This window comes from Vitis riparia, chromosome 17 (genome assembly GCF_004353265.1).
Source record: "Vitis riparia cultivar Riparia Gloire de Montpellier isolate 1030 chromosome 17, EGFV_Vit.rip_1.0, whole genome shotgun sequence".
NCBI classification, from domain to species: domain Eukaryota; kingdom Viridiplantae; phylum Streptophyta; class Magnoliopsida; order Vitales; family Vitaceae; genus Vitis; species Vitis riparia.
Window position 1 is genome coordinate 20,367,162 of NC_048447.1, and position 110,628 is coordinate 20,477,789.

General features: G+C 32.7%; 9 protein-coding genes and 2 long non-coding RNA genes across 13 annotated transcripts; 6 read left to right on the top strand and 5 right to left on the bottom strand.

Annotated features, from left to right (window-relative positions):
* The first annotated feature begins 2,757 nt into the window (after positions 1 to 2,757).
* On the top strand, positions 2,758 to 3,555 carry LOC117903966. Its single transcript, XR_004649550.1, has 2 exons — positions 2,758 to 2,888; positions 3,225 to 3,555. It is a non-coding gene; the product is annotated as an uncharacterized LOC117903966 (long non-coding RNA).
* A 13,545-nt stretch (positions 3,556 to 17,100) lies between these two features.
* On the bottom strand, positions 17,101 to 23,834 carry LOC117903962 (probable serine/threonine-protein kinase At1g54610). The gene is made up of 7 exons (XM_034816484.1): positions 23,239 to 23,834; positions 22,829 to 23,134; positions 21,052 to 21,369; positions 20,259 to 20,486; positions 18,937 to 19,037; positions 18,723 to 18,846; positions 17,101 to 17,847 (listed from the first exon to the last, which is right to left on the bottom strand). Exons 1-7 carry the CDS (start codon positions 23,563 to 23,565, stop codon positions 17,488 to 17,490), a joined length of 1,764 nt encoding a protein of 587 aa, XP_034672375.1. The 5' UTR covers positions 23,566 to 23,834; the 3' UTR covers positions 17,101 to 17,487.
* A 7,207-nt stretch (positions 23,835 to 31,041) lies between these two features.
* On the top strand, positions 31,042 to 31,793 carry LOC117904879. Its single transcript, XR_004649630.1, has 2 exons — positions 31,042 to 31,319; positions 31,527 to 31,793. It is a non-coding gene; the product is annotated as an uncharacterized LOC117904879 (long non-coding RNA).
* A 966-nt stretch (positions 31,794 to 32,759) lies between these two features.
* On the bottom strand, positions 32,760 to 36,388 carry LOC117904878 (ubiquitin-conjugating enzyme E2 27). The gene is made up of 5 exons (XM_034817685.1): positions 36,037 to 36,388; positions 35,460 to 35,508; positions 33,611 to 33,770; positions 33,305 to 33,388; positions 32,760 to 33,186 (listed from the first exon to the last, which is right to left on the bottom strand). Exons 1-5 carry the CDS (start codon positions 36,341 to 36,343, stop codon positions 33,079 to 33,081), a joined length of 708 nt encoding a protein of 235 aa, XP_034673576.1. The 5' UTR covers positions 36,344 to 36,388; the 3' UTR covers positions 32,760 to 33,078.
* A 14,006-nt stretch (positions 36,389 to 50,394) lies between these two features.
* On the top strand, positions 50,395 to 58,748 carry LOC117904363. 2 transcript variants are annotated; one of them, XM_034816940.1, is made up of 6 exons: positions 50,395 to 50,764; positions 51,786 to 53,535; positions 53,639 to 53,890; positions 56,742 to 56,822; positions 57,395 to 58,024; positions 58,535 to 58,748. In XM_034816940.1, exons 2-6 carry the CDS (start codon positions 52,258 to 52,260, stop codon positions 58,589 to 58,591), a joined length of 2,298 nt encoding a protein of 765 aa, XP_034672831.1. In that variant the 5' UTR covers positions 50,395 to 50,764; positions 51,786 to 52,257; the 3' UTR covers positions 58,592 to 58,748. The 2 variants fall into 2 exon arrangements, with proteins under 2 accessions (XP_034672831.1, XP_034672832.1); XM_034816941.1 differs by lacking the exon at positions 50,395 to 50,764 and adding an exon at positions 50,793 to 51,541.
* Positions 58,749 to 62,710: 3,962 nt separating this feature from the next.
* LOC117904220 (CASP-like protein 1F1) lies at positions 62,711 to 63,600 on the top strand. The gene is made up of 3 exons (XM_034816727.1): positions 62,711 to 63,036; positions 63,135 to 63,258; positions 63,373 to 63,600. Exons 1-3 carry the CDS (start codon positions 62,837 to 62,839, stop codon positions 63,598 to 63,600), a joined length of 552 nt encoding a protein of 183 aa, XP_034672618.1. The 5' UTR covers positions 62,711 to 62,836.
* Positions 63,601 to 66,690: 3,090 nt separating this feature from the next.
* LOC117905247 (vacuolar protein 8) lies at positions 66,691 to 68,783 on the bottom strand. The gene has a single exon (XM_034818204.1). The coding sequence runs from the start codon at positions 68,615 to 68,617 to the stop codon at positions 66,977 to 66,979; it is 1,641 nt and encodes a 546-aa protein (XP_034674095.1). The 5' UTR covers positions 68,618 to 68,783; the 3' UTR covers positions 66,691 to 66,976.
* An 8,718-nt stretch (positions 68,784 to 77,501) lies between these two features.
* Positions 77,502 to 85,960, top strand: LOC117904858 (dehydrogenase/reductase SDR family member FEY-like). Its single transcript, XM_034817648.1, has 8 exons — positions 77,502 to 77,785; positions 78,066 to 78,186; positions 78,690 to 78,807; positions 78,943 to 79,079; positions 80,612 to 80,713; positions 83,809 to 83,901; positions 84,420 to 84,492; positions 85,320 to 85,960. The coding sequence occupies exons 1-8, from the start codon at positions 77,580 to 77,582 to the stop codon at positions 85,583 to 85,585; spliced, it is 1,116 nt and encodes a 371-aa protein (XP_034673539.1). The 5' UTR covers positions 77,502 to 77,579; the 3' UTR covers positions 85,586 to 85,960.
* A 1,405-nt stretch (positions 85,961 to 87,365) lies between these two features.
* LOC117904916 (long chain base biosynthesis protein 2a) lies at positions 87,366 to 92,851 on the top strand. Its single transcript, XM_034817738.1, has 12 exons — positions 87,366 to 87,598; positions 87,714 to 87,779; positions 88,239 to 88,327; positions 88,523 to 88,668; positions 88,756 to 88,880; positions 88,993 to 89,086; positions 89,187 to 89,350; positions 89,770 to 89,931; positions 91,008 to 91,134; positions 91,243 to 91,409; positions 91,578 to 91,685; positions 92,393 to 92,851. The coding sequence occupies exons 1-12, from the start codon at positions 87,473 to 87,475 to the stop codon at positions 92,486 to 92,488; spliced, it is 1,470 nt and encodes a 489-aa protein (XP_034673629.1). The 5' UTR covers positions 87,366 to 87,472; the 3' UTR covers positions 92,489 to 92,851.
* A 1,972-nt stretch (positions 92,852 to 94,823) lies between these two features.
* LOC117903952 (ankyrin repeat and SAM domain-containing protein 6-like) lies at positions 94,824 to 97,439 on the bottom strand. Of its 2 annotated transcripts, XM_034816464.1 has the most exons (3): positions 96,222 to 97,439; positions 95,527 to 95,660; positions 94,824 to 95,200 (listed from the first exon to the last, which is right to left on the bottom strand). In XM_034816464.1, exon 1 carries the CDS (start codon positions 97,239 to 97,241, stop codon positions 96,297 to 96,299), a length of 945 nt encoding a protein of 314 aa, XP_034672355.1. In that variant the 5' UTR covers positions 97,242 to 97,439; the 3' UTR covers positions 94,824 to 95,200; positions 95,527 to 95,660; positions 96,222 to 96,296. The 2 variants fall into 2 exon arrangements, with proteins under 2 accessions (XP_034672355.1, XP_034672356.1); XM_034816465.1 differs by lacking the exons at positions 94,824 to 95,200; positions 95,527 to 95,660 and adding an exon at positions 95,839 to 95,964.
* A 3,470-nt stretch (positions 97,440 to 100,909) lies between these two features.
* On the bottom strand, positions 100,910 to 108,707 carry LOC117905064 (sialyltransferase-like protein 2). Its single transcript, XM_034817943.1, has 13 exons — positions 108,476 to 108,707; positions 107,135 to 107,363; positions 106,966 to 107,039; positions 105,564 to 105,653; positions 105,217 to 105,294; positions 104,841 to 104,941; positions 104,012 to 104,204; positions 103,826 to 103,916; positions 103,652 to 103,716; positions 102,925 to 103,079; positions 102,745 to 102,826; positions 102,305 to 102,414; positions 100,910 to 101,512 (listed from the first exon to the last, which is right to left on the bottom strand). Exons 2-13 carry the CDS (start codon positions 107,220 to 107,222, stop codon positions 101,320 to 101,322), a joined length of 1,320 nt encoding a protein of 439 aa, XP_034673834.1. The 5' UTR covers positions 107,223 to 107,363; positions 108,476 to 108,707; the 3' UTR covers positions 100,910 to 101,319.
* Between the last annotated feature and the right edge of the window lie 1,921 nt (positions 108,708 to 110,628).

A 110,628-nucleotide genomic window follows, 5' to 3' on the forward strand; every position in this document is an offset into this window, starting at 1 on the left:
CATATAAATAAATTAAATTAAATTACAAAAAAAAAACTAAAATACAAATAATGTGACCAAATATTAGGAATATATATATACCCCTAATTGGTGACACATTTTTTTTATAGGTATCCAAAAAATATCATTCGGTATTGTAATCAAACCCTTAGTTAGTAATTAATAATAGGGAGAATTACCCAAAAGGGTGGGTTGGGCAGAACAATTACTAGAAAGTGTGGTATCTTTTAATAATTCTTGGGGAGGACTTTAATAGGCTTAATATACCAAAACTGTCCTTTAACTAAAACTTTTAAAATTCAAAGCATTTAAAGTACTTTACTTGATTTGTCAATACATTTATGGTACATGGGTCCCACATTTATTGTAATTATTGATATTTAAATTTTAAATCGAAATTTTGGGTTTAACCCTTATAATTATATATAATTTGTTATTTAAATTTACTATTTAAAACAAAAATACTTTTAAAAAATATTTTCAAAATATCATTTATTGTTTTTTTTACCTTTTTTATTTTTATTCTAATTTTTAATTTTATGAAGAAAAAAATAATTTTAAATATATAAATATTTAAAACAAAAAATGATGATTTTTTTTCATATATAAATATATATTATAATTTTAAATTGATAAATTTTGTTTTTGTATTAAATTTAAGGAAGATAAAATGTTTAATTTTTTATTCAAATTCTCTTAAAAGAATAAGAAAATGATAGAGAATGTTTAATCATTTTTTTATTTTTATAATAAAATAATTTTAAAAAATTTATATGATTTTTTTTTCCTCTGCATAGTGTTTTTTTTATTTTTTATTTTCATATAATTTTTTTTTCTCAATGCATCGAGTGGATGATGTTAATATATTTGATTTATTGAATATTAATAAGGTATAAAAGATGATCCTCAATATTATTACTTTTATTATAAAATACAGATACAACAAAAATATGTTATAATTACAATATAAATACACTTACATTACAATACATTACAATAAAACATAATTAAGAAATTTATGAAATTTTTTATAAAAAATTGTAATTTTGTATGATTATACCATATTTCACAACATACCTATATCATAAATAATTTCTGAAATCAAATGAAATACTAATTTGAATTCACGTAGTTTATATATATATATATATATATATATATATATATATATATATATATACAAAAATTATTAAATAATTTCAAAACACTAAATAAATGTTATTAATATATTAATACGATGTGTTAATACCAATAGGGTATGAATAAACATTTTTAGAATTATTACTTTTGTAATGAAATATAGGTATGACATAAATGCATTATACTTACAATATAAATACACTATCATTACAATATATTACAACATAATTTAATTTATTTTTATTTAATTTTTTCACGTTCTATATTACTCAATGAATAATTGTGAGTTATTCCATTTAATAGGTGTGTGTTAGTCAATTGAATATTTATATATTATTCAATTGATGAGTGCTCGTAAAAAATAATTATTCATTATATTATGATAACAAAGTTTTTAATTGTATATTTTATATATAAAACGATATAATAACTTTTGGATATGGTTTTTATTTATGAGATATTAAAAAAAAAAATTTACAAGGTTCTTTAAAAAATCTCAATTTTTTTGAAAAAAAAAATAGCAAATTTTTAAACAGTCAATTGTTCAAAAGTGACAACAATTTTTTCAAGTTGAGAAATGTACCGTTGATTGCCTATTAACCTATACTTATCATCATGTATAGGTCCCACATCATTTATCAACCTGTACTTATCATTATGTATGGATCCCACATCATTGACAATCTCAATTTATTTATAAATAATATAGAAAACATATTCAATGGTAAAATTGTCCTCTAAAAGAATGAGTCTTCTTAGTCATTATTTTTTCCAGCCCACCCTTTTGAGTAATTCTCCTTTAATAATATTTGAAAGATAACTTTGATTAAACCAAACAAAATATAATGCCTCAAATAAAGTTACTAATTACATCATAAAACTAAAAGTTACTTATTAATTAATTATTTAAAAAAATATTATTAAAATAAAATAACATATTTATGTCAAGAAGTTTTTTAAAAAATAGACATCAATTTTTAAATAACAAAATTTAAACGTACCAAAAGAAAGAATGTTGAAATACATATATATTTGTTAAAAACAAAAAAACAAAAAAACAAAACCAAGAAAGTAACAAAATGGGTATCATTTTTTTTTCAAAATTATTCTATTTTTTTAAATAGGTTTCTTAGCCATATATTTTGTATTTATTTCCTTTGCTTAACACATCCCTTAACCAAACATACCTATGGTTGTTGAAAATCTGGACAACTTTGATGCTCCTTTCATTTTCATCAAAAGCAAAATGTCAAACAAAGAAATCACGAGAATTGGAAATCTCACTGTGACTGACGTTGGTTTCATTTTCATCATAAACAAAGCCATATGTCGTTGAAAAGTCTGAACTCTAGGTTTGTGGACTCTACTTGCTGCTGAAAAATCAATACAGAAAAACAATTGGAATTTGAATTCCCAACTTAACTAGGAAAAGGAAAGAGCAGGGAAGTTGGAAGGAAAATTGTGGGCTCTACTTGCTGCTGAAAAATCAATACAGAAAAGTAATTGGAATTTGAATTCCCAACTTAACTAGGTAAAGGAAAGATCAGGGAAGTTGGAAGGAAAATGGGAAAGAAAAATCATTGTTGGAAACGCAAAGAAACATGAAAATCAGTTGTCTATAAATACAACATCACAGCTGCGTTTCTCTTAATCCTCGTTAGGAAACATGGCGTTTCAAGTGAAGGGCTACTTTCTTCGCCTTCTTGCAATTTCCACCATAATTCTCCTGTGGAGTGGGCTTATAACAGGTGAGATTTATGGAAAATTTTGTTTTTTGTTTTTCAAAACAAAATATGATAGTAATTTCTTTACAAAATATTAGAGGTTTATATAGAAAATGTAATGATTTCTTAAAAACTAATTAAAAAATTGAGATATTAAAAAAAAAAAATTATCACCTCAACTTCTCAAAATTTTAAAAGTTATTTTTAAGAATATAAAAAAAAAATCAAACCTTAATTTAATGATTTAAGATTTTCTTTTTTCTTTTTTCTTTTTTTTCATCTCTTCTGCTACTTTATGCATTATTTTATGTATGATATGCTACTTAATGCATTATTTTATATATGGTCCTTTTCTTTTAGGTAGGGAAGGAGGACAAGTATGGGAATTGGTTACTGTGCAGCGGCTGCGGAGGGTTGTTCCGCATCCACCACCACCACCTCCAGAAGCGCCATTTGGACGGTCCCCGGCGCCTTGACGAGCATCCCCACCTGATGTCTCCAGATGAGTGAAATAGTAACAACAAGCTTTTATATTTGGAAATCTATATTTTGATTTGTATCCTCATATACTAAGCACATCTTAAGACATGTTTGAAACCTTAAATAAGAGGTAAGAATGAAAATTTCAATCATTATTTCCTTTGGATTACTAGTACCAATCAAAATCCATTATTACAAAGACTTTATTTCCTCTCCTTGATATTATAGTTGACCTCATTTTCATTCATATTCTTATGTGTATTCTTGTGTACCAATTACCTAATCGAACCCATGACAATTGTCAAACTAAGTTCTGATACCACGTTGAATTACCAATTTTCTTAAAAGTTTAAGTTTATAAAATTTAAACTCAATATGCATATCATATTCGTTTACGATTTTCATCTTCAATTAGGCCTTAAATTAATCCATATTGTACTCTTACAAGGTTATAAGATCGATGAGACATTAATTAGCCTTATATAATCACTCATTCATATTTTTATAAGATTAATGTAATTAATTAGCCTTATATGATACTCCTCTATATTTTATATGTCAAAGTTTTTGAAATAAATATAAGACAAAGTTATTTAAATTTGAAAATAATTATAAAAAAAAAAAAAAAACCCTGAAGATAGTATCATTTCAATACACTCCCAATTTTCTATTTTCAAAATAAGAAAATAGGAATAATTTTATATAAAATACAAGAATTTTAAAAGGCTTGTGTTAAAAAAGTAATGATTTAAAAAACTATTCAAAAAATTGAAATATAAAAAAAAATATTAACTCAAATTTTAAAGTGATTTTTCAAAGATATATTTTACTTTTATATAAAAATTTCTTATTTTAACAAAAGAAAGTGTATTGAAACAAGTATTTACAAGGGAGAATTACCCAAAAAGGTAGATTAGAAAAAATAATGACTATGAAGACTCACTCTTTTAGAGGACAATTTTACCATTGAATATGTTTTCTATATTATTTATAAATCAATTGAGATTGTCAATGATGTGGGCTCATACATGATGATAAGTACAGGTTGATAAATGATGTGGGGTTCATACATAATGATAAATACAAGTTGATAGGCAATCAACGGTACATTTTTCAATTTGAAAAAATTGTTGTCACTTTTGAACAATTAACTGTTTAAAAATTTGCTCTTTTTAAATAAAAAAAAAATTGAGATTTTTTAAAAAACCTTGTAAAAAAAATAATTTTTAATATCTCATAAATAAAAACCATATCCTAAAGTTATTATATCGTTTTATATATAAAACATACAATTAAAAACTTTATTATCATAATATAATAAATAATTATTTTTTACAAGCACATATCAATTGAATAATATATAAATATTCAATTGACTAACACACGCCTATTAAATGGAATAACTCACAATTATTCGTTAGGTAATATAGCATGTGAAAAAAATTAAATAAAAATAAATTAAATTATGTTGTAATATATTGTAATGATAGTATATTTATATTGTAAGTATAATGCATTTATGTCGTACCTATATTTCATTATAAAATTAATAATTCTAAAAATATTTATTCATACCCTATTGGTATTATTGGTATTAACACATCGTATTAATATATTAACAACATTTATTTAGTATTTTTAAATTATTTAATAATTTTTGTATATATATATATATATATATATATATAAACTACGTGAATTCAAATTAGTATTTCATTTGATTTCATAAATTATTTATGATATAGGTATGTTGTGAAATATGGTATGATCATACAAAATTACCATTTTTATAAAAAAAAAAATCATAAATTTCTTAATTAGGTTTTATTGTAATGCATTGTAATGTAAGTGTATTTATATTGTAATTATAACATATTTTTGTTGTGCCTGCATTTTATAATAAAAGTAATAATATTGAGGATCACCTTTTATATCTTATTAATATTCAACATATCAAATATATTAACATCATCCACTCGATGCATTGAGAAAAAAAACTTATATGAAAATTAAGAAAAAAAAAACACTATGCAAAGGAAAAAAAATCATATAAATTTTTTTAAATTGTTTTATTATAAAAATAAAAAATGATTAAACATTCTCTATCATTTTCTTATTATTTTTAAAGAATTTGAATGAAAAATTAAACATTTTATCTTCCTTAAATTTAATACAAAAACATAATTTATCATTTTAAAATTATAATATATATATATATATATATATATATATATATATATATATATATGAAAAAATCATCATTTTTATTATAAAACTTATTTTTTCTTCATAAAATTAAAAATTAGAATAAAAATAAAGAAGGTAAAAAAAACAATAAATGATATTTTGAAAATATTTTTTAAAAGTATTTTTGTTTTAAATAGTAAATTTAAATAACAAATTATATATAATTGTAAGGGTTAAACCCAAAATTTTGATTTAAAATTTAAATATCAATAATTACAATAAATGTGGGACTCATGTTCCATAAATGTATTGACAAATCAAGTGAAGTGCTTTAAATGCTTTGAATTTTAAAAGTTTTAGTTAAAGGGCAGTTTTGGTATATTAAGCCTATTAAAGTCCTCCCCAAAAATTATTAAAAGATATCACCCTTTCTAGTAATTGTTTTACCCAGCCCACCCTTTTGGGTAATTCTCCCTATTTACAATTTTATTTATTTTTATAATTAATTAATTCTTGATGAGATGATGGAATATACTAAATATTTTCTTCAATAGTTAAATAGTTTATCGGCCTATGGTGTGTCAAATGAGTTTCTAATACTGAAATAAATTATCAATTGGTTTATATATTTATGTTGATAGGTAATGGATCAATTATATGCATAATAAAAGAGCTAATTTGAGCTGAAACCCAAATATAAATTTAAATAAATACTTATTATAGTTATTTCACTTATTACATACATGAAGGATGAATTTTGATACATATTACCCAATGGCAACTCAGAGGTGACAGTGAAAGCACTGTAAGGTGAGGTGGTGGCGGTGGCCATGCTCGGTAATGGGCTTGGAAGAAGCTCAGGGCCATGAAACTGATGAATGTCCATCAAGGCGAAGAGCCTGGCGGCACACTTGGCGGCGGCGGTGGGGGCTAGGCGGTTTTTGCGCAACTACCATTTTCGACAATTCTCCTGCCTTGTCTATAGCAAAATATAATAATGAAAATTTTAAATACAAAACATAATCAGTTTCGTAAAAAAGTAAAAATAAAATTAAAAATTAAAAATTAAAAAGGCTGCAAATATGCCATTAGAACTTGAAAGAAAGGGAGGTTACTCGTAGGGCAGCTTGGGTGTTATGCCTTTATTGACAGCGCTTCTCAAGTGATAGAGTTTTGAGTAAAAATGATTTCTTTAAAACAAATATTTCACGTAGTAATTTAAATCTCGTAATAATTTTTAAACTAATCCATTTTATTTATGTGAGTATCCACGTTATAAAACATACTTACTAGTTATGGTTATAAATTTAAATTAATCATAATTTTAGGTTTAAATTTAAAGTTATGGTAATCAATTACAATTTTTTATTTAAAAAACTTTCAAAACAAATCTACCATGTGAATGTCCAAGTGGCTGCAATGCATTAGGTTGAGAATAATTTTGGTAGGAAGTTTAGTTTGTGGATTTTCTTTTTTTCAAATACATTCTTTTTGCTCAAAACTTAAACTACTAGTTGTTTGAAAAACAAAATTTTAATTTACAAAAAAAAATGTAATATAGAAAATAAAAAAGTAAACTTTAATGCTATGTTTGGTTCTCGAAAAATATGAGAAAAATGCAAAAAAAAAAAAAAAAAGTAAAATGGAAATGTGAATGAAAATAAAAAATAAATTTAAAATCAATAAATTATTTTATATGCTACTCCAAACTCATTTCACTAATTTTTTTTTCTTCAATATAAAGATTAAATTATTTAAAAATATATAAATTTATAACTAATTTTAATTATATTTTTATTTTCTTTTGTATTTTTAATGTTGAAACCAAACAAGAAAATAATTTTTCTTAATATTTTTTTTTCCTTAATGCTTTTCGGAACCAAACATAACATAAAAGAAGCTTTATTAAGAGATCGATTATCCAAAATTTACTTCAAATAATTTTCCGAATATTAAAAAATAACTTCTAAATATTATTAAACGCATAAGTTTTGTTAAAAATCACATCAAACTTCCTCAAAATTATTCTCAGATCAACTCTTGTATGACATTAATTTGAGAGGATAAAGAGAGGCTTCCAACTCCCACAGATGGGATATACAAATCTACAAAGAATAAACAACATTTTGCAATCTCTATCCTTATAATTCTAACAAAATAAACCAAACATAACATTAAATCTTACCTGTTATGCTCATACTCCATAGGAAAACCAGGGTTGTGAGAAAACCCAGAATCAGGTATCTCTTCAGCACTTCAACCCTCATGTTGCCTTACAAGCAAGAGCAGTGTAGCTATTAATTCAGTCTATATATATATATATATGCAGTGCTCACTATTTTATTAATTATTTTCACTCATTTTCTTTTCCTTTTCCTTTTCCATTTTAATTACCAGGTCAAGACTCCTCCAGTTGTGGGATTTGTCATTAAAAAAAAACAATTCCTACATGTTTTGGTGTTGAATTTTGGCACAAAAATATGATGATATTGTTAGATTAATTTTTGTAATTAATCTATAATTTGGGCCACAGATGTAAATAATTAAAATGTGTGTGCTATCATTTAATTAAGCCTAAATATAGTGATCTAATTAATAATTGATTAATTGGCTTAAGGGTATAATTGTCATAAAATTATTGTGTAGATACCATTAGATAATTATTATTTCTATGAGGGGCAGAAATATAATTGTGATAAAATTAAAAATAGGGTTATGGTCCCCATTCTACCACTACGCATTTCAATTTCCGAAAATCCTCTCAGAGAGAAATTGACACAGAATCTAGTGGCCAGAATTGGAAGACCATCTCAAGGGTTTTCTTCCTATAAGGTTTCTCCTTCAATGGATTCAGGTATGTTTCCGCTATTATTTTTCTACTCATTTTTAATCAGGAGATTCCAGTATATATGAAATTAGGGTATTCATCTTGATTGAGTTATAACAAGAAATATTCCAGTATATATGAAATTAGGGTATTTACCTTGATTGAGTTATAACAAGAAATACTTCAGTATATATGAAATTAGGGTATTCACCTTGGTTGGATATTTAACAGATATATGATCCCATGACCCAAAGATTCCCTTTTTCTTTTTTAATAAATATTCGATGACATTTGTAGCTATCTTCTCCTTCCATTGTAGCATAAAATATTTGGTCTTCACATTGAAAAAAAATTGTGAAGGTGGGGTGTCCTTTTCTTTTACCCTTCCCTTCCGCTAGAAAAAAATATTTAATTATTCATGTCAACTTATAAAAGACTTTGAATCTAAAATACGTTCAAATTATTTTGAATTTGATGTGCGTTCATTGACTTTCAATGCTTTAAAACATGTTCATAATCAACTAGTAGACGTATATGAATTAGGATAGAAGTAAACGAGTCTATTATGTGCAAGAAATATCCATATGTATAAAAAAAGTTGTAACTTTTTATTGATAAAAACATGTAAAAAAAAATGTGTTGAAAATTGATAACAATCAATATTTAAATAGGTCAGTTATCTTGTTTAGAACTATATTCAATTAGGTCTCAATATCAATATCTTAATGTCCACAATGTTATCGTATTTGTAAATTAATTACTTCTTCAAAAACTATAAAGTACAAAATTGATAGCGATCAAATTTTTAATTTGGATCATTCAAAGTATATAACAAAATTTAAATCATTAAATAAAAATATAAATATATAGGATCATGGTACAAACAAATTTAATTTAATTTAAAAAAAAAAAAAGAAGATAAGATTTAGATACAAAATAATAGGACCAAATATAAGGAATAAAACAACGAGATCATTATATCACCCTTAATTTGTGTTAAGTTTTTATTAGGTATCGAGAAAATATCATTTTGATTATACTACCACGCAAAATGTAATATGTACCTCAAATAAAGTTACTAATTATATCATAAAATGAAAGGTTACTTATTAATTAATTATAGAAAAAATATTACTATAATAAACTAAAATATTAATGTCAAGAACTTTTTTCATACAAATATAATTTAAACAATATCAAATACACAAAAAAAAAAAAAAGGAAAATCAAGAAGGTAACAAGATGGATATTAGCACTTAAAACATACTAAAACTAGAGTATGCTCAAGAGTTTAATAATTGTTGTATATACTTTGAATTAATACTAGATAACATCTATAAAACCAAGAACAAAAGCTTGTAAACCAGATAATATAACAGAGGAGAAAAAGGCATAGAAAATTTCCATGACCAGCAAATAAAGAGCTACTATTTTTAAGCAAATCCACATTACACCCAAAAGTTAATTAACTAAAATTATGTCAAATTTGAACAAATGTAAATGATAAAATCTAACCAAATAAAGGCTTAGATATTGATTCAATACATTAATTTTTTCCTTCCTCTTGGTAGTTACATTTTCCGATTTTCGTATGTTTTTTTAAATGATATTTGATTTCAAGTTCCACCATCACTTTATAGAGTTGCATGAAACTCAACAAAAGTAGGAAAACTATAGAAAAAATTGAGGAGGAAACATGACAAAGATGTGTTACAAATAGAAGTGTAAATAAGGTCGATTCAATCAATTTTTGGATAAAAATAAACCGAATCGATATAATAAATTTTATATGTAATAAAAACCAAATCAATCATATTTGAAGTGAAGAATCGAACCAAACCACATTTTTTGAAACCTGTTTAATTTGGTTTTCATAGATTAGTTTTGACACAACTTAATGGTTTTTGTCTCCAACCTAGTTATAAATTTTTATTTTTTAAGTCAAAAGTTCATTAATTTGAGTTTATATTAGGTCCTACGTCTAATTTATTTTTAAAATTAATTAAAATCAATTTAGATTTGATGTTAAAAATATATTAAATATATTTAAAATTAATTTGACCATAATATAAAAATAATGAATTACTTTAATAAAATCTAATATAAAAATGTTATCAAATAGCAAACAATTATATATATATATATGTTTTAGAATATCAATTTGTTTCAATTTTTATTGGTTATGAGACAAAAAAACGAAAGTCCAACCAATATGATATGTATTGTTTGATTTAGATGGGTTTGTCCATTTTTTCAATTTTACTTACATCACTAGCTACAAATATCAAAATTAGTTGGTATTGATATAATGACTTTTGTCATATTGATTATTGATGTGCCATAAGATCATATCCAAAAGTATTTAAAATGGGAAATTTGAGATAAATACATTTAATTGTAGAAACATAAGAGGACGGGAGAGATTTTAACATAGAATTATTTTTTAAAAAAAAATAAATAAATAAGGGAAATCTACAATGGGAATCCCCCTTTTAGATACCATAATAAGTACAATAACCCTTGAAAATAATTATAATTCTGAAAAATATTTATTCTCCTTTCTAAATTAAGTTGAAAATTACGATATGATATGATATGATATTATTGGTGGGTGTCTTACTTTTTATAAATTTTTACAACAAAAATATAAACATAAGTGAAATCATCAAAAGAAATACAAAGAATTTACAGAATATGAATAATTAAAGAGATTTACAAAATCAATAATTCCATAATGGAAATTATCCATATTAATAATATTTTATTACCTTAATTTTAAAAAATGGTATTTATGTCCCTCTTATTTGTATGTATAAAATTTTTAGAAGTGTAAATACAACTCAATATTCCCACTGACAAATTATCGAACTCTTCACATAATATTGGGAATAACACTTGCAATAACATGGAAACGCAGGAATGTGCATCAAGGATTCGACCCTGATGGCGCTGCTGGAGGTGGTGGCGGTGGACGTGGAATGGCCATTGGAGGCGGTTGTACTGGTGGAGGTGGTGGTGGGTTTCCAATAGAAATATGCTCCACCGTTGCCCATCTCAATACTTGTCCTCCTCCTCTACCTAAGGAAAAATATACCAATAACACTTCTAAAAACAATAACAATTAAAAAAAAAAGGTGCCAATGCAACCAGCAATAGATATAAGTTTTAACAAGTGAATCTTACCTGCCGCAAGGGTGCTCCATGTGAGAATTAGGATAGTAATTATGAGAGAACAAAGAATAAGGCATCTCTTCATGTTGCCTCCGGATGAAGGGATAATGCAGGTATGGTATTGTATTTATACACAACCATGTTTGTTTGTTTCTTTGCAGTTCCCACTGATCATCTTTCTTGTCATAATTTTCAAAGTCAGGATGGAAATTTTTTTATATCATAGTCGCATTTGGTAGGTAAAGACTGGTCTCTAGCTAGACTTTTACATTTTGATTGGAATAGGAGATTGGACCGTCGATCTTCTCTTTTAAAAGGAAGTTCAAAGAAACAACATTTGGAAATTAATATTTCTCTTTGTTGACCTCTTCTTGTATGAAGCTTGAGACAGACAAATAAGACTAGGTTATATATCTTTAACTTTATTTTGTATGCATATGATTTTGAGGGTATGGTTAATCTCCTTTTTCTCCTTCAATTAGATGGTTTGTTGGCTGAGTTTACCTCTAGAGATTTTCATGCATATTTAAATTACCCTCTAAGAAAATATAAGCCCCATTTGAACTTCGGCTTGGCTTCTATGTCTGTCTTGCCAATTTTATTTAAAACAAATTATAATTTAAATACAACTTAATGTGAAAAGGGTAAAAATGTTTTACATAAAAATATCTCATATGTAATGAATTTTTTATTGGATTGTGAAGTTTGAATAAGTTTTGTTGTGTTTTGCTCGGGATATTAGGGTCGAGCTCTCCACTGAGTTCATGAGGAATCATGTGATGAATGACGAGTTTGTTTATATTTTATATTTAACTCTTTTATGTTTTAGAGGTTTTTTTTTTTTAAGTTTACTCAATTTATTAATTTTATGATTTGGTTCCATTAATCATGTCATTTTCCTTGTATTAAAATCATCCATTTCTAAATTTATATTGAAATCATAATTTTAAAATATACTTTCAAACAAATTTAAAATAAAAAAATAAAAGATGAAGCAGAAGAGAGAGAATAATCCAATTTTGAATAAATATTTCAATAAATCCCAAATACATATTTTTATTGCTACAAGGGTCATTTTGAACCCAAACCAAGTAAACTACATCCAAAATTTTAAAAAATAAATCAGTGTTTTTTGTTGAATTTATCAAAATTGACTATGTTTTCAAAACAATTATCAAATTAATTTGTTTCCAAAAGAGAGAGCCTTAAATGGAGGACACTTTGCTTTGGTTGTGAAGAATATAAATGAAGTGATACCATATTTGAAAATAATTTTTTTCTATGAAAATAAATTCATATTATGTGAAAATATATTTTCCAAGATGTAAATATAACAATACAATTGGAAAATGTAGTTTTTAATTTACAATAAAATTGGATTTTTCTTTATATGTTCAAATTTATAGTAAGCAACCCTTTTAAATTTCAAAGCCATGATGAGGCCATTAACAATGGTAATATTTCATATTCTAATAATTAAAAATAAAATATACTTAACTGTCTTAATGTTATCATAAAGATCCTCGATTAATAATCATATTTTAAATTTCTAATAAAAGGCATGTGCTTTTTTCAAAGCAAAGCAAGGTGGTGCTACCAACCATCTCTTATTCTTTATAAATATAACTTAAAACAATATTCTTTAATTGGAAATTTTATGAGAAAATGCAAGAGAAAAAAAAAATAGAAAAAAATAAAAGTAAAGAAAAAGTGAAGGAAAATAAAAATAGATTCAAAGTCAATAAATTATTTTTATATATTTTTTTAAACTCGTTTTACTTATTTTCTTCAATTATATAAAGATTAAATGATTTTAAAATGCATAAATTTTTAACTAATTTTAATTATATTTTATTTTCTTTAATATTTTTCATAATGAAATCAAACAAAAAAAAAATCATTTTTCTTAAAAAAAAATTTCTTTTATTAGTACTTTTCAATAACCAAACATAGCCTAAGAAATTAATATAATTTGTCATTTAATTCTTTTTAATATACTTTTTAATTAAAAATATATTTTAAAAATATAAATATTAAAAAAATTATGGCTCAACTTTCAAAAACTCGAACTTCTAAAAAATTATGATTTATTCAATACAAAATAAAAATATGGAATATAAATATGCCTTTATTATAAAGATAATGATATACTCAAAACTTATGGCCCTTATTTCCCTCCTTGCATTCCAATCGATTGATATGCAAGTGAAGTGAAAAGGGCCTAACACAAAATCTTCATGGGAGGTTTAATTACATCCCAAAGAAATACCTATCACCCAAATCAAACAAAAACCCAATCCAGATTCAAACCCAAAACCCTATGTTGCATGAAAAGATCTACCAGACCGCTGTGTCGAGTCTAACCAGGTTTCAAGTAAGAATTCCCTACATTGAAAAACTCCACAAAAATTTCTTTAAAGGTGTTGCAGTTGGTAACTTGGCGTTGGGTCTGAGCAGAAGAGTAGTGGGATGCGGTTTCAAGACAATACTAGTAGTACTGCAAACTGCACTCACCCATCTTCTCCATGAAACTGCACTAGGGTTTCTTAATGAAATACTGAAGAAAGTTCAAAATGGTTGAGGGTTGCAGGAAACCTTGACAGAGAATTAAATGGGCTTTCTCTCTCTCTCTCTCTCTCTCTCTCTCTCGTTTTTATTAACAACAGGTAGGTGGTGTGTGGTAGGTGCAGCTATTGCAGTCCTCGGCCCCTCCCCCTCTCTCCATCAACTCCTTCAAAAGAGAGATCACTTTCTACTCTTTTTGGGGTGTTTTTTGATTTTCAGTGATTAAAAAGGAATCTGGGGGATGAAGGCTGCAGCGGATAAAACGGGCTATTTTCTTGCAAAACCCTTACCTTTCAATCCAATCTGGGAAAGGACTTAGTCAGCCATGGACCTCCGGATAATAAAAGCTATTCAAAGGAGTGGATAAACCACTCTGCTGTGACTGTGAGGCTGTTAATTATAGTATTGTTGTAAAACATTATATATATCATTATTGTATTTTTCAAACTTTTTTTATTTAAAACATTTAAATAAACATAAATATTTACCTCTACACTTATTTTTATAATAATAAATATAAAAATAATATGAATTAAAATTATAAAATGATAAAATATATAACTTTTGTATGAAAATATCTATTATTATTTTATATATCTTCAGTACGTTATACTTAATAAAATTAAAAATATTAATACATTTATATTTATTCATATTATTATTTTTTGACAATATCAAATATAAAAAATAAAAATATTATTAAAATTTTTAATTATTTATTTCTTATAATTATTAATTTTATCTAATATATAAATTATATGTGCTATTTGGTGTTTACATTCTGAAGTAGGGAGAAAGAAGCCATAAAAAGAAAAACAATTTCTACATGTTTCGGTGTTGAATTTTGGCCCAAAAAAAATAAAAAATAAAATCGAGATATATGATCCCGTGACTCATGTCACCAGGTCTCTTTGGGATTTTTTTTATTTTTATTTTTTTGTTAATAAACATTTGTGGTTGTGTTGTGCTCTCATCGGTTCATTGACTACCAGGTTTTTGTAACGTAAAAGATTTGGTCTTCACTTTGAAAAAATGTGTAGGTGGGTTTTTCTTTTTCTCAAATGAAGATTATAGAACATGGAGAATGTCATTTTCTTTTATCCTTTCTTTCTGCTGGAAGAAACTATTTAATTATTCACATTGTTCTGCTTTGTAGACTTGTTTATGCATGGATTGCTATTACAAAATACTCTGCAAGCAAAATTCGCTTTCATTGTTTTGAATTTGATGAATATGTAAATGTTGTCGGGTTTGTTCGTATTGACTTTCAATGCTTTGAAACATATTCATAACTAGTGAATTCTAAGTCATGCAACCCTCACCGTATAGGAAATTTCTTGCCCCATTTAATTTTTATTCAATTTTGTTTTAATTTTTTGCTTTTAAAATTTAAATTTTATTAAAAAATACGATTTATAAATATAAAAAATATTATAAATGTTTATAATTTATTTTTATGAAAAATAATATTTTATTTATATAAAAAAGTTTTGAAAAAATAATTTAAATAATTTTTTATTTAAAATTATATATAATCGGGTAGGATGAAACAAGATCAAGCAAATCATACCCGAACCCATCTCAAATCTTATTCGGATAATTAAAAACTTTTCAAGCTCGTTCCAAACTTGTTTATCTTTATCCTAAAATCTTCTTATTAAATGTTACACATAACATGATATTTCATATAAGTTGTACTTTCAAACTTTTTGCTTATATATTATCATTTTTGAGTCTATTAATGTTTATCCAATATTTCTTTGACCCACCTAGACATTGTGAGTTTTAAGTTTTAACTCAATTAGCCTTTATAGTATTAAAACACGTCTATAAAAATGCAATTTGACCCTCATAAATTTCAAAAACTCGCGTCTTCAAAAATTCAAAGTCATATGAATGTTACCATCATGGCCTATGAGATTAAAAGTCAGTCAAACAATCAATGTGGGATTTGTTGGTCCAGTCCAAGTTTGAATTCGGGTCTCCTAGATCGTTATGAATTTTGAAACCCATGAACAGAGTAGCCATGACATTACGGTATATGGTGGAAAATGCACCTACCAACTTCACACATCGATGACTAATGATACGAATCCTTTGGCCCTTCACTCCATTGTTTGGTATTGATGAACAGACTAATACAATTAAATAGTGTGTTATACTAAGATAACACTGGCTGTAATTGCTATTACCATCGTTAATATTAAGTTCTGATACATATGAAATGTGTGGAATGCTTATCAATCAAGGCCCCGGGCCTGGTCGCGCTCGTGGAGGTGGCGGCGGTGGCAGCGGATCTCGGCTTTGAACCCTCTGCACGGTCCTCAATCCGGGCACTTGTCCCCCTTCCCTAGCTGTTCAACATATGGAAGAAGCATACAAGAAAATAAATATGTTTGAAACCCAAAAAGTTGATAGAAAATAAAAGTTGTGCATGAAAAATTTCAAGGAAAGAAAATTAAATTTATAACAGATATATTTTCCCAAACTTTCCCATGTTAAAAGAAAAAAAAAATTGAAAGAAGAAAACCTTTTCATGATTTCAAGAAACGTCAAAAAATCATTTTTCAAGGATTAAACTAGTGTAAAGGATCAAGATGAAAAATGAGGAGGGTGTTCCATACCTGTGACAGCCATGACAAATGAAAGAACTAGAATGGTGAGAAGTAAGCGAAGAACAAGGAATATTCTCTTCTCTCCAAACATCATGTCTCTTTAGATGGAAGATAAATGCAGGTGAACCATATTCCTATTTATAAGCAACCACAACCACAATTGTCTGTCTGTTTGTTTCTTGGCATTTTCAGATTCTTTTCCTTTACCAAGACAAATTGGATAATTAATTGTCATTTAAAAATCCAACTACTACACGATTAGATATTGACTTTAGGCACGTAATATAATATTCTCCCTGGAAAACTACCTGAGAAGTGGTAAATTGACTTCATCAAAGCCAGGGACATCACAATCAATGATTCAGTCATGAAGTGTTTTCTATAAATGATATGTTGAAAAACACATTTTTCTATAAGCTTAATAAATCATAGTCCAACACTCCCTTTCCGTGGAGCCTCATACCCATCATGGAAGATACAGATATTTGATTAACTAGGGCTAACTTTGATATGGACAACTGATTTTTCTAAAAGCTTTAAGAGAAAGGGAAGTGAAAGACGACAGTAAAGCTAGAGCTTCATTCCAAAAACTGTACAACAGAAGTGGGGGAATCCATTTTGGTTGTTTGGAATAAGACACCCACTTACTTATGATGAGATACAATAAATGGGAACTATGGGGAAGAAAAATGCATATTTGAGAACTGACGGCTAGGGCATCTAATCCGACAAAAAGGGGAAGAAGGAATGCGAAACTATGCTAAACTCTGAAGAGTTTTTACTTTACTTTTTGGCTGCCAAAAACTTCTGAAACTGATTCTTTGCCCTTTGAGCTTGGATGCATTGATGGAGCTGTTGAGGATGTCTTGAGTATTCGGAGGAACCTACGAGATGGAGCTGTTTGGGGCTCTGCTCTGCTGCTTTTTCTCTTTGAAGGGCCTCCTGCAGTCCCAGTATGTCGAACAGATGTCGAGTGCTTTAGATTGAAAAATGATGAGCTAAATGAAGTATCAGTTGCACCAAATGATACAGGTCCATTGCGTGATGTGTGAGGGAATCCAACTGCTCCATCCTGATGGGGAGGCGGGAATTTCTCGCTCTTGCTCTCGGAATTTGCTGGATTCATCACTCTCCACTTCTGGAAAATTTGGTATACAGAAAAGCAGTTAAGTATTAGAATTAACTTTGATGTACCAAAGAGAGAATTGGAGTACAACTAGATACAACAAAAATTAGCATAGGCTAACTCAAGCACAGATTAATCTAAATGACATCCAAATTTTGCAGTATACAGGGAAGGTGGACCCAGCCAGTCGATAGGTCTAATGACCAACCTAAGAGATAATCTCGGGTTAAAGCTAGTTTGACCAAATGATAGCAACCATCTGATGACTGACAGCAGCATTCCTCGACTTTTTCTTTGTTGGGGTTGGAGAGGGAACTATAGCAAATGAATAGTGGCAGTGTTTACAAAGACCAAAAAATGGAATTATGCAAATAAAATAGAGTTTGTGCTGACCTGTAATACCAGGGCTTAACTTCACTAAACACACCCACATCACAGGCCATGACAAGAGTGGATGTAAATGTGGGAATCCTTGTAGAATGCTCTCCTATTTTGCTTCATATATTTGCTATTTTGACTCTTTTTTTTTTCTAACAAAATAAGGATAAAAGAGAGAAATTTTTTTTAACCAAGGATAGATTAATTTTTTACTTCTAATTGATTTTTTCCCTTTATTATGCCATACTCAAGTACCATTCAAGCTTATTTTTTAATCGACTTGCCATATCCTAAAATTTGAGAAGTGAAGAATCATACAACTAGACACACCCACCCCAACCAAAGACACTTCCTGGGCTGCAGCCACTTAATGGCATAGCACAACCACTAGGCCAAAGTAAAAAGACTAAAGCACAACCTAACAAAGTCTCAAAGATGGGGATCAGGAGGTGAAGTCTTAATGCATTTAGTGCAAAAAAATAAAAAACAGGAAGGTCGGCAAGACATACATCCAAGTTTGCTTGGAGCTCTGCATTGGCTTCCGGAGCTGGAACTGCCCGTCCACCCCGATCACGAGCTCTGACTCTTCTGTTACCATCAACAACATTGGCTTTCCCGTTCACCCCTCTTTGCCTATAGAGAAAAATCAATAGTAACAGTCAGTATTTAGGAAATACAATTCCAGATAATGGCAAAAAATGAAGAAAAGAAACAGAAACCAACCTTCTTGCTTCATCTCTTAATTTTATTACATCAATTTCTTTGGTGGGAGGACACTTTGGCAAACTTGACGGCTCACAAGCATATGGTTCAGTAGTAAAGAACTGTAAGCAGAGACAAGGTACCAAGTAAACAATAAAGTCAGAGCAGTTCTACACAGTTTCAAATGTATATATTGAGCCAATTTCTAAAGATCTAAAGCAGATTTGACCAGCAGCAATTAGCTTCTAAAACAATAAATACAGTAATGAATAAATATAACATAATTTCTTGGGATCCACAACAAACTATTACCAGAAACTGCCTTCTTGAAGAACAAAAACATATTACAATAAAAAAAGGACATCAATCTTGGAATCATGTATTGCAACAGTTTTTTTATCATTCTTTCAAGATCCACAATCCAATGATCATAATCTTGATTACTGATGCAACAGTGAACCATTTGCTGCCGGATTCATGGATGATAGTTTAATCATGCAAGTGTTGGCAAGGATTAGGAGTGTAGATCCAAGATAAAAGAAATCCCTACAGAGACTACAGAGAATAGAGTAACTCAACATTAAGCTTCTAACTCAATTTCCTTGTACATAAAAAGATGGTTAAAGCCATTTATTGGTAAAAAGTCAAGCATTATAACATTTAGCTCATTCTCAAATGTCTAGATATAGAAAAAGGGACTGCAATTAATCCACAAATGAATACAGCAAAGGCAATAGAAATCTTGCTTTCATGTACTGAGTAGACAATGCATTTTCAGCTACTATTATGCTAACAGAGGACCTCTAAAAGAATAATAAGAGGCAAAGTTAATAACATTCAAATGTCAAAACCAAAAGCCACTGTAGGAGGATGATTCTACAATCATAAATCTTATAATTCTATTTTTTTTAAAAACATAAAACCAAAAATAGAAACATATCATATGGTTTAGACTCCAAAATTGCAAATGTAAACACTAACCTTTTACTAGTTAAAAACCACAAGATAAAAAAAAAAGCATCACGCTCATAAGCTGAAACTGCAACACAATATCTAACTACTGATAGAATCATGGTTGCATGGTTTCGACTCCAAATCTATCTTACCTTCCATTGCAATCACAACAACAACTCTTATCTTACTATGCATTGCAATCACAACAATTACCTTCATTAGTCAAGAACCAACACGGTATTCATAAATTGAAACTGCCACAGATTGTCAAACCAATGATAGCTAACCAGATTGCATGCTTGGACATGGAACATTAAGGATACAAATTATCTTGCAAATGTAATTACTTTCCAAAGAAGTAAACATTGCAATCAGTAGAGATTACTCACTTCACTATTTAAAGCAGAAGTGGCAGTGCCTCGTTCATCAGGATCAATTGAAAGAAGAGCTTCAATCAAAGGAAGCGAAGAACACGGGAAATCCTTGAATGCTTCTGCTACACAGCGTTTGTACGGCTGTTGCGGCTTAAAGATTGTTGCATGTGGCAGTTTGGATTTCTTCCAATATTCTTCAGATGGGGAGCCACATAACTTGAATATCTTATGCACTTGTTCAACCTAAGAAGGAAAATAATCCAATAAAAAAAATGAAATTAGGATTCACAGCTACAACATCTACAAGGATCACCAAGCAGATAAAAATACAGAGTGATTTTTGAGTATCCTCCATTAAATAATGGCCCTGACAATTCTGTATCTTAAAAAAAATAAGCTAGGCCACTCAGTTGTAGAAGTGCAGCTCTGTGTCCTCCATTTAACAGTGATGGGTATATTTGGCAGTACATGCAAATTAAAGTGACATGTTTAAGCATAATCTGTTCTCCAATGTAACCTAAATCTGTTCCCCAATGAAACCTAAATAGCCCAATGGAGGTGCATGTGAATCTAAATTCCTAACCGTTTGATTTTTTGCAACAAGCAGGATAATGGATGGACAGAATCTTCAAAGCCCAGGTTGATGAGGACGTGACCAATGGATAGAAACCAACGACCTAAATTATTGTTGCATAAAAACCCTGTCACTACTAAAAAATTATTTAAAAACAATGATTGATTTGAGAATAGATTGTTAGAATTGGTTATTTAAGGATTTTCCAACTAAAAAGGATGGCAAATAGATCACCTCTGTTCGTCCAGGCATTATTGGCTTCCCACCAAGTAACTCCGCCAAAATGCAGCCAGCACTCCAAAGGTCAACACCAACACCATAATAAGTGGCCCCAAGAAGTAGTTCTGGGGGTCGGTACCAAAGAGTGACAACTCTACTAGTCATGGGCTGCCTGCGGTCAGGATCAAAAAAAGTAGCCAGTCCAAAATCAGCTATTTTTAGAATTCCTTCATTGTTGATTAACAGATTGGAACCCTTGATATCTCGATGCAGAACACCTTGGTTGTGACAATGCTCAAGCCCAGAGAGTAATTGCTTCATAAAGCATTTGACCTGCGAAAGGGAAGACATTGAGAATGGGCAGCTAACCATAAAAGGAATACCTAAAAAGGAGATTAATTTACTTTACATGTAAGGGCAATTTTAGACCCATCTCAACAAAGACAAACGCATCAAAGGTTTGTAAAGAGAAATTATCAGCCTATATCCATGGTTTCAAGTAAAGTGCCTCTCTTAAAATGACCTTCTAAATGTTCAAAAGTTATCCTAAATCATATCTTTCATAACTGGTAGATAGTTGCAACAACTGCTTGCTCGCCCATATACGTCAAAGGTGAGAAGCTGTTAATCAGCATCCACAAGCACGAGAGTTACTAATATAAGCAAAGGTAGGTCTCTAGTTCAGCAATTAACTCAATCCTTTTTTATGAGAAGACATAATTTTTCTAAGAAAACTAGGATTAAGTAGTAACAGCCAATATTGTGGAAAGAATGTTGCAGCTGTATGCTTGTATGTCGCAAAGTGCTTTTTAATCACATCACTAACAGAACCTCTCAACAGAAACATCTTCCTTCTCTATCAAGTAAGTAGCTGTGTTCTCTTTTTCTCCAACAACACATTATTCACCTTTGCTAAAAGCACAGAACATATATATATATATATATATATATGTATGTCTAGTATGTATATATGATGACATAATTGGCCCAATAATAATAAAGAAATGCGAACAAAAAAAAAAAGAGCTTTGACACTTTTCCCAAAATTTAAAAATCATTGATGAGTCTGATTAGAATTATTTAGAGCTAATTACTAAGAAATACGTGAGTTATGAGCAGATAGGCGTATGCAAGAGCAGCCACTGGAAATCAAGGCATAATAATGCTTTAAAGGAGTGGAAGCATTTGACTGAAAAAGCCAGGCTTTTCAGACTACTCTTTATCAATAAAGCTTTAGACAAATTCATACACACTTGGATCAAAAAAGAACCTTATCCCAACTATTCCAGGAATCATTATAGTTTTTCGGTGACCAATTACACCGTTCTAAATGGACTGAAGTGAACAGCTCCCTATGGCTATCTACATTTTTGGGAGTCATGTGAAATAAGAAGTTCCATTGAATCAACATGCCGAAAACAATAGAACTTTTAACATCATGGTAAAAGATCCACAAATTATGAACACAGAAGCAGAAAATCAGACACCTGAAAACTCTACTAATGGGACCCAATACCAAGAAAGCTCAAGCCAAAACATCAAAAATTACAAGAACAAAAACTAAAAGACAAACTCGACCTTAAAAGCTCAAAACTCTGTTCACGGAAATGGCAAAAAAAATGCATAAAACAACCAACAGCGGATAACAAACTTTAAAAGGAAAACACCTAAATCCAAATAAATTGCTCAAATTCACCCAATAGTTCGCAACATCTTCACTTGGAAAATATAGTTAAGACAAAATTCACGTGAAGATCGGGTTAAAATATGGGTTGGCGGATTCGAGAAGGACCTGTGGCTCAGTGAATTTGCGGCCTTGGCTGGTGGAGAGATAGGAGCCATGGCCAACGAGGCCTGCGAGATCGTGCTCCATGTACTCAAAAACCAAGTAGAGGCTACAAGACATTCTTGATGTAACCAAACCTTCAAGCTTAATCACATTGGGATGATTGAGTTTTCGAAGAACAAGAATCTCTCTTCCCATGAATTTCACGCTCTCTGGCCCCAAATTATCAAACCTAACCTTTTTCAAAGCTACTATCTTTCCTGTAATTAGATCCCTTGCTTTATAAACATTGCTGTACGTTCCTTGGCCGATCTAAACAAAGATTAATCAAACAAAAAATCTATGAATCAGATGCTAAACATCAGTGATTAGTACTAATTAACATCTTTTAGCTAGGGTTTGCGAATCATTACTACCTTATCGAGCTTCTCGAAGGAGTTGGCGCAGCGAGGAGTCCAATCCTGGATTGCGTCACCAAGGGCGTCCAACAACCACGACGGCCACCCTCGTTGGCTCCTCAAGTACGGCTCCGGACGCGGTCGCCGCCGCTCCGTCGCCGGGGAATCTCCGGCACGTGTAACCTTCTCCCTCTCCACCCCCCTTGCGACCTCCATTCCCTCCTTCCTACCCTTAACAACATTCTTAAGAGCGTTTGACAGCTCCTCCAGCTCCCGCTGCCTGTCCGACTCCCCGGCCGCGCTCGGGTCATCTCTGGAAGCTCTCTTGCTCTGAACGCAACCCATTCCTCAGTCCCAAACTCTCCCCCCTCTATGCCTCCGCGGCATCGACGCCAACAAACCAGAGTCAAATCGCCGGAACACCACTCACCTCACCTTCCACTAAATTCTCATACTCAGAGATTGCAGCCACGGGAATAGTCGGAGCACGGAGAGCTCCGGCAACAGACGGAGGTTCACCGGTGACGTAAATGGGCCCGAAAAGAGCGGGTTTATAAGCGGAAGAAGAGGGGCAGTTAGGTCTTTTCGAAGAGAAAGGCGAGCTTCGTTTCTCTGCGTGGATTGAGGAGTAAGGCCACTTAGTCTCACTTCAATGCCACTGCTTCCACGCAATCAGCCTTCATTTTCTGAGGTAATTACCGAACTACCACGGACCTTGGAATTTTTGACTTGTCGGGTTCATTAAAGTCAAAGCGAAAAAATAACCTTTTTCATAACAAAATCTTCTGGCCATCTAATCTTACTTTTTCATCTTTATCTATATGGAAGGAAATCCAACTACAATAAATATTATATTTATATTTTATTTTTTTATTTTTTAAAAAGTATTTATATAAGATCAACAGCTTTTTATTGGTATAATCTTTATAATTATAAAAAAAATAGTTTTTAAAATTAATTCTTAATTAACTATCAATTATTTTAGAAAAAAAATCTCACTAAAAGCTTAAATAGAAAACAGTTTTATCCAATTTAATTTTATTCTCAAAACATTATTTTCAATAAAAAAAATTTTGTTAAACACTTCCAAACATACTTATAAGTATAAACTTGTTTCAAATCATAAAATCATTTTCAAGAACATTAAAATAAATGTCTATACTAGTTTTTTTTTTAAAAAAAAAAAAAAGACGAGAAAGTGAGAGAGATACCAACTTATGTCAAAAGAAAGAAAAAAAAAACATAACATAATAAAAAAAATTATAAAAAATATTTATTTTCTCTATTAAGGTTATTTTTTTGTTGTCAAAAAATACTAAAAAAATGATTTTTTTTATATTTTATTATATTATAAAAAAATAAATCAATCAATCAAATATAATCAAAATTAGCTAAAAAATAATTATACAATTTCAAATTATTTAATCTTTATATCATTTATTAAAATTAGTAAAGGAATTTAAATTAAAAAAAAAATATTAACTTGAAATCTATTTTTTATTTTTATTGACTTTCTCTCTCTATTTTATTTCCCTTACATTTTCTCTTAAATTTTCGGACAATCAAAAATTAAAAAAAAAAAAAAACAGTTAATTCTTCAAATAAAACTTATATTTATAATAAGAAAACAAATTAAAATCTGATTATTTTGTATTTAAGTCTTGTTTCTTTACATAGGATTTCATTTTTTTAATAATTATTATTTTATAATACAAATTTACTCATATTTTATATATGCGAATCCCATATATTTATATATCATTCAATACAAATTTCGTCATTATTATACGTTGAGTACGGCATTTCCCTAATAGTGGCAGTCAACAGATGAGGGGACAAGCAGGTTCAATTAGGAAATCAGAATTCTTATTATTATTTATTTGGGCCAAAAATTCAGGTCAAGAAACCTACAAAAAGACATTAAAAATTCCTCAAAAATGTAGTTTTCTGGGGTATTGCAAGCAGCCTTGGAGACTTATTCCAAGGTGGATTGCTACCCAGGTGTTTGGCAGCCTAGAAAATTAAGTTTCAAAATAGGCATGGAATTGAAAGTCTCTCCTTAATCCTTTTGACTTATGCTCTGGATGGCTTTGAATTGAAACCCAAATTTTGAATTTTCTAATTTTCAAACCCCCAGGGCAATTTGGGAATATTTTTAGGAATTATTTTATTTTAAGTTTGAAAGTTATTTTCAAAAGGAATAGAATGTACTTTTTATAAATTAAAATACAATTTCTAAGAGAAGTAATATTTCTTGATTTTTATGTTATATATTTTTTAATCAAATGAAAGTTTTTATGGAATTTGGAAAAATAAAATAAAAATAAAAATAAAAAAGTTAAGACTTTTTGGTAGTGAATAAACCCTAGAAAGACTTGCAGCAGAAGCAAGAGGACAACTTCGTTGAGAAGGTGAAATCAATGGCAGAATTATAGTAGTGTAGAAAGGAATTGAAGCCCATTCTACCCACCATGACCAAACCTATTTAATTCTCACCCTCTTCCATTATTGAGTCACATATTCAATCTTTAAATTATGAACACCAACTCCATTTTGTACCCTATATTTTTCTTTAGGGAATGCTAAGGTATCAACATGATATTTACTAAATTTTTAATATCGCTTGAAGATGCAAAAAAAAAAAATTTTACTTCTCCTACTAAAAATAAGAATTTTTCTTCATATTACAATTTATCATAAATTTCAAACTATTATTTGACACAATGATTTTTTATTTTTTGTAGGTTTTTTCTTTATTATAATTATTTTAAGTTTAGTTTTTTCTCGAATATGTTTTATTTCTTCCTATTTCAGTTGACAAGTTAAGTGGTTTTGTTTGCCAGAAAGAGAGATTTTTAAGTACTCGATATGAAGATTATCTGATTTTATACTCCTCCATCGATCTTAATTTATTTTATGTACTCAAATTATAATTATTAAATAAAAATATAAAAAATACAACTTAGATAAAGAAATTATTAGTTATGATCAATAAGCAGTTTTTTAATAATATTGAAAATTATTTTTCAATTCTACATGATGATCTCTTCTCTTTTCTTGGCTTCATGATTGATATTACTTTAAAAATCGTACTTTTTTGCCTACAAAATAAAGAAGTTCGAGAAAAAGTTACAAAAACTTCTAAATTTGAAAATTGTCCACTTTATATTTTTTATCATTTTTTACTTTATTTTGCTTTCTCATAAAAAGTAACTTTTAGGAGTAAATTAGAAGGAGCAAAGTCAAATGCATGGGGTCAACATGGAAGAGCTGATTGGTAACTTTATAGGAGTGGAGCTTTCTATTGTTGCACCATAGGGAATAATAATTCTAAAGGAAGACCCCCAAGGTGTAAACCCCCCCACCTAGTCAAATGAATTACCAAGTCAAGTTTGATATTCCATTTTCAAACAAATTTTCGTTTTCATGATCATTAAGGCATTTAAAATAAGATATTTTTCAACACAAAAATTATAGATCTATCCTTCTAGAAATTAATTTAGGAAGTGGGTCTTTGGGCATGCTTTGTGACAATAAATTAGAGGAATTTTCATTGAATGTGTTTGTAATTTGACTCACATAAAAATTAAAACTTAAAGCAAGTAGTTAAGATGCTTTCAAGGAATAATGAGAGACATAACAATTTTGATAGTTAGATGGGTGTCAAAGTAGTGACATATTTATATTTTAATGCCAAGAGATGGATTAATTAAAGTTACATTCATCATCACATCTTTTAAGTCCCAAAAACCATCATTAAAATAATGGTGTAAACCCTTTTAATAGTGGCCTCTAATAAGTGATTCCAAGACTCAACTTCAATATTTAAGTAAAGGTAAACTAGTGGAGAGATAGATTCAATTTTGTTTTTTTTACTGTTAAATATTCATACCTAAAATTAAAAAATAGAAATATTAACGGACCAAATGTAAAATCAATGATAATTAAATGTATTTATACAAAACTTCAAAAGAATTGACTGAAATTAACTTTTAATTATTATAGGATACAAGAAAAACTCATATCACATCAATACATATATATATATATATATATATATATATATATATATATATATATATATATATATATATATAGGATTTGAATTTAATATGTATATCATGTTTCTTAAAACCCCGATCCTTCACACGCGGCGTCCCATATTCGCACAATCGCACATGAAGAGATATATAGAATTTAGATTCATATTCAACAAATAAATAGGAAAAATGCAAATTTTCCTGTCAAACCAAGCTTTGAGGTCTCGAGTTCTCCTCTCCTATCTGCAATTTGCATTTCCCTTGTATGCATATCATACTCTTTAATATAGCATATGCAACTCTTTTATGATGAATGGTGTGAGAATTTCATTGATTACAATCAATGATAAAAAAAGTTAGGAAGTATACCAAACGGAGAAGATACGAAAACAAAAAATAATTTATATTCAAAGCTTAGACTATTTTAATGTGATTTTGGAGTAAACAATGTTGTGAGTTTTAAGATTTGATATAATTGCCCAACTATATATGATGGATTCTAGATACATGCCATTAGACTAATCTATTGGCATTATAATAATACCATTTATTGATATGAATTGTTATTATATGATAGTATCTATGTCAAGTTATCAAAATAATAATAAAAGGGGTTTAAAGTCTAAAGCTCCCAAATGAGTTTGTTGTACTGTTAATAGTTTAAGTATTGATAAATCATTGTTGTCATTATTATACAAAGAGATTGTTGGTGAAAGTAGACTTTAAGATGTAAGATAAATCATTGTTCATACTTGTCTCTTCTTTTTTTCTTTTTTTTTTGAATAAAAGTATACTTATTATACATTGATTATGTTAAATAAGTAGTCCCATGAGAATTATTTTTTTTATTAGAAATAGTATGACATAAGAGTAGAGAGAAATTATTAAAAGGAAAATAAGATTATGTTTGATTAAAATAAGGGTATGGTACATCTTATATATTGCTTGGGGGGTATTTTCTCAATATTTATATGTATATTAAAGTTGTGAAAATCAATATATTCATCGTAAATAATATTTATGCGGCAGTAGAAGATGGCATTGAAATATTTTTAATTAAAAATGGCATTGAAATAATTTTAATTAAAAATGTATTTTTTTAGGATTGTGTAGATCGGTGTATTAAGGCTATGAAGACTCAGATTCATAATAAATATTATTTATATGAATAATTATAGATGGTATTAGAGTCTATTCTTAATTAAAAATAAATATTTTATAATAGATAATAATTTTATTGTTCGAATTTTAAAAATGTTACAAGATTAAAAGAATAAAATAATCGATAAATTTATAAATCTAACATTTCATATATTTCAACCATTGATCCATTTTTGACCAAAAAAAATATTTTCATCATTTCTTATACAATTAACGTGTTTTTTTAAAAACTTTCATGAAAATAATTTAAACGTTAGAAAATATTTATATTAAAAAGGGTTATTTTTATATCAAAAATCGATTATTATTCAAATATGGAAAAGGTTGTTTTTATAAATTTGTGATTATTTTTTTTATTTTAATAAAATATTTGTGTATATATATATATAAATTGAATATTTTAAAAATATTATAATTACTCTTATTTTTTAAATATAATTTTCAATCAAAAAATAAAAATAGAAATTGGAATGTGGGTTTAGATTTTTGAGATGGGGGAGAGAAGATGAAAGTCAAACTCCAAGGACTACAAATGGGTATGTTTGAATTGATGAGTCTGGAACCCCATCAACATGTATTAATTGCCCATTACTCAATGCTCTGACCATCTCTTCTTCACTAAATGCTTGTCTCTTTCCCGCTGGAAAATTGCTAGCCAGACACATCTTTCATGGATTGAGAAACTCACAACCCTCCATTACTCCTCATCGAACCTTGCCATTTGTCCTTTCTTTCATTTTTTCAACCCTCTTTTTTGCCTTTTTCTTTTCATCAAATGATTATTTGCTTAAAGTGATCATTTATGTGAGCTTAAAATTTTCGATCAATTCATATCAAAAATGTATTTAAGGGTGATTCTGAATTTTTTTTAATATTTTTAATATTTAAAATTTTTTATTTTTTAAATATTACAAATATTTTTAAAAATTATTATCAAATATATTTTTAATTTAACAAATATAATAAAATACTCATAAAATTTCAATGATTTTAGGGTCATTATTTTCCTTATATTACTAATTAATAGAAAATAGAACAATTGTTGGTTGGTGAAGAGGTTATGGATTGGGCTTATTAACAAATCAAATACATTTTTTTAATAAAACCATGTAAAAGTCTTCATATTGGGATGTCCAATATTTGACTTATCGTACCAAAAAAATAATATTGAATGAAATTCTTTCACGTGTTTAGAAAATAATCAACCATCTTATTAGACCATGTCAATAAAATACAATAAATAAATAAATAAATAAATAAATAAACAAATTGATGAAGAAAAAGTAAAAGAGTGGACAGATTGAAGTTGTTTTCAGCATGATGACAGTCTTCTTTTGTCAATGTTAGCTAGAGACTTACGTTCATCAATTCTTACATGTAGAAAGGTCGAAAGTTGAAAAGGAAAAAAATATATATATTTGTAGGTTAGGGGGGTCTCATTCTCATAGACTGTCTATGGAATACCAAACAGCCCGCCTATCATATTCACCAGCACGCAATTTGATTACTTGGTCGACTGGTTAATTATCATATCTGTCACAAGATTTGGTCATATGTATGTCAAAGAATCTACCAAAAAATATATATATACTTATTTTCAGCAAGGATTAGGTTACGTTTGGTTCTGGGAAGTACAAAGAAAAAAAAATAAAAAAAAATAATTTTCTCGTAATTGCCTTATAAAATATTTCAAAAAAAATTAAATATAATTAAAATTGGTTAAAAATTTATATCTTTTAAAATTATTTAATATTTATATTAATGAGTTAAAAAAAATAAAATGAGTTTGAAGTAGTAAATAAAAATAATTTATCATCTTTAATTCTATTTTTTATTTTCTTTAAATTCTTTTATTATTTTATTTTTTCACTTTATTTTCTTTTCTTTGTATTTTTCCTCAAATTTTATGAGAATCAAACATAACATTAGGGAGTTTGGTATTTTGAAAAATTGCATCACTCTGTTAAATCTTACATCGTCAAGAAGAAGATTTTGGTGAAATTTTACATTATTAAAAAGAAGGTTGCGGAGCTTGACTGGATCCATTTTACAAAAGGTAAAAGCCCGTTATTAAGTTCAATAAGAATTTTCTATATTTATTTGGTTAATTTTGTTTAAAATCTTTATTATTTAAAAATAATTAATATAAATTTTTTTAAAAATATTATTATTATTTATAATATTCTTTCTTTTATCTTATCATATGATATATCCAATCAAATCTAACTTAAATGGGTAATTTTTAGGTTTTATGAAAACTATATTTTATGCACATTCTCGTAATAATAAGTAATCCAAATGTAATGATTTCCTACTCCCACCTGTCAAATGCATATGCCATGTTTGGCACCTCAATGAAGTTATTTTGGGGGATTTTTTCCAAAGGGATAAATGCCACCAATGAAATTATTTTGTGAGATTCTTCCAATGAAGAATGAGAGCACGATGGTTCACACAATTCTTTGGATCCTACACTAGGGTGGGAACAGTACACGCACCAGTTGCTGTCAAAGATGACCCAAAAGAAGCACAACAAGCCAAACACTCCCCAACTCATGAAAGAGACGTCTCAACTCCTCCCACTTTCGGTGGATAGGCCTCCACTACTTTCGTAGCCTTCTCATAACCTCAACCTTTCTTCTAAATTCTCACCCACTACTTTCAAGCCATTCATTCATTCATTCCTCTTCTTCTTTTTCTTCTTCATCTTCATCTCAAGTGAAAATGGGGAACTGCTGCTCAGACTCAGAAGACAGCTCTTCAATGCTTTTGGGGCTGGTGCTGGCTTTGGTTTTGGCCATGTTGTTGATGATGCTCTGTCAACCCTATCCCAGAAGGAAGGTCGTTGTTTGTCACTGCCATTGATTTTTCTTTAGAAAAGACTTCTCAAGTTTAATGGTATGTACCATCTACTACCAGTGTATGATGCATATGTATATATTGGCTTGAATATGAAAATTTAGTTAATTTTGGGATGGTAGGAGTCGTCTTCAGTAGAAGAAGAATAAGAAATGAGGAGTCAGTATTAGATGGGTTGTATGTGGCTGAAGGCAAGGCACCAATCATTGTGATAATAAAGATGGATTTTTGTGTTCAAATTTGTAGGTGAAAAAATAGCAACTGAAGGTCAAAAACATGGGCACAGATTTGGGATTTTTGCGACCGCTGCACCCATACTCAAGAATATTCCTAACTTGAGGGCTCAATGAATGGAGGGGCAGTGTCACAAGTTTTTTTTTTTTTTTTTTTGGAACGATGCCATAACTCATAAGGGTGTATTTGGTGAATGGCAATAAATTTGTTGCATCAAGTTTGGCCACAGAGCTCTTAACACCTCTTGTCAGATCAAATCATACCTTTTATTGCATTCAACATCATAACCATTCCCAAGCCTATTTCCAAAAACCATGTTTCAGGCAAGTCAGCACTGCTGCACCCCCAACAATTCCATTTAGATTAAGAGCTCCAATTGCAGTCCACAAATAAAGAATTAATGTTGCTACTTTGGCAATTAATTGGTAAGCTAAACATTCAATTAATGATATTTGGAACATTCAAGCCACTTTTTCACCAGCAGGCCAATTTCATCAATTCAGTACAATTTCAATTGAGCAACTCCAAGCTCTTATACTAAAATGGAAGCTTGGCTAGGAGCACAACACTGAAAAATGTTTCACCAGAAAACACGACTGTTTCAAAGTCTTTTTAAATTCCTCAAGTAATGGCCATGCCTTAATCACATTGAGTCTATGTTAAGCAGCAAGTTCATGAGATCTCATGGGAATTAATGAAATATATCCCCAAGAGAAATGAAATTACCAAAGATATTGTCCATCTACAGCCAAATCCAATGTCACCCACAAGAGGAACCAGTTCTCTTACAAGAATTCACTTTACAATGACATTGCTTACACTTGACTGGAATAACTGCGATATCCTTCATGGGTCCAGGGCAAAGATCAAAAGAGTTGAAGGGTTGCAGAATCATTCCGGGTCCTGTCAGTGCCAATACAAAGTTTGTAGTGAGAAGAGCTCAGAATCATCTGTGGGTCTTGTCAATGCCAATACAAAATTTACAATGAACGAATGCTTCTACTAAAGCTCAACCTCACTCACCGCCCACAACCTAGAGAATGGCCCCAAATCCACCCAACCCAACCCCAGATCATTCCAAGGAGAGAATGGGGAACCCAGCATCAACAAATACAAGCAAGATCATTTCATCCAGCAGGCCATTTTGCATTTCCTTTCCTAAACAGAACCTTCCGAATTTTCCCCAACCCTATCTTTGTAGTTTCTACCTTATTATGAAAACCAGTAGCTGAGGTGAAAAGAAAGATACTGGATATGTGAGTTGAAAATTTTCAACTTCCCATTCACAATTAGTTCCACTAGCTCTATTTTCATAGCAGAAGTTGGTAGTCAATCAGGTTACAGTGACATGGATGCAGTAAAATCAGATGATAATTTAGCTATGCCCACAAGGGGTGAGTAGGTAACATCTGCAAGGGGAAAAAACAACTAAACAGAAGGTTTTAATGGATAATAACAGATAAATAAAGCTTATATTATAAACCGTTTGTATCCTTCTGTAATTTTTAACCGCTCATGGTGGCACATAAGCTTTGAGTGAGACAATAGCATAGGTGCTGATGCCCTAGCCACAGCAGAGCTTTTCAAGAGCCAAGTTTTCATCACCACCAAAAGCTGCCAGGGTACTCCTTACTGAAGCTTCAGGGAAGCCCATCTCCACAAGTTTTTGTACCTGTACAAATCCAACAGTAGCTTAATGAACATTTACTTTTCAAAAAATTACAATAGTGAAGAGAGGTCATGAATGTTTATACCATATTCAGTAATTTTTTAAGCCAAGATGATAATACCTTTTCCTCAAGTCCACGAGAAGATGCAAAATTTTCTGTCCAATATCGAGCTGTGCCAACATAGGTCTGATAGTCTTTAAGATACTGCAACATCCACATACAGAAACTAATTTAGCACGATAGCAAAAGAAATATATAAACAAAATAAATAAGCAGCAGTATTGAGGAAAGATTGGAAGCGAACTACAAAGTCTGCTAGTCTCTAAGATAATGGAATGACCATAGACAGCTGCTAATTTAGTTAACAAGAAAATAAGACTAAAATAAATAAGGAGATAATGTAGGAAGACTAGAAGCAAACTAGACCTGTTGAGCCACCACAGCGTCTTGAGGATCATCAGGTTGAGGGGCAGAGAGCAAGGCTTGTACAGAAAGGAGTGCTGTCTTCAGAGTAAGTGCAGGGCTCCACTGGTCCTTCAGAATGTCCAGGCAAATTGCTCCACTTTGACTGCTGATATTAGGGTGCCTTGAATATGTGATGCACATGCAAAAAGGATTCTTATGTTACTCGTCTCAAAGATGAACTGACCAATTATTTGTCGTTATGCTTTATCATGCACGAAGGAATGAAAAATTTGCAAGCAAAATAAATCACCTTTAAAAGCCTCAAGACAGCAGACCAAATCCAAAACTATTATTCCTAAACAGCCATATGAAGTCCATTTAAAAACCACATAATTTAAGCATCAAACTTAGTTAATCCACAATCTTCATCCATCTAGTTTTCGCGACTGAGAATATATATGTACATAAAAAAATATACGCTGAAAGAAACAGTCAACATAGAATGTCCAGCTGTAACATTCATCAATATACCAATATTAAACCATAAATAACTATTCATCCATGTAGCTGTGTACCAAAAGAGCCAAATTTGTCATGCAATGCAACTATTGTGAAAGAGTTGAAATCCTCCTACATACAAAAGATGCCTCTCAGGTGCAGAACAAGTGTAAAAAAATGAAACAAATTACAAAACTGTGCAGACAAAAATATTTGAAAAATGATTAGATTGAAAAAAACCCAAAAAGAATCAATTTCAAGAAGGCAGCAGCAAATGAGGGTGGAATGGGTTCCTTTTAAAACTTTTTTCCTTTAATGATTTGAAGCTTATCACTTGACTGCCCAGCTAATCCAGTAGACTAGAACTGTTCCATTTGCTATATTAAAAAACACATAAATATGGTGTGATACAACACATATAGCATAATATGGCATAGCAAATCAATCATGCAATGCTAACCAGTTTGGCAATTGCTTGTTTAGCTAGAAATTCTAGTATCAATTGTATACAACAACATGATTGTGTAGTTTTCCATTTTTCAAAAATTTTGAATTCTCACAATCTATTTAGGATTCTTATGCTTTCTATTGAATAAGTTTCTGGCGAAAACCAAATTTTATTGGGAACTACTAACACCAAACTGAAACCAGAACTGAGACCAATGCCCAATACATATATGATAGACAAGACCAATGCCCAAGATTTAGAACCATTCCATGCACAAAATCACATAATTCCTAGTTCCTAGAGTGATCCAGAGAAACAAGAGCTTCAAAAGTCAAAAGCAACAGCTGTGCTAGAACCATGTGAAGGCACATAAAGAAACACCCAAGCAGTAACAATAAACCAAATGTGTACCACATTAGAAACTATAGACACTCCTCCCAACAAACCACTTGGGGAGAAGAGGCTCTGAGATTCTAAATTTTTATGAAATATTATTACTTCTTTCTCCAGAATATAATCCACCAAAATTTAACGGTTCCACTAAAGTAAATGACACATCTTGATCTCTCTTAACCATTGATGTTGCAATGGGATCCATGCTAAATGAAAGTGTAAAAGCTGTTTTCAATTTTATTGTGCCTTACAAAAAAAAGTACACATATGGCATAACCAGTGGTCGAAAGTTGTCATTCCAAATTTCCAATTAGCTTCTTCCACCATGCTCAAATCCCAGTCATCATGTGAAGATGCACATATGTAAACAATGAAGCTCACATGGATATCAAACATTTGAATTTCTCCTATAGCTCATATGGATAATGAAAAGGTCCGATGTAATTGAAACAAATATGCCCCATCTGTAATCAATTAGAAAAGGATAACACATAGGCCAAAAAGAATATAGCATACATAATTTCTCCTTACCAAACTTTCGTGGCAAATTGCATTCTTGGAGGCTCAAAAGGGTACCCATCTGCAAAAACAAATCCAGTATTAACAATGTCAAAGAATATGAATGTTTCCTTCTCTTGAAACCCAAATAAGCAGCAAAGAACTCATAAATAACCATTAACTAGTTAAAATAAAAAATTCTTTGAATTTTGGTGTAATATAAAGCATTCGATCAATTTAATCAAACAATTCGTTGGCATTCAGAAGTCAGAACCCAAAGCCTCCTTTTAATTGCTGAGAAAACCCAAACAATTCTCGTCTCTAAAAACTGAAACCTTTCCTAAACCAAGCCAAACAAGGGAACTCTACATTTCTCTTCCTTTTCCTACTTTTTTCACGGCAACCAAACAAAGCCTAAAGCTACATTTCCAATCAAAAACCCCAATCAATTCACACCCACCTCAAAAAACCATAAAGCCCGCGTTCCGAATCCCCAATTTCAACAAACAAACGAAACCCCAATCACAATACACTGCTAAAAGCAGAGTCCTCAGCACAAGAATTCAAAGAAATAAATAAATCAACGGCAGCAACAATAATCATTATATACCAGGCAAAACGATGTCGATTTGGAAGATGCCCCCTTCGTAGGGCGTGCCCACGGGCCCAGGAATAGTTCCGATCAAATGCGTGAGGCTGTCGCCTTTAGGCTTCACGTTAATGCCGGAAACGTCCATGTTCTTGTTGCATTCCTGAAGCTCCTTCTGCACTCTGCCCAAGTCCACCATCGTCAACCCCCAAAAAACCCTAATTTTCCGCTTGTTCAATCCGTTCCACACCAGAATCTCTGAATTTCGTGCTTTCACTTTGCCTCTCTTTCTTTTCCACTGACAGAGAATTTTCAGTGTGAATATCATAGAATATAAAAGCTAGTGGGCATAAAAGGTGATAGGGGAGCATCTGGGTGGGGTGGATGTTGGTCCACGGTGGTTTCGTACACCATCTATTTTCTAAGCATTGGACCGCTAGAGACGTTTGGTAATTGGCTTGATGAGGAACACCTGATTCCGGTAAGGAATTAGCTTGATGGGCAATATCATTTTAGCTAGATTTGGTTTTAAAAGTTTTAAATTTAAATGAAAGAAAGCATAGAAGAAAAATCTTTAAATTCAAAATGTTAATTGTGAAATCCAAAAAAGATTTAAAAAGAAAAAAAAAAAAACTAGAGTTTCTTATTATGGATGCTTCTAAAAAAATAGTTTAAATAGATATAATAAAAAGAAATAAATACTAATTTACCTTTGCTCCAAACAAAAAAAAAAAATCTAATATAATAACTAAATAAATAGAGAAATAATAACTAAATAAATAAGTAACCCTAACATTCCCCATAAACTCACAATGCAGTTGCAAGAAGCATTGACAGTTTGCCAACCAAATATCGAAAATGAGGAAACGAGTGTGACTTGGTAAACAAATCCATAATTTGTGGGGAAGAAAGAATAAAAGGCAAAGTGAGAGTATCATGTTAAAGGCGATGCAAATAACACTCTTCGTATCACAATACATTGGAGTGGGACAAGAAAGATAAACACTCATATCAACAAGTAACTAACGTAACCAAACTATCTCATTGGTGGTAGACATCATGGCATGATACTCAGCTTTTGTGGAAGATCAAGAAACAATAGTTCATTTCTTGCTCTTCAAAAAAAATAAGAGAATCTCCAAAAAATATGTACAAAATCTAGTTGTAAACTTGTAATCAATCACTGACCCAATCAGCATTGGAATAGGTATGCAACTCTAAAGAGGAAGTTGATGGAAATAAAATACTCTGAAATATAGAACCTTAAAGATACTAGAAAATACGAAAAACAATAACCCAATTAACTATAGTAGGACAAGCGACAAACTAACTATGTGAACAATATAAGCAATGTCTAGACGTATAATAGTGGATGTTGGTCCACGGTGGTTTCGTACACCATCTATTTTCTAAGCATTGGACCGCTAGAGACGTTTGGTAATTGGCTTGATGAGGAACACCTGATTCCGGTAAGGAATTAGCTTGATGGGCAATATCATTTTAGCTAGATTTGGTTTTAAAAGTTTTAAATTTAAATGAAAGAAAGCATAGAAGAAAAATCTTTAAATTCAAAATGTTAATTGTGAAATCCAAAAAAGATTTAAAAAGAAAAAAAAAACTAGAGTTTCTTATTATGGATGCTTCTAAAAAAATAGTTTAAATAGATATAATAAAAAGAAATAAATACTAATTTACCTTTGCTCCAAACAAAAAAAAAAAAAAAATCTAATATAATAACTAAATAAATAGAGAAATAATAACTAAATAAATAAATAACTCTAACATTCCCCATAAACTCACAATGCAGTTGCAAGAAGCATTGACAGTTTGCCAACCAAATATCGAAAATGAGGAAACGAGTGTGACTTGGTAAACAAATCCACAATTTGTGGGGAAGAAAGAATAAAAGGCAAAGTGAGAGTATCATGTTAAAGGCGATGCAAATAACACTCTTCGTATCACAATACATTGGAGTGGGACAAGAAAGATAAACACTCATATCAACAAGTAACTAACGTAACCAAACTATCTCATTGGTGGTAGACATCATGGCATGATACTCAGCTTTTGTGGAAGATCAAGAAACAATAGTTCATTTCTTGCTCTTCAAAAAAATAAGAGAATCTCCAAAAAATATGTACAAAATCTAGTTGTAAACTTGTAATCAATCACTGACCCCATCAGCATTGGAATAGGTATGCAACTCTAAAGAGGAAGTTGATGGAAATAAAATACTCTGAAATATAGAACCTTAAAGATACTAGAAAATACGAAAAACAATAACCCAATTAACTATAGTAGGACAAGCGACAAACTAACTATGTGAACAATATAAGCAATGTCTAGACGTATAATGGTGGATGTTGGTCCACGGTGGTTTCGTACACCATCTATTTTCTAAGCATTGGACCGCTAGAGACGTTTGGTAATTGGCTTGATGAGGAACACCTGATTCCGGTAAGGAATTAGCTTGATGGGCAATATCATTTTAGCTAGATTTGGTTTTAAAAGTTTTAAATTTAAATGAAAGAAAGCATAGAAGAAAAATCTTTAAATTCAAAATGTTAATTGTGAAATCCAAAAAAGATTTAAAAAGAAAAAAAAAAACTAGAGTTTCTTATTATGGATGCTTCTAAAAAAATAGTTTAAATAGATATAATAAAAAGAAATAAATACTAATTTACCTTTGCTCCAAAAAAAAAAAAAAAAAAATCTAATATAATAACTAAATAAATAGAGAAATAATAACTAAATAAATAAATAACTCTAACATTCCCCATAAACTCACAATGCAGTTGCAAGAAGCATTGACAGTTTGCCAACCAAATATCGAAAATGAGGAAACGAGTGTGACTTGGTAAACAAATCCACAATTTGTGGGGAAGAAAGAATAAAAGGCAAAGTGAGAGTATCATGTTAAAGGCGATGCAAATAACACTCTTCGTATCACAATACATTGGAGTGGGACAAGAAAGATAAACACTCATATCAACAAGTAACTAACGTAACCAAACTATCTCATTGGTGGTAGACATCATGGCATGATACTCAGCTTTTGTGGAAGATCAAGAAACAATAGTTCATTTCTTGCTCTTCAAAAAAATAAGAGAATCTCCAAAAAATATGTACAAAATCTAGTTGTAAACTTGTAATCAATCACTGACCCAATCAACATTGGAATAGGTATGCAACTCTAAAGAGGAAGTTGATGGAAATAAAATACTCTGAAATATAGAACCTTAAAGATACTAGAAAATACGAAAAACAATAACCCAATTAACTATAGTAGGACAAGCGACAAACTAACTATGTGAACAATATAAGCAATGTCTAGACGTATAATGGTGGATGTTGGTCCACGGTGGTTTCGTACACCATCTATTTTCTAAGCATTGGACCGCTAGAGACGTTTGGTAATTGGCTTGATGAGGAACACCTGATTCCGGTAAGGAATTAGCTTGATGGGCAATATCATTTTAGCTAGATTTGGTTTTAAAAGTTTTAAATTTAAATGAAAGAAAGCATAGAAGAAAAATCTTTAAATTCAAAATGTTAATTGTGAAATCCAAAAAAGATTTAAAAAGAAAAAAAAAAACTAGAGTTTCTTATTATGGATGCTTCTAAAAAAATAGTTTAAATAGATATAATAAAAAGAAATAAATACTAATTTACCTTTGCTCCAAAAAAAAAAAAAAAAAAATCTAATATAATAACTAAATAAATAGAGAAATAATAACTAAATAAATAAATAACTCTAACATTCCCCATAAACTCACAATGCAGTTGCAAGAAGCATTGACAGTTTGCCAACCAAATATCGAAAATGAGGAAACGAGTGTGACTTGGTAAACAAATCCACAATTTGTGGGGAAGAAAGAATAAAAGGCAAAGTGAGAGTATCATATTAAAGGCGATGCAAATAACACTCTTCGTATCACAAATACATTGGAGTGGGACAAGAAAGATAAACACTCATATCAACAAGTAACTAACGTAACCAAACTATCTCATTGGTGGTAGACATCATGGCATGATACTCAGCTTTTGTGGAAGATCAAGAAACAATAGTTCATTTCTTGCTCTTCAAAAAAATAAGAGAATCTCCAAAAAATATGTACAAAATCTAGTTGTAAACTTGTAATCAATCACTGACCCAATCAGCATTGGAATAGGTATGCAACTCTAAAGAGGAAGTTGATGGAAATAAAATACTCTGAAATATAGAACCTTAAAGATACTAGAAAATACGAAAAACAATAACCCAATTAACTATAGTAGGAGAAGCGACAAACTAACTATGTGAACAATATAAGCAATGTCTAGACGTATAATGGTGAGATAAACCAAACTACCAGCAATAATACAATATAAAGTAGGGTTTGACAAGAGATTACCATCAGAAGAAGAATAACAAACATTAGCCTTAAAAGAAGTATCAACAGTCTTAGTATCAATAAGGTGAGCTTGATTGGGAATATCAATTGTGTACTTAGATTGTGAAAGAAGATAACCTTTCAGAAAGGAGGTTACCTCAATACACAAAAAGTATCATAGAGCACCTAAATCCTTCATTTCATAACGAAAAGTCAAATTGGATTTCAATACTACAATTTCATCAACATCATCACTTATAATAATCATATCATCAACATATAGAGAAATACGACCAGCAAAAGTGCACTTTAGAAAAAGTGCAAGATCATGATGACTAGAATGAAAGCTAAGAGAAGTAAGCACATCAAAGAACTTTGCAAACCAAGTATAAAGTGCCTATTTGAAATCATATGAAGCTTTTCTTAAGCCTACAAACTTCTCCAAGGTTATGAGAAACACTAGAAAGAGGGACCATGTAGACCTCTTCTTGAATATCACCATTTAAGAAGACATTTTTAATATCAAACTAAGATATGTGCCACTAAAAAACGGAATCAACTACATTAAGAGTATGAACAGTAGTCATCTTTGTAACAAGAGCAAAAGTCTCATCATAGTCGATATCATACTATTGAGAAAACCCCTTAGCAACTAATTAAGCTTTGTACCACTCAATCTAACCATCAAACTTAGTTTTGATTCTATAAACCTATCAAACACCAATGACACTCTTACCAAGTGGTAAAGTACCAAATCTCAAGTATCAATCTTGTGCAAAATGGAAAGTTTCTCAGTTATAGCGTGCTGCCAAAGTGGATTAAGAACTGTTTTTCTATATGATAGAGGCTAAAAAAAAATATGAATAGAAGCTAAAAATGATGTAAAAGAATCTGAATAAGAGGAATAAACAAAATATGGTAATTGAGTAGACTTATGAAGACGTTGAAAAGAATATGAGGAAGGAAGATCCACAATCTTAAAAAGTATAGGAGTGGTCGTAGAAGGAAAAAAAATGTGCATGATGATCAGGAACTAAAGTACCAGTCTCTGTAAGAAAACTAAATGTATCATCCAAGAAATGATCAATGTGAGCAAGTTCAAACTTCGAGGCATTATGAGACTTGATAGGAATAGAAAAGAAATGTACATGCTCAAGGAAGAAAATATGATGAGAAACATATAATTTATTACTAATCATATCAAAGCAACGATATACCTTTTGACCTTCACCATATCCTAGAAAAACATAAATGACAAAGTGAACAGATAACTTATTATGCTCTACATGAAGATGAAGAACAAAACAAGTACAACCAAAGACTCTTAAGGAAGAATAATAAGGAGCATAATCATACAACTTTTCAAACGATGACAGACCAAAGGTGTGAGATGAAGGGATTTTATCAATTAAGTGAATTACAGAAAGAATTGTTTCTCCCCAATATTCAGTAGGAACAGATGTAGATAATAAAAAAGAACAAGTAGTTTCAACGATATGCCTATGTTTCCTTTTAGCAACACTGTCATACCTCGTTTTTTTTTTTTCAAACTTAACAAGTGATACCCAAACTTTAGTATAAGTGCTCTAAAAAAATATGGGGATACAAAAATTTAAATGTCCAGTTCCTACTTGATTTTTTGTGTAAAAAGAGAATATGCAAAACCTATTATAAAGAGTTCATCCTGTATTAAACTTTGTAACTATTAGTTAACAAAATATGTTTTGTTTCACAAAAGAAACTTGTACTACATTAATTTATATATACCAAAATCTCATGGTTCACTACGGGTAGCCCATACTACAAGTGTATTTGACAATATATATATATATATATATATATATTACATCATTCCTACAAAAAGATTCAGTCTTTAATACAAAAGGCAAAGCCTCAATAAACTTTCAATGTGAGCAAACAACATCCAATCACAATAAAGCATTGCTCAAGCATTATTTCCTGCATAGATCTTCTGACATACATTTAAAGGTGAAAGGGATAAGGTAAGTTCACAACTTAGCAGGAAAGTTTATAACCATCATAAGCATACCCTTAAAAACCTTGAATTAAACGTTTCATAGCATGCATGATATACATTTTATAACCATTAACAAATATGTAATCATGTCAAACATGTATGCACGTGTTTGCTGGTTTCATCTTTACTTTTCCTTATCCATTTTTTCGCAACTGATAAATTGCTAACCCCCACCAATCTACACATCAAATATCAATGCTCTACAAGATACTCGGTCAATACAATAATGACTATTCTAGGACATCACCCAATGGCAAGTCATACCCCGTGTCTTCTAGGACTCATACCCAAGGGCAAGACCAACCTCATGTCTTTAGGAACTAAAACCCAAGGGCAGGACCAACCCCATACACCCACATCGAAGTGTCTTCCTCGAGGGCTTTAGGGACTTTCACCCAAGGACCCACGGTCCCACATAAACAATATATCAAAAGATAATGTATGTAGCATCACATAAACACTTCCTACCAATCAATTCTCTGAATATCATTTGTGATTATTCCATATCCTTCTTGCAATGCAACCACACCATGAACCATTTCCACAACACAAAACCATGAATCTTCATATTAATATCGTTGTAACATTTCAATACAATAAACCAAGATGCAATGACACATTAAAACATTTTATGAAATCATATAAGTAACATGAAATTCCAATAGATGTTTTAAGGAAAGAAATCAAATACACCATAAAACAACATAAAATTCCCTATCTTACACGGACTTTCCCTCTGTGATTCTTCTATGTAGGTGATCTTTACCTTTTACAAGGAACTGAAATGAAACACGTAATTTAGACTTCCTAACGATGAAAATCTATACAATTTACTGTTGCTAATTTTTAATTATAATATTCTCTAATCTACATGCCCACAGGTTTTCAAATCAAAATTGAATTGAATTAAACTATATTTACAATGCATATTAATATTCCCTAATTAATTACCAAACACTAATTGTTTTGATTTTCTTAAAACCTAACCCATTATCAAATCCCAAGTGTCCAAATAACCTAATTAATCACATGTTTACTAATATCTTTTTCAATCAAACCAAACTAAACAAAGATTTATGCTGATTTTACCATTAATAAAATACTTAAGCTAAAATACTTTAATCCTTAATTAACTGTGATTTTTAACTAAAACATGTTTATAGCTAATTACACTCAACTTTTACATAAATTTTATCATTAATTTGTTTCAACATACCATTAGAAACCAAAATTACTAAATTAAACAACTTGCTTACCTCAAATCTACACTTTCTCTCTCTAGATCCTCTCTCTAATCCAAGCTGCTATAGGTGAAATGGTGCAAAACGAGCTGCAACCCCTTATAAAGGGGCCTCCATGCAGCCAAGTAGGAGGTGGCAGGCCACATGGCTGCCTCCAACCCCAACTTTTCATAATTGCACTTTAGTCATCAGAATTAACCAATATTAAACTTACAATTGCCCATTAGTCCTTTAAGTTTTTATAACTCTAATCAGCCCCTAAGAACTTAATAAACATGCTTAAGTCATTAACTAATCTCACTTAACCTTAATCAAAGTTTAATTCATAATTAAACATGATTAATACTAAACTAGTTTTAACATCTAATTAAACACGTTTAAAGTTAAGTACTAAGATAATCATTATTGCATATTTAATTCATTAGTACTAGGTATTACAAATACCATTTTACTCTGGAGTGCAAGTACAAGACATATGGTAAATAGTTTCATGTGAAGCAAGTAATTAACAAAAAGCACTAGAAGTATATTCCCTACCCAAATTACATCTAAAGTACTTGATAACAGTAGAATATTGAGTTTTAACACAAACTTGAAATACATTATAAATATTAAAAAAATCATAATGATGTTTCATAAGATAAACCCAACAATAATGTCAAAACCCTTATTTTGTTGAAATTGAAAAAGGTTTCCACACATCAAAATGAACTAAATCAAATGGAACAAAAGAGAAAAAAAATACTTCTATTAAAAGGTAAGGTAGAAAATTTTGCCAATTTGTAACCACTATAATTAGAAATATCTTGTGTTTACAAATTTCCTAATGCTCTTGTATGGACTAAATACTTTAAATGAGAAGATGAAGCATGCCCTAAATGAGAATGTCATAAATAAAAACTAAATGAAGAATGACTCAAACGAAAAAAGATAAATCAAGACTAGAAGCTATAATTGTTGGTACTTTTAGCTTGTCCAAAATATATAATCCCCTCTCACTTACAGTCTATCCCAATTAGCTTCTGGGATTGAGGATCCTACACAAAATAAGAAGTAGAAGAAAAAAAAAAAACTAAGTAACTAGAGTCACATAATTAACCAACAAAGACAAGATTCAATGTAAGATTGAGAATATGATAAACGTGAGGAAGAGACAAATGAGGTAAAACAAAACTTATACCAACAAGGGTAAAGTATTGTCATCAACAGTCATGACAAACATAGAAAATGTAAGAGATAAAAAAATAAAAAATAAGGAATCAGGGGATATATGGTGAAAAGCCCTAGAGTCCAAGACCTATATGGAGAAAGATATACCTGAAGAACTAATGGTTAGCAAACTTGAAGGGGTATACATAGCATGTGGCTATGTGATGAAGAACTTCTTGAACTATTCATTAAGAGAAGTTATCGTGGGATTAAAGGATAATGTGGGCCCAAATCCATATAAATCAAATGAAAGAACAACTACAACAATATTAGACTATGGAGATATGTAAAAACGTTGTTGACCAATATTGAACTGATTTTATTGAGATTGTTAAGAAGGTAGGTTTTACATTGTTCGAGGGAGGATAATCGAACATCAAGCTTTCCAGTGACCCTTTTTCTTATGGTAGCTACATTCATCCTCGACAACCCTTGAATAAGGTTTGCTCTAATTGGAATGTGTCCTAGAAGGTGGCCTATAAGGGACTGCCAAAACAAATGTAGAAGGTGTGGAAACAATACTTTTTATTGTTTATGACTTAAGCCATATCTTTTTAGCCAATAGTTCACTAACCATTGAATCGACAAAAGGAAGTGAGTTGTATGCAAAATAGTCCCACATAATGCTTTAAAATCACTACAAAGGGCCATAAAAAATTGAATCAGACATTGTTCTTCTCTACGAGTAATATAACATGCAAAGGCCCAAAGCTCTACTAATTTCGTGAGAGCGAACTAGTCCTAGATATTAGTCATAATAGAATAAAACTCCTTAATACTGATATCTTTCTGTTCAAGGGTTTGTATATTAGTCTCTAACTAATACTATTTTCCAAAATTAAATTATGTATACAGTATTTCCAAATGTTCCCAAATCTCCTTAACATTTTCATGCTTGGTCAATTGTATACTTATTGAATTATTAATGAAGTTATAGATCCAAGTTATAATTTTTGAATTGCTTACTTCCCAAACATCTAACTATTCTGCTTATTTTTCATTATTTTTATTCATAGGTTTGCATAGAGTGTCAATGATATAACCCTACCTCTTTTTGTTTTTTAGAAAAAATTTCATCACATAATTCCAATAAAAATTATTTTTTCTGTCCAATCTCACACTAATAGATTGAAGAAAACCATCTCATTCACCAATCATGACGAATAAACAACAAATAACCACTAAATAAAATAAAATAGTTATGAATCGAAAAAAATGAATACAAAATCAAATACTATGATCAAATAGGAAAAGAATGATACAATCACCCATTATGATATCTCATGATCAAACACAACAAAAATGAATTCCACGATCAGCCAAATATGATTTTTTTTTTTCGAGGCTCTACTCTAAACCCTGAGTAAATGGCGCATTGCCCCCTTGCAAGCCCCCAGCCAACTCACTATAGAGTTGAATCCATGAAAGTAGTGCATGTATGAGATTAAACTCTCTCACATGATATCACAAATCATAGGTCTCATTAAAGATCAATTTTGCTCTAATACCATGTGAAATCCAAAAAATATTCAAAAAGAAAAAAGAAAAATTGCGGGTTCTCATATGAACGCTCATAAAAAAAAAAAATTAAATAGACCCAATAAAAGGAAATAAAGACTAACTTATTCTTACTCCTAGAAGGAAAGAGAATAACTCTAATATAGTAACTAAATAAAACTAAATAAATAAATAACTCTAACATTAATTAGTCATTGAAAATTATATAATATAATCAAGAATGTAAATATGACATAATGGCCCTCAAGCTTAGTTGTAAACGCATTTTAAAGTTATGAAAGTTTGTTAGACCGATAAGTAGATAAGTCTATGCAGTCCTATTATACATATAATCAACTCTAAAATGGATATAATTTTTTTCTAACAAAAAATAACTAATCATTAAATTTCTAACCTAAAGCTCAATACCATCGTCATTCCCCTTGTTTCATGATATTTTCTTCTTTAATTTCCAATTTTGTATATAGCAAAAATCAAATCCTAACTTTTGAATTCATATTAGTCACATTGATGGGTAATTCTAAGTTTTAAATAAGTCATCTTCCAAATTTGTTCATGCCACTTCTTGTATATAATTGGATTTTTTTTATAAGATTATGCAATGTATATTACTTTTCAAGAACAATTCTTAAATGTCAATTTTTGACAATTCTTTTAAAACTTGTTATTTTCCAAAGGATTATTTGATTAAAAGGTTTATTGAAAACTCAATTTTGAAAATCTAACCCTTCGTCATTTTTTGGCTTCATTTTAACAAAAATGCTCTTATTTTTTTTTTTTTATAAAATAACTTTAAATATATATATATATATATATTGTAAATACTTAAAATAATTAAGGACATTTATGTCAAAAATGGGTTACTCTTCAAATAAAAACATGTGAAATGATAAATTTACAAATATGTGGAGTATTTTATTCCTTTTAACTAATTATTTATTTTTAAAAAATAAAATTTTGTTGCAGAGCTCAATTATAACAAAACAAAAAAAGTGAAAAAAAACGGATGATAATGAGAGGGGACTAGTGTTGGGGTTGGGTTAGTGTAACCTTAAAATTACTCTTTGTTTCCTGAGTCACAAAGTCACTTACAAAATAAATAAACAAGTAAAAACACTCAAAATTAGTTGTTGAAAATTATCATGTTTTCATAAATTATTTTAAAAATATCGTCAGTCAAGGATTCGTCAAATTGCATTTATCAATTTAGAAAACTGTTTTTTTCATTCTAAAATAAAAAATAAAAAAGTATTTTTAAAAATATTTTTCATACAAACCAACTTGGTAAATCCTCATTCGGTGAGCCCTTTTCAATAATACAAAAGGAAAATAAGACTTATTTGACAATGTTTTCAAAAAATAGATTTTATTTTAAGAATAAAATTTTATTTGGGAACTTAAACCAAAAAAAAAAAAGAAAAAAAACTTTTTCTTAAGACTTATTATTAGACACTGTACATCAGTTTTCAAACCATTCTCAAAATTTTCAATTATTACTTAGAAAACTTTACAAAAAAATTTTTTTTTTTTAAAAACATTTGAAAATTATTCCAAATAATACAAGATTCTCTACTAAATTATATATATAAAAAAATTATAACAAATTTCTATTATAAAAAATAAAAGACTACTTTCACCAGGGGTTATCATTTAAGCACATTTCTAACCTATTATTATCATCATTAAATAAAAAATGGTTATTTAATTAAAATATGAAAGAAATCATCTTAGTTTGTAAAACCAACCCTCCATTTTTTTTCTTATCATAAAAAAATACTCATTTTGAATAGGAACGTCTTTAATTTATTTTACAATACATATATAAATAATCGATATATTAAAAAATATTTATATAAAAGATGAGTTACTCTTCCATTAACTTTATAAATTTAAAATATTTTAATTTTTTCAATCAATTAATCCGATAATTAAGGTTGGACAGACACAAGGAGTTTGAACCATTATGGAAGCAATCAACTTTGAAGGAGCAATTGGTCAATTAGAATGGAGATGTTCATTATTAATTATAGAGACATAATGGTCCTAGTCTTTATGTACAGAACAGAGGTGGTAATTGAATTGAAAGGCATTGTTAGGTGCACCGCTCCATCTCATCTCTTTATTTTTTCAAAGCAACTCATTTCCTCATCACCATCATTTGCCTCATCAAACCTCCACCTCTTCCCCAGTATCCTTTCCCCCACTCTCCTTAATTTCCACCATTTTTTAATGGGGCTAGTGGTATGGCCCCATTGCTCAGGGCCTCATCAACTTGGTACGGTGGGCGTAAAAGTCAGAGAAAGCGTGCGGTAGGCAATCTTTAGTGGCGGTTTAGAAACTCCGGCGGCGGCGGATAATATAATTATTGGTATAAAACAATATTCTTCTCTTTTATATGTGAGGTTGACAAAGATTCGGGCCGATAATCCTTTCAACCGGAAAATAACACTTACTTTTAAATATTAAATACGATTTTCTTAAGAAAATGGTTGTCTAATTGTTAACCAAACCTCACACCATTGAAAAAAATAAATTAAAAAATATAATTTTTTTTAATGTAATTTAATGATCAATGTGATTTATTACTAATAAATTTTTTTTTTTTAAATAAAAATCTTCCATCAATCACCATCATACTTTTTAAAATATAAAATTATAAAATATAAAAAAGTTGAATATAATAAGGACAAATTTATTATAAAATATAAAAAAATTAAATATATAATAAAGGCAGATTAATCATTCATTATATTTGACAATACAATAATTTTGTGATTAATATTTAAAAAAAATGATATAATTGCAAATTGATATTAAAGAAACAAATGAGATTGATTAGTGGATGAAGGGAGTTATACATTTAGAGAAACATTAAGATGAGACCTAGAATAAAAGAAATAAAAATTAAGAAAAAAAATTGTTGGAAAGTGGGATTATTTTTTTAAAATTAAGGGTTATCTTGTTATTTTTCACCAAGAATTTCTTTGATTTCTAATCAAGAAATTACACCTCTATAATTTAAAAAAAAATTCAAAATAGTAATATTTCATTATCATGGAGTAAGTAATTGAATTTTTAAATAATAAATTAAATATATAGGTAAAATAAGTTAATAAAATATTTTATAAAATTTGAAGAAAACACGTAGCAGCACATAGAATTGAGCTAAATCAACGGTTACATACAATTTTAAAATAATATTTAAAAATTTTAAAATAGGATTAATTGAATGTTTCCCATCAGCGGTTGACACGTTTCATACGATGAGTCCTTGTATGACACGTCTCTAATTGAGTGCCAGCTCAGTCTCCGACACGTGGAACCTTACCATAAGCCCACCCGCACACGATTTTTCCAAAAATAATCAACGACCACAAATTATTTCCAATCATGTCCATGGGTTCCACATAGTTACAATTCATACCTTGATAGTTAAACTATTTTATTAAAAGTTCCAAGTTCCAAATTTTTATAATTATTTTTTAAATTAAATATCTTTATTTTTATTTATTTTAAAATAAAAAAATTTGTCTATTTGATACACGGAAGGTGACTTGTTCTAGAATCATAATTTTACCATATTTTTGTTAGTAAAAAAACAATCTCTTGTCGCCACATAATTTTACCATTTAGTACATTATAATTCATGTTTATCCACATTAAAATTATCATTCATTGAACCTTTATATTAAATTTGAATACCTAATATTTGAAAATCAAACCACCGCATTAAATATTCTTGACAATTTCTAGAGGGCGCCGTGGGATGGACAACAGAACTTGGATGATTAAATTCTAGAAGAAGTTATAATTGAATATAATGAATATTTTTTAAAATCATTTAAATAAAAATAATTTTGATAACATCATATAAAAAAGAAAAAAAAAAAAAGGAAAAAAACATATCAATGTTAAATCAACTTATACCATAAATGAGTTACTTAGCAAATTTGAATTGAGTTGTGCAGATGTTGGGAGAATAAAAGAGGCCGCAACTTGGAAAGAGCAGCATGTGGTATTAGAAATATGGGTTTGTGAAGGCTAACCCCACACACACATTTCACAAGGAATAGCCAGACGTTTCTGGTTAAACGATGACGCGTATAATTTGAGAAGCTGAGGCTCACACAAGAGGAGGGAGACGGGAGACGGGAGACGGGAGACGGGAGAGGAGAGAGGTATGGGAATGCTGAGGAACCGCAAATTCAACGCAAGGAGAAGCAGTTCTAAGGAGAAGAGGAAGAGAAGAAAATTTCAGGAAAATATGGAATTTCAAAACGGGGCGTTTTGATTTTGCTTTTTGTTTCAGAAAATATTTGGGTCAGCTCAGCGTTTATTCGTTTTTTGTTGAATGAATCAAAGCTTCACTGGTGGGTCTGGACCCGATTTTTTCATTTTATTTTATTTTATTTTTTGTGTGTGATAAGAGTTTTGATGATCGACTTTGATTTTATCGATACACGATTGCGATTTTTTTGATAATTTTTTTCGATTCTGTTTGGTCGCCGAGAAAACTGAGGGTTTTTTTTCCTCTCGTTTTTTAGTTCGTAAGAAAGAAAAGAAAGCTCAATTTAGCTCAGCAGAATTTTTTTCACTCTTTTTTGGGTTTTGGGAAAATTGACAGATTAATTTTCTGTTCCTTTTTCTATTTACCTCTGGTTTCTCAGCATCCAATCAGATTATACTGAGTGAAATGGTTGAATTATTGTACTTTGATGTGGATTATAGTCTTATAGATTGAAGTTGGGGATTTTATGATTATGTACTTGTTGATGTGTTGTTTGGAGAGATTGTGTTTGGCTTTGATTCTCATCTGCTGAAATTGGAGAGAAAATGAGTTCTTCTCGATTGCATTGTTGTTAAACTTTTAGTGTTTTGGAGTGTTATTTGGAATTAGTTGTGGGTTTCCTGTTAAAATATTTTCTGTTAAAATCAAAGATCAATGCCTAAAGCCTAGCTAGATTTTGAAGTTTCCTGAGTAGCATGTGTATTTTCTGGGTTTTTTTCTCTCAAGTTGGATGTAAAGATGTGATGATCGGTTTGGTTGCTGAGAAAATGGAGGAAAAGAAAAGGAAGGAAAAGAAATTATATCCTAGTCGTGGCATTTCCATTATTTTGGAACCATGGAAAGAAAAACACACAATTAAGTGAGTCTTCTCTTATATTTGGTTCTAACTAAGTCGACTTTCTCATTTCTAAGAAATCAAACCAGCAAAAAAAAAAAACCAAAGGTGCAAAATTTTATTTACCAGTCTTTTCCTTAGTTTTGTCAGTCTATAAGCACAGGGTAATGGAAAATGAAGTCTGCAAAATTGTTTCTCTTGGCCTTTTTGTATTTTATTTGATTTTCATACCGGTTATAACACACTTTCTTTTTCTGATGTATACCAGGATTCTGTGTGGTGGTTTGCTACAATCAACATGAACCTCACTTCTATTGTTGCTTGCTGGTGTGAAGGAGAGATGGGTTATCCTTGCTGTGCGGTTTGGATTCCCGGTTAATGGTTGAGTTTCTCTTGAGGATCTCATGAGAGTGCTGTAGTTGAAGCCATGACGCAGTAGGTAGATTGCTAGTAATAGGCATTATAATATATATATGGATTTGTAATCCTGGGAATTTCTACTTTCTTGGTGAAGTTGGGGTGGGAGTTAGGGATTGTGAGGTTTTAATAATCTTTGATGGCAGTGATGGGATTGAGCAACTTGAATTTCATTTGTTCATTAGGAAATTGAGACAGGGTCGATCTTTGTGTAAGAGTGTACTTATTAGGGGGCAAAGAATAGAAGTTTGAAACATTGGATAAATAAACTGAAAAAAGGACCCTCTTGAAGACTTAGGACAATAACATATTCGACCCTAAATATGGGCTTGCCTCAAGTGTCCTCCAGTGCGGTCGCTGAGGAAGTGACCACATCATTGAGCACATTTGTGCAAACTCCATCTCGATTTGTTGGTGTGAGCAGCTGTGATTTAAGTGGATTGCATGGGGGAAACCCAGGCAATCGAATGGCAATGGAATTGCCATGCTCTTCTTTAGGAGATTTCCAAAGGAAAACCATCCTGGAGCTTCCGCAGGACCCAGGTGGCCTGGATACTCACAATGAGGGTACATCCAACTTACACAGGTTGAAGATTGGCTCTACAGAGAAAAATGGCTTGTTCACTCGTAAAAGTTCTCGGAATATTCAGAGTCCTGTTTCAAGAATTGTGGGTTTTGAATCAAGGGCTCTCAGTTCTCCTGCTAATATCTTTGAGGGGAATCAACCCTCATCTGTTGTTGCTTGTATCACCGGCGATGCAACTGATGCCAGTGGGTTGCAAGTGAGGAAGCGGTTATTGTCACCTTTGAGTGGCATGCTTCTCCCAGATCAATTTGATGGTGATGCCCATGACACTCGTCACCTTATTCATCAGACTGCTCCCCAGGGATGTAGTGACAATTATAATGTTTCTGAGTCACAAGATCATAAAAAAGCTAATATCGAGAGCTCCAATTATTTCAGTCCTCCAATCTGGTCTGCACCTGGTTCCCCAGAGTGGCAGAATTCTCCTGATGATACCTATGGGGCAAATTCCATTTTTCTCACTGATGGCCCTTTGCTTGGGAAGAAGGACCTACTGTCTCATAATCCCGTTTTATCTTCACCTGGACTTATCTACTTTGGAGAAACAGCTGAGTTGGGGTCCCACTCTGAAGCAATAGCTATATCTTCAATAAAGGTGCTCTCCCCTCCACTATCTTTATCTCCTCTTGGTCCAAAATTCCCTGAAAGAATAAAAGCTGCTGGAAGATGCAAGGATAATAGGGAAGAATTAGATGATGACTATTTGACCTTAAAGGATGTGGAACAGTCGCTTGATAGAACTGTCTCAGGCCTTTTATCTTCCCAGAAGGAAGAGTACTTCGGGTTGTCAAGCAAATCATTTGAAGATATTGATCTTCTCCAGAAAAAATTAAACCTGTTTACACCTGAGATTATCTCGAGCATGGGTGAGCATTGTGGGCATGATTCAACCATTAATCCACATTGTATCAAGTATGTCAGAATTTTGAGTGGATTGCATGTTAGAAGGTCCTTAGTTGGTTCATTTGAGGAGTCCCTGTTGTCTGGCCGGTTATCATCTGGGAAAGTCAGTCAGGTTAGTATCAACATCCTGTGATATAAGGTGGTATTCATGTGTTTAACTTCTGCTACTTATACACGTTTTTCTTCAACTTCTTTTTTATGATTTTTATATGCAGAAAATCGATGGTTTCCTTGCTGTTCTTAATGTCACTGGAGGGAATTTCTCACCCAAACCTAAGAAGCTTCCTTTTGCAGTAACTAGTGTGGATGGGGATAACTACTTACTGTACTATTCATCAATAGATCTTGCTGGGAATTTTCCATCAGACAAGTACAGAGGCCCAAAAATGAAGAGGAGCCTTAGCATTAATGACTCACGAGCAGAAAAGAACCGCCTGCGTATACCAATGAAAGGGCGGATACAACTGGTACTTGGATTTTATCTGTCAAAAATTTGATTGATTATCAACTTGGGACTAGTGGACTACTAACTCCTTTTATTTGAATCTAGTATAATACATTGATTTAGGTGCATAGTAGTAGAAGAGTTCATTCACTTCCTGTTTAGATTTACTAGTAACCCAGTACCAGTAAAGGATGCAAAGAAGGAAACAGTACAAGAAATTGAAGTTGAAATGTTGCCCCAAAATTATGCTGTAAACACAAGCAGGAAATTTCAGGGATAATTGATGAGGAACTTGACCAAACGAATAAGCAATGTTAGAAAAGCTGCATAGCAAACTAAATCATGACCTCTAGGAAAGAAAAAGATACTTTAAGAAATGTTCATTCGGAAGAGGCTTAAGAAGAATTAGGAATTGCCAACTTGCTATTCCTGATCCAACAAGGACTGTGTGTGTGAAACATTACTAAATGGGGTAGGTTGTATCCAAAGTTGAGAGAGGGATCCATTCTAGGAAGTTTGTTTTGAAGGAGAGGTGGGCTCTCGTGATCATGGTGGCTCTCCATGTGGTTGTTGACCTGGTATTGTTTTAGGCACCACTTTTTGTAAGTTTTGAGATGTTGCCATATTCTGTATGTAATCAAGAGAGTTCTTTCTTCCTCTGAACACTCTCTGCAAAGAGTCCTTTTATTAATTTTTAGTGAAAATTCATGTCATTGCAATCTCCATTATTATTGGTGGAGCTTGATGTCCGTATTCATTTGTGGACATACTTGTTGGATGAAACATGTAAGCCTGCATGTCTTTTGGCTCTTCACCATTAATTTCTTCTCTTATTGTTGACCTGCCAATAAAACTTGGATTTGGAACAAATCCATACCACCAACTAGTGGTATACAAGAGTTTCAGGACATTGCTAATAGTGATTTTGCAGACAAAGTTTTAATTTGTGATATTTATGTTTTGTGGGATATTATGGTTAAAGATTCAATTATAGTGTATGCAGCCTTGTGGAGTGTCATAGCTTTTTGGGTTTCTTGCAACTGGTGAAAAGTTGATCGATTTGTTTTGAGGTGACAAAATGTCAGTCAGAAGAATGATTTCATGTGTAAGATATTATGGAAAAGGCAATGAATTAGTATTTTGGGAGATTTAGAGCATGTTTGGCAGTAATTCTAGGAAACATTTCTAATCTTTTTAATATTTGAAAACAACTCTTTTGATAAAAAATTTCAAGTGCTAAAAAGGTTAGAAACGCTTCCTAGAATCACCACCAAACGAACTCTTAAACATCGATTTTTTGTGTGTGGTGGAAAGCTGAGCTGATGGCTTGTGGAATTTGATCCAAAATGCTGATTGTTGGATTTGTCTCTAATTTGTTATTTTTCTAGAGATTTTGTTTTAAGGACAATTCGCTTAGGATTTTACTTGTTGGAACAGAAATTTCCAGCTTTCCATCACTTGTCCAACCAGGATTTTATGTCTGGAACTCTATCTGAAGGCCTCATTTGTAACTAAAGCTGATAGAATGTCCTCCTTCATAGGAGAGCATGATGGCTCACTGTCTGACTCTTCTCCTGTAGGTACCAGTTTTCATGAGCTTTTGGGCAAATCCATGTTTAATCTGAACAAGAGAGTTTGTTGCAGCTTTGAAACCCTTTTCGGATACACTTTTTGGCAGTTTTTTCTCTTTTTTTTTTTGGGTCTTTGGAGGGGAAAATCTGCAATTGTAGTGTCCGTCATCATTATTGAAGGTGGTTGATTAGATTTGCTTGTGATCATGGCTCTAGTGGATGAACCATTGCTTATGACCATAGCCTTATTGGATGAAGCATATAAGCATTTGCATTTTTGTTGTTCATTCCTTGATAATTTCTTTACTTATTTTTGGTATGTGGATTAAATCTGATTTTAGAATACTCCCCTAGTGCCAACATAAGTTCCCAAGTAGTTTGCTCGAGTTCCCTGGTTGTTTCTCCTGTTTGCAATACCCTTTAGAACTATGTTTCATGGAATTATGTTTAGGAATATTTTTACCTATTTTTTATTGGGTGATGCAGGATAGTTTTCAATTTTGTAGTCTTGGGATTTAAAGTCCTATGAGTAGAGACTCGGAAAAAAAAAATTGAGTATAATACTGGAAGTGTAGGAGAAAAAAAGATTTGACAATTTCATTTGAGACCTAAAAATGTCGTTTGATGGCTCAGTTGTTGCTCAAGATCTTGAGTTTCCATTAGAAAAAAATGGTAGGAGTTTTGTTATCATAGTTGATTGTGATGCAAGCAATTTTTCCTTCTAAAGCAGTTGGAGTTTTGGGAATCTGGCTTTTAGGATGAGCTAAATTTGCTTAGTGGCAAGTGAGTGATGAGCTCATGCTCAAGAGGGAAAGCATATGAAGGGAAATGATGGAGTGAACACTGATTTCTTGGTCAAACTCGAGATGTTTGGAGACATGCCCCATTGTTTTTTGAAATTTGTTTCAGCTCCTCTAGATGCTTTACGGGCGATTACACATAAGAATTCAAAACATTTAAAATTGTTTTCCATCTGCCTTGTGTTCTCCCTTGCTTGTGCACAACCACTTAAATAGCAGGAACATGATTCATATAGAGCTTACAAAACATGGCCTCATCGACAAGTTTGTGGCTAAAATGGTTGCCTAAATGGCAAAAGCTGGATGTTAAAATAGGAATGACCCTTATGACAAGTGTTTTTGAGATGTCCCAGTGGTTGCAATTTTGTTTTATTGCTCAGTAGAATACTTACATGCTGTATGGGAGCTTCTATACATTGAGCAGTAGAATCTGAAATGATACTTGTGAGACTTATAACTCAGTGTATGGCTGTTTTACCCTCAATTGAATTGCTTTTGGCAGGTACTTAGCAATCCAGAAAAGACGCCTATTCACACCTTTCTTTGTAACTATGATTTGAGTGACATGCCATCTGGTACCAAGGTTAGCTGGAAAAATATGCGATATATTTTAAATCTTATGAAATGTTTATTGACATGAGACACTATATGTTTTTTCACGAAACTTCAAGTTTTAAACTCAACAAAGGGTTAATTCCAACTACATAGGGTCAGCTACATGAATCTCTTTTTCCCATTCCGGCCTATCTAGAGTCGTATCCTTTGTCAAGTCGACAATCATGTCTTTTTTCCTAACCTCAAAACATGGTCATTTTGGCCTTGCTCTCGTCCTTTGGAGCCTTCAACTTGGATTTCTCCTCCTTATTAGTGCACTTATTTGTATTTGTCACACATGCTTGAATCGTCATAGACAGCATTTGGCTTTCCCTGATCTTTGGCGCTACCTCTAACTTCTCATGGGCGTTTATGTTATTAGTTGTCTCTCATTCATCTAGATATTTCTATTTCAACTGTGTTTTCATTTCACATTTAACTGTTACACTGCAGTATTTTTTCTTTTTCTTTTTTCTGTTTCATTTATTTATTTAAGTGTGAACTGAGATCCTTACATTTGCTATTTTTTTCCCTGTATCTTTTTTTTTATTTAAAAAAAAGACATTTCTGCGCCAAAAGGTCACTCTGGCCTCATCTAGATCGACTTCTGTACCAGGGAATGGAGGACAAAGAGTTCCTCACATGAAAAATGATGTCAAGCCATCTTTAATCTCAAACACCAGTCATTCTTTACCAAGCAGGGATTTTTCAAATTCAAATGGAATTGATGCTGCACATACAATAAGATCTACAAGCCAGGGTGTGGAAATGATAGAAACTGCAGTTCCGGACTACACTGGGGATCATGTCCATCGATCCCAAAGTAACGAAGAGGGAGGCTCACCAGCCTTGCATTTTAGCAAACTCAACAGTAGTGAATACCTAAAGACCAGTAGGCTGAACAATGCTCCATTGAATACATGCCATGTAACTGAAAGCAAATCTGTACATAGCCCTTCAAAGGTCAATGAGAACACAACTGGTGCTGGTGTTCTGCGTTATGCTCTTCATCTCCGGTTTTTATGCACACCTCCTAAGAAATGTGTGAGGTCAATCCAGAGGTGCAAATCCGATCCTTTATCTGTACCAACAAGAGACAATATGGACATTGATGGGGAGCGACGCTTCTACTTGTATAATGATCTAAGGGTGGTATTCCCTCAACGCCATTCGGATGCTGATGAGGGAAAGGTATGCTGAACTCTTTACCATTTGCCAACTTCAATATTATCAACTAATATGGTTTACTTGCCTGTTGCATGTGATAATAAGCTAGCTTCAATTGTTGGCTTAGCATTACTGAAATTTATTCTGTACATATACATAGGCTCTGCTTATTCTGACCAGAAAAGAAAAATGACAAAAGACAGAAGCAGTCCAGTAGAGGACTTATCTATCCTGTTAGATTAGGTGGGTATAACTGGGATGGTGCTCCATTTCCATGGAAGTTCTTAACAAGCTTAGCAAATCATGTTGCAAGATATTGACTCTTAAATCCCAAAAACACATCTCCAGAAGGAATGGAAGTCTATTTCCTTCATCTTCTGAATGTTACATGTGATTTGACTAGAGAAGAATGAACATATTCTGCAACCTTAGTTCTTTTAGATTTGTTTAATCTTCGGAGTCATCCAAGTAATTTTTCTTATATAATCTATGTTCTGAACCCTAATCTTACAAGGGGTTGTTTCTGTACTGCAGCTACAAGTGGAATATGATTTTCCTTCAGATCCAAAATACTTTGACATCAGCAACTAGAAGGCCCAGGTGATCTCAGAATCTGGTTGTGTCTGTACATTTGTATGTAAGAAATAAAATGTAATTTTTTGTTCATCACATCACTTACTGGGGCAATAACCCCATTTCACCTGTAGAGATTTCCATTTTCAATAAATTAGATGATTCTGTTCAGCCATTCCCATGACCCCAGATAACAGGATGATGAGGTTTTCTCCTCTCTCTCTCTCTCTCTCTCTCGCTCCTTTTCATTTTTGTCAACTCAAAATAAATAGAGTTAAAATGCGCGTTAAAATTAGAGTTGTTATATCATAGTAAGTTAGGATTAGGCCTTGGTATTGAATAACACAATAGTACGGTTGTAATAAATAAAAAAATCTAGGACAGAAAAGATGTTAGAAAATGATTTTTTTATATTTGATTTATTATTAAAAAAAAGTAAAAATTAGTTTAAAATTTATATATTTTAAAATCATTTAATTTTTATATAGATAAAGGGAAAAAAAATAGGTGAAATGAGTTTATATATATTATCTATTAACTTTAAATTTATTTTTTTATTTTTGTTTATTTTTTCTTTTGTTATATTTTTTTCATCTACTTTTTTTTGAAAAAAAAATTCCTGTATAACATTTGTAACTTACAAATGTTTCAATTTTTATGCTTACTTTATTGCTCAGGGTTTTTCTTAATTAACTATCTGTCCGGAAGCTTAGTCTATCTTAGTGAAATATGTCCGGAAGCTTGCTTTATCCCAGTGAAATATGTTAGGAAGCTTGCTCTATCTTAGTGAAATATGTTCGGAAGCTTGCTTTACCGGAGTGAAATACGTTTGGATGGAGGACACTCTCACCCGTTTGGGCACTAGCCCTTGGCTTGTCTGGGCCACTTCTATCTACCCAAGCAAAGGGATGCTCCACGGCTCCTGTTGAGGTCGCGACTTCTTGGAAGTACTAAAACTCCTTGCTATTTTTGCCCACTCAATTGACAGCGATGCTTCCTTCCACTCTCCTGTAAAAGATGTCCGGACACACTCTCCAAAGCTCTAGTTAGATTGGCGATAAAGCGTATCAGTTTTTATGAGGTTTTTGGAATGAATGTCTTACCTCCATTTTTTCGTTGAGTCATCAAAAGGCTTTTATAGTGTCTGAAGCCTTGTCATATCGAAGATGGGGAGGCTCCTTGACTTTCGCAGTCATGATGGTTGCTCAAAGGGTGACAGAACAATCATTATCTTTCAGGAGGTTGATAGAGATTGTTGGTGGGACGACTTGTCGTCTCACTTGTCCTTTCATTCTACCGACGGCACAGGGCAAGGCGTAACAGGTCGTCTGAAAATACCTAGGGATGTCCTATCAAGTGTGCTTTTGGTGGGATGAGTAATGATTGTCCGCAAATATGGTCAGGGGTCCTGCTTGGGACAGCAATTACTAGGTCCGGACAGAAGGCAAGTGGTGCCATGTGTCCAATAGAAGGGTGCCTTGTGAGACCAGGGTAATCTGCCACGTGTCCGCTCAAGAGAGGTCCCTACAGCTCCCACATTGGAGACATGTAAAATAAGACAAGGATAAATAATTTAAGTTGTGTACAATATTTGGTATCATAAGTTGTCATACTCTTAACAATCAAACCAATAACTTTTATTCCAGTCTTCCCCATTAACCTTTGTGATTACACTGCATTTAATGTTTTCAATATATTCAATCTCTTCCATTTTCCTTCCTTTTCCATGACTCCAAACAACCCACTAAATCCTCGACTACTTTAATGTGGTTGGTTAATGGTCATTGTTAGCACCAAACTCTCCATATAATCCCCAAAGCTCTCTAGGTTGTTTCGATGCATCATAAAGGAAGGGAATCACATGCCCTGAGACTACTCTTCAGAAAAGATTATAGAATTTTTAGCAAAATTAGCACATGAATATTCCCAGCTAAATTCAAACCTTTACATTAAATTATTAACCATAGTAGAATACGACTACTTCTTCCCTGAAATGCAGTGGACTTCACATGGAGGATGAACGGTCGATAAAGAGTTCAACCAGAATAGCATTAATTGTAGAGAATTAAGTATTCAACTGAATACTCCTGGTATTGATGTTGTTTTTATGAAAGAAATTTCCAAAACTGAATTCATATAATAAAGTTGTTTGCTGTTAAGGGTGGGTTTGGAAAGAATAATGGATTTGAGTGATTTTGGGAAAAGGATCTCTCACAAATCATAAATTGGAGTGATATAGTTAGGTTGGAGAATTGACAATTTGAAAATTGTGGTATGTTATAAGGTAGTCAATTTTTAGAGCTTTCTTTAGATCTCGAAGAATATAAGAAAAAAAAAAAAAACCATGATTTTAAAAACTAAACCGGACCAACTGGTCACGATTTTGGTCAAGTCTGGTCATTTGGACCGTTTGAAAACATTGAAAAAAACAATAACTTAAAAGTTTTTCTCTTCATTTTCATTAAAAAAATATTGAAAAAAATACATTTTTTATTAATTTAATTTTCTTCCCATCAATTTTTTTATAGACATTGAAATAAAAGAAAATTTTTACATTTTTTATATCTTCTACTTTCCCATTCAATTTTTTTTGTTCTCGCACTTTCTAAGAAATAAACATAGTTGGTTTGATGATATGTGACCATACCTTTTAATTATAGACAAAGTAAGAATGAAAAGAAAAGTTTAGGCTCATAGGTAACACACCAATAATATAACAAAGTTAACAAGATGTAACCTATGCCTCCACAAACCATGGGTGAAGTTGTTTTTTTGCTTTAACTCAACCTCCTAAGCTATATGCATCACAAACCCTAGAAATGGAAAAAATTGATCTTAGAAATAAACGAAGAAGTGGAAAAAAAAAAAAAAAAAGGAGGAAGAGAAAGTTGGGCATTGCTTCACAAGGATTCCAAAGAGAAAGTAGTAGCTGAAAAGAAACTCTACATCAACATGTGCTTGTAAGTTTGTAACCTCCATAACCGTAACCATTCAATGTGGCTAAGCACCGTGCGTTGCAACCCAAGGCGTGTCGTGTCAACCTCTTTTTTGGGCCAACATCACACAATATGCTGCGCTTTCTTCTACATGCTTTTCGAATTTTGAAACTCAAATACTAAGAAAAATATATATAAATTATTTGAAATGTAAAATGCCCAAAAGGAATTTTTCTAATTTGAAAAATATATTTAATTATAAATTATTTTTTAATTAATGATGGACTTTAAAGATTTTGGTGAAATATTTATGCATTTTTTAAATACTAAAACTAAATGAAAATATTTTAAGCGAAGTTCCCACGAGGCTTATCATTGGAAAATATAGTGGGTGTTTTGTCTCTCCAAGCAAGGTTGTGCATATCTTTGGAGATGTGGACAAAAATGATGGACGCATGTGCTTTCAATTCTCAATCTTGTACACTTGTTATTTGGCCCATTTTGGGTAACATTACAAGTATTAAAATTCGGATATTAATTTTTTTTACATCAAAATTATGATATTAATATTAAAAAAGAAAAATATTTTTTTTAAAAAAATTCTTATATATAATTTATTATAAAAATATATTAAAAAATCAAATATAATTACCCATATTCGTCGTGTTTTTCAATTAAAATTTTCAAAAATCAAACTTAGGATAAGTTTTCAATCTCGTAAACTTCATACTTGGCCTATTTGGGGGATTTTTTTTTTCAATATTATTTTCATTTTTTTAGGATATATTAAAATTATGATCATCACCTTAAAAATTATAATTTCATTGTTAAAATTATTAATCATTTTTCTTTTTAAGTTCGAAGAAGAACTTTAAAATTCTCTTCAAAGAAAGAGGTAATGAACAAACTACTACTAGTCCACATCCTTAGCCTGGATGAAAAGCCTATTGTCAAGACTCAAGAGTCAACCACACCACAAGTCATCCTATCCAACGGCCACGCATATCCAACAGTTCACATTAACCCTCTTTCCAAGAATATAGCAATCGATTCACTTCATGCCTTACAGTTGAACTGAAACCCCATGATTTTTTATTTAAAAAAAAAAAAAATTAAATTTTCTTTACAATTTTTTTTTTGCTTTTAAGTTTTTTTCAAGTTTCAGGTGATCTCTCACATCATTATCCTTTGATCTGAAAGATTCCTTTAACTATATCTCTTCTATAAATATACCCCATAGACTCTCTTTCCTTCATTCTTCTCTTTATTTTCCTTTCTTGTTTCTGCTCTTATTTTCTTCAGGGTTTTTCCTAGAAAATATCTTGTAATGGCAGGAATTGAGGCCAAGTTTCAGCAGAACCCACCTCTGGGAACACACAAGCTTTTCCTTGGAGCCCATATATGCTTGAGAATTTTGACAGTAACTGCTACATTGACTGCAGCTTGGATGATGATCACCAGCAAGCAAACCGTTGAGGTGTATGGGATCCAAGTTGAAGCCAAGTATAGCTACTCATCAGCTTTCAAGTAAGATACTCTAAACATGAAGAAATCCTACCAAGTGTAGAGGTCATTTTTGTTTATATTCAGTGTTGTGAAGATGTTATCTTGTACCTGATTTGCAGGTTCTTCTCCTACGCAAATGCTATTGCATGTGGCTGTTCTGTGCTGACCTTGTTCCCAGCTTTCTCCCTCTTCTATCGAGGCTCAACCCCAATGAAGTTCTTCTTGTTGTTCCTGCATGATTTGGTAAGTTAGGGTTTGATTTCAATCTTGAATTGAAGCTAGTGTTGTGGAGAGATGACGGGCTGAAACTAACCATTGTTTACTGTTTTTTCTTTTCTTTTCCCATTTTTTTTTCAGTGCATGATGTCTTTGGTGCTGGCTGGTTGTGCTGCTGCAACTGCAATAGGATATGTTGGAAGGTATGGGAATAACCATGCTGGTTGGATGGCCATCTGTGACCAATTTGACGAGTACTGCAACAGAATCAGACTCTCTCTGATGTTCTCTTACTTGGCCTTTGTTTTCATACTGATGCTCACCATTATGTCTGCAAACAAGTCCAGAGAAATTCGAGTCTGGGAATGACTTAGATTCGGTTTCTGTACAATCAGAGTAAAAGTAGTAGTAGAATTAGAAGTTTGAAGAAGAAGAAGATGATGATGATGATGAGGTGGGCGTGTAGATGAGGTAATGTACTATTTGATTCCGTTTATGTATCATCAAAAGCCCTGGAGTAGCATAACTATAGTGCAGGCTATTGAATTCAGGGCCTTCAGTTCCCCTGGTTGATTTGGGAATTCTCACTAAGATTTTGGTTCGAACTTTATTAAACCTTCACCAAGTCACATCCTCACCAAAATTTCAAAGGTAACTGAAAAGGGGCATGATAAGATTTCTAAGGAAGAGAGATATCATTCCACTTTTTCTTTTCCAAGGCTAAGCTGATTAAACCAAAATAAAACAACTAAAAATGAGAAAAGCTAGTTTCAAGGTGAAGTGGAGTGGGTGTGAAACAGGACCAACAAATGGCATGAGACTGACCTGCCATATGGCCAACTCTGGAGTCTCTAAGGCTAGGGTGTGTGGTTTGATGATTTGCCAAAATGGAAATAAAGAAACCCTAGGTGGGTATAGCAAAATGGTTGCTTTTGAATGAGCCCAAAAAGCATGAAAAAAGGCTGGTTTGACTCTAGGACTTTCCGAGTACATGGAGGATCTGGTGGGAGGGGTGATAAATTCAATGTAAAGGGGAGAGTTCATTGATTCACCAATTCTCATGTTGAAATGCATGTCATAGGAAAAGGGACAAAAGGAAAACGTGTGAAGTGAAAAATGGGATATAAAGAAAGAAGAAAATTTCTTCTTCTATTTTCCTTTTTGGATCCCAGTCCTCATCCTCAAAATAATGCTCAAATTTGATGACAGAGAGTATGCTTGCAACATGGGCAGAAAGAAAAGGAAATAGAGAGAGAACTTGTTGTGAGTAAAATAGTTTAATTGGTTGATTGTATCTTAGCAGTTGTGAACCAAAGTGAGAACATTAACCTCTGTTCTTAAGCAATGCGGCCCAAATATTCTTCAACCTTTTTCACTGCCTCCATACAAAAAGACAAAAGCAAAAGACACCAGAAGGATATAGTTTATTCAGGATGTGAACAAGTTCAGAAAGCATTAAACATTCATGAACAAATACACAGAGGTTACGTAAACAAGTCCTGCTGCCATATATTTGTTTAAGAAAATTCAGGTATGAACAAGTACAGGGCATGACTCAGCTAAAAAAATTTAGTAAATATAGCACATTGTATGGCAGTGAATGAGATTCCCAGGACTGAAGAGTTTATTGCTCGGGGTATGATGGTGATTATTTAATTGCCTATGATGTGTTATCATCAAGGAATTGAGCTCAGAATTCTAGTATCATATTGTATGTCAACTGTAGGATTTAATAAGTTAAAAATCTACTACCAACCCCAAGGCAAACACATCCCAACACCTCTGCTAAATGCTCCTAGGTTTTCCTTTATGAATTGATCCCTTTCTCCTATTCTTCATCCTCTTGGTAACCATTTCTCACTATCTTCCTATTTAACTTATCCTTCATTTTCTCAGACACATCATTATGCAATAATTCATACTTTCCTCTCTGCAGATATTCAAGGACAGATAGTAACTAGGATGTGGCATCTTTAAACATGAAGGCAAAACAGTGAAAACACACCAAATCCAGAAGTTTCTCTGTGTTAATATGTAATTTTGGTTGGATCTGGAACTACCATGATATAACCTAGTAGATGCTATTCCACGAAAAATAAATGAAGAAAGGGAAACTGAAGAATCTCGGCAGAGCTGATTCCTTCATTTATGAGTTTCAAGCAATAAACCTAGCAAATGAAGTTTACATTAAACTCCAGTAATAGCCAGGGCCCATCAACTGCTGCTCGGTGTGTTCTAATTGGTCTCACAAGTCCACAACTTGGAGACCAATTTCCTAGCTAAGAAATGAGCAACTTCATCACACTTCTCTCTATTGTTCACCATCCTATGTTGTTTCTTGGATTCATGTTCTCTTGGTGAACACAGCCGTAATGAATTTCATTTTAGAGGGAGCCAGTTAAAATGGGGGGTCCTCTAAATTCAAGAAGGCTCAACTTGAATCACAGCTTCTAGTCATTCCAGCATAAAATAGACAGCCAAATTCCATGCCTCATCAAGCAACACTGGTTCTATTTTTGGTTTCAACTTTATATATGGACACTGCAACAGAGCAAGGGTTATTGCTACTTAAGGGCAAGTAATTGAACTCAGAATTTGGGCAGTTGATATTCTGATAATAAAAGATTTGAGACATCTGAAGGTGTAAACAGATTTCAATCGGTCCTTCGCTACATTGCATCAGACAATGCACATGGTTTAGACATGCGACAAATGCACATAGTTGAGACCCACCATTACATGGGTGTGCTCTTAAGAGATATCAAACTACGAAACTGATCTGAAGTTGTTGAACATTGTAATTTACTATTTATGGAGGAATTAATGAGAAATGTTAATTAAGTATATCAGTCTGAGGTCCCAGAATAGGAAGTGTGATCCCCATAGTTTAAGAAGGGGATGAAGAAGAAGGAGATAGGACCTTACATGTTCAGATAACTACACCAACACAGGGGTGCAGTGTGTTGGACAAGGCATTGGACAAGTGCACATGGCCCAGACCCACCATTACCTGGAAATCATCTAAAAAAAACCACAGCCAACTGCCAAACAATTTAAAACTATGCTAAGAATCTAATATTGTTGCTAATGGGAAAGTTTCCAATAAAAGTAGGAGGATGGCTTAGAAGTAAAATCCAAAAAAATATAACACTCTTCCTTAATGTGAACAAAGCCATAAAATACATCAACAAAAGAAGTTTCAGAAAATGGAGCACAACAAAGCACTAATTATTGGATAAAATGGAATGCAGAAAAAGGATTTCCAGAACACTTGTATAACAAAGGGGCCAGTAGCAGAAAAAAACATTTAGGTGCAAAATTTAGTAAAAATTCCTACTTTCAGAACCTGTTGCAGGAAAAAAAAAAACTCAGGGATTCAGAATGATTAAATTGTATATAGTGCCTCAGACAGCCAATATGAAGTCCATAAACTCAAAGGAATAATTCAACAGATGGATGAACTCATAGAGAATAAAGCATTATTAATTTATTGGCTTCTTGGGAGAAAAACATAACACTCAAATCCAGTTAGATCAACAAACCAAGATCACAGCTCTACACATAAGTTTTCATCGGGAAATTAGGCTACGAACATTTACTTTACTAGGGCAAATTCTACCTACAATTATGGACAAGAAAAAAAGGAAAACAAAAAGAAAACACAACAATTGTAGATACAAATTATTGAATCTTCCTGACAATGCTGTTCATGATATGCATTGCCATTTTCAGATATCTTTCATTACTATGATCTGGCAAAAACACCCCATAACTTACTCGGACCAAGGCTTTCCCAAAGCTTCTTAGCCCCTTCAATATCCATCTCGACGAGTTTCTGCAAGTATACACAAGCACTGGCAGCAACCATTTGCTTTCTGCAGGTCTTTGAATTCACAACTGAGGTCAATACAGAAACAGGGTACTTCTTATCCAAATTATGTATCAAAGGATCCAGAAGCTGAACTGCTCCCACTATTCCCCTTTCATCCTTCCGAAAAATCTTTCTATTGCCCACATAGAGCATGAGATTGGACAATGCCTTCGCCGCTGCTGCTTTCTCTTCAATAGACTTACCATCCAACATTCCAACCAGTGGAGGAATACACCCACATTCACCCATCTCTTTCCTCGATTTTGTGCTAAAGCCCAATGCATCAACAGCCTTAGCTGCGGCAATTCTCACACCTACCACCCCACAATTCAACAGCACCATGAGCCGACCAATAAATCCATCAGAAACAAGCACTTCTGCAATTGACGGGCACAAAGCCAAATGCCTCAAGAACTCGGCAGCAATTTCAAGACTTCCAACTGCCCCAACTGAATCCCAGAAATTCTTCAAACACTGGATCCCTCCCTCCCTAGCAACCAAAAGCTTCAAATTCTCATCTTCAGATACTAAATTACACAGACACCCAATTGCATTTGCTTGCGCAAAGGCTGTTCCCGAAGCCAGAAGCCTAAGAATAACAGAAATCGCATTCTCCTCGATGAAATTCTCCTTTATTTCTTGAAACCCAGCAAGATTCCTCAAAACCCCAGCCGCAACAGCCTGAGAACTCGGCGTCCCAGCATCACAAATCTCTAATAGAGATGAAATTCCACCTCTACACCCAATTGCCCTAGCGTTCTCTTTCGAAAAGCTCAGAGATTGGAGGGCAACACAAGCCTTTTCTCTTGCGAACCCACTTCCCGATTCCAGAACTCGAAGCAAATGATTCAAAAGCAACAAGCCTTCAGCAGCCAACACATTTCTGCCACTATCCACCATCGAGACCCTGGAAATCACCGCCACGGTCTTCTCCTTCATCTCCACAGAAGAGCTGGAATCGAGTAGGCGTACGAGCACCGGAACCACGCCTTGTGCCACCGAGATCATCACGTTCTTGTCATCCTCAGAGAGCAAACCCAACAACGAGTCCATCGCCAAGTTCTTGGACTCGGAACTCCCAATCTGCAACCGAGTTATCAAGTTCCTCGCCTCCGCTCGCACCACTTCCCTCTTCGAACCCACCAATACCCCATCTTGAAGCACTCCACTCCCTATCAAGATCTCACCATCTTTGATCAAACGGTCCAGCTTCGCGGAAATCGAGTCTATATCGCTCTGGGTCTTGAGCTTCCCCTGAGACAACTCAGACTCTCTACACCTCGAAGCCACCAAAACGGCGTCTTGTAGGGTCTGCGAGATGGACTGCATGAGTTCCATAGAAAGAGGATTGGACTTGAACCCAGGAAACTCACCAAAATCAGCCACTTGGGTCCTGAGATCACCCAGCTTGCCTCTGATAACTGCCCATTTCCCTTTGAAGGTCTGTATATGAGGTATCTCATCAGACAGAGAAGAGATAAGCTGGTTGATATGCTCAGTTTCAGGTATTTTCATAGCGGCAGAGTACACAAAGAAGAGAGAGATGGAGATGATGGTGGTGGCGATGGTGGAGAGAAGGAGACTGGGATATTGTTGGGTGGCGATGGAGCATTCAACATTCACATACCAAATGAAAATGTACAACAGCGTCCATGGCTCAACATCACACGCAACTTTTGAGCGTGGCTACCAGTTGCCACCCTTTATGGAGATGCTTCATGTGTAAAAACCAAAAAAGGACAACTGTCTTTTCCAAAATGTTAAAAGTAGAGACAGAGGCATCATTGAAAATAGAAACCTCTAACCACTAAAGTAAAAAATGCAAAATAAGATGTAAGTTGAAATATCAAGATGTGGTAGAAATAAAACTCATTTTCGCAAAAATCTATCATTTCAATGGTAGCAATTTTATAAAAATTTGCCCAAAAAATGAAAAGGAAATGAATGTTATATATGGCATTTGACCTTAAAAAGCTTTAAAAGGTAGAAATTAGTGGTAGAAATAAAAATATTCGAAAAATACAATAATTTAAAAGATAATTTCACTTTAAATATGAAAATTCGGTTGAAGTTATCTATTAAATTGGGTTTTTTGAAAGTGTCTTAAATTTTAAAAAAAAAAATTAAAATATTATGTTTTTTAATTATTGTTTTCTTTTTTTCAAAGTCTCCTTATTTACCTTGAACAAATACTGTTCAAAATAAAGGCTTTATATGAGTGAATAGGTATGATATTAACAATTTAGACTCAAGTTAGTTTCCTCCAGGAGGTGGGAGTAAATTTTTTATGGGAGATGGGAGCAAAGGTGAGAGTGGAGGGGGAATAGAGAGAAGAGCCGAAATGGGGATGAGTTATGGAACCTGGGTAGTGGGGTGAGGGGCCAGGCTCTTTTGTTTCAATAATAGGCTACTTTTATGAAGTCGTTGACAGGTGGGCGATGAAACTTCCAAAGTTGTGCCGTCATCCAGACTCGGTTTCTGTCCAATGGGTGGATCGCAATTTGGAAAGCGTGGAGGCCTTTGCCTGTCGCTCTACACTCTGCAGTACATCTTTATACGAGGACTAATGCTGGCCACATTTCTTTACCCATGTTTGATTCTTCTCCTGCATATAACTTATAAGTAAACCAATCCAACCATTTATCAAAGCTTGATTGGAGAACTTGTTCAAGGGTGATTCAATACGTTTTTCTGGCTATCATGTTGCTGACCAATCATAAATTAGACCATATTACTTTCTATCCAATTACTCTGTACCTAATATATCAATATCCAGACTGAACCAGACCATTGTTTCTATATGATGATGATGTTGATATCGTATCATTTTCCTTTGCTTCCACACTAAAAATTCTTAAGGCAAAATATGAATTATCACTTTTATCATCATTTTTATTATTTTATTACATGATAAAAAAAAATTGCATAAAAAAACAATCAGATTTAATAAATATAAACCATTTTTTTATCACACTTAATCACTATTCATTATATACATAAACCTTGAACAACCCTATCACAATCAGATTAAACATATATAAATGGAAGATAAATAAAGAACTAGTGAAAGATGATGTATGAAAAATGAATCACTTTCCTTTTTTTCGGTCCACCCTTGATGAGCAGTGTCACACGGTACTTTGAAGGCTTTTACTTTTGGTGAGCAGAACCCCCAACCTACAATCTGAAATCAATGCCGTATCCGGCCAAAGCAACACTATCATCAAATTCATGAGAGAGATGCCACATCAAGCAGACTACCACTCGATACAGTTATACTATACCACACCGTTCTATTTACATGCCATGTTCAAAAAAGTACATCCCACAACCCCACCTAGTTTTCAATGCTTTGAACCCTTTTATGAATACATGATTCACCATCTTAGATGAACAAAAGACCAGACTGGACGTACATGAAACAGCCTGGGATGATATTTTTTCTAGTGGACCCGGTTTGGTAATTGGTACTAGGAAAAGTTTTCCACATCTCCTTTTCACATAAGCCTATATGCCTTAGAAGACTTTTCTTCCCAGAGGCTTCCTCCACATATTTCAACTACCAACTCGTTTAGGCAATATATTTTTCAACTATGCCATCATCAGCATGCAGGTATATGGATGTAGATATAATTTTAGAAAACTTTGAATGGCGTGGCAGATGATAATTAACGGTTGTTGACTGCCCATCTTCATTCCAGGGTCAATAGCATACTTAATAGCATAAAATATTTATTAACTCTAGAAGTAAGCCCTACTCCATGTAATTGATTACGAGGGCTCAATCCATTGACTTCTCGATGGTTGGAGTGGGTGATACGCAGAATTGAGTCAATTGAGTGGGTATTCATCACGCCCTAAAATATTCTAGTACAAGTTTCAAGAGTTTGTGTGGACTATGAATGCTGCAAAAATTAAGGACCAAACCCGTGTGTGGGTAGGTTGAGCTGGGCGCGCTATAACCTAAGATTTGCCCCAAGCCCAAGGAATTGTTGGAACTGAAACTTTCAAGCCTAAGATTGGGCCTGTTAGACCCTGAGACAATGTGTTGGCCCAGCCTAATATATAGATTCCTTGGACTGTATGGGCTTGGTTCAGGTTCACTAGTGTTGGGCTGGTCATGAGCCCAGAACGAGCTACACTGCAGGCTTACTCCCCAAAGTTTCAGAGAGAATGTCCATAGTTGAGATGCTTAGCACAACTCAACCTAACCGAAAACTTTCTTAGAGACAAATGTTACAGTATAAGACATGAACTGAGGGAAAAGCAAAAGATAATTTTGTGGGGTGCTGTCATCTAGAAAACACTAGACAAATCCACGACTCCATAGAGAGTAGTACTGTATATCGTTCTGATTCCATGGTATAGACAAGGAATAAAAAGTTGAATGCAAGTGAAGGGTCTTGCGTAACTGCTGTACTTTTTAATTCAAGAAGCCTGGAATAATGCATTGAATTTGACCTGCTATCTCTATTCAATTCCAACAGTTCAATGCATCGTGTAGTGAAATACCACAAGTCAAATAGGACAGAATCCAAGCTCTGGAGATAAGTTAAAGGCTATTTTTGGGTGGGCGTACAACATTGATTGAATTAGCATAGGAATAATGAGCTCATAAAGTGATCGATGAAAAAAAAAAAAGAGTGGGAGAGAGGTGACTCTTTGTCCATTTCATTGGAGTTTTATCAGAAAGCTGAAAGCCTGACTTTATTAAAGGAATCAAACAAGCTTTCGTATAGGGATTTCGCTATTCTTCCCCTTAGATGAGGTCAAAACATTTTTACTTTCCTAGCATTTCAATGTCAAAGGCTGCTGGCAACAAGTCTGATTTGGGCATCTTCCAGTTTATGAAAATTCAAGTAGGTTGAGAGAACTTCCATACACTAAATTCATACCATCTATTGGTAGAAAACAAGACTCGTCACAAAGCTAAAAATACTTTAAATAACATTTTGCTTTCACAAAGAAAACTGCATTTTGAAAATATTGGCAATGTTAAACTTTGCATCTCCTGAGAGGCTCAAATAGCTAGGAAGAAATGGTGAGAAGGAGATAAGATCATGCAATGAACATTGTGTTTCAGGCTTTGGAAGAGCTAAAGATTAGATTAATTATTCAGTGCACATGCAAGTTGCTTCATCAGTTGGACACTACCAGAGTAAAGCTTTTGCTCCTTTTTTCCCACTCTTTCTTTCCGTTATGTTTTTCCGCTCAAAAGTCCTTTTTCATTCATGAGTGCCATCAAGACACCGAGATCCAAATGATCATTAATGGAAACCAGAATATATTCTTTCATGGGTGCCTTGATAACCGGACATTTGCAAAAATAGGAGAAAAAACCATGCCATGAGGAAAATATAATTGGGGTCAGATGGGAACTAAAATATGAAGCTATTGGAACACTATAAATAGAGGCTTTGAACTGCAAGTTATCATCATTCAATTGCAGAATGTGTATTCAGAGGGAAGGAGGCCTTGTATGAAGATAAAGAGTCTCGTCTGGTAGCCAAGGATGACTTGCCTAAATCCACCAGGTTTCAAAACACTGAATGTAATTATCCACAAAGCGATTCCGTGGTCTTTAGGCAGTCGTTCCTTCGGCTAAACTGACCGGCTCTTATCTCTCATGCGAGACCTACTTCTCTTCCTTGGGCAAAAGGTTGATGCCATCCCATTGAATTGGATTTGAAATCTGATAGAGATGAGCCAGCAAGTTGCACGAGCAGGGGATTACTAGGAATGAGAATATATATGGTTGGGGTGCTGAACAGGCATTCGGATTCATATAAAAAAAAAGGTACATTCTTATCAGGATCATTGCAATCTGGCGTCATATATTTAATATCTGGGAGTTGTATTTATCAACTGATTAGTTCACAGCCCACATGCACATATGGATTTACAGGTTTGTAAAGTTGGCTTGCGAATCATGCTTTTATTATTTTCAACCTATGATCTGAACTAGTGTATTATCCGCGTATCCTTTTCACTGTTGTTTATTTCCACAACTTTCCAGTACTGAGTGATCCATGATCTACAGAGTCAACTTTGTCATGAGGAGCTGTCAATCTTCAAAATTAAAAACAAAATAAGTGTGCGTTCACTTTTCTCTGCTGTAAATCGATCTTTGTTGCGATTCAGTTTAATGTTCAAATTCATTTGGCAAGCTATTCATCATAAGGGTGATCATGTTTTGGCACAATATCACATGGGATCAATCTTCTTGTTTTTGTTTCTCTTCCTACAAGTGCTCGGCAACTAGACAGATCAGTTTAGATCTAACTTGAATCTACGAAGGCCATCAAGTGCAAAAATTAAGTCACTATAAGGTGGTTTTTGTTATTCAAGGAAAGATGATATGAAGATGGAGGGCAGCCTCTGAGCATCACAAGATCTAAAACAACACCCTGCCTAAAGAGCGCCGAGGAAAAGGAGCAAGAACATAAGAAAAGCTTATCCAACACAATTTTTGGTCCTACTATGGTTGGATTTCCTGATTTACCTTGTTTGTATCTTCATATATTTTGTATATCTTGCATGCTATGTCCTCCATTCTCTTCACCGTTGCATGTTCTTTAGGTAGGAAATCATTCTTTTTTAATCCTTTGGAAGAACAATTGGGAAACAAATTTGATAACCTATCCTGATCCAAATCCTATGGCGTCTCGAGTTCCAACAAATTTTTCATTACCTTCTTGGTTTCCTCAAACTTCAGGCATAAATTTTAGCTCACCAATAAATCCACCTCTATTTCCCTTCCCTTAGAACACCCATCGATTAGGGTGTTGCAGGCAACAAATTCCAGGCATAAGATCTTATTCTTCATCACAAAATTTTTATGCTTCGTGACTCTCTTTAAACGTCTAGACTATGTTTGTTTGCTGAAAAATACTAAGAAAGAAAATAATGTTTTGACATTTGGATACCATGAAAAAAAGGTAATGAAAAGGACATTAAGGAAAAGAGGAAACAAAATACTAGGATTTATGTTCCCCTTTCCTTAAAAAGTGGAGAAGGTTTAGTGAAAGTGTATGAAAAATTCAATTTTATTTCCCACTACTTTTCCATCAACAACCAAAGGAAAAGAATTTATAAATTTTACTTTCCTTTTCCTTTCCTTATATTTTCTCTTTATTTTCCTTCTCTTAAACTCTCCGAGAACCAAACATAGCCCCAGTTTCCTCCATCTCGGAAAATCAAACGTTACCATACTGAATTCCCCAACCTATATTGATGGATTTGATTTTGAGGGTTCTTGAGATTATTCCAGCTGAAGAACTCGATGAAAAAGAGCATGATGTGTTAGATTCTTTTAATAAAATGTGCTTGATTCTACACAAAATCGAGGTCCTATACTGTACGGAATCATATGCCAATCCTTGTGATTAAAAAAATCCTAAGAAACATGGAGTTTATGCAATTGCAGCCTGCCTACATCGCATCAAATCCAACTATTCTATTCAAATCAAACAAATCGAATTTGCAACACAAAATCATTCAATCATAAACTTTTTCAAATCAAATTTCTTGTTGGAGTTTATGCAATTGCAGGCTACCTACATCTCGTCAACTCTAACTATTCTATTCAATGCAAAAAAATAAATAAATAAATCGCATTCAAAACACAAAATCATTCAATAGTAAACTTTTTCAAATCAAATTTGCAACACGAAATCGTTCAACTATACGCAAACAGTTCTCGATGCCAAATTTGCTTATATTCAAAGAATTGAACTATACTCCATTTCCTTCAGATAAAGCTCATATCAGCATAATCGATTGAGATTCCGATAGTACGGACCTGCGTGGAAAGGGAGCATCATCGGCAGAACGATCCATAAATCCAAAGCTCGAAACGGATTGCAGAAAAAAGGCAATTCTTCTGGGGTTTTCTTCGTCCTCTCTGTCTCAAAACGCAGCGTTTTGTCTGCAGGAAGTGCCCTTTTAAACAACTTTCCCGCCAAAGATTTGGTAAGAATTTAATGATTTTCAGAAATTCATATATTTTACCTTCCTCAATACCCTAATCAATGATGAAATTCTCGGGTTGATGGAAATACGATGAAAATATTATGTGGATAGAAATTTCTATATAAAATAAAAAATTGATGAATGTATGAAAATTTTGAATCCAATTTTTGACAAATTAACTGTCATAATGTTTTTAATTAAATACATGTCAAATATCATACAAATTAAAATAGATATTATTGGAGCAACAAATTTTTAGGCTCGTCCAATCAATTTTGGATTATTTGGAGAACTCTAATTTGAAAACAAATAATAAATTAAAAGAAATTTTTATGTTGTTGAGTAAAAAGTATAACGAATGTCAAGCATTATATATATATATTCAAATCATCAATTGAATACAAGTATAAAAAAATTAAAGTAAGGTATAAATAAAATAACTATTGGTACAAGTAAATAATATTACAGTATAAATATACGAGAGCCAAATTACGAGCAAAGTGACCCATTTTTTCCAAGTGACCATTTTTTATTAGCTCCCACTTTTTTCTTTTTTCTTTTTTTGTTTCCTATGGCATTGAAAAACCATCTTATGATATCAAAAAACGACTTAAAATTATGTTGATATATTAGTTTAGGTTGATAATTTTGCTTCTTATGCACTTAGTTTAGTGCATCTTACTTCAAAAGGTTTTATTAATGTTATTTAACTTTAAGTTGCTTTTATAGCTTATTATTTTATAGTATTGGTATATATTTGAAGTAATTAAAGCTTAAGGAATGATTATCATATATGGGCTAGGTAAAATCTTTAGAGCTTCATTGCACAAAATTAGAGATGAAAATTCAAGCATCCCAAAGGGTGTTCAAACACCCCCAAAGAATGTTCAAATGTCAATCCTTCATCTTGTTTTTTTTTTTTTATTATTATTATTATTATTATATGATCTTAATAAAATTTAATGACTTTTTTTTTGTGAAATTAAATTTAAAAGTTATGTTAAAAAATGTTTCTTTAATTTTTAACACAAATAAATGATTTTATTTAGTTGTATAGAATACATAAGACTATAATCATCCCCATCATCCTAATTCTTTGTCTTTCAAGCTTTTAAAAGCAACTTTGAAAGACCCTTTTGATAAAAAACAAGGTGTGATTGAATTGCTAATCTTAACATGAGTTGAAGTGTCTATTAAATAACATGAGGTGTTGTGTCAAGTACACGAACGTTAACGTGAATTATGATCTTAAGGAATTGACATATTCAAATTAGATAAATCTATGTGCATTCTTTATAAATTTAGTCGACTAATTTATAGTATTTTGAACCTCATCTTTTTTACTTATATAAAGTCTTAGAAAATGCTCTATATATGATTTTCCATACCATCTCTACTATCTCTTTGTGTGATTGATTAATTAACTTTTAATTGCTATTGATATAATTATCGAAAAATTAAAATTCATATAAAAATGAATTAAATCCCATAGATACTTCACTTGGACTACTTCTTCACCCCCTATATGTCACTCCATGCGTTTAGCCTTTAGGTCAAGACATGCTCCAACCAAGATACGCTATTTCAACTTGTATTTAGGTCACTTCATGTAACCATTCTCCAATCAAATGCTACGTGTTAGACATTGTTTTGAATCCATTTTAGACATGTTTGGCAACATAGGAGAAAATAAAAATAAAAATCTAGAAACCTATTATATTTTCTAATCATTATCATGTTAGGATTTATTCTTAGAAATGGTAATAGAATAAAAAGAACTTACTCTCGATAAATAGAATGATAGAAAAGAGAATAGAACCTTATTATTTATTTATTTTTAAATATTAATATTTTTTGTTTAAAACTATCCTTTATTTGAATGTTATGTACTTATGTTTTACAATAATTATGTCTTCATTAAAAAAAAGGGAGATTTAGAGTTAGTCCTAAAAAAATGTTAGATTACAGTCAATTAAAATTAATTATATTTTTATTAATTAATAATACTTATTAGGAAGATCCAAAGGCAAATTAATATTCTTAATTTCCTAGTGAATGTAAAAAATATTCTTTATAGTATTTTCCTAGTGAATGTAAAAAATGTTATTCATTAATTTCTCTTTTAATATTCTCTATACTATTTGGTATATGATTCCTTTTATTACAAAAATTTAATATTCAATCAAACAAATTAAAATAGGTATTAATAAAATATCTACAACACTAACATTATGCTTTTAAGATATGTGGTTTTTAATTTAGTTTCGGCTTTGAAATAAAATAAAAAATTCCAAACAAGCCCTAAAAATGATTATCAAATTATTATTCATTTATAAAATATAAATAATGGGATTTTCTAAATGTCTTTTTTTATTTTAATGCTCGAACGAATATAGATTATCTTTGAAGTGTCGACACTCAGAAGCGACAGATCTTGATTCTTCACTGTCACTGTACAGCGGGAGCTGCGGAGCTACAGGAGGGTGGGAGGAGGAGGAGGAGGAGAATGGGGAAAACGACGTCGTCTAGTGGAGGGAAGCAGGGGCTGGGATGGATGGAGTGGCTGAGGGGATGGCTGTATGTGATATACGAGATGCTGTTTCAGAGAATCTCCGCCAGCCATTTGCAGAACCCCTTGCCTTTGCCTCCTCTCCACGATCTCACCTGCATCATCACCGGATCTACCAGCGGAATCGGCCTCCAAATCGCCAGGTCTCTCCCTGTTTGTTTCCCGAGAAAATCACAGAAAGTGAAAATGGAGAATATTTTTTATTTATTTGATCGTCTGTTTCGTTGTTTTTCTAATCCCTAAGCCCTCAACTGAAGCTGCAGTAGGATTAAGTGGTTCTGTCATTGTACCTTTTCCCCCCAAATAAAACCGAGAAACTGTTGCTTAATTGGAATAAAGAAGATTAGTATTCCCTGTTCAAATCCTAAATCTTGAAACGGCAGTTGGATTGAATACTTCACTCATTGTGTGTATGTTGAACAGACAGTTGGCGGAAGCAGGGGCGCATGTGGTTATGGCGGTGAGAAATTCCAAGGCGGCTAATGATTTGATTCAGAAGTGGCAGAGTGAGTGGTCTGGGAAAGGCCTTCCTCTCAACATTGAGGTACTTTAGTAGCGATTGTTTTTCTATCTAAATTCTGAATAGTATTCAGTTCTAAATTTGTCTAAAATCTGAATAGAAATCAATGCAAAAATAAACTTTTGACTTTTTATAATCAGGCAAAGTTAAAAATAAAAAAAAAGAAAGGAAAAAAAGGAAAAAACAGGGCAGTCAAACATCTTCGTTAAATTCTAGATGCTGCTCTCGATTGTAATACTTTACCTAAATGAAGATTAAAATATACTAGATATTGAGATGCCCCATTTGGGAAACGGTTTGTTGGTTAAGACTCCACCTAATTTTGGAATTAAATAATTTTCCTTTCCCATGATTTTGAATAGTTGTGCATCTTTGCTTGTTGAATATTTGTTATAGTTTCATGCATACTGCTGACTTTTGCATTATCCTTTGTATCTTTGTAGTGCTAAATGTTTCAATATTTTAATGTTCAGTGTAGCTTCTTAGCTGTGAGATGGCTGACTTACACAAAATTTTGAACTTTTAAGGTGATGGAACTTGATCTCCTCTCCTTGGATTCTGTCGCGAGATTTTGTGAAGCGTGGAATGCACGATCAGCACCTTTGCATGTTCTTATAAATAATGCGGGAATATTTTCCATTGGAGGTTCTTACATTTTTCATTTTATCCAGAATTTTGCATCTTTTGTGTATTCATGTATAATATAAACAATGTGAATAGTTTTTTCCCTTCTGATCAAACTTGTAGTACTTCACTTTTTGTTTTCCCTTTTGTATTTAGAACCACAAAAATTTTCAAAGGACGGGTATGAAGAACACATGCAAGTGAATCATCTGGCTCCAGCATTGCTTTCAATATTGCTTTTGCCATCCCTTATTAGAGGCTCTCCAAGTCGAATTGTTAATGTGAATTCTGTTGTAAGTTCTGTAACCATCTTATATGTAATTACCTATAAATCAAAATGTGCGTGATCCAATTTTTTGCTAATTATTGGTCATATTTGTATAAAACATTGGAGAATTCCCTCACTACCTCATGAATTTATCAAAAAGTGTCATCTGTTTTCTTGTTGAGTGATGAAAATTTGCATGTGACTGGTTCATCAGTCTTTTTGTTATTGATTTTATAGCCTTTGTCCATTAGCTCACCATGGCAGTTTATACATTGATCCATTAGCTCACCATGACAGTTTACACATTGATCGGATAAAATCACTAATTTTATCTTATCAGTATATATCTTTTATTATGTAAAAACATTATTTGTAGTTAAAATAGTAATTTTAATTGTTCCTAAAATTAAGGGCTGGTGTATTTTTAATACATGAGGCCAGGAGGGGTAACACCAATCATGATTGAAACAAAAAGCAGTTGTTTAATTTCCTCTTTAATTTCTGGAAACGTTTTTGTTTAAACCTTTGTGCAATAATTTAACTTTATGAATTAGGGTCCTTTATTTTGTATTCTATATTTTCATTGTTTTTATCTATGAGAGGGCATGTCAATTTCAAAGGGTTGAGTTCAAGTGTTTCACATTGTTTTTATTAACTTTCTATGGTGCCTTTTTTTACATCTTCCTGGAAACCTTTTTTATCTTGATAACCTGCTTCCCTGAATGTTTCATTTGAGAAAAGCCACTTAGGTCTCAGCCTCTCCATCTCGCTTTACCCAACCGTTCACATTATTCTTCCAGATATGCCTTACATAATATAAAGATATCAAGCATTGAAGCATGTTAGGATGATCTTTTTGTCAACCCATTATTGTTTTAATTGGACTGCTTAATTTTTTTCTCATGAATTCAATTTTTATTACGATAGATTATATAAAATGTTGCACTGCAAAACAATTACCTTATATTCCACATTTGTGGGTATTTTAGTTTCTTCTTTGTGGTGTGGTTTTTATGTTTCCTCTTGGAATTTCATTGCTGAGAAGCATTATAGACTCTTTTAACCTTTTTGCTGTCTTAAAAATTGTTTTTCAAGAGAGAATATCTAAGCCTTACTTTCTGATGACCCAATCACTTTATTTCACACTTTGGGTGGTTTTCTTGTTTAGAGCTGGTTTGAGGTTTCTCTGTGAGCTCGGTTTGTTTTTCCCTTGTAGTTCAGGGGCTGCCTCACCCTCCATTTCCTTCACATGTTTTACTATCAATGAGATTCTGTATGGGAGATAAATGCATTGTGTTCTTTCACTTCGAGTAATAATTGATATTGCTGTTAGTAATCATTCTTCAGTGCAAGTGTACATGTGAATTTTTTGTTATCATTTGAGATATGTCCTATGTTACCCGACCTGCATTCTTTGAAAAATAAGGGGCTATGCTTTAATAATCATCCATAAGCAGTAGTTGATTCATCTTGGTAATTTGTAGATATATGTCATACTTGTTACTGTCTTCTTCCCATACAATTCTAAGAGCAGTTTGTCAATTTTTCTCTATGCAGATGCATTACATTGGCTTTGTTGACACGGAAGATATGAATGTTGTTTCTGGGAAAAGAAAATATACAAGTTTGGTTGGATACTCTAGCAGCAAGCTAGCACAGGTGCACTCAAAAGTTTGGCATATTTAAATCAATAGTTTCTGGGCTTGGGAATGTTTTCTTTCCTTTAGATTGTGGTTGTTTTCATATTTCATTCTGTGAAGAAAATTAATTTTGTTTTCGAACTGAGTTTGGGTTGTCATTTAAAGAAAAAGGATAAAAGGAAAGGTTTGTCATTCATCTCATCCAGGATGATTAGAGGATATATATATATATATATATATATATATATCCCTGTATGTACTTCACAGAACTTTAAAATCTTCTTATGAGAATTTAACATTCAGAAAATGAAAAATAGAGTTGGAAATGTGTTAAATCAAGGTCAGTTTCATGTTGGACACATCCTAAATTCATATTTGTTTATTTTTTTCACTACCTTCATCCACTTCCTTTTTGTCTTTTTGGCTGTGTTCAAGTTCTTGTAGCACTTATATTAGAAACCATAACATGGGTGCATGCATACAAACAAAAATTCAAATTTTTTATGGAATAATTTTTAGTTTCCATCTCTTCTTCAAAATCCTATGATCATGTGGAGTGGTCGTTTTTGCTTACAGGTATGGAGAAAATGGGGTTTGGGGAGAAGTGGTTAAGGTGGATTAAGTGGTGTTTATCCACAACCAGTTTTTCCATTTTAGTTAACAGAACACTATTGGGTTTTCAAAGTTCTAGGGGTCTAAGGTAGAGAGACCCGCTTTCACCTTACCTTTTTGTGATAGCAATGGAAGCCCTCAGCTATCTTTTAACGAGAGCAGTCTGTGGTGGCTTTTTATCAACTTGTCAAGTGCGGGGTAGAGGAGGTGAAGGGGTCAAGGTCTCCCATCTTCTGTTTGTTGATGATACACTGGTTTTTTGTGAGGCGTGGGAGGAGCAAATGACGTTTTTGTGCTGGTTGTTGATGTGGTTTGAGGTAATCTTTGGGTTGAAGGTTAATATGGATAAAAGTGAGTTGATCCTAGTGGGAAGGGTGGAGAACGTGGATGATTTGGCTTGTGAGCTGGGCTGCAAGGTGGGAAGTCTACCGTCCACCTACTTGGGGATGCCGCTGGGAGCTCCTTTTAATTCCGTGGTAGCTTGGGATGGTATTGAGGAAAGATTTTGAAAAAGATTGGCTATGTTGTGGAAGCGACAATATATCTCTAAGGGTGGGAGAATTACATTGATTCACAGTACTTTGTCCAGTTTGCCTATTTATTTTACGTCCATCCTTCATCTGCCAAGAGTGATTAGAATGAGATTGGAGCAAATTTAGAGGGATATTCTGTGGGGAGGTGGGGCTCTTGAGCGTAAACCTCATTTAGTGAGGTGGTCGACAATTTGTATAGATAAAAGAAAAGGGGTGTTGGAGTTAGTCTTGCTATGCTCAATGAGGCTTTCCTTGGCAAATGGACATAGTGTTTTGCAAATGAAAGAGAGGCTTTTTAGAACCAGGTTATAAGGGGGAAATATGGGGAGGATCGAGGTGGGTGGTGTTCCCATGAGGTTAGGGAGGGGTATGGAGTAGGGTTGTGGAAAGCAATTAGGAAGCTTGGTCACCTTGTTAGCACTAGAATATCTTTTGTGGTGGTAATGGCTAGAGGGTGAGCTTTTGGAAGGATAAGTGGTGTGGAACTTCATCATTGTGCGAATCTTTCCCCTTTTTATTTGCTTTAGCTGCATCCAAAGAGGCATGGGTGAGTGATGTATGGATTGGTTTAGCAAGTGGGGAAAGGGAAGGGGGGGAGGGAGTTGGAACCCTCGTTTCACTAGGCCCTTCGATGATTGAGAGTTGGATGAGGTGGAGAACCTGTTGGGGTGCTTGTGTGGGGAAGGAGTGTTGTTGGATAAGGAAGATAGGGTGAGGTGGTTGGAGTCCAAAGATGACAACTTCTCGGTAAAGTCCCTTTACAAAGTCTTAGAGTTGAACTCATCAGTTTGTTTCCCGATGAAGATAATATGGAACTCTTGTGTGAAGCAAAAAATTATTTTCTTTTCTTGGGAAGCTTCATGGGGAAAAGTTCTAACTTTGGAGCAAATTCAGAAGAGGGGATGGGTCTAAGCAAATAGATGCTTTTTGTGCCAAGCTCATGAAGAGTTTATTAACCATCTTCTTCTCCATTGCGAAAAGACAAGGGAGGTGGAGAAGCTGTTTTTTACCTTGTTCGGTGTGTTTTGAGTGTTCCCTTCATTGGTAAGGGAGACCTTCTTGGGCTGGAATGGAGCTTGGGTGGGCAAAAAGCGCAGGACAGTGTGGAAAGCAGGCCTTTTATGCTTGTTTTGATCAGTTTGGAAGGCTAGAAATAGAATTGCCTTTGATAGTCCTTTTAAAGGCCAAAAGCTTCTTTTGTTTATTTACTTTGGTTGGAGACCAAACTGTTTATAAAAGATGGTTTTTCGACTTTAATAGATTTTATTAATTGTGTGGGTTCCTGTTGAAGGAATGACCGTTTTTTGTACATCTTGTTTAGATAGTTTTCTCTTTTGTTTTAGCTGTAAAGGGGTGAGTGTCATTTTCTTGTACATTTTGGGCCGCTATTTTAACACGTCTTATTAATACAATACCTTTGCTTACTTATCAAAACAAAAAAGTTTCCATCTCTTCTTCAAGTATTTGTTAGAGAGACTTAACATATGGCCATATTCGATAGTCAGGTATGGTATTAGCTATGCCAAATTCAACTTATGTTATATGATTGATCGATCATGTGGCTTATCCCTGTATGGTTGCCTGTAATGGTGAGTGCACATTGTGTAATTTTTTTAAACATGCTTGTCAGAATAATGAACATTCAGCATGAATTTGTTTGTATGTTCTTTTTCTCTCTTTTTCTTGTGTTTCAAATAAGGTTGTAAATTTTTTTTATGCTAAAGCATGTATACTTCACATCTCTCTCTCTCTCTCTCTCTCTCCTTGTTTGTTTGTTTGTTTGTTTGTTTGTTTTTGTTATTTAAATGTTTTCAAACATTTGCTCTGAATTCCAATCATTCTGGCTTGAAACATCATTTACTACTCAAGGCTGCAGTGTGATAAATGGTGAAATGTTACAAGATTTGCTCAAGTATGGATTTAATTGTAAATAATGAACTTGATGCTTAGTGTGGAATATGGATTGCAGGTCCAGTTTAGCAGTGTCCTCCATAAGCGGCTACCTGCTGAAGCTGGTGTTAGTGTAGTATGTGTGTCACCTGGAGTTGTCCAAACAAACGTTGTGAGTGTCTTATTTCCAATTCTTTTATCTTGAAGGATGATAATCAAATACATGTGCTTGTGCAGGTATTTGTGTGTGTTTTTTTGTTTTTCTTTTGTATATATTGATAATCAAATAGATGTGCTTGTGCAGGTTTATGTGTGTTTTTTTTTTGTTTTTTCTTTTGGATCTATATATGCCAAAATCCTTGTATGAATGTGATCAGAAAGGGGAAAAAACAACAACATTCAATCAGGCTCCTATGCCAGGCTTACCTGATTTTCCTTCTCCTTTGCCAAATGTTGTCCCTATCTTTTGAATGGGTATCTCCAAATTTTTTACTAAGTTACAAATGACTGATTCCCCATCATTCATTCCTTAGTTTACTTTCAGTGATGACTCTGATGCTGACCTTGCAGAGTTGTAGATCTTCCGAGTGTTATCAGTGTCTGAATTACACTAGCTTTTATGTAAATTTTTAATAAAAATACATCAGCACATTTTTTTTCCCTCTTATGGTCTTCACTTTGTTAATTCAGGCAAGGGATCTTCCTAGAATTGTTCAAGCCGCTTATCATCTAATACCCTACTTTATCTTCACTCCTCAAGAAGGTGAGTCCTCTTAAGCAATACTTAATCCTTTTATTTCGATTATGAAATTCTATTGCATTCTCAATCTTATAGCATGGGACAAACTCACCTCCTTATGCATGATGAAAGGAGCCACCATTTTTTTAGCAGTGTGTTTAGCCCTTGTAAATGTTTTATTTAATGATAAGGCATTGATACCCTTTTTGCAGGAATACCACACCATCCATAAGCATATATAAAATAGGAGAAATTTAGCCTCTATCATGGGTATTAGAGTGTTATTCTGTAAAATTTTAAGACATTGGAGAACCATTGTAATTTAGGATTTGTTTGGTGACAAGTTTCAAAAACAGTTCTCAATTGTTTTCAGGAATAAAATTATATTTGGAAACTCAAATATGAAAAACAGTTTTATCGGTTTATTCTCCATGATACAAAAGTTTCCAAAGTATTCTTCATCTTTTCAATTCTTGCTTGGAACACTCTACCAATGATAACTGAAAACACCTCAAGTTTGTTATAAAAAAACATGTTTTCAGAACAAATTCTAAAAAAAATTGATTTTTATTAAAAGTTTGTTTTGTTTTAAATAACAGTTACCAAACAAACCCTTAATCACTACTTCACCAATGACGTTTTTGTCAAGCACATAACCTCAATCGGTTACTTCCTCCTATAGCTTCATAATTACTTCAGCTTGTAATGGCTTGTCCCATTAGTGACCTCCTTGGTTAGGTTTTGTTCATAGGCTTATGGTAGGCAAAATAAAGACGAACTAAAAGCTCCCAACAGAAGGGGGCGGAACAGAAAAAATGTGAAGCAAACATTGTGATTGACGCTATGTGCAGGCTCTAGAAGTGCTTTGTTTGCAGCCACTGACCCGCAGATTCCAGAATACTGTGAAATGTTGAAAGCAGACGAGTGGCCTGTCTCTGCTTTCATCTCTCAGGATTGTAATCCAACAAATCCTTCAGAAGAAGCCCACAACATTGAAACTTCTTACAGAGTGTGGGAGAAGACATTGGAGCTGATTGGTCTTCCTCTTGATTCTGTGGAGAGGCTTATAGAAGGAGAAGAAGTTAAATGCCGATACGGGGGTCAGGCGGAGGAGTAGTTCTCATCTCATGGTTAGTATTATTCGTCTCTGTAGGCATGCTCCCAGGTGAGGAACACCGAACACATATGGCTGACTAGCTTTGCTATGTATATCTGGTTGGGTGTCTGTTGAGGAAATCCACTTTTATCAATCACTAAGTTATATTTTCAAATGAAGAAAGAAATAGTGAACAGTTTGAGAAGGAGTTCCATCCATTCTTGGAAAGAAAATGGAATCCCCTGCTTCTAAAGGTTTCTTCTGACTTAGTTGTATGATAAATGGTACTTACTTTTAACACTTGCCCTTTGAAGAATTTGTCAGCTACTGTATTAAACCATGGTTGTTTCTTTAATCAATCTTTAGTTACAGCCTTTGAAGGTTTGTTTTTTTTTTCTTTCCTTTTTGGGAAAATGCTTTTTCTTTTTTTAGTGAGTTACTTATCCCATCACAAGCACCAGCTCTAATGTAGTGGAATTCCATTTTTCTTATTGCTATCATGCTGAACTGTGTGCATCAAGGGGACTGAACTGCAGCACCTTGTTTTTTATTTGATTTGATGGTTTATTTACTTTTGTACTGAAGGATCAAAAGATGGATGGTCTGATTTTTTCGAAAATATAATTAGAAATATTGAGCAGAAATTTAGAAAAGGACGGAATTCTAGGAAAGGTGGAAATCATTACAGTTCCTATAAATGTTGTAAAGATGATTTCAAGAAGTTATAAAAATAAGTAACTGTAATATTATATTTATTCATTTAAAAAAAATAATAATATATATTTTATAAAAGAAATAAAGTTAAAATGAATTTGAAAGTGATTTTAGAAAGTGTTTTTAATATTTTTAATATTTGAATAATAAATATTTTCAAGTATTAGAAATATTAAAAACTTTTTTTAAAATAATTATGAGTTCTTAATGTTAAAATGATGATGAGAGATAAGCTCTTTCCAAGTGATTTTGAAACAATTCTAGAAAATGTGGAAAAAAAGAATTATTGTAAAGCATTACCATAAAATTGAGTATATGCGTAAATATTTTCCGTCGGAAAACTATATGATGTATCACTAATAAGAATTAATTATTTGCTTACCAGTTTCTATCAATATATACAATTTTATGCTTTTTATTTTTTTTCTTTTTATGGAAAATTAAATTAACATAATAATTTTATTCATTTTAATTATTTTATAAAAAATATAATGAATAGGGGTTTGTTGGACAATATTTTTTAAAATAATTGTTAAGAAATAATTTTTAAAAATAGTTTTAAAAACTGTTTCAATAGTTTTGATAATTCAAAATGGTAAAATAGTTAGATCTTCTTGTTTTCGTATAACACACTCATGTACGTATAAAAGTTTTCAAAATACTTTTTATATTTTTAATTATATCACTTAAAACTCTATAAAAAAAAACACTTAAAAATTCTGCAATTTTATTTATAAAAATAAATTATTTTCAATTATTTTTAAGTTTTTTAAAAGTAATTTATTTTATAAATAAAGTTACGGTATTTTTAAGTGTTTTATTTATAGAGTATTATAAAAAATAATTAAAAATATGGAAAACATTTTGAAAAATTTTGAGTTATGCATTAATAAATATTACTTTTATTGAAAATTTGTCTTTTATATTTAAATTCTAAAAATTCTTATTTGCCGATAATGCTAAATCTCTAAATTGGACTCAATCAAGATTCAATAATCCAGTGTGCCGAACACCAGTCGGCACAAAGGCCCGAAACTGATTAAACTGTGGGCTTTTTTATTTTCCGAACTGGGGGCCCACATATAGTGGCCTCTTTCTCTCTCTTCTCTCTTCCCTCATGAAAATTCTCCAATTGCGTTCGTGAATAATTTCTGGATTTCAGATCTGGAGCTTTGAATGAAGTGATTGATCGAAATGATTACCATTCCATATTTGACCGCCTTGACCACTCTCTTCAGCTATGGATTGCTCTTCGCCTTCGGCCAGTTTCGAGACTTTTTCAGAAAGATCTTTGATTGGTGGAAAGCCAGCAATCTTCAGGTCCATTTCTTATTTTTATTTTGTATTTTTTGGTTTTTATTTTGTTAATCTTTTGGTAATTTAATTTTCTGAGATTATTGTTGTTATTGTTGCTGATGTTGTTGCGGTTTTTTAGGGTTACGCGCCGATCTGCTTAGGGCTTGAGGATTTCTACATTCGCAGGCTGTATCTTCGTATTCAGGTGTTTGATTGCAAGGAATTTTGATTTTCGCTTTTTTTCGATGATTACGGAGAAAATTGGGAGGAAATTAACGAAACATGAAATTTTGTTGGATTCCTGAGTTTTTGGTGGAAATTTGCGGGAAAGTGGAAGGGAGTCGTGTTTTGTGTCAGTTGGTTTGGTGGAATACAACATTTTGCAAAAATGGCAAAGGAAGAAAAGTTTTTGTGCGAGGAAAAGGCAATTTTGTTTGGTTACAAAAGCAAATTTTTGGATTTGACTATGAACTTTTTACCCCAAATCTAACTTTTTTGGGATTTTTGCATTTGGTTTTGTTTTTTCTGGGATGGTAGCTATAGATCCTAAATATGTTTTAGTGTTTTTCGTGTTTGACTGCTAAATTGATATTTTGATTGACCGGATGCATGATTCAGCAGCTCAAATTTGTAACTAATATTCCATATGTTGATGAATATCCAGGACTGTTTTGGCCGGCCAATATCGAGTGCTCCAGATGCTTGGTTTGATGTAGTTGAAAGGTTCTCCAATGACAATAACAAGACACTAAAGTGAGTGTATAGATGCTTTTCAATTACTGTGGTTTGGTTTTAACCTTAGTCTCTGGCATTGTGTAATAAAGGGCTTAGTATGCTGCATGGAGGAGTTAATAAAGTTTTTGTATGGTTGCTTGTTGGGAGTCTCTTGGATTTTGACTCCACCTGAAATATTTGGTGGATCAATTGATTTGGTTCAATCTCATGCAGACGAACCACAAAGATAAGTAAGTGTCTTAACTTGGGGTCATACAATTACCTTGGATTTGCCGCATCAGATGAATTCTGCACACCTCGTGTAATCGAGTCTTTGAAGAGGTTTTCCCCAGGTACCTGTAGCACCCGTGTTGATGGAGGTATGCTTTTTTCTTCGCCCCCTTTTTCCTCAAGGTAGTCCGTTTTCATGAACATGGGTATCCATTAACTAAAAAATATATGACCAGGCACCACAACATTGCATAAAGAAGTGGAGGAATGTGTTGCAAACTTTGTTGGAAAGCCTGCTGCAATAGTCTTTGGCATGGGCTATGTGACAAACTCTGCTATCCTTCCGGTCCTGATTGGGAAGGTATTCAGTTATTTAAATTGATATTGTCTATATTGTACAAGGCTTATGTAATGCATGGGCATTGAATTCTTTAATCAATGTGAAATTCTTCTTTCATTGTGATGATTCACAGGGGGGGTTGATAATTAGTGATTCTTTGAACCACAACTCAATTGTCAATGGTGCTCGAGGATCAGGAGCTACCGTTCGAGTTTTCCAACACAATAGTATGTTGATGTTGCATTTGTTTTTTTGGAGTAAATTTACCCTATGAAACATACATTTGAGTGTTCTTATGGATATGGTTCTCTGTCATCTTTCTTATAGTACCATCTCACTTGGAGAAAGTTTTGAGAGAACAAATTGCTGAGGGACAACCCCGGACGCATAGACCATGGAAGAAGATAATTGTTGTTGTGGAAGGAATATATAGCATGGAAGGGGAACTCTGCAAACTCCCAGAGATTGTTGCAATCTGCAAGAAATATAAGGTTGGGGATCTGTTAGATGGTATCTTTTGCTTTCTCATGTTTTAAACATTAGAAGCAATCCCAAATGAAAAGGCTTGATATGCTGCATAAGTGAAGCTTTAGATAAATTATTTTTCTTCTCCTTCTTTTGGTTTTCAAGGTCTGCTCTTCTACTCAAAAGAACTTGCAACCTAGCGGTGCATGCTACAGATATGCTAGCATGGCTTATAAGGTGTTTTATTTGTGTGTGTCTGAGTGTGGGCAGATGCTTCTTCTCTCCTTTCATGTATAATTATGGTGGACAAAAGCTTTCGATGATTCATCTTGTTCTTTGTTTCTTAGCTTTGTTTTGTCTTTGATGCATCTTAACTTAGGGCCTCTATTTTCATTTTTCATAAATATTTTTGTTTGTCATTTTTCTATCTTTCTATTTGGTGTAGGCATATGTTTACTTGGATGAGGCACACAGTATTGGAGCAGTTGGGAAAACAGGAAGAGGTGTCTGTGAGCTCTTAGGTGTGGATACCGCTGATGTGGATATTATGATGGGAACTTTCACAAAATCTTTTGGATCATGTGGTGGTTATATTGCTGGATCCAAGGTTTGTTTGTTGTATGTTTTCTTGGTTCTACCATTGAATTTGTTAAATAATGAATGTGAATTCGGACATCATGGGGCATATTTGTCATCATCAACTTATATTTCTCTTTGGCTTCAATTTGAACTAAAACAAAGCAATAAGTTAGTTAATAGAGAGCCCCCATGTAACATCATTGTTTACTTGTTTTTAAGGTTCCCTAAACTGAGAAACCATATTACGGATCTGAGCTATTCTTTTGTGGGTAACTTCTTTTTTTAAAAAAAATAAATTATGCGGAGCGATATATGGGGTCAAGCCAACCTCACCATCCTCACCCCAATTTGTTGCCACCTAAGCCAGGCTTCAGGGGCTTATTACGGATTTCAGTTAGTATTCTGGATGAATGTGCTTTAAACTCGTTGTTCAACAAGGTGAATTGTGGGCATTTTCTAATATCGAGTCTGTTGTAGGAAGCTGTAATACTTGACTTGTTCGTTGCTTGTGCTTAACTCTGGTTCCAGGTTTTAAATTTAAACCAGGTTGTGTTGGTTTGGGAAGGCGACTGGTTGAGGTTTTACAGGCTACTTTACCTAAATACGATAACCAGGGTGATGGACTGAATGTTCCTTTGGCGGCCAAGTGAAATGATTTGTGCATTTTTCACAATTCTAATGCACCCTACCTAATGTTGGTGTATTGGTTGAAATTGATGAGTTGATGCACAAAGTTGGTGTGAGGCTGGAATTTGTTGACAATGATTGATCTTAGATCTGTCATTAACATACATCTTTTCATACTATAAGCATCAAGGTTACCTGTGTAGCTCGGTTTCATCTCTTGAAGTGGCAGGCATCATTCTGTGTACTTCAGTTCCTTCATCTTTATATAGATGTTGTGGTTTTATTTCTTTGGATAGCCAACATGTATACAGATGGTTATGGTGCCGTTTCATGCACATATGAAGCAACAACTGCACTGCATCTCTTATCTTCTTTTTATTCTATTTCTGTGACACTAATAGGAGAATTCAACTATTGGAACTAGTTATTAATCCTGGTTGTTCATCTTAAGTGATTAAAATGTTCTTGCTATTTCAGGAGCTGATTCAATATCTAAAGTACACTTGTCCTGCTCATCTATATGCAACCTCAATATCACCACCAGCTGCACAACAGATTATATCTTCCATCAAGGTTATTCTTGGAGAAGATGGCACTAGTAGAGGTTCACCCTCTTCTATATTTCACCATTTATGGTGGCTCATGCAGCTCTGCAAGCCTAGATCTTGAGCTTATTTGCTTATTGTTTGATCTGCTTTTGTTTAAATATTAGGGGCTCAGAAATTGGCACGAATACGTGAGAACAGTAACTTTTTCAGATCAGAACTGCAGAAGATGGGCTTTGAGGTTCTTGGAGATAATGATTCTCCTGTAATGCCAATAATGCTTTACAATCCAGCCAAAATTCCTGCTTTTTCACGGGAGTGTCTCAAACAGAATGTAAGCTTTATCTTTAATTTCTATACATTCACCATTCATGTATTTTCATTCTTGATTAAAGTAGCTGCAATACAGAGATTCCAAGTCATTCATTTGTATAGCACTGCTCATTAATCTCCAGTTCAAGTTCACTTGTGTGGCTAGTATTGACAAGTTATGCTGTTCCAGGTTGCTGTTGTGACAGTTGCTTTTCCAGCTACTCCACTTCTTTTGGCCAGGGCACGGATCTGCATTTCTGCTTCTCATACCAGGGAAGACCTGATTAAAGGCTTAGAGGTTGTTGTTTTATCAGCCTATTTGGAATTTATATTTCTTGTGTTTCCTCCATTAATATATTTTGCCCCCTTTCTCTGGCCCTAGTCCCCTACACTGATGATAACACGCACTTCCTCTAACTGACCAACCTATTGAGATCATATGCGAACCAATGCACTACCACCTCTGTGACACCTCAGTAGCATGACATTGCAATTCCTTTGGGAACTGTAATCCTCTTTGAAGACTGCAAGGAAATTCCCAGAAAAACAAATATATTTCATTGGAAATACTATGAATCAAAATAAACTTGTTTTTAGATGATGCACTTTATTGGACCTATGTGGAATCCGTGATTTTTTTACATTATTGTGATTATCACCATTAAAGTCAAAATATTTCATTTCACCAAATTGTTTATTTTTTATTTTTCCAAATAATGATAGATTTCATGTAGCATATGGACAGTCATGGAACATATTATAACTGAACACCCAAGACTTATGCCCAAATTCCGTTCAAAAGGAATCTGGTTGAGTGGTACGAGTAAACAAAAACAATGTCATGGATGGAAAATTCAGAATCATGCGATGCTGCTATATGCTGTATTCTTAGTTCTGCTTCACTATTTAATAATAATGTGTACACACAAAAATACTCCATTGACACAGAATTTTGGTAGTGTGGTTGTAACCAATTTTCTTATTGGACCTTCTGGTTTTTGTCAGGTTATCAGCCGAGTTGGTGACCTAGTGGCCATAAAGTATTTCCCTGCTGAGCCCAGGAAGCAACAGCTGGAGGAAGGCAGAGTGAAACTGGAGTGAAAGATTAAGAAAACGGTGGGGTGCAACTGTTTAGCCTCCGAAAGGAGATCTAGCTTTGATCTAACTACTGGTAAAATATCATTATCAGCTTTGATGTTTGTCATTCTTTTTTGAAAAACGAAGACAGAAAAGATCGGGGACTATCTGTCTTTGTTATCTATTCATATGGGTTTTGAGAGTTCCTCCTTGTTAATATCATTACCCCTTCAAAGGTGAACCTTTGCAGTGTCTTTTCTAGGTCTGGAAGCTATGTGTTTTACCATGAGATTTTGATCTTTGTATGTAAAATTGCTGTTATAATTCCTTCAATATGATTATGTAATCTGTTTTTTGATAATTTTATATTAAGGGTTTCTTTTGAAATTTCTCCAGGATGCAACTTCTAGGAGAAAATAAATTGGCTTCATTGATTCATGATAGTGAAGATTTTGAAATTTTCTTTTTTTTTTATAGGTAAATAAGAGATTGTATTAGAAAAAGAGCAACGTCCAATAAGCTAGGGAAAAAGAAAGAAGAAAACCTTTCTCCTATTTACACAAAAGCCACTCTATAATTGGCTTCATTGATTCATTATAGTGAAGAGTGGCTTAGATTTTTCTAGTCAGTAGTAATAGATAGAGATGGAAGTGGGTTTCTGTAATAGGAAGCCACAAAGTGGGTTGGTGCCCGGTGGGTTGGTGGGGAAAGGTTCAAACCTGCTTCTTTAAGATTCTACAGGCGCCACAGTAATAAATATCGAATAATAATAATAAATACAACTGATGCATATTTTCTGAGCCGTTTCAGCAACAGCTGGCAGTAAAAGTTGAAACAAGTGGTGAAACGGGCTTGAATTCAAGCAAAAAAAAAATGGTGGATTGAATGGGAGAGGAGCGAAAACAATGGCTGCAGGCAGACTGCAGCGACATCTCATGATGATTCAGAGATGCCAGATTTTGCAGTGGCCTCCAAACTAATATCTGTAAAGTCGGTCTTCGTGCTGCCTCCTTAAGTCCTAACCATTTGCGCCCACAGAAATCTATGGTAGGACTGCTTTCACATCTTTCCATACTCTCGCACAAACTCCAGCACCATTTTTTTTTTCTTTTCTATTATTGCTTTGATTCTAGATTACAAATATATTTCTTAACTAAATCTGTTATGTTATTTATTTTCTTATAAATATAACTATAATTATAAATATATACATCCCGAAGATAACTTCCAAATATTCTTCATTAATAACATTAACAATCTATATAACTCCCAACACCATTAGTTATGTTTTCTCTACACCTAATCTCTACTCCTGATTAGGTGATGCATCTGATTTTTATTGTTTTGTATATGGTATTATTATAATATTTATTTCAACTTTAATCCCATTGCTTTATAATTTGATTTCATTTTTTTAAAATTTTCAAAGTTTTTACTTTCATTTAATGATTTAAATTTCACATATTTTCAATAACTTCCATAAGTATATTAAAAAAATTATTTCAATTATTTAATTATTAAATAAAAGAGTTAAAACAAATGGCATAAATTTAAAATAACAAAAAAAAATCATTTATTTATTTTAAAACTATTTATTTATTTTCCTTCTATTTTCTTTTCTCGTATTTTCTCAAAAACCAAACATACTTTAAAAACCAAAATGAGCATGTGAAATTATAACATTGCCCTCATCTTCTTTACTTGAAAACAACAATTCTAATCCCATCCTCCGCTTTTCTCGACGCCTTCCTGCTTCAATTTCTTCTTACCCAGGCCCATGACCATGGCATCTGCTTCTCTTTCTCTCTCTGAATTTAATTAAAGTGAGGAGGAAGAAAAAACAAATGGGAAGGAAAAAAAAAATTGACGATCAGAAGGAAGAAGGGAAGATGGAATTGATGATTAGGAGGATATTGGGTTGGACGGTGTGGAACCGTAAGATTATGATTTTGCTTCCTAAAAATGTGGGCTGTCTCCATCTTAATCGAATCCCATTATGCAAATGTTTCAATTAAAAGTACACACACGAGTCACCCACGGTTCTAGTACCCTCCTGTACCAAGATTTCCTTTTCGGATGGAACAAGTTCAGCTACTCTCAATCATTTCTAAAGCAATCTCAAATAGGTCACATAAACAGCATTCAAAGCGAGTAGAATATGATTCTTTGATTTGGGAGAATATGTAAATAATTGAATTGGCATCTTCCTAAAAAAATAACTAGAATATAAGGTGGTATTTATTTATTTACTTAACTCTAAATAAAATTTTAATACTTAATAATATTAAATATTATATTATTTGTTTTTATAATATTTTATTTATATTAAACATTTAAAAAGTAAAGAAAAATCAAAGTCTGAAATGAAATTGTTTTCAACCAAAAACTAAAAAGAGTGTCCCAATTTGGATGATGAATAGATAACCATGTTCATTGGAAGAACACAAGCCTACCATAACACAACCAGGATCAATTCAGTGGCTTTGGAATGGGGGTCGGGGTGGGGGTGAGTGATGAACTAACCTACTACCCCACCCTAGGATACTTGTTTTGGCCTCATCGCAACAGCTCGTGGATCTTACCTTCTTCATCGTTCAGCTATGCAAAAGACAATGTGTTTGGGCCTCATCGCAACAGCTCGTGGATCTTACCTTCTTCATCGTTCAGCCATGTAAAAGACAATGTGTTTAGGCCTCATCAGAACAGCTCGTGGATCTTACCTTCTTCATTGTTCAGCTATGAAAAAGACAATGTATGTTCTGTTAACTCTGAGATCATCCTCTTTGTCATTTAGCCATTAATCAGTAGCATATTGTTAAATCTCTCCACAACTAGATAGCTAATATCTTCCTAGTGTTCAACCTCTTCTTACATCTTCCTATAACCAAAATCACATACACAAAATACAAATTCTAACCCTAAGTGATATTGTAAACGTGTTGGCCTCTTCTCAAAGTTGATCTGTAATCCAGATTATATTAATCCAGAGTATCTTAGCACCCTTGAAAGATCAGTGGCATATAGAAACACAAGGGTAAGTGAGAAATTGAGCTAAAACTTACACCTAATGGAGCTCCTTCTACTTTCCATCGGTACTGATCAACTGAGCTCCACTATATTCACAAGTAAAGAGTGCCTCGGACCATATCGGTAAAGACAAAGAATGGCCCCCCTCCTTCTCAACAGACCTCATCAACTGGGAAAGATGGTCCAGAAAAAATGTCTCAGAGCTGGGACTTAGAACCTACTCAACTAAGAACAGACACAAAGAATGAACTGCTAATGCAGGTACCAAGATGCAGCGACAACTGATCTAACAAAGCGAGGTAACACCCCATAAACTAATCATGAACCATTCCGTAAAAAGACAGATGTGAAGTTCAGAATAAGCAAGCTGTCTACCCCATTAATGTCGTTAAAATTATAATACAAACTTTACCAAACACATTAAGTGAAGCAACCGAAATCAAGTACACAGTTTGCCGGAGATTCATCAACAACTTGGAACAACAAATGGCAGGATCAGCAATAGCTAAATAATAACATGAATTTAAATGAAGACCATGCAATGACAACATCTATATCTCAACGGATTCTCTTGGTATTTCCCCATTGTAGTCTGACAATAAAAAATTTCTAGAACTACTTCAGCAAATTGCAGTAGTGGACCGAAATGTATATGTGACAAAAACAAAAACATTAGGAAAAAGAGCAATTCCATTCCAAGACTACTAGATTAGATTGAGAGAAAATATACCAAAAGCTCAAACCCCTTTTGATTTCCATGGCTGAGTTTTTCTGGTCATTACATTCACTGACTGATAAAGAAAACTCATGAAAACCCCTTGTTTAGCTTCTGAATTGCACAGTACATTTTACGTCTCGACCCAACCGCATTTATTCCCATGTCCTTGAGATCTTCCAATGTCAACATTGGCAATACCTGCTCATCCACCTCATGGATCTCAAACACCGGCGCATACCGCCCTAACCCCAATTCATTCAGCCAGTCTCTAACCCCATCTTCTCTGGACTGACACCGCCCCCTCCCACTATTCCCATTCCTATCTGCATTCCAGTTTCTGGCATCTGTATCGGATGGGCCCTCTAATTCTACCCCCTCATGGTCCCTGCCCTCTGAAACCCTAGTCCGCATGGGCCTCCTCTGCCCATGAAACAGGACCTCCCTGTCATTCCCATGGTCAACTGCCATGTTCTCCAGAGAATGAATTGGGCTTTGTTCCTTCAATGGGCTATCAGAATCCTCGTTTTCGAAATCCCTAAACCCATCATCCACGTCTTCGCCTCCGCTGAACTTCTCATCCCCTTCGCCGCCTCCCCCTCCGCCACCCCCGCCACCGCCTTCGTCCACCTTGGAGACCCAATTCGATCTCACCCGCTTCGTCGCGGGGCCTCGCTTCTTCGAATCCTTCACTTTCCAACTCCCAATCGCAACAGAATCCAAGTTGCCCTCCTTATCCTCACCCTCTAGGGCTTCGCTGAACTCACCCCCGCCAGTGCTCAAATTCATCAAAGGCCGAGTCTTTGAGGCCTTACCTATATTCCCAGACTCCTTCCTGTACTTGGCATCGCTCTCCATTGGAAGCTTCCACTGCTTGTTGCTCCGCCGATTCACATGCGAATCGTACGGCTGATCCCCGATATCCCCCAATCGGACGCTTGGCCTCCTCTGTCGCTTCCCCCCAATATTCTCCGACGAAACCCCCGCCGCCGCTCCGCCGTTGATCTGACCCTCCGGTGGCTGCAACTCCGCCATTGGACCAGCCAAAAAAGTCGCTCTCTAGGGTTTGGATTAAAAATGGAAAAAAAAAAAAGGGCCTCAAAATTTCTAGGGTTTACAGAAGGAAAAAGAAACGAAAAAAGCCCTGATTTTTAGAGAGAGAAAGAGAGAGTGAAGTGAAGAAGTGAGGACAGAGAGAGAGAAGGGGATCGAGGGTTTAGTGAGAGTTGGGTGGTGACCACGTGTCCCGGTGGTGGGAGGGAGAGGGGAAGGAGTTGCCACCCTCCACGCGCTGCTGGAGAGCGTGGCATAACTTCCAATGATGTGGGAAACCATGATGAGTGCCTCTATTTTTGGCATTTTTTCTGTTTAAAAACTTTCATTTTTAAATAATTTTATTATAAATATTTTTAATCACAAAAATATTCATCCTACATGAAAAATCGTTATATATTTAATAAAAATTTTATAATATTAATATTTTTATTTATTTTTTTAATTCTTTACGTTGTTTAATTACCTTAAAAAAAAAAAGGTTGCAGATAGTGTACAAAGTGTAAATAGCGGAGCAAAAGCTCAAAACAAAAAGAAAATAAGGAGGGTGGATAAGATGTGTAGCGTACGACAACAAGTGGCAAGATAAGTAGCAGGGGTTGGGGATTGGGGATTGGGAAGGTTATTGTTGTGATGATGTCGGAAAAAAAAAACATTCAACGATGGTGATGGCGAGTCATAATTATGGTCAATGAAAAAATATTTGACAAATCTTCCCTTTGGTTTAAGATAAGATCGTTTTCCTCAACTCACCTGCTACTTCATAATCAATGTTATCGTAATTGGAATCATCATTCAAATGAGTTATTACCTCACGGTTCCATGATCTGATGGTTAAACCATCATGAAATCCCATCCTAAATATATAATTTATATATTATTAAAATTAATTAATAATATAAATATACTAATATAATAAGTTTTTATTCAATGAAACATGATAATATTTTACTATAAATATATATTTAAGGTGAAAAAAAAAGTTAATGTTTAATTTTATTATTTTGAACTTTAAAAAACTATTATATTATTTTTATAGATGCTGAGAAAATCTCACGTAAAAAATGTACAAACTATATTCTTTGTATAAAGACTTTGTTTAGAAAAATTGATAATTTAATATGATATCAAAACTTGGTTTAGCAAGAGGTTTCGTTTTATTTGATTCTTCCTTTTTGTAGTTTGTATTTCTCGTATTTGTTTTGTTAGATATGAATCTAAGTATGATATGCATATTGAATCAAAATCTTACAAGTTTAAACTTCTAGAAAAATTGGTAATTTAACAAATACTTTAAAATGATAGAGGATTTTGATAAAATTTTAAATTAATAAGATTGAATATATTTAGTCAAAACCTTAAAAGAGTTAAATGAAATTAACCCCGTATAATTTGATATTTAAAAATTAAATATAAATGAACATCTGCAAAATGGTAGAGAAAATGCAGAAGGTTCAATTACAAACTTTAACAAGACAATGCAAGCTTCTTCAGATGGAAAAAACAAAAAGAGTTTTTGATTATTTTTCACAAACATTAGCTTTTGTCAATCAAATGAAATCTAATGGTGAAAATGTTTCACACCTCCAAGTTATAAAGAAATTCTTCAAATCTTAACCATATGATTCAAGTATGAGGTAAGAGAAATTGAAGAGTTGAAAGGGCTTAATACCATGATGTTGAATGAATCGATGAGTTTCTTGCAAGTCCATGAAGAACGCTTAAATGAAATGTCCCAAATTGGTATGTAAGAAACACTATAAAGTAAGTAAATCTTAGAAGAGAAAAAGAAGAGTCCCAAAATAATTTTAAATCAAATAAGAAAGGTTAGAATTGGTAGAATGGAGGACAAGAAAATTATAAATCAAGCCAAAAAAGAGGAATAGGTAATACTTCAACTCAAAGAAATAATAAATCTCGTATCCAGTATTATAACTACAAAAAAAATATGGTCATTACAAGTTAGAATGTAGGACTAGGAGATAGAATGAGAGGAATTCACAAGCTAATGTTATAGAAGGTAAAGGTGAAAATTAAGAAACATTGCCATTAGCTTGTAATGTTGGAAATAATAAAAGCAAAACTATATGGTTTTTTAATATAGGCTACAATAATCATATATGTAGTAGGAAAGATATGTTTTCTGAATTGGATGAAACTTTTAATTTAGAGGTAAAATTTGGGAATGACACATTAGTACCAATTATGGATAAAGGTAAGATTTTCATTAAATAGAGAAGTCGATCTCTTCAAGACAAGATCGGTGGTAAAATGCTACAAGCAAAAGCTATGTATTGATTATTTTGAAATATTTGCACTTGTTGATAGACTTATAATATTCATATGATTATCTCTCTTACCATACAAAACAATTGGAAAAATTTTTCAAATGCATAAAGAAAAAGAGGTTTATATTAAATAACCTCAAAGATATGTGATAAAAGGGGATGAAAAAAAGGCCTTATAAATTAAAAAAAAAAATGCCTTACATGGATTGAAGACCAAGAGCATGGTGCACATATACTGATACATATTTCATGAAGCATGAATTTCAAAGATGTCTTTATGAACACACTTTATATATCAAATCTAATATGCAGGGTCACATTTTTATTATGTGTTTATATATGGATAATTTAATTATCACTAGTAATAATTTAAAGATGATTGCATAATTAAAAGAAATGACGATTAGTTAGTTTAAGATGATAGATATGAGATTGATGTCCAATTTTATCGGGATTGAAGTAATTCAAGTAGTCTTAAAAAATTCAAGGAGTCATGCAATCCTATTTTAACTCTAGTTGAAAAAAGATTGAAATTAGGAAAAAAAAAATCACTTAGATGAGTTAGCTGATCTTATAAATATAAGAATTACGGTGTTTGACTTCTACAAGACCAAATATTGTTAAGAGTTGGACGTGTAAAAGCAGATTCATGGAGTTCATACCAGTCTCACTTGCAAGTGGCAAAAAGCATTCTATAATACTTTAAAGGTATACAAAGTGATGATATTTTTTGTGCATATGGTAACAAGATTGAGCTTGTTGGATACATAAATAATGATTAGGTTGGTGATGTTGAAAAACAAAAAAGTACTTTGAGTTATACATTTATAATTTATATTATTTTACCTTTTAAATTTTGAAGAAAAAAGTCAAATTATAATTATATAAAAAAACGCGTTAAGTATATTCCCCTTGAATATTGTCCCGCTCACCTTTTAATTTTTTTGTATAAATATGTAAAAAGAAGTTTTCAAAGGAAACATTACCAAACCCAATTTTTCACAAAGTACAATTTGAATCTAATCCAATCAACCTATACTTAAAAAATTGAGGTTGAATACCTCGGATTAGATGTCAGGTTAGATTAGACTCGTAATTCAAGTTGGCCACCAACCAACCGAGTTGCGGCCCTACCTGCAGTGCTGCGTTCATCAGAGATTCAAGGACTGTAGTTTGCCATAGGGAGAGAAACCAGAAAAGCACCCGACATGGGTGTTGAAACACATGCAACTGAAACTAGCAGTGAATAGTTAAAGATGGAGCGCAGAGACAAAAAAGAACCCAAGAAACCAAACAAAAGGAAATTTATAAACTAAAAACACCTCTGCGTTTAAACAGAAATCTCTTTGCTGGGAGTCTCAGTTAAGCCAATCTTCTGTACCTAATTGAATTTATTCCAGAGTTACATGAATCAATCAAGAATAATATGCCTCAGAAAATAGTTGATCTCAAGAGTTGCATTCTAACAACCATTGTGGAAGAATCTTACAGATGAAGGTTAAGGGTTATGTTTCAAAATTGCTGAAACTGACAAATATAACAAGACTAGCTACACTTGAAACAAATTTTCGCTTCTAATCTCCACCTTCATTTGCCTTCTGAGACTGGGGAAACTAGCAGTTTGATAAAAGAATGCACTTTGAACAAAAATTTGATGCACTCTTTTCTTGACCATTGGCTAGTGTTCCTTGTATTTTGACCTTGAAATCAATTCCTGTGAATTCAATCTATCGGGACCTGAGGCGGACCATGTCCAACTTCCATAGATTCAATCAGTTGGGCACCGTGCATAGTAGGCCATGGCCAGGACTGTGCTCCAAGGGATACATAGTTGCACCTTTCACAAAATTTTTATGGTCAACAGCAGCCTTTCTAATGCTTGAAATGCCTATGGGCTCTCTTTGAAGTTGCTTCTTAATAATTGAACATGCATGCAGTGGTTCTCCAGATCCTGCCCCGACCCTCCTATCAACATCAAGAAAAAGATTTAAACACAAGTTCTAGTCACTCTTGGAATAATTCTACTCTGGAATGCCAGTCCACAAGGGCAATCATCCAGTGCTTAAAATTGTGCCGGTAGATGTGATATCCTCTCTTGTCATGGCCCTTCAATCATATATATCAAGTGGGGCTATACAACAATAAAATTGCTGCAGAACTGGCAAGATGACAATCTTCTAGTTCTAGTAGTTTGAGTCTTATCAAATGTATTTTATTTAGTATTTTCATGCATATTCTTATTTTTGGAGGCTTTTAATGGTTTTGGGGATAGGGTATTGGTTAAGAAGAGTTTCAGAATGTCTCCCTTCCCCTCCCTCTCTCTTCTTCTCTTTTCTTATTTCTTTTGCCTTATCACTGTCTCCTTGCAACGTCTTCCCTCTGTTTTCCCCACTTTTATCTTCTTGCTCTCTAACATGTACCTCTCCCCCTCTCCTCATCCCTCCCTTCCGAAGGTTCTATGCTTTAAACCACAAGCCTTAAATCCATTTGAGGAATTTCTATCTCTCTTCCTCCTTTGATTTGGTGTGCTTTGAGCACCAAATCAGAATTCCTTTTAACAAATTTTTTTCTGTCTTATTCCTTTTTTACTTTCTATTTGTATTTGAAGAACCATAGCACAAGCTACATCACGACAACAATATCAGAAATAAAAACCAGTGTTCATTAGTGGACAAACTTTTGGCCAACCAATAACGATACTTTTTATTTGAAGAAACTATTTACTGCTGAGATAAAAGAAAACCAACCATCAGTTACCTCAACAATTTCTCCGATGCAATTCTAGCAGCAGTCACTGTACTATGACTTGGTACATACTTCACGACCCGGTTAGGATCAGCTCGCATAGGAGAATGGATTTTGATAAGCTTTAACAAGAACAAGAGGGAAAGATATTAAACGATTTCAACTATTATAAAACAATAGCAAAATAAGAGGATACTATATCAAGAAGGAAGTAATGGAAGTTTTTTTTTTTTTGTCCCTTCTCTTCACACAGTAAAATCTTATTACATGGGTACCCAAAATAATCTGATTTTAGTTCTGAAATTCAGCATGATGTACAGATCAGGAAAAGTGAAATGTTGAAGAAGCTAAGATTTCTTTTTCAATTTAAAATATTTTATCCTGGACAGTCCCATCTTGGGATGCATGTATGGTAGGCTACTACAGAAAATAGAAAGTAATTGCAGGCTTACACCCAAACACTCCATCATCTGGTAGTAAGCCCTGCCGTGCAGAGGAGTATGCCCTTGACGAGATTCTGAGAAATATCTGGTCCTGAAAGAAAATTTTAAGCTTCATTGATCATGTAAACATATAAAAATAAAATGCGACTCATCTCAACAGATATATTATTCATTAGAGGTTTCTTTTACCATTCTTTATAACCCGGATCCACTGTAAAGCCATACATATCTACTGATTCACAAATAGACAGAGCAAACTCAAGAGCCTTGAGCCCAGTTCCTTTTGCTGCTGACCCAAAGGATGCACCTAGCATGAGATATACAGGATTATGTATTGGAACTTCCTGTAGAAAACAGAACAAAAAAAATTGGAATGAGATTGAAGGCAGTGTAGAAAGCAAAGTGAAGACTCCAATTTTTACATAGCGTTCTTTTATAAGCAACTTTTAGATAACCTATTTGCCACCAGAAGCAATTTGATGAATTCTCTTAAGTTTTACTAAGCAAATGTCAAAGTAGAATGAGGGAAAAAGGTGGAATACAAATGAGAAAAATAATTGAAAGTGGATGGGGACAAAGACTTGCTACTTGGCTTACTTTGTTGCTGATCCAATTGTAACTTAGACGAAAAAACAAAACATTCCAGTATGATAGTAGTTCTAACCTATAAATTTGGGCATTTCATAACCATGAAATTCTGCAATCCACCAAAACTAGAATATATCTGGTAAACATTTTTCCAAACCACAGACCCATTACCCTCTGACCTAAACTAGTCCACTGGTAACATACAAGTACTGGATTTTGAAAGTAGAGTGAGAACTACACTTGTGCTTAAACACATTGACTGCAAAAACTGCTTATTTCAGGGAGTTATCAACCTATGTAAAGTAAATAGAAAAACTGATATACAAACCTGAATCATCTTGTTCATAATGTCATGAACTGTCGTTTTGATGATTAAGGCCTCCTTTCTTGTTTCTGTGCATAGCATATCTCTAGTCAGCTTCTAGGACAGTGAGATAGATGTTAACAAAAAGAGGGGGGGAGGGGGGGGGGGGTGGGGTGTGGGGTGTGTGGAGTGACATACCATCTAACTCTACAACTTTATCAAGAGCTTTTGCAGATCCTCTATTAAGAAGACGGAATGTACTTTTCTTGCCCACATACGCTGTATAGTTCTGCAGTACATCAAAAAAGAGAAAAAAATAAGGGAGCATTCATAAATAGTTGAAACCAACATAGTAACTAAAATCCAATACAGTGGCCACAAGACCTCAATTGGTGCACCGTTTTCTCTAATAACAGCATCATAGCCATCTATTTCCTTCCCAAACCTTGTTTTCAGAAGATCTCCCGAGTTACCAATAACTGCACATCGATCAAACTGCCGTGGAAAATATGGCGGTGTTTCAGGGAGTACCAGAGAAAGTTTCTCCATGCAAAGTGTCTTATTCTTGCAGTTGTTGCTGCAACACAGGAACATACTATATCAGACTGCATGCAGCATGTCAACTCTAAGCAGCTTTACCAACCCCAGTTTGTCAAATAATTTAAGAACAAACATCCAACAAAAATCCAAACTTCTTGACGTCATCCCAACAACGGAAATTCTTGGGAAATCTTACTTTGTTTCCTGAGGTTCTCTTGGGAAAAAATATATATAAAAAAAATTAGGATGCCATCTATGATTATGAAGATACATCATCATGGTAATCAAAATGAAAATATTAAATCCTAAGGAAAAATTTCATAATATTCCATCTTAATTTTCAACAGCAAATAAATATATTTGTATGAGGCTTTCTGCTGCTGCAAGAATTTGAAATTTTTATTTGAATAACTTGCGAGCTATTACTTATTTTAGGGAAATATTCGAAGCTATATATTTTTGCAGTACTAAACTAAAATTTCAAATTCTTACTGACTACAAAATACCCTTTTTCACTTAGTATAATTATTTGTAAAAGCTCTCAGTAAGATCAGTATTTCCCATTCTCAGAAGTTATGATTACTGAATGTCCCTTCTGTTTTTCTTATTTCATCTTTATCCATCCATACTTTTAATCACTTATTTTACCACCAATCACACATGCAGTACTTACAGGAGTATTCCCTTATTAATCCTACGCCATGCATAATCTGTCCATCCATTTGGTAAAGCATCAATAAACTCCTTGGTGAGTATTGTGGTACTATTCCGCACCTGAACCATTCAATTCACTAAATGAAAAATTGATTGTAAAATGTAGAGCATAAATCAATAACTTAAAAAAACAGAAAAATTCATGAAGTACTTGACACAGATTAAAAAATTAACAAAAATGACAAAAAATTTGATTCAAGGTATCATGCTTAATGAATAAGACAACAATGACAATCATTTTGGAAGGCTCTCATCTTAAAAATATTAATGTATACAATGAAATAAGACAACTAAAACAAAAGATAAACTGAAAAAAATGAAAATAGCACACTCACCTGCTCCCATGTAGCCACTGCTTCACAGAGATTAAAATCAAATGATAACCCTTCAAGTTCTCCGGTTTTGGGATCTTTCTGTTTTCATGTTCAATTTCAAATGAAAAGAATATGTCACGAGTGGATGCTCAATCCATGCCCAGAAATACTATATATTGTACAAAGCAGATGATGAACCAGTATCTACTTGTTGCATTGGACTTTCCATGGGTCTTTAACTACATCAGATATCTACTAGTGGCATTCCGCAATTGTTATTTTCAAAGTTAGAGAGAGAAAATGTTACTTTGGAAGCAACAGAATGACACGAGAGGTAAAAAAGATGATTAAATCATTGAAATACCTACCCATTTGGGGACAGTATCACTAGGAAATTTTATTGTAACTTGGCAATAATCTCTACCACGTGCAGCTTGTAAACCTAATCCATTTGAACTCTGCATCATTAATGCAATGCAAAAAAATATGTCAAACCATAAGCACAACTTTCTCAATAAAAAATTCATTGTCAGCAGTGCATATTAAGGTAGTCATTTTGAACATATCCTTGATAAAGGTCACAACAACATAAAAAATTTACTGCTTCAAATTGTATATATTTTTTTTTCTTTTCCCCAGATAAGCACTGCTTAAAATTGTTATTGAGATGAACTTACAAGTTAACAAAAAACTGAGACAATTTTATCACATTGTTAATACAATGACATCCACTTCAAGTTAACAAAACATGAATAAAAACCACTACAGAAATATCAATTCTGCTCTATCAGCTCAGAGTTTAGAAATTTCAAATTTAACTACAGTTAAAAGTGAAACATCAAATGCGCACAGAAAATTGATAGACCCTTTTCATAGCTAAACAAAGGTTTTAATAAGAGGCACATGAAAGGGCCATCAACTGTCTCTTCCACCACAGGTGGCATCAATTAGGTAAAACCCAATTCCTAATTACCAAACAGTCAACCATTAGAAGCGTGTCCACAGGATTTGTCATATCAAAGAATATAACTAAGAGGTGTATGGGGAAACCCAATCTCCAAGTAGCATAAAAAGGCTTTCACTGAGAATTACTCTTCCTAGCAATGGAGGAGTCTCACCTCCTCATGAACTCAAACCCCATTCAACATTTTAAACTACAAGCTTCCACTTATCTGACGAATCTGGGATTTCAATGCATCTTACTCCTTGACAATATAAGCTAATACAATCCATTACCACATCCTCCTCATCCATTGTCATAACTTATGCACAGAGAAGACCCAGAATATTGGCTACAGTGCACCAAAATGACACCCACTGCATGAGCAATGTCTCTATGAAACTCCTTCAAACCTCCAAGAATATCAATATAGCAATCTCCTGCCTCCTTCAGGAAGCAAACACCATATTTCAACATTGAGATAAGATTTTCCTCCACATCTCGAGCAACACCTACCCAGCATCTCCTGTAGTTCACTATCTGAAGCTCCTTGCTTCCCAGATCCCCATCTTTTTTTAGGAATGCCTGAATCAAACCCATGTCCACTATACTGGAATTCAAACTCCTCCCCAGCACTAACTCACAAGAAATTCTTTTGAATCTTCAATTTATAAGGCCCAAATGCATGCCTTTGCGGATGGAATCATCAAAGATGCTAATGATAATCCAAACACCCACTGTTGCTATTACCAGTTGCAGTTAACAAACAAAGCAAACGAAATTACTGAGAAACATCTCACTAATATCTAAATGTATAAATAAAAACTCACCACACACTTCTGGAAGCCACTCTGTAGAGACTCCAATGCTCCTAAATCTTCATCCGAAAGCAGAGACTTCTCATCTATACTTCAAATTAAAAGCAAGTAAAGATACATATTCATCCACACACACATGCATCTCAAGTAAGGCATAAATCAGATATGGAACCATACGTACATATATTGGCAAGTCCATTAATGTATATGATAATTGCAGCAAATCCAGATGCTAAAGCGAGTATTAAACCAAACTGTAAGAGCCTCATTTAATGAATTCCTGTAAATAAGCTATGAAAATATATAGCTTTTCTACTGAAGGTGTTGCGAAAGAGAAATATTCGGCGTGTGAATCTGAAACAAACTCCAGAGAAGTGAACCCACCAATCTGCTATCCGTGTTGTCAGTCACTAAAGAACATCAGGAATTACAAATGTTATTTGCTTATTAAACATTGGAAATTACAAGAATTAAATGCTAAAACTACACAGTTTAATTTTTATATTCCTATGCACACTGGTTTGAACACTTCTTTTTGAAATGTGACAGTTCCTGAAGAACATCAAAGATTACAAATATTAAATGCATAAGTGACACCTTTTTTATGTACATCCTACTCACACTGTTTGGAACACTATACGTTGTTCACCTGAGAAATTCCTCATGTTTTCTATGTACCTTTTTACATCTTTAAAGAACTCCCTAGGAAGGGATAAGACAATAAAGGAAAATATGAGGTAAGAAAAACGGAAGAAAATGTTCTATTATTTCTAATCTAAACACTCCTTACTGACACAGTCACAACGAAGAATTTAGATGTGTTGATAAAACAGCATAAAATTTCATTACTCGTAAGGTTGATTGTTCTTGACCAAAAACAAGTAACAATACATAGATGTAGGCAGGGATTCCTATTCAGAAAACAGGAAAGAAATTAAATCTACATGAAAAAAGAAATTGATACTCCTGAAGAAACTGGTTGATGTTAGAAAACATCTTCAGACATTCTCAAAAGGATTGCCAGTATTATTTAAGCATGGAGATTAATGAAGAGCAAAGTACTTAAGCAAGAACATAATATTCTTCAAAGGAATCAAAGAGGTTGCCATCATTGAATATTAGAGCATACCAAAAACACCGAATACGTTATACATAGCTGGTAATACTAATTAACACTATGATTTCTAGTCTACCAAATCCCAATTCACTGAATCCACTGAATTCACTGCAACTATCCAATTATCTGCAACTGGGTCCATCACATTACTGCAAAGCAAGGTTTATGCTGATTGCTACAGATCCATTAAGTTTTTCCAGTAAAACTAATCTCTTATCGTGATTGAGTTTTAGTTATTCTCTTGGATCCACACGCGTATCGTTAGTTAAGGAGATTCACAAAAACGAGTATTCGAAGATAAAAATGCTGAAAATGGGTTTAATTCTTGAGCAAATTTAGCATTTTCCTTGATTTTCTCGCAAACCAAACAGAACTTTAAGGTAGAAAGAGGGACGGGCAATATACCTCAGACTTAGATGCAAATTAGATCTTCTGATCGTCTCTGCTGATGGTGATGTGAGAATCGAGAAAAACACAATTGTTAGGGCAACACTCAGAACTGAAAATCTTCAAATCTAGATTCATGAAAAATATTAAACCCTAATAACTCTCTCCACTGGCCTGTAAAATAATAAAACTTGGAGAAAGATCCTGGGAACGAGTTCTTGAAAGATGGTTGTAGTTTAATCAGACTGTATCTGATAAAATTGATTTTCTATTCATTTATATTATAAGAACACTTTGTTTCCTAAAATATAAAAAATAAATAATATATTTAAGACATATTTAACGCCTATCTCTAAAACAAAAATAAATTTCTGCTTTAAAACTCAAATAAATAAAATAAGAGCATGTTTGGTTGTTGTTTTTAAAAACTGTTATGGAAAACAGTTTTTAAGAACAAGGTTTTGGTGTTTTCAAAAAAAAAAAAATGTGTTAGGAAACTTAGGCGTTTGGGTGTGTTTTTCAAATTTTGTTTTTAAAATAGAAAACAAAAAATAGTTTTTTAGAATTTTAAAAAATTAGAGTGTTTAATTAGATGATTTAGAAAATAATCTTAAAAAAAAAAACAAAGCAAAACAAAAGTTTGTTTGGATGAAATAATTTGTATTGTTTTCTAAAATAATGCATTACTTTTATTTTATAAAATTAATTTATAATAATATGAAATTAAATTCAAGTTAAATCTTATTAAAAAAATATAAATTAAATTATATATGAGTTAAAGATAAATATTTTTTTAATTATAAAACAATTTTTTTATTGTAGTGAAATAAAATTTTCTATAAGATAAAAATAATTTTAATATTTATTTTTAATACGAGTCAATTAAGTACTTTAATTAATTTTTAAAATTTTTTTGTTTGATAATGATTTCTTATGCTTTTTTTAGAAACTTTTTTAAAGTTAAAGAATCAAAAAATCTCTTGTAATGTTTTATAAAATTAAGGATATTTGGTAAGTTATTATTATAAAAGGATTTTTAAAATAAAAAAAAAATTGTTTTTTTTAATTATTTTGATTTTGTAAAAACATTTTAAATTCATTTTATATAATATTAATTAATTTAATTTAATTGAAGTCTTATTGAAAATGAAAAAAAAAAATTGTAATTACAAATAAATTAAAAAATATATAATTTTTAGTAAAACATAAATAGTAATATTATAATAAAATCGTAAATTATATTTTTAGTAGAAAATATACTATTTTATTATATGTTAGAAAAAAAAATTATTATATTAATAAATTTATGGTATTAATGAGTTTATTATTAAAGTTTTAAATTATTTTTAAAAATTAATAGACTTATTAATAAATCTAATGCATTAGATTTTGTTTAATTTAAAGTTAATTTTCCTAGTGGAAAAAATGAAAAAATAATAATTTTATGTAGAAGATAAATAACCGAGTATAAGTATTTTTTATTATTTTTAAAAACCGAATAAAACAGTTTTTACTTGTTCTCTAAAAGTTGTTCAAAACAAAAAATTGTTTTTAAAAACTCTGTCAAATAAACTCTTAATTCTGGAAAATAGATTTATTCTAAAATAAAGTTTTTGTATAACAATTAAAACAAAAAACATGTTTGAAAGTTTTTTTTATTCGATTAATTATATAAATAATTTTTAAATTCACATTTTATTTAAATTTTAAAAATTATATGTAATTTACATGTAATTTTTGTTAATTTTTAGGAGATAAATATGAACATAGAGTATGTTATAAATAAATAATTTTTATTAACTTTTAATAGATAAATATAAACATAGAGTATGATATAGATAAATCCAGCATTTTCCTTCATCTTCTATACCCACAACCTGTCACACCATTTTCCCCCATTTCCTCTACATTTTTCTCATTCTCCCCTATATCCAAACACCATTTTCTTTTTTCTTATCCCATATATATACATATTTATTCTTTCTCCTCCCCATTCTAATCGTAGAGCCAACATTGTCGTCATCTCGGAAACCTTATAGCACCACTTCTTTTCACCCCGCACCCATGCATCATTGCTCATGGCATCTTAGCTCGTGGCCATGCCCTTCAAGGCATTGCACTGACCACCATGGTCACGGTCACTATCTCTTGTAAGTTGTAGCCAACATGAT

Coding starts and splice junctions, on each gene's coding strand:
- LOC117904220 (XM_034816727.1), top strand. CDS start 62,837: ATGGCAGGAATTGAGGCCAAGTTTCAGCAGAACCCACCTCTGGGAACA. Junction 63,037..63,134: donor AGCTACTCATCAGCTTTCAA/GTAAGATACTCT, acceptor CCTGATTTGCAG/GTTCTTCTCCTACGCAAATG. Junction 63,259..63,372: donor TGTTGTTCCTGCATGATTTG/GTAAGTTAGGGT, acceptor TTTTTTTTTCAG/TGCATGATGTCTTTGGTGCT.
- LOC117905247 (XM_034818204.1), bottom strand. CDS start 68,617: ATGAAAATACCTGAAACTGAGCATATCAACCAGCTTATCTCTTCTCTG.
- LOC117903952 (XM_034816464.1), bottom strand. CDS start 97,241: ATGGCGGAGTTGCAGCCACCGGAGGGTCAGATCAACGGCGGAGCGGCG.
- LOC117904878 (XM_034817685.1), bottom strand. CDS start 36,343: ATGATATTCACACTGAAAATTCTCTGTCAGTGGAAAAGAAAGAGAGGC. Junction 35,509..36,036: donor AATCGACATCGTTTTGCCTG/GTATATAATGAT, acceptor TTGTTTTTGCAG/ATGGGTACCCTTTTGAGCCT. Junction 33,389..33,610: donor ACGCTGTGGTGGCTCAACAG/GTCTAGTTTGCT, acceptor TGGATGTTGCAG/TATCTTAAAGACTATCAGAC.
- LOC117904916 (XM_034817738.1), top strand. CDS start 87,473: ATGATTACCATTCCATATTTGACCGCCTTGACCACTCTCTTCAGCTAT. Junction 91,135..91,242: donor AGAAGATGGCACTAGTAGAG/GTTCACCCTCTT, acceptor TTTAAATATTAG/GGGCTCAGAAATTGGCACGA. Junction 91,686..92,392: donor ACCTGATTAAAGGCTTAGAG/GTTGTTGTTTTA, acceptor GGTTTTTGTCAG/GTTATCAGCCGAGTTGGTGA.
- LOC117905064 (XM_034817943.1), bottom strand. CDS start 107,222: ATGAGGCTCTTACAGTTTGGTTTAATACTCGCTTTAGCATCTGGATTT. Junction 107,040..107,134: donor TAATGGACTTGCCAATATAT/GTACGTATGGTT, acceptor TTTGAAGTATAG/ATGAGAAGTCTCTGCTTTCG. Junction 105,654..106,965: donor GTGGCTTCCAGAAGTGTGTG/GTGAGTTTTTAT, acceptor TTAATGATGCAG/AGTTCAAATGGATTAGGTTT.
- LOC117903962 (XM_034816484.1), bottom strand. CDS start 23,565: ATGGGTTGCGTTCAGAGCAAGAGAGCTTCCAGAGATGACCCGAGCGCG. Junction 20,487..21,051: donor TAATGCCTGGACGAACAGAG/GTGATCTATTTG, acceptor TTTCCTTCTTAG/GTTGAACAAGTGCATAAGAT. Junction 19,038..20,258: donor CTTCTGCTTTAAATAGTGAA/GTGAGTAATCTC, acceptor CTCTGCTTACAG/TTCTTTACTACTGAACCATA.
- LOC117904363 (XM_034816940.1), top strand. CDS start 52,258: ATGGGCTTGCCTCAAGTGTCCTCCAGTGCGGTCGCTGAGGAAGTGACC. Junction 53,536..53,638: donor CATCTGGGAAAGTCAGTCAG/GTTAGTATCAAC, acceptor TTTTATATGCAG/AAAATCGATGGTTTCCTTGC. Junction 56,823..57,394: donor ACATGCCATCTGGTACCAAG/GTTAGCTGGAAA, acceptor TTTAAAAAAAAG/ACATTTCTGCGCCAAAAGGT.
- LOC117904858 (XM_034817648.1), top strand. CDS start 77,580: ATGGGGAAAACGACGTCGTCTAGTGGAGGGAAGCAGGGGCTGGGATGG. Junction 78,187..78,689: donor GCCTTCCTCTCAACATTGAG/GTACTTTAGTAG, acceptor TGAACTTTTAAG/GTGATGGAACTTGATCTCCT. Junction 79,080..80,611: donor TTGTTAATGTGAATTCTGTT/GTAAGTTCTGTA, acceptor TTCTCTATGCAG/ATGCATTACATTGGCTTTGT.